The sequence below is a fragment of the Engystomops pustulosus genome, chromosome 3 (genome assembly GCF_040894005.1).
Source record: "Engystomops pustulosus chromosome 3, aEngPut4.maternal, whole genome shotgun sequence".
NCBI lineage: Eukaryota > Metazoa > Chordata > Amphibia > Anura > Leptodactylidae > Engystomops > Engystomops pustulosus.
In genome coordinates this window covers 108,878,441-109,000,336 of record NC_092413.1, presented here as the reverse complement: position 1 = coordinate 109,000,336, position 121,896 = coordinate 108,878,441, and the positions used below count along the sequence as shown (strand labels likewise).

General features: G+C 39.9%; 1 protein-coding gene across 3 annotated transcripts; it reads right to left on the bottom strand.

Moving 5' to 3' along the window:
• Positions 1–2,334: 2,334 nt before the first annotated feature.
• Positions 2,335–103,920, bottom strand: FYN (FYN proto-oncogene, Src family tyrosine kinase). 3 transcript variants are annotated; one of them, XM_072141768.1, is made up of 14 exons: positions 103,535–103,920; positions 72,352–72,466; positions 48,268–48,334; positions 34,967–35,224; positions 25,726–25,822; positions 16,804–16,902; positions 16,050–16,153; positions 14,228–14,377; positions 11,143–11,298; positions 8,191–8,370; positions 7,896–7,972; positions 7,665–7,818; positions 5,259–5,390; positions 2,335–3,908 (listed from the first exon to the last, which is right to left on the bottom strand). In XM_072141768.1, exons 4-14 carry the CDS (start codon positions 35,211–35,213, stop codon positions 3,700–3,702), a joined length of 1,605 nt encoding a protein of 534 aa, XP_071997869.1. In that variant the 5' UTR covers positions 35,214–35,224; positions 48,268–48,334; positions 72,352–72,466; positions 103,535–103,920; the 3' UTR covers positions 2,335–3,699. The 3 variants fall into 3 exon arrangements, with proteins under 3 accessions (XP_071997869.1, XP_071997866.1, XP_071997868.1); XM_072141765.1 differs by lacking the exon at positions 11,143–11,298 and adding an exon at positions 11,537–11,701 and having other exon boundaries at positions 103,535–103,916; XM_072141767.1 differs by lacking the exons at positions 11,143–11,298; positions 48,268–48,334 and adding an exon at positions 11,537–11,701 and having other exon boundaries at positions 103,535–103,917.
• Between the last annotated feature and the right edge of the window lie 17,976 nt (positions 103,921–121,896).

The following is a 121,896-nucleotide window of genomic DNA, read 5'->3' as shown; positions in this document are numbered from 1 at the left end:
GGGGACAAGAATGACAAAGGCATGGCTGGCTTAGTGCGGGAAGATCTAAAAGACCTATTTTTAGTTTTAAATTGTAAAATTTGTAACAGTTTTTCCATATCTGATTTATTTATTTTGTAGGACATTCCTTTTTGGTCTCTGGGGTTGAACAAAGGGAATCTTTACTTAAAGTAAGGGTCAGTTCACATCTCTCTTAGATTTTCCATCAGTTATTGTGAGCCAAAACAAGTTGTGGTTGAACACACAAAACAGGTACAAGTCTTTCCATTATATCTTTCCTCTGTGTAGTCACTTGGAAGACTTTCACACTTCTTCTGGGTGTTTGACTGCACTTGGTTCTGGCTCACAATAACTGACTGAAGACCTAATGGCAGGGGTGAAACTAAACTCTCTGTTGCTTATAGAATGCCAGCTCCATCCAGAAGTAATATATCAGGTTATTATTTTAGTAAGTGGGTTCTGCATGTCTTGTCTCACAACAATGACTGCAGAAATCATATCAGCCCGGCAGTAGTTGCAATCCAAATGAGGGCGGCACGGTGGCTGAGTGAGTAGCACATCTGCCTTGCAGCACTGGGGTCCTGGGTTCGAATCCCACCCAGGTCAACATCTGCAAAGAGTTTGTATGTTCTCTCCGTGTTTGCGTGGGTTTCCTCCGGGTACTCCGGTTTCCTCCCACACTTCAAAACATACTGTTAGGTTGTTTAGATTGTGAGCCCTATGGGGACAGGGACCAATGCTTGCTTGTGCAGCGCTGCGTAATCTGTGTGCGCTATATAAATAAAGAATTATTATTATTTATTATTATTATTCTTTGATGTCCATAGTTACAAGTTAAAACGTAGTCCCGATATCATAGTTTCAATATGTTATGCACAATCCCCTCAACGCGTTTCAAATGCTCTAGATGTTCTTTAAGAATGCCTAGAGAGTTCGCAAGTCTTTGTACTTCATACACTAGAACTACGATATTGGGACTAAGTTTTAGCTCGTAACTATGGACATTAAAGGTTTCTCGTCCAAGTCCACGACACGGTCCATGAGCATGCTGTTTTTCCTGCGATGACCCATTGATATCTTCTTTATCGTCTCCCAACAATGGTGACATCAGGCATGAAGAGACACTATTTTTAAATATCAGAACCTACTTTGTAGCAGATAACTGTGCCCCTGATGCTGCCCCCCATCTTTCTGTAGGTGGTGCTGCCTAAGGAAAGAAACTTAACTTGTGCATCTGCAGCATCCCTGCCAATGGGCATGGCAGAGGAGTGGTTGCGAATAAGCCCCTTTTACCATTCAGTACACCAAGAGGTAATATGCAGCAGTAGATACTGCCCGGATAGGCAAGGGCTAACCCGTTTACTGATGTCATCCAATGATGTGTCACCTTTGTAACTGGAGTGTGATTGGAGAGTGAGACCACATGACCAGGAGCTGAGAAGAAATGACAGTTGGGGAGTGCCAACAGTCAGTGAGAGGAGTTAGCGCTGAGCTCTCACCTCATGAGCAGCTCTTAGGCCTCAGCTCCTGACAGAGGAGCATATCAACTTTAAACTGAGTGACCAGAGACAGCGTGTGCCTCACACCTCTAGTAAGCTCACAAAGAACAACCAGGACAAAAACTGCAGCTTCCAGCATTGGACACAGCTACATCCCAGCCTGTATCTGCAACCAGGCTGGTGACCAAACTCCTGAGGTTCCCTCTCCAAGATCACTCTCAGTAACCCGACTATCTGTAAGGAATCGTTTGGCACGTTGCCTGCTGTTGGTTCGAATAAAGAACTGTAAATTATTTTTGCACCACGTTGCCTCCGTCTGGTCCCTGCTACGGCTGTATCACCATCAAGGGCGCCTCCATCTATCATCCATCTCCCTCTATATCATTTCTTGCATACACCACCTGCTGGAGACCTGCCAGGCTGTGGGACAGCCCTATGGTCCCCATACCAAGCACTGTGACACTAGCGTGCCTAGGCCACAACCGCCAGCCACTCTGGTATTCTGGGCCCCGGCTGTCTACAGGCCCCAAGAAAAGGGCTAGGCCCTAGTGGGGGATGTTGCACATCCCTGCCCAACAGAGATGTGAACTGGCCTTTTGTTTTTCAACTGTGCATATAGAAAAAAATGAAACAACTAACATATACTTAATGAAACATATACTTTTTCAAGCTATTATGTGACTTGTATTCTTCAATTTCTGGTATTTCTCTCTGCAGTCTATATATTCATTACTTCCCCACCTCATAGTAAGATATTGATTTACCTTAGTATACTGTGATATTCTCCAAGAGGTGTACAAATTCCATTCTGGGCAGAGAAATAATAACAAAGTAATGATGTAAAATGTTCATATTTAATTACTAAATTAATAAAGTTAAACAGTTTTCCATGAAAAAATGTAAAGAAATGATAATAGGAAATTAGTTAAGACTTTAAATTGATAACATGATGTAAAAACCAAAGGCAAAGGACAATTACTCAATAAACAGAATTTGCCTAAGAATGATACAAAGAAACACTGGTTTTGTGCATTCCCCATGAAATGTATAGTGCATAGTAATTCCATTGGAGAACGTCTCAAGACAAGTAGAAATAAGTTTCGTAACCAACTTTGAAAAGACGCGTTTTACATTGGTAAATAATACATTTTTTAAAAAAAATTAACCATCTGCTTACGTACTCCTGGGTGGTCTTAAGATTACCAAAGGTTACACAGTTGTGTATTGCAAGCGCAAAAAATAGAGAAAGGTTAAATGTTTATCAAAAATTAAAAGAAAATCTAGTAGGTAGCTAACATGACATGGATTTTCAAGAAGCCATATTCATACAATCATATGAATGTTAAATATAGACAATACTTGGAATAGGAATTTAGGTGGCGCCTTGGTGGCGCTATTGTGCCCCCTATTCATTGGCCATTTACCACTGTCAGATAGAGGATGTCACTAATCTAGAACCTTATAGAAATAAAAGAAGGTATCAGCTTATAATATAGCTTCTATCACTGTCAGTCTTCAAATGAAAGTGCAATGTTAGTGAATGCTTGACTTGCGTAGTTCTCGGATCTCGTCACTCCTCATTCAGGAACTTGTGAAATGTTTCTCTTTAATTGGCATTAATGTTCCAGATCCAGACTGGAACTCCTGCCCCCAAGCCTGTCTGTCTGTGTGTATAGATGCACGTATGTACAACATGTGCTGCATGGTGGAATGTATGTACAACTTGCATTTATATAAGTACATGTACAAAAAGCAAAAAAAGATGCATCTATACATTAAATAAAAATGTTATGAAGTGTATGAGAGCACTTTATAAAGTAATACTTGTGTAGACTCAAATGGAAACGGTAAAAATGCATGGATTCTGCTTTAAAAAAAATCTCTAACGTTGGGAATTGGCACAGAGTTAATATTTACAATGAACAGAGGTTTTGCAGTTTACATAACATCAATACAATGCATCATCAAAGTCTTTGCTTGAGCAGATTTATTTTCTCCTTTCCCCTGTTGTTTTACTGTTTTCAAAAGAGAACATTCAGATTATTATAATTGGCCATGGAAAAAAGTTTTCTTTAAGTTCTGAGTGTCACGCCTACGTGCAACCCACAGTGGAAGAAAGAGCTCCTTGTTAAGGGCAGTCATTAAACTGGAAGCAAATTCTAGGATTTAAACCTGTCGATGGCTTGGTGTAGTCAAAACTTTACAGGTTGTCTCCAGGTTGGTACTGGGGTTCAGTGGCAGTGAAATAGTCTTCCAGAAAACCTTGTAGATATTCAAACGTTGGGCGCTCCTCTGGATCTTTTTTCCAGCAGTTAAGCATGAGCTCATGCAGAGAGTTAGGACAGTCTTGTGGACATGGCATCCTGTAGCCACGCTCCACTTGTTCCAAAACCTCACGGTTATTCATTCCTGGAGACAAATAAAATATTTCATGACAAAATACAGTATTTTTAGGACTAATACGCTCCTTACTATAAGACACACCCCAGATTTAGTCTTCTAAAAAAAGGAAGACTATATTTTACACCAATTAATATATCCCTGTTGGTTGCACAACACCGCACACAGCACTGCTTCCTCCATACATTTACACACAGCTTTGCTACATCCATACATTTACACATACAGCTCTGCTACATCCATTCATTCACACAGACAGCTTTGCAATACACACACACATAGGAACAGTCCTATACACAATGTGCGAAGCTACACACATTGTGCACTGCTACACACACTGGGCTCTGCTATGAACACACACACACACACACACACACTGGCTGGGCACTGCTACACACACCCAAGGAACACACTGGGCACTACTATAAACAGAAACACACACAGCTTTGCTATACACACACTGGGCACTACTACACACAGAAACGCACACAGCTCTGCTATACACATACACAAGGAACACACTGGGCACTACTATACACAGAAACACACACGCAGCTCTACTATACACATACAAGGAACAAAATGGGCACTACCACACACAGTAATGCACACACGCAGCTCTGCTAGACACACACATAGGGAACACACTGGGTACTACTATACACAGAAATACACATACAACCTAAAATATATAATATTTGCATAAATTAATATTAATATTTGCAATAAATGTCATTTTCCTGAAAAATTAAACAGTTATAGCCACTAAAGAAACATATGCAAAATACATATTTAGCAAGATTTATCAAAAGTGTCTGATAAATTGTTGTACTTGCGCTTGGCAACCAATCAGAACTCAGCTTTTATTTTATTAACCAGCATGGGAAAATGAAAGCTGAGCTCTGATTAGTTGTCATGAGCAACTAGAACTGTTTTGCTCTCAGGCACTTCTGGTACATCAACCCAATTAAATTGTGTCTTTTACTAAAGATGCAAAACGACCTCCTGAACCACTCATTCTAGAAAACAACGGTAGTAAGTGGATTATAATATAGGTAGTTTTTGGTGGTAGCCCAGGACTCAAGCCTTCTAGTGGGCCCATGGCCACCCAAACCACCCACAAAATTTTATACTCAGAAGGACCTTCACCCATGAAATCCTCATACATCTGTACCTGCTCTCAAAATAAATGTACACAAGAGTCATTTCATGACCTTTCAAGGTCCTCCAAAGGTCCTGAAACGGCAGATTGAAAGCAGGCAGCAGGGATACATCCTCCACTCCCCTAGAAGCTTGATTCTAGTAGTATATGTAGGAAGTGAATAACTTAGCGACTATAAATAGTGTCTACAAACTCACCAGGATAGGGAACTCTTCCTTTTGTTACAAGTTCTGTCAGTAATATACCAAATGACCACACGTCGGACTTGATCGTGAACCTTCCGTAGAGCGCTGCTTCAGGGGCTGTCCATTTTATGGGGAACTTTGCACCTATAAAAATACCCCCAGAGATTGCCATATATAGTATACCATATAGAAACATGGAGCACCGAGCAAGACAAAACCATACAACAACATGATTATACACAGGGCCAAGCACAATGATAACGCACTAAAGGCAGATATTTTAGCTGTATTCTAAAAACAAGTATGACTTATTCGTGACTATAACTAAGCAATCCATCAAATTAACAATATTAACCTACTATGTGTTATTATAAATATTTATTCCTGTGGAACCTATGGTTGGCTGGGTTAATATATCTTTAGAGTATTACCATATAGGGCCAATAGGCCAATTTTAACCCTTGGGTGCCTATTAAAATTTAACTTTTAATTCTTTGTCTAAAAATTTCGAGAACATGTGACTCAGTACTTTGTTGTTTTAAAATTATCAGGAATTCGAGATCAGCCTATTTGTGAATAGCTCTTTCTCTGGATAAATTCCTAAAGGGCTGTCTTTTTTAGCCCTATATTGCTGTGGATGGCGTTCAGACACACATTCAGCACTCTAACATAGGAAGTTAGTAGGGTTGGGGAGAAATGTAGGATTGGGGTAGGGTAGTTCACATCATACATGCATTCATTCCACCTATCTACCTCTTTCCCCCTTTGATTTTCCCTGTGGAGTCGGTGTCCCGATCCTCTGTGTCTCCTAGCTATCTCCCTGCTTGGCTGGTCTCGTGCCCTGGATTTAAAACCTAGCGTCGGGGGGCGACGCTAGGTTTTAAATCCAGGGCACGAGACCAGCCAAGCAGGGAGATAGCGACGCTAGGTTTTAAATCCAGGGCACGAGACCAGCCAAGCAGGGAGATAGCTAGGAGACACAGAGGATCGGGACACCGACTCCACAGGGAAAATCAAAGGGGGAAAGAGGTAGATAGGTGGAATGAATGCATGTATGATGTGAACTACCCTACCCCAATCCTACATTTCTCCCCAACCCTACTAACTTCCTATGTTAGAGTGCTGAATGTGTGTCTGAACGCCATCCACAGCAATATAGGGCTAAAAAAGACAGCCCTTTAGGAATTATAAATATTTAATCACAATATGATGACTAGTAGAATTAGCAATGTAACATTTGAATTTATATAAATATGTGAAAAATATACATTTTCAGAAATAACTAAAATACTTGCTATATAAAATCTTCCTTGTTTACTGTATGATCAAAATAAAAAATAGATGTAAAAATTCAGCATCTCTATCATAACAGGAACATCTTGTGATGCCTCTATGGAGCAGAGAATGCTCGAAACAGATAGTTTCACTGTAATAAGATGGGGAACTCTGACCCATGTGGTGTGATGATAACAACTGTACAACCATGGGATGCACAGTTCATTGTATAAGATGCGATTCCACTGTTTAAATCCATAATATCTCCTACTTATTAGTCTGGGCTCAGTTATATCAAATATTAATGACTCTTAAATAATCATCTGGCTTTATCTGAAATGGCGTCCTGTCAATGATAATGTAGGATAATAACGCTAGAGAGCTCAGCAGAGAAACAAACACCATCTGTCAAAGGCAGAAGGTGGGGACCTCAGTGTCTGAGATAATGGCCACATACTGTAATTAGTATGAAGATGAAATACAGCCAACTGCAATGTGTTCTGCTATATTATAATGGAGAAAACTAATATTACTACAACGTTGTGGTTTAAGGTGATAACAGATATGGAGGTAATCTGCTTTCTCTCCTTCACTCCAAGCTGATAAGAAAGAGGAGATGAGGAGCCATCAAGTAGGACTGCTCACAGCTGTATAACCTGACATGCAAGTATGCAAGGATCTAGGCGTACTTCTTCATACATTTCATCTAATCTTACTTGTTACAGCATCCGCCAGTCTCTCTGTCGGCCCAAAGCTCTGCCACCCCCAGTCCTAATAGGCCACTCTCATACCTCCCAGAATGCAGCAAGTTGCAGTGTACTAAACAATTCTCAGAAAATGTCTACTAAGCCACGCCTCCAACCCCCCAACTTCTTATGTGTCCACACAGTATAACCCCCTTCCCCTTAGTGTCCACCACACTGGATAATGCCCTTCTTTGGACCCCCCTTGATGATACCACCCAACTAAAATTGCTTCCTTCTAGCAGCCCCTTACTGATAATATCCACCTTTGTTCAGCCCTCTCTTAAAATTTTCTGAAGCACCCCACTTTTGCCCTCTTTTCTGTAGCAAGCACCCCACTTTTGCCCTCTTTTCTGTAGCACCCTCCCACCACAAGTGAATCCAAGGAAAATTCTCTTACCTTGCCTTGCTGTGTATTCATTGTCTTCAATTAATCGAGCAAGACCAAAATCTGCAATTTTGCAAATTAAACCATTGCCAACCAAAATGTTTGCAGACCTTAAGTCTCTGTGTATGTAATTCATACGTTCAATATAAGCCATCCCCGCAGCGACCTACAAAACCAAGAGGCATCACTTAATACTATATTCACTTATAACTTTCTATAGAGAATGTAGAAAGAAAGGTTTACCTGGGCAGCCATATCAACTAAGTTGGGCAATTTCAAAGCTCGTCCTTCCCCGTCTTTGAGAAACTCTAGCAAACTCCCTGCATAAAATCAATATTCAGATATTACTATCTGGCTGTACATTTATAGAAACATGGTTACATGAGGATAGAAAAGCAAGGATGTATTAACATACATGAGTTTATTCCTGGGTTCTTTAAAGGATAAATCTTTACTGTACCCCTGAACCATTAGTATTATGTGCACATTAGTAATAAGATTAAGTGACCTAGACAGATAATTTACAGGAATTTCTGACCTTTGCTCATGTACTCTGTCACAATGTAGATAGGTTCCTCGGACACTACTGCATAGAGTTGCACCAGTTTATCGTGTTTAAGTTTCTTCATGATCTGAGCCTCTTCCAGGAAAGACTCAGGGGACATGGTACCTGGCTTCAGAGTCTTTATTGCCACCTTGGTGTTTCCATTCCACGTACCTGCATGCAGTAATATGCTTTAGATTAATATAGAATTAACTTATGTTCCTTAAATCTTAGACATCAAAGACTTCCACATCTATCCACACTGTTGTGCATGCACATAGTCTTAACATTAATATCTGGACTAAATTCATCTGTTATTTGAGAGTAGCTGTCATTTTAACTATTTTATAGCTCAGGTGAACATATGAAAAATTGCAATATATCTGGTGTATAAGCCCTTGCCCTTCATGAAAGACCAGTTACTATTTAATAGTAAAACACTAACCTCAACTATTACAAGTCAAATAACTTGGATGGCAATATGTAATCTTATAACAAGAGCAAAGAAAATGGAATTGGCCACTTTAATATGCCCAGAAAACATCCCAAAATAAAGACATGTACAAGGGTACATAATGAAAATGCTTTACTAAAAACTGTGTGTCCAGATAGTATTGTTAAAGCAGCTTATTTAAACTTCCTTCCCTTATGAGTACAGTATTAACATGCATTTCCACAAACTACATTCATGCAATGACAAGCACTCATGCATGGGATCTTTATCTAGAAACCTCTTTTAATAGAAAAATGATCACTGCTGAAGACGAGGCCATTTAGAAGTTTTTTAGGCCCAATATATAATGCCTTGTGCACCAGTTTTCAGGCATGAAAGTTGCAAGTCTTGGCGCACGCCACAGCACCTATTTCCCGTTTTGCACAAAGCACCACTTTTATAGAAGTGAGGTTCAAGGCCCTGGCCAGCCAAATAACCTGTGCAAAAAACTGGGGAAGGTTATAGATATTGTATTCCAGGGCAAATTTTTTGGTCTCTGTGACAATTGGATTTTAAAACTTTTGGATTGTCAAAAGAACCATTATTAACAATAAATCTTAAGTGCAGGCACCTTTGATAGCTTTTACAGCTGATTATTATAGTCTTGGACTAAAATACAGTAAATGACCAACATACAGAGTACCATTTGTAACTAGGGGTCGTCTGTAAGTCGGGTGTTCTTAAGTAGGGGACCGCCTGTATTCTTAATAATTCTGGTATGTTAAATTATCTAGACTGGTCCCGGGGGGGGGGGGGGGGGGGCATGCATATCCCAATCATTTTAGATAACAGATCCCATGCTGAATTTTTAAGAGCTAATGACAAACATAACAGACAGTGCATGCACAAGAGCACAATACTTATATTGTCAAGCAGCACAGAGCTGAAACTAGGCTATCCTGTAGTATTCTGGTCACAAGTTTGCATCAGTATTTCTGAACCAAAAATAGAAAAGAGACCCATAATGGAAAGATTTGTACATCTTCTCTGTATTGGACCAATTTCTGTTTTTGTCTTGCAGATTGAAATGCAAAATAATGATCAGAAAACCTCCAATATAATAGATGAATGTATCATAGTGTTGACAATGAAGTGCTAGAAATTGGCCCACATTTACTAAAATACTGTGCAAACTGCGCTAGGTGCAGTTTGCCTGTGTGGTGTGCAGGGGGTGCCAGATTCAGGATTTCTGGTGCCTGTTCTTCATTAATATTGCGCTCCCTGCACTGCCCTGATAGAGTGCACCACTTGTATTCGGTGCACCCTTAACATAGGGCGTGCCACACATTTCTGTTGGACTTTGCATGATAAATGTGGCGCACAGTGGGACTGAGCACCAGAGCGCCCCTTTCCGTGCAGAAATTTGTTTCACATGAAGAATAGTGTAGCTGCACTACAAAATGGTCACGTGCAACACAAATGTGGGGCAGGCACTTCTTCCATACCTGTGCAAGCAGTTGGCACCTAAAATAACATGCAAAGTCTGCCAGAAAAAATGATGCGTGGCCCTTATTTATTTTTCTAAAGTTTGTACAAAATATGTTGCAAAAATGAAATCATGTAATAGTTGCCAAAACCTGGACCAATATTGGTGGAATTGGTCAATCATTAATTGAGGAAAAGGAGCCAAATAACTTAGGTATAGGACAAGAAGGATTCTTTTTTTCAATGGGAGCTGAGCTGCCAGAGGAGTTTGGCAGTTGCTTTTTTCCCCATTGAATTAAACCTTCAAGATTGTCTGACCAGACCCACATGTTTATGGCTTAGGCGGGACAATCAACTATTTGACTGACAATAGTGAACTGTATACGGGCAGCTTAAAGGAAATCAACCACTTCCATACAGTGGATCTGAGCAGGGCTCACTTACTCATAGCTGTGGTGCTACCAGAGAAGAATCTGTAAACCTGAAGCCCAGGAATGGTGCATTTGTGGAGAAAAAGACTTTGAAGTTCCTTGGACACGGCAGCCCTGGAGCACCCGAGGGAGGTGGAGAACAGCTTTGGTGCTCCTTAAATGCCTAATTATGCATGCCTATCGCAGCTGGAGCTTGCTCTTCCACATAGGAATTGGAGGGAGGAGTGAAGAAGCGCCCCTCAAGCTGAGAGAGGATATCAGTGATGCTCCAAGAGTTTTATAAGTCTCCAAAAACGCACTGTTCCCAGGTTTCAGTTTTACAGATTCAACACCGCAGCAGTTCTGATCAGAACCACTGTATAGCAGTGGTTGATTTCCTTTAAGAAAACATTAAAGGAAATCTACCATCAAAATCTGTCATACCAAATATAAGAAGATTACCGAAATCACGGTGCCTGGATCTATGATTAAGTGACCTTGGTTGATCATTTGTGATTTTGATAGTAGATTTCCTTAAAAGAGACAAATTATTTCCTTGCTTTGCTTACAAAAAAAGTTGTTCCACATCTCCTTTATGGAGGAATTGGTCCACCTTACCATACCACACTTCAGCGAAACAGCCCTGACCGAGCTTCTGTAGCAGAAGTATTGTGCTCCGTGACACTTCCCATGCATCTTTAGACAATCCAACAGTTTGTGGGAAATAACGTGGTGCAATCATTGTAAAATTATAACACAAACCATCAGCTTTTTCTACGGAAAAGGAAATTAATGGAAACAATTAAATCTATAGCATGCAGTAAGAAAGATGGAAGGTGTTGTAAACTAATTTTACTTAAGAAGCAACAGCTCTAGTCTGAGAAGGAGCTAGAAATACTGTGGCTACTGTGGCTGAATTTTGAATGGTCCCCATTTTGCTTCACTTTCCATCTTTCCTTTTGTCACGGAACGGAACAGTGGTTAGCTTAAATTAATTATGTTGACTGCGTACCCATCCATACTTCCCCAAACTGCCCATTGCCCAGCCTCTTGATCAGCTGGAGGGATTCTCTTGGGATTTCCCAGACATCTTTGGTTTTGACAGACAGGTCAGTAAGCCTTGGCATTCCTTTATGGCAGGGTACTACCAAGCGGCAACACAGACCAGCAGCTCTCTCTGAGAGGCATGAAAGAAGAAGCCAGAGGAAAGAAACAATATGACAAACCGAACTGGAGCAAGGAATCACAAGCAAGAAACATATGACATCAGATGACAGCAGGAAGTAAAATGGCATGTGTATAGTGTCTGCTTTTCAGAAATGCATTATGTGGTATTGGTTTATTTATGCTATAGGTCAGTGATGGCTAACCTTTTAGAGCCGGAGTGCCCAAACTTCAACTAAAAGCCACTTATTTATAGCAAAGTGCCAGCGCAGCAATTTAAGCAGTAATGTATTTCTCCTTTTTCTTTGACAATTTTCAATTGTTCAGCCTCTTAAGGACACCAACACAGTTGAAAGGAGGAGGGCAAATTCGTCTAATATTGCAGGAAGATTCTGTAGGAAGATTCTTTGAGTCCTGTCTGGTGAACTTCATTATGGGGTGATGACCTGGGTGCCCACACAGAGGGCTCCGAGTGCCGCCTCTGGCACCAGTGCCATAGGTTCGCCACCACTGCTATAGGTAATATTCAATAACAATAACAACCAGTGACAGAGGATTTTTACATAGGGGATTCTGGCACAGTTTCAATCTGAAAGAATTATTGCCCTGACTCCTCCCATTGACTGTAATGGGAGACCATAGGGTCTCTTTTTCCCACAAGCAGTTTTGTCCAAAAGAATAATATGCCCTAAATGGCAAGCGGAATGAACACGGATTTAGCTGCAAACATAGAATATGCCATTTAAAATATGTTCTAGAGAGCATGACAGCAGGTTATGAATATTGGGTATCAAATATTATCGTTCATTTTTGCATTTTATTTGATGTGAATGTATACATTTTTGGAAATTTAGCCAATGTACGTTTAGGGGTTTAGTTTCTATGATGCGGTAATAAATGGGGTTTTACTAATATTTAGGACTCTTATATTTAGAACACTTGAAAACTGTAGTGGTCCCTCAAAATTTGAGTCTTAGCAATTTTAATGAAAACGTGAAAAATCTAACCTAAAGTTCTAAGCCTCATATCCTACAAAAATGAAAAAATGCATAAAAAATGTGGCAACATAAAGCGGACATTTAGGAAATGTTAGTTATTAGGTTAGGAATCAAGTTATTTTGATGTAAAGATTTCCAAAGTTTTAAACACATTAAGTGACACAAGTCAAATTTGAAAAAATGGGAAGGCGCAAAATAGCCAAAGGGTTAAACCAATCAGAAGAGTAGAGAACCATGTACAGAGTAAACCAAATAACATATCCTATTTTCCATGCAAAAGATTGTATTCTCGGCAAAAAGAGTATCTGTAAATATAAGAAGGGCATTAAACAGCAGTGCCACCCCTCATCTCCTTTAGTAATATTTCCTGACTTTAAATTTAGTTTAAATAATTAAGCAATTAACAATATATATTTTAAATAAAACATATGGCTTGATTATTAGCCTACAATAGCCCAATACTGTGTGTTTGCTTTTATGTTGGGAAGAATTTATTAGATGAAGGTTACCATTTCTTTTCTGGCAGAAAAGATAAAAATGCCACCTTCAGTATATATTTCCTCTACAGAACTTGAGAGTGATGAGAGAGAATAAATGTAAAGTAAAGGAGACAAGGAATAAATGTAAAACAAGAGGTACACTGTGTAAGGCCCCATGCACACATCTGTACTCTACGACCTTGAGCAAGCCGCATGGTTCTGCGTCACCACATCGGTGAATATCGCTTTCCACCGTCACCAGATGTCCTAAGGGCCGCATACAATGGCCCAATGGCAAATAATAGCCCACGGCCCAACGGCATGCAACAGCACATGGCTGTTGTGTGTAAAATAAATCAATAGTGTAGATGAAAACAGTAAACCTTTAAAATGTATAGAATTCACACGTTTATGTTGATGTTAACTCATTTGAACTCATTGCTAACTCAGCGTGTGATTGCGGCAGCAGTCCTTGCATTGCTTTTCAAAACGCAATCAAAATGCCAAATATGAATCCTGTCTGAAGGAAAATATAGGCAAGCAGGGGAGGCAAAATCAGACTGCTATATTGATTTCTACAATTAAAAAATGGCTGCAAACGTTTAGTTATGCTTCAAAGTTTCAGTGAACAAAACTGGCAATGTATAAAAGTTTGTGAAACATACTTTTCTGCTCTAAAGCTTTGACAATGAGCAGCAGAAAAATCTGCATCAGGAAATATCTGCCTTCTGGAAACATCTGGTTCTGCACATTAGAGAATTCCAGACTCTAGAATCCTGATATGACCCCACTCTCACACAAAGTCTGGTAAAACTATAAAATATATTATGTTTTTCCCTGCAATGGGACAGATTATATCAGTACTTGTGAATGAGTCACCAGAAGGCAGAAATGTCTTATGCTACATGATGAAAGCTGAGAACAGTTTCATGGGAATCACCATAAATATTAGAGAAGATCATAAAACTGTTTTGCCGATCTAAATAACAAGCTAGAGAGTTACAGTCTATAAGCATTTATATTTCTCTGTATGTTGCCATATTATATTGATAGTAGTCATACCTGAATAATGATGAACAAGCTGCTGAAGGGTTTCAAATTGGGCCCTCGTTGTTATGTAATACCCGCCATTGTCAAGTTTTCGGATCTTATAGTGTTTGACATGATCTCCTTTCATGTCATCCCAGTCTCGAATAGACAATGAATAGGCACCTGAAATGTCAAATGGATGTCAAATTGTATTTTGTATGGGTCATAGTGAAACTGTGTTCTGCATTACAGCTTCTTGTAGGTTTGGGTCCCTTTACAAAGTTTTGGGTTGTCATGGAAACAAGGATTAAAAATAGAGCTGGAGGCCTGGACCTGACAACAGTAATTCACTTTAGCCCCAGGCTGCAATGATCTGTAGGCCCTAGTGCAATGTCACTGTTAGTTGTTGGGCCAATATCAAAACTTTTAATAAAGATTAGAGGCAATAGGCTTTTCACATGACACAATATTAGGTCTTTATTGAGGGATAATCCAAATAAGGGGGAACCTTATACCAGGCTTTAGGGTGAAATTTGTGACCTCTTTTCTGCCTCAAAAGTCGCATATCCCGAGTGTGAATAGAAAAAGCTGGAGACTCAGATGTTAAACCACTCATCCATAAGCAATTGCAAGGTGCAAACCCCAGTGATATCAGTGACAAATGAATCCCAGCAAGTTTGAGTGAGCTTTGTTGTTTTTTTGCAGGTTTTTATGCAACATTTCAGCAAACAAACGAGTCACAAAACATCCATCCACCTATAGGACGTTTAGTGGTTGTTTAAAAGGTCTTCACGCCGATCCAACTGTATAGGGGGCATTGACTGTTAATAAGTTCATCCCCCGTTTAGTTGGAAGCAGATCACCAGTTTAGTTGGGGAAATATTTGGCAAGAGGGCGGCATAAAAACAGACGACAGGTCCTATTTTGTTGGCAGATATCTAACCAAGTGGATGTCGAGCATGTTGAGTGATTTACCTCAATGCTCCCTTCTGTAGAAACTGAAATACAGTGATATTCTAAAAGGTGGTTAAAAGAGTTTACCCCTCAGTAGTAACACCTGCCCCTATTAGGGTATATGAAAAGCAAGAGGTAGACCTTACACAAGCTGAACATATTACATTGACATGCATTCATCTGCAGGGCCATTGCATGATAAATGCACAACCAGCTTAAAATGTCTAGGAGTTGGGGCCCCATGGTATAGTCATGTCTCCCCTCATAATAACAGCATTGTCACCCATTAGAGAGTTACTTTTTCCTCCAAAGACATCAAATACACCAAAGACATTCCAGCAAATAATTGATATTGTGTAATGAAAGTTATAAAATTTTCCTATATACTTTCTGTATCGGTTCTTTAAGGTTTCCAAGATCTCTTCTTGCTTTCATCAGTAAGAAGCTTCATTGTTTACTTCCTGTAGATAAACAATGGTCCATGGTCATGTGATCTTACACGGCTCGTTATAACACAGTTTAATCAAAGCTAACGAGCCGTACACCTGTGTGACATCACATGACCATCAACTGGTGTTTATCTACAGGAAGAAAACGATAAAGCTTCCTGTTGCATGACAGCAATTAGACAGCAAGAATTGATACAGAAAGCATATTTGACATTATATAACTTTTCATTACACAAACAATATCAAGTATTTGCTAGAATAACCCATTTAAGTCTTGAAACACTCCAGCCACACTCCTTTATAAGAAGACCTACATTTTTAGAGGTATGTAAATCACATTTAGGCAGTCATCTTATAACATGTTTAATATAAAGGTATGTATATATGTTGCTGCATCTGGAAGCACCGGCACAACAGTTTCTAGTTGTCACTTTAGACTCTATTACTCTCACCTTTGGTGGTTTCACTTTCACGTATTAAGTAGGTACCCCTTGGATTTCCAAAGGATAACAATTGTCTCTCTGCATCTTTCCTGCCCAGTTTGCCAAAGTACCATCTAAAAAAAGACAGACATTTAATATAAACAATCCCTTCTTCCTGATTTTACAAACAAGACTTACACATAAGGTCCTTTTTAGAATTGTATGACCTATGTTCATGATGGTTCTACGAAACAACATGATGGACTCAATTGCCGTATAGTAGCTATATCTTATGACAACTTCTAATTACAATAAACTATGATCGTATTTCTGCCATTTCTGGCAGCAAGAATATAACTGTATCAGTAAAATAAAAAACTACAAGTCCAGCAGCACCATGGCAATAGCGAAAAACATTGTGGGTACAAATTGCAGCCTGGTCTTGACACACACCAGGCAATTTAACGCCAAAGAAAAATGAGACTGCACTCCAAATTTGGTGAAAAAACGAGTGGCTGCTTTATTTACCCAAGTGCAACCTTTCAGACTCTATTCAGGAGTTTTGCATTACTTGTCAGCACCATTCACTTGTGATGAATATATGTGATGACACCGGCCTGTAAAGTGGAAGTGACACTTCAAGTGTTTCAGGCATCCGATTGGTAGGAGATGGATTTCTGGCGACCTCCTATTGATTATCTATACTGTTCAAAAAGCTTAAAAAATGCCCCTTTAACTCACTAGTGCAAAACAATCCAAAAATATAATAATATAATATACATACTCTTCAGCTTGAATGGAATCCACTGGCGCCACATAGTTACTTGGAATATAACCAGTCCCACCGGTTGTCAGCGAACGAGCTTCCCACCAATCCCCTTCACTGCAGACAGATGTAAAAATACAATGATTGATAGAGTACAATATGCTGCAATAGTAGAGAGCTATTAGGGAAAGCATTCAGTTGCATTTTGTTTACTGGGTACCAGAATTATAATATCTATTACAAAAACATATTCTTAAAAAAAATCTAAAATTCTTCTGTCTTATATAAATAATTACATAACTAAATATAAATACAATGGGGTAAATTATTTTGCATTTTTCATCAATAATTTGCTCCAAAGTTTATCAAGGGTTTCAAGCTAGTTTTTAGATACTTTTATGACTAGGATTACAAAAGCTGAATGGCTTTGTGGGAAAAATTCAGTATTCCAAAAATGATGCAAATGTTACAGAATTTTGTTGCCCTACTCTGGTGTCAACTAAGCCATCTAATAGGAGGTACAAAGTATGTGTAGACAGTCTTACACTACACCAGATTTATCCAGCATCAGACACGTGATAAATCTGATACAGCATAAAGATAATATTTCTTATGTGTATTAGGAAAATACATGTAACCCTAAATGGAACCTTATAGCTCCATTAGACAACCCAGATCACACTTTAGAACACTCTGATGTTCTCCATCCCTTTATAGTCTCTGTGACCAGTGGTCCAATATAGCAATAGCTACTTTCTTGGAGGAAAGCAGATTATTGAGCATTGTGTTTTATGTTGACAGCTTGTCTAAATCAAGAAATAATGGAGGCAGCTGCACAGATCATTGACGATGAAATGATGGTGTATTATACATTTTCAAGGCAAGCTTTCAGCTATAAAGCTGTCTGTGCTGAAATAATGTAACTATATTATAAAAATCTCTCCATGAAAGGAGCTGTGTCACATAAGGCCATTTTATACTATTACAGAATCTACTCGGTAAACAGTTCCCCTATAGTGAAGACAGCTGAAGAAGACAATTGCAATCTTACCACTGCATGACATGTGGATTGTGTTTTAACTACATCAAATGCTTATTATCACCAATTGACGCTTTAAAACATGTTTTTGGCTGACTCTTGGGTTTTGGTAGCTGACTAGTATCTTTATTAAATGCAAATGTATTCATAAATTTTGGGCAATTCAACTAAAATAGGTCAGAGATACAGTCCATGCTTTTTGTTGGTTTCTTTAACATAAATCAGAGAGTAATTCTGCATAAAATGTTGCAGAATTAAAAAAAAAAAAAAGTACAACTGATAAATCTATTAGTAAACTGCTTGTGGAATTGTGTAGCAATCTCTTTCTTGCTTGCCTTACCATCTGTTAATTGTTGTACCATATTTCTTAACAGCAACCGTGTGGATGCTCACCTGATGACCACTTGGTCCATGCGTCTAGCCCTGTAAAGGGGATCGTATGTACCTATTTATCTTGTTACCTGACATGACATATTTTAGCTAATATTTGACATTGATTGTATCTCTTAATATGTCCATCAGTAGTCATGTATGTGCTATGCTTACAATATGCTCTTAATTGTCTTACTTAGGGCACTTCACTTGTCCAGTATTTTAAAAAGGGTCTTGGAGACCCAAACACATTATGAGGGCTTTTTAATTTCATGTACTTTATATAATTCTATATTTTTTTTTACTACCAATAAATTTGTTTTATGTTTCCACCTGTTCATTTCTCAATTATTGGGAGTGGAATCAGATTCCTTTGGTGTTGATCCTCTCATTGCCCTGATTGGATATTAGCTCTCCTATAGTGCCCCAACCTCCTTTTCTTGTTCTCTAGGACCTTATGATAGTATTTAGAATACTGTGGTAAAGGACTGCACGTCACTCCACTGGGTGTGCAAGAGGGTGCTCAAGTAGGATACCAGTCCGTTAAGTATAATAATAATAATAAAAAAACACTTGGCACTCCATTTGGTGATGCAAAAACACAGAATTTTACTGGTGTACAAATTATGACAATCCAAATTCATGTAACGTTTCAGTCTTAACCATAGACCTTCTTCAGACACAGATTGCAAGGTGTGGAAGAGGATGATAATGAGCCGCTGTGTGGCGAGAGGCAGTAGAAAAGGCAGCAAGTACTGCTGAGGAGAAAAGCCTGAGGCTGTTTTTTATTATTAGCAATATGTGGCACCACCTGCGGGTAATAGTAGAAACAAATTCAATACCGGACAACCCCTTTACCAGTAAATAAAAAATTGTAAATATTCACCCACTGATGGATTTTTTAAAATACAATTTAATTTTTTTTTCCTTGAGCAAGATCACAGCGTTGTATATTAATTACACCAAGTCAGAGGCTCTAAACATTTCCCTCCCTCCTGAGGAAGCACAACACGCATCAGACAACTTTCCCTTGCGATGGCGTAAGGAAACCATAAAATATCTTGGTCTACACATCTCTCCCAGTACTGAGGAGACGTTCTCTTTTAACTATGCCCATTTGCTTGAATGAACATTGAAAGACCGTAGCAACTATGATAGAAAAAACTATCATGGTTCGGAAGGATGAACCTCCTCAAAATGGACTTTCTTCCTCACTTTTTATATATTTTTCAGGGCACTCCAATAGTTCCTCCACCTTCTTTTTTAAGAGACTACGAGTGGCAATGTTGATACTCAAATACTATCCCAGCATTCCGGATGTGTGTCGGCGATGTGGGGGGAAACTAGGGGTTGATGCTGCATGTATTTTGCGAGGTACTATACGATCAAACCTCTCTTGGAAAGGTTACTATTAGATGGTTACTTGCTCAATTGCTGCTATGCCCAATGAGGGCCGGCTTTCAGGACTACCGTGATTATTTAGGTCACATAAGATCTTTTGTGGGGTTTTTTTTACAGCGGCCAGCATGGTTATTCCCCATTACTGGAGGTTCCCCCTCCCCATTCACTGATTGGGTTCAGGAAATAGGCCACATATGCCGGATGAAGGAACTTACCGCAAAGGTAAACCAAACTACCAAAAAATGTTTTCAAATTATGGCAACCCTGGCTTCTCTTTAAGGGTACGTCGGAGTATAATAGCCTATTTACTTTATACTATTGTATGCTCATATATCACATACAAGCAGAAACATACTCAATAATTTTTCTGCCACCCACAAATTCGGGTGAAATGGATCATCTGCTATTTTCTATGGATGTGTTTATGACTTATTGGACCTATTTTGTGTATGGTCCTGTGAGGCCTTTCTTTGTATCCACCTGTACTTAACACTATCTCTCTTTTCCCAAGTCTGTATTTGTTGTATTACGTTAATGATGAAAAACTTTTTTGGGGGCCGTGCGACACACTTCTGTCGAACTTTGGATGTTAAACTGAGGTCCAACTGAGCAATGGAACACCCCCTGCAGTGCAGAAATTTGTGGCGCATGAAGACACAAATGTAGTGCGGACCCTTCTTAAACACCTCTGCAAGCAGTTTGCACTAGAAAGAACATGCAAAGTCCAACAGAAAACTGGTGCATGTCCCTTAGTAAATGTCCTACAGTATGTAAACTTGGCCACTATGTTAAATAATTGTTGTCCTATTTAATTTAACTTTTCTGCATACCTGACAGTTAAACAAAATCTGCAACAGTCCAGGATGTGTACATGAGGTTTCTGGACATTAGGACCGTGTTCACATGTTGCATTTTAATAGTGTTTCTGTTTGTCTAGTTCTAGCTTATAGATAATAAAACATTAAGATGCCCTTAGTGAAGAGTCACTCTAGATATCACCATCAAACATAGCTATCAAATGCTAGGATGCGGGTAAATGAATAGAAAAATATATCAGAACAGATTATGAACAAAAATATGTAATATAGTTTTGAAGTTTGGACAGAGGATGTGACATTTCCTGTATATTTGAGTTTAAAGATCAATAGCTTGTGGCTCTGTCAGTGGATCTGCAAGTAATAAAAGCAATTTTACAAAGGTAATAAAATGAAGGTACCAATGTCTCCTGGGAATGACAGATATTGCATTTTCTGCAGATGATTGACATTTTGACAGTGACTAGGGAACCAGATGAAAATTGAGAAGAATTGATACTTGCTTGAAATTTTATCATAAATTATGCTGAGTGGTTTACATAACTGTCCGAAAAGTAATCATTTTCCAGAGGTGCGACACGTTGACCTTGAAGTAATAATCAGGGCACTTGGACATCATAGATGGAGTCCCCCATTATGAGCCAGGGGAGATGACTGCTCACAATGACAGCCTCTTGAATGTTGAAACTATCTATGTACTAGGCCATAGGCTTGACAAAGGCTGATCTACAGCTGAAACGTTGCCAGAGATGGAATAAACTTCACCTTTTTTTCTTTGACATTTTGGAGTGCTGCCGTTTTCCTTCGTTTATATTCACACTCTTGGGGTAAGAGTATCTGGATAGCACCCGCTTTTCTTTATTTTTATGGCTGTGCTGCTCTACAATTTTTTTGTTATCTATGTACTAGGCCAGCTACACACAAACACGTGCAGTCTTTGGAAATGGGCCCCTATGTTGGTGCAATCCCCTGGACTGAACACATTGCACAAGATGGGGGTCCTTGCATCACACAGGAATATTATGCAAATACTCCATGGCCCAAAAGTGACATAAACTACACTAAATGCAGGGTGCACTGTATTATTGAACACTGATGCATGGTCTTCAATCATTTGGCGCACCCTGCACTGTTCTGGAAGTGTGCGTAATTTTTTTTTTGGTGCACCTTTTATATACAGCGTGCAACACAATTCTGTTGAGCCTCTATAATAAATGTGTCAGAAACTCCGACTAAGCACAAGCATATTTTTTGTCTTGTCGGACACAGTGCAGCCGTGACTAGTACAGACACTTTATAATTACATGATACATGTGAAAGCCGATTCAACCTCCATTATGTGCAATGTTAGACAGAAAACTTGTGCAGCGACTTCAATATATCTGGGCCCATGCCTGCTGTAGAAGTGCAGCACCAGTACACTTCTTACAGTCTTTTGCAATTTGTTCAGTCCCTGTGATTGGACATCTGACATAGCCAACAACATAACTTCTTTGATGTCTTCACTATTTTTATGACTAATTATTTATTCCTTCCACTAAAGTGCCACAGAATATGATGCTTCTATTTAAATCAGTGGTTCTCAACCCTTCTAATGCTGTGACCCCGCAATACAGTTCCTCATGCTGTGGTGACCCTAAACCATGCAACTCCCAGTAAAAACACAGTAAAATTGCGGCTCCGATGGCTTTAGGCGACCCCCGGTTTTAGTTGTTCAACCCCCGCTGGGGTCCCGACCCACAGGTTGAGAACCACTGATCTAAATAAAGAATATTATTAGCATAACAGAATTTAATAATGGCTGACAACCACCACGTGTTACTACAGAAACAAAAGGAATAAAAAATGCAGCAAACATTCAGTAGGTGGCAGTGTGTTACAAGCAGAATGCTAGCAGCCACACAGTAATCTCTAATAGTAAATGACATGGAGAGCAGGACAACACGCCAGGCAGGATTTTGGCAATGTGCTAAATTTAACAGTGGGTGCTGCACGCAAATGAATGACTAGTCAGATCTATCCACTGCAGAGAAATTACAAGCTGACCAAAAAGAACTGGCAGTGTTAAGAATTTCGAATTTTTGGGGATAGGACACGCTGATATTTCTATATTTAAAATGAAATCTTTTATTTGTATGTCTTCTTGCATTACAAAAAGGGTGATATATGAGTTTAATGTGCCTACTTATATAGAAAACAGAATATCATCCTTTCAACTTATGGAAACAAACTCACAGACCACTGTCCTGTAACTCCTTAATAACAAGGCCTGAAAAGGCTTTAAAGGGGATGTGAAGGAATCCAATTTAAAAATAAACATCTTAAACATAAATCTTTCCTTGCTTCCATTCATCCACAGCGCCACCAGTGACTGCCAATCTCTATTAGTATACAGAGGCCAATAGTACTGTTCTGACCACAGCCACGCTGTTTGAGTCAGAAATGCTGAGAGGGGTGAGTACGAGAGATTTATTGTTTTACAGCCGCCCCCCACCAGCCATATATAAATAAAAGTTATATTACTGGATAACCCCTTTAATGACCAGACATTTTTAGCTTAAATCGCTGAGGTCTAGATGGTCTAACCGTTCCTACCAAATACTGCAATAGCCCTGTATTGCAGTATATGACTTATTTACACTGTTTTTGGCATTTTTACACCCGATGACATCAGGGGAACGTCAATCTCACCCAAGATGGCAGCGTTTACCAAGAGGTAAACGCCTGCGATCGGTGCAAGCAATATGCAGCAAACAAAATGTCTATATGAAGAGAGCACATAAGAGGCATAAGAGACATTATGAGGCTTAGAAAAGTAAAGCACAGGGTAGGAGCAATAAAACTGTCACCCCTGTGTACGGACACATTGGGGCATATTTACTTATCCGCTCCAGTCTCGAACCCACTGTGCGTTGTGCGACGAGGAGTCGGGTCTGCCGTGATTCACTAAGCCCGTGCGCCCGAGTTCCTGTCGCTTCTGCGCCGAGGTCCACCGGAGTTCACCTTTTTCTTCCCTGTGGATGTGAGTGCATGTCTTGTGTGTCGTTTTTTACATTCCGCGCATGCAAGCCGGCACCGATGCGCCACAATCCGATCGTGTGCGCCAAAAACCCGGGGCAATCCGGCGCAAATCGTAAATATTCGCGAAATCCAACTGAATCTCAGTCCCGCGGACCCTTAGTAAATGAGCCACATTCTCTTTTACAGCCATCACTATTATATCCTTAATAATGAAAAAAGAGATCACTAGGTCAAGTGGCTGCATCATGTCTTGGATATCTAGAGTGTTCTCACTGTATAAGGCTAAGTTCACTCTACCGTCGGCATATCCATTCTTTATCTCCGTTTAAAAAAGAAAACCGGATGATAAATAAAGTTAGATAAACTGACAGTAACTGATGACATAGGGGCACATCCTGCATGTGTCACTTCCCCACTCAGGTCCGCCGGAGTTCGCCTTCTTCTGCATGTAAGTGCATGTCTTGCGACACAATTTGAATTTTAAATCCCGCAGTTAGTCCGAATCTGTCGAGTTGTCCGGTGGCCACACACCCCAATTTGTGTCGCATGAAAGTCGTCACGATTGCACCAAAATCCGTTGTGGTCAGTTTGGCACCATCAGTTTTGGATCCATTTTTTTTTTAGACAGAGAAAAAATAAAGCAGGCTCCATCTTTTGGTCGTGTCCCAGCAATGAGAATTGGCATACGTCTTCAATGACATTCTGGGGTTGGAAGTATTAGTTGCATTTACTACTATTGTACACATAAATATGTGGCGTATTTGTATAGCATATGTAAAATAAAACATTTCTGACATTTGATGCCTCCAGTCATAACAATAAGACTAGAATGTCCTGAATGTCACCATGCATAGGTGACATAAACACAATACAAAGCACCTTCCCTTTCTTACGACTGGAGGGGGACAAATCCCTATCTTCACCATTGTGCATACAGGCTTATTATGAGAATCAAACAAACAACCAGAGCCTCTCCAGCATAGAATATGCACTGTATGATTTCTGTAGACAGATAGAGGGGGAAGAGTGCAGAGGGAGCAGGGAGGAGGGAGAGAACTGCTCAGGGGGAAGGGTGTGTATGAGCCAGAGCACTGGAGACTGAAGGGGCTCTGCTGAGACCCCTGGAGTACTTGCATTTGACATAAAGATGAAGGTTAATTTTTAACCAAAATACAGCCTTTCACATGGTAATAGATTAATAAATTCGTCAAAATGTGAGTTGATCTGTAAATGGCATTAAGTCTCCCGTGCAACTTTTTGCTGCCAAAAAGATAAGTCTCCCCCTTTGTGTCCATGTATGCTGTAATCCCATCTGCAAAGACACCATGTGTTCTCCTTCATAAACATCATGTTTTTCAGTCTTGTCATGCATTCCACACGTGTCAAGTGTGAAAAGAATGCAGAAAATAGGCACCAGCGTATACATTCTGCACCGTGCAACATCTACGGTTACATCAGTTGAATCCGTTTCTAAGGCTCTATCTATCTATCTATCTATCTATCTATCCACCCATCTATGTCTGCTCTCCCATTTACAGATACACTGCATAGAATAGCCTTATTATGTTAATATGAGGAAACCTATATAACTGAAATGATACCAACAATCTTCCTTTTGACAGGTTTGGTTAGTGGGTTAAAGACTGCGTTGAATAACACATTGAGACATTGATTAACTATAGAGATAAATTACAGGCTAGACCTGTCTGCGCGGTTTTTCTTCCAGGCGACGCCTAGTATGACGTCAGCAGCGGCGCGTCATACTAGGCGCCGTCCGGGGGAGAACAAAGGTGGTGCCCAGCGCGGAGGACCCGCGCGGACATTGGGGGAGCAGTGCTGCACGTGGGGGGGCCCCCGGAGGGTGAGTATATAAGTTTTTTTTTTTTTAACGCTGGGCAGGCTGTATACTACTGTGGTCAAGCTGTATACTACTGGGGGCAGGCTGGGCTGTGCTGTATACTACTGGGGGCTGTGCTGTATACTACTGGGGGCAGTGCTGTATACTACTGGGGGCAGGCTGGCTACATACTGGGGGGGTCTGTGACCAATGCATTTCCCTACCTCAATAGGTTTTCCCAGGTTTTGATGGTAAAATTAGGGGACTCGGCTTATACTCGGGTCGGCTTATACTGGAGTATATACGGTAATATGCACCCTAACAATAAATAGTGAACATGTTTTATGCATTAAGCGTTCCCAGCATTTTCCCCCTTTGTTTCTCAACTTTATTGTCATGTTATTCAGCGACACAATATGGTTTTAAAAAAAACTGAGGCAGAGATCAGGACTTACGAGCTATTAAGTATCTGGAACTTCTCTCCTTTTTGAAAACTTAGGTCATCTTCAGTTCTGGCTTCATAGTCATAGAGAGCCACAAACAGTGTAACTCCTAGGGAATGAAAGTGGATCACATATTAAGTGGCATAACATTAGCTCATACATGAAATAGTTTTGGCAGCAGTTACAATATAACTCAATCTGATAACTCTTTCCATATGCTATGGTTTAGAATAGCCTTGGTCAGTGTTCTGTACTGAACATCATTTCTCCTTTAATCAATGGAGACTAGTTGTCATTGCGGTGAATGTGGAATGTGTGACTATTATGCTTAACAAAGATGGAATTTGGAATCTAGTATATAAATTCACTTTGTGTTCTGCAGAAAAATGCTTCAAAGACTGGAGCTATTTCATTATTCCTGGGCTTGGTAGTCCTGGGTAATGTCAAGATTTGGTGGCAAAATTTCCATACAGGCACAAACCTGTCTGATTATTTTATTCTAGCTGGGAGCATATTGTCTGGAGAATTAACCCCTAGGGGACGCAGCCTCTTTTGGCCTTAAGGACGCGGTCCCATTTTTCAAATCTGACCTGTGTCACTATAAGTGGTTATAGCTTTGGAACGCTATGAGATATCCAGGGGATTTTGAGATTGTTTTCTCGTGACACATTGTACTTCAAATTAGTTTAAAAATTTGGATGAAATCTTTTGCGTTTAGTTATGAAAAAAACCAAAATTTGGCAAAAATTTGGAAAAATTCTTTATTTTCAACATTCTAAATTCTCTACTTTTGATGCAGATAGTCATAGCACCCAAATAAATTCATAACTTACATTTCCCAAATGTCTGCTTTATGTTGGCATGGTTTTTTAAGATTCCACATATTTTACTAGAATGTTATGAGGCTCAGAATTTAGGTATCATTTTTCACATTTTTTGTAAAATCACCAAAACCCGTATTTAGATGGACCTGCTCACCTTCTAATTGACACCGAGAGGCCTAAATAATAGCGAGACTCATAAATTACCCCATTGTGGAAACTACACCACTCAATGTATGAAAAACCACTTTTAAGAAGTTTGTTAACCCTTTAGGTGTTTTATAGGGGTTAAAACAAAATGGAGGTGCAGTCTGCAAATTGTAATATTTTTTCACAATACACTCATTTTGGGTGGAAAATTAAACATTTACAATGGATTAAATTAAAAAAGGCTCCACAAAGTTTGTTACCCAATCTCTCCCGAGTACACGGATACCCCATATGTGGTGGTGACCTGCTGTATGGGCGCACGCCTGGGCATAGGAGGGAAGGAGGCGCCATCCAGATCAGATTTGCTATGTCACATTGTACAGGCTATAATTTTTTTCTTTTTTTAATGTGGACCTATAGGGGCTTATTTCTTTTGCCACATGAGATGCACTTTTCTGGTACGTAATTTCGGGGAATCTATAGGCTAATTGGTGAGATTTTATTAACTCTTTGTTGGTGGAGGAAATGAAAATCATCACTTTTTAGGAAGATTTTTGTTTGTTTTTTTTTTGGCCGTTTACCATACCATAAAAATAGTATATTATTTTTATTCTATGGGTCGCCACGATTACGAAAAGACCTCATTTATATAGATTTTTTATTTTTCCCATTTTTACTGAATAAAAAGTAATTTGGCAAAAATGTTGTTAATTTTAGCATCACCGTCATTCATATGCATAACTTCTTTATTTTTTGCCTCACAAATCTGTTTAAGGGCTTATTTTTTGCGAGAAGGATGGTTCTTTTTAGTGGTCTTATTTTAGATTGCATAACATTTTTTAAATTAATTTTTAGAGCATTTTTTATAGGGTATTAATTGAAAATTGTCTTTTTTTTGGAGCTTTTTTGGGTTTTTTTTTAACGGGGTTCACTTTGCGAATCTAATAACGATTCTGTTTTATTATTCAGATTGTTACGGACGCAGGGATACCAAATATGTGGGGGTTTTGTGTATTTTATTCAATTGTACTGAATAAAAACCAATTTGGAGAAAATCTTGTTCATTTTAGCATCACCATCTTTTCATATGCATAACTTTTTTATTTTTCGGCTGACAAATCTAGTTAGGGGCTTATTGTTTGCGAGAAGAGTTGTTCTTTTTAGTGGGCTTATTTTGGAGTGCATAACATTTTTTAAATCACTTTTTAGAGCATTTTTTATAGGGTATTAATTAAAAATTATCTTTTTTCGGAACGTTTTTGCGTTTTTTTTCTACGGCGTTTACCGTGCGGGTCCAGTAACGATTCGGTTTTATTATACAGATTGTTACGGACGCGGCAATACCAAATATGCGGGTTTTTTTGTGTTTTTGTGTTTTTTATACTTTATTAAGTGTTTTTATAGGAAAGTGACATTTTAGGGGCTTATATTTTAATGTATTTATTTTTTATTTATTGTAATGTGATAACTTTAGTGTTTTTTACTTTTTTTTACTTATACATACTTGAACTTAAACCAGTGATGCTCTGATCACTGGTTTAAGTCCAATACACTGGTCTACAATACTATTTTATTGTAGAGCAGTGTAAACTGTCTGAGCAAGCTTGCGCATGCTCAGACAGTTTGCAGTCAGACCCGGAAGGGGTCTGGCTGCCATGGCAACCGGGCAGCTCCGAGGCACATGCCAGTCCTCGGAGCTGCCCAGAAGTGGATCGGATCCCCCGGTAAGCGGCACGGGGGATCCGATTCACGGCGCAGACACCCTTACACGCCGCGGTCATGCTTGACCGCGGCGTGTAAGGGGTTAACACCCGCGATCGGAGCCGGCTCCGATCGCGGGTGTTAGCGCAGGCTGTCAGCTGTACTAGACAGCTGACAGCCGCTGCTTCTGGTGCCGGCTCCGTTCGCGAGCCGGTGCCAGAAGCAGGACGTTATAGAACGTCCCCGTGCGCTCAGTATGTAGCCTCGGGGACGTACTATAACGTCCTGGTGCGCCTAAGGGTTAAAGGACATCTACAACCAGGATGAAGAATTGTCAAGCACACTGACATACTGGTGTGTGCCCCACCTGGTAGGATCTGCTTTTCTTTTAGCTTCTTATTCCCTGGTTTTTCCAAAAAAAGGATTTTAAAATTCTGCAAATGAGCCTGGGGGGCTCTGGACTCCATAGGTGTTAATGCCCCTCAGGCTCATTTGCATAATTTTTAAGCCTTTTTTTTATCTTAAAACAAGGGAATAGAAAGCTTAAAGAATAGCAGATCCTGCCAGAGGGGGGCGCACACCAGTATGTCAGTGTGCTTGGTCCACATTGTATTTCTTTATACAGCAGACCAGAAGATGTAGAGGTAGGATCTACATTAGAATGGAGAGTGAATTGCTTACCCAGGAAAATTGCTATGTAAATAAATGTTTGTATTGCAGTTGGAAAACTAGATTTGGAAATCTATTATTTGTTTTGTTACTTTGTTGCTGCTTTTCTTAAAAAATGCAATCTTACTTTTTGTCAGTGTGTTATTAAGCTGATAGCAGGCGAAGTTTCATGCTGTTTATTCAACACTAGAAAAATGTCATATCTGTTCCAGTAGATACTTTAAAACATATGTGTACATGTGGACACTGAGCTTGTCGGTAGACATTTGCCTTACAGGCTGACAAACTACATAGCACTGACATTGGATGGAGGGTGCAATGAAAACATTTCATTGTATTGCACATTAAAGAATGTATCAATCCGTCTCTGCTTGTAATGCACATGCATATCTCCTATGCAAGCCTCTGTGCAACCTAAAATACCATTAAAAAGTTTGGCGTCATTTAGAAATGTCCTTGTTTTTGAAAGAAAAGCACACTGTCTTTAAATGAAGCTAACATTAACTGAATAGCATACATACACTCTATACATTGTTAATGCTTTAAATGACTATTCTAGCATAACATTGATGGCTGTATCCGTTTTAATGCAATATATACATCGGTGTATATAGGCCTATTCCCAACAACCACCAATCCAGTGGTTTAATGGTACATTGTGTTTGCTAACTGTGTAAGAAGGCTAATGGATGTTAAGAAATCCCTTGAACACCTAAACAGTTTGGCTGATCAGAGAAGCTGTAAAACTGATCTCCTTTCAGCTTGTTGAGAATCAGGAACATCATATTTGCTTGTTCTATAAAACTCTCACAATAGCCAGAAAAATGAGTTTTCATGTGAAACTTGGCAGTCTATTCTTGTTCTTAAAAATTAAGGCTATTCCATGCAACAAATTGCCAGGAAGCTGAAGATTTCCTACAACAGTGTACACTACTCCCTTCAGAGGAGAGCACAAATTGACTGTAAGCAGAGTAGAAAGAGGCAGGCCCAGCTGATGCATTCCGGCCGGCGGAGACTGCTCCCTGTGCGCTGGCGTCGCACAGAGTATGACGTGGGCAAGCAGCTAATGTCATCCGTGCCACCTGAGTGCACGGAGCTGTCACTGCCAGCCAGACTGCATCAAGTAGCAGAGCTGCCGGGGAGCTTCGGAAAGGTAAGTATATGGTCTCTTATTTTTATGTGATGGGCAAGGGACTGGCTGTATACTGGGGGGGGGGGGGGAGCGCTGGCTATACACTGGGGGAGGCTGGCTGTAAACAGGGAAGGCTGTCTGGCTATATACTGGGAAGGGGCTGGCTGGCTGTATACTGGGGGGACTGGCTGGCTATATACAGGGGGGACTGTCTGGCTATATACAGGGGGCAGGTACTTGGCTGTATACAGGGGTACTGTCTGGCTATATACTGGGAAGGGATTGGCTGGCTGTATACTGTGGGGGACTGGCTGGTTATATACTGTTGGGGACTGGCTGTCAGTGTTACATGGCATAGTAGTAATAGTAGTTATATTCTTGTACATAGGGGGGCAGTATTATAGTAACTATATTCCTGTACCTAGGGGGCAGTATTATAGTAGTTATATTCTTTACATAGGGGGCAGTATTATAGTAATTATATTCTTGTACATAGGAGGCAGTATTATAGTAGTTATATTCTTGTACATAGGAGGCAGTACATCAATATGCAGATGGGCGGAGGTGAGCGGCGCTCAGCCCCTACTCCTCTCCCCAGCACCCCTATGTGCCCGCCGTGCTAGGGTACAGCGGGCACATGTTTGTGTGAATATAGCCTGATGGCATTTTTAACTTGTGTTCGTTTAAAAAATGGGGCCACTTTTACAGTTTCTAGGGCCACTTTAAATTCCCAGTCCACCCCTGCTGACACATCACAGGTCCTCAACTGGCTTCATTAAATAGTAACCCCCAAATGCCAGTGTCAACCTCTAAAGTAAAGAGGCTACTCCAGACTGACTGAATCTGATCATTTGTAAAACATATCCACAGGCCAATATTAATCTTTTCCTTTTATTAGCCAATCAGATTTTAACACTACAAGTAACCTGATTAAAAGTCACGGAGAATGTTCCACCTTGCATTGTGGTTTTAGAATGTAACTCAGGATATTAACCTTGTAGGTTTTGTCAGTCCTTTAAGTGCCTCTACGGGAAAGATGGACAAGGACAGCAGATTGGTGTTGTCATGACAACCTGGAAGTGATGCAGCCTTTGACTCTGGCCTGTAACTGCAAGTATTTATAGCTCAGCACAGAAACTATTTTAACTATAATGTAACTAAAAATATAGGGGTGACTCCAGCTCCCATGGTCTATATTGTGTAGTATTATATGTCATACTCAAGGGTCAGGAAGTAAGAAATGTGTAACTGTTATATGAAATACTAAATGACATAGCTTATATTCTTTCCATGAAAACAATTCAAGCTATTTGGTTCTTTAACCCTGCATGGTCTCTTCAGCAGTCATAACAAAGGTAGCTTTGGTACTTCTTGAAACCCAAGCAAGTTGTGCTTGAGGGGAACTGCAAAGCACAAGGGCCCACATTTATCAAAAGTCAGACAGAAAACTAGAAGATGCAAAGTCAGACAGAAAACTGGGGGTTTAATAAATGTGGGCCAGTGTCTTTTACCTCCTGCTCTGCCATAACCTTAAGGGGTTGGTCACTTTCAACAAATAAATTATATGGTTTGTATAATGTATTAGCTGCATCCTAGCACTGTGTGGGCCCCTTTGATCACCAAGCGCAAGAAACTGAATGGATTGAGTTGTTGGTAAATCTTCCCCTGGCCATAGACACTGTAATTGTGAAACAGTGAAGTTTGTCTTCATTTTCACATATATATCCACTGAACACCAATATAGAGCTGAGTATAATATTCTATCATTTCAGAAAGATGGGTCCTTTGGGTGCTTTATGCATATATCTGATCAAATGAAATCATAGCAGCCTCCATGGACTTCTACTCCTCCCCATTCTCCATGGAGGCTGCTGTGATCTCATGTGTTCATATGCATGAACGGTGTATAGTTTGCTAATGTTAGGAGGCTAAAGGACCTATGATCACGTCACACTGGTCATATGACTAAGTGAGCAATGATGTAACTGTGCTCTCCATACAGTAGAATATCAGGGACATCAAAGCATGGCAATGCAAATGAAATTTACTAGTGTAAATGATTCATATCAGGTGGGTTGCATATGAGTTTACTAACTGATTTTGTAAGTTTTCAGCCATGGAAAGGAACCATTTAGGTTTAAGGGCAAAGCTTTTTAATCATAGTTTTAAATGAAGTCTTTATTTTGTGTGGGTTATTTGCATGAGAGGTTCTCTTTAACTGAGTTTTTAATTTCTGAATATTGGACTCAGAACCAACAATCATACTCTCATCATGTGTTGTTATGTGTCTGAGATTGTAGACAGATACTGAATGCCAGAAATGATGTTATCATGTAGCTAAGCATATATCTAAGATGGTCTTGTCCTTCAAATTTAATCCATAACCCCTTAACGCTCTGCGCCGTAGCTCTACGGCGCAGAGGTATAAGGGATGTATGAAGAGGGCTCACGGGCTAAGTCCTCTTCATACAAAGGTGGGGGTTTTTGCAAAATGCATAAAACCCCCACCGCTAATAACCGCGGTCGGTGCTAGCACCGATCGCGGCTATTAACCCCCCCGTTGCCGGCGGCAAAGTCGCCGGCGGCATTTAAAAGACGGCGGCGCGCAGGCGCCGCCATCTTTTTTTCGATCGCCACACCCCCGAACGTCATCGGGGGGGGGGGCGGCGATCGGTTGCCATGGTAGCCTCGTGTCTTCTTTTGACACGAGGCTATCTGGCAGCTGCAGATTCGTTACAATGAGCCAATGGCTCATTGTAATGAATGTGCTGCAAAAATGCCATATATTGCAATACAGAAGTATTGCAGTATATGGTAGCAGCGATCTGACCATCTAGGGTTAATGTACCCTAGATGGTCTAAACGATAGTGAAAAAAAAAAGAAAAAAAAAAGTTTAAAAAAGAAAAAAAATTAATAAAATATTAAAAGTTCAAATCACCCCCCTTTCCCTAGAACGGATATAAAACATAATAAACAGTAAAAATCACAAACATATTAGGTATCGCCGCGTCCCAAAATGCCCGATCTATCAAAATATAAAAACGGTTACGGGCGGCGGTGACCTCAGAGGCGGGAAATGGCGCCCAAATGTCCAAAATGCGACTTTTACACCTTTTTACATAACATAAAAAATGAAATAAAAAATGATCAAAATGTCGCACAGACCTCAAAATGGTAGCAATGAAAACGTCACTTCATTTTGCAAAAAACGACCCCTCACACATTTCCGTGCGCCAAAGTATGAGAAAGTTATTAGCGTCAGAAGATGGCAAACATTTTTTTTTCTTTTTTGTACACATTCGTTTAATTTTTGAAAATGTATTAAAACACAATAAAACCTATATAAATTTGGTATCACCGCGATCGCACCGAACCAAAGAATAAAGTAGGCGTGTTATTTGGAGCAAAGAGTGAAAGTCGTAAAAACTGAGCCCACAAGAACGTGACGCACGTGCGTTTTTTTTTCAATTTTTCCACATTTGGAATTTTTTTTCAGCTTCGCAGTACATGGCATGTTAAAATAAATAACATTACGGGAAAGTAAAATTTGTTACGCACAAAATAAGCCCTCACACAGGTCTGTACACGGAAAAATGAAAAAGTTATGGATTTTTGAAGTTGGAGAGCGAGAAATGAGCCGAAAAACCCTCTGTCCTTAAGGGGTTAAAGTGGTTCTCCAGTCATAGCAAGTAAGGCCCTATCGGTGGGGGTCTCAGTGATGGGACCCCAAGGAGTGTCCAGTGTACCCTTGTCGTAGCTCAAGATGAATAGAGCAGCAAGTCATTTGTCAATCTCCATCAGCACCAAATAGATGAACGGAGCAGCATGTGCATGCGCGACTGGTCGCTCCGGTCATCTCTAGCGCCACAGGGATGTAACAGACCCCTGTTCTCAAGATCAGTAGGGGTCCCATCACTAAGATTCCCTACTGTGCATAGGGCCTTATTTGTTATGACTGGCGAACAACTTTAAGGTGGCCATACCTGCTACCTTTTTGTGAGATATTCTTATCATCTATTTGTACTAAAACTTTCCTTACAATGGCAAAAGTCAGGGCAAAATGGGTCAAGTTATTGTATTTCTACAAGCCTGATGTTTTTGTAAGGAAATCTTGATAAGAGCATGTTTTTTTAGGGGATCTTGCAGTATTTTGCTTTGCTCTTTCCTTTAAGAACATATCCAAACTAAGTATGAATGTGTATGAGGAGGAGTATGAGTTTCTACCTGTACAAGCCCACAATTTTCTAAGGCTCCACGCAGATCTAGTTTTTTTTTTTAAGAATATGTTACAAAGATTCCCAATGTATCCATCTAATGGAGGCAGTGGGATATATCCACTGGTTTGGCTCCACTGCCCAAAAGCAGGAAGAGGAGTGAAAATCGGCAGAACCCAGTGATTTGCTGTCTCTCAAGTGATGTAACTGTTCTTATATGAACATATACAGTAGCAGAGATGGATGCCATACAGTGATGTCCGCTTCCGCTGAGCATGTACTGCTCCTTTCAGCAGGATAAAGAAGGGCAGTCTGATGGACATTTTCCATCCAGAGTTTCCTGCTGGATGCAACATTTACTGAGCAGACGGAAGCAATAAGGTTTCCTCAATCTGCCAGTAAAAGTGTATGGACACGTTTAGCGTGTACATCTGGAGCTTTGGAACTTTTGCAACTAAATATTAATGACTCATTTATTCTTATCATTGCACTAATTATTAACTTGAATTAGTTTGAGATAATTCATAAGTATAAAATAACATCAAATGAAATGCATGAATCTTACCTGTTCCCCCCCTTGTGCGCAAGGTTCCTGTGTGTGAGGAGGAGTTTACGCCACCAAAGACTGTAAGTCCCTGCCCTGCAGTCCCATGGAAGTTGTTATAATTTGGAATGGTGGTCACAGTGAAGCTGGGATAGTGCTGTGGGGTGGGATCTGTCCCATAGCGGTACCCTAAACTTTGAGTTAAACTGTTATCCCTCTCATCTGTCAGTTTGGTTGCTTCTTTATCCTTGCATTGCACACAGCCCATTATCTATATCCCTGAAAAATAAAGATAAAACATTTTGTTACGCAATTGAGTGTGACTGTGAAACAATGTCCTTTAACATGCCAAGTCGCTACAGTAGTGATAGTAATTACATTCTCTAAGTGATAGATTACTAATTCTGTTTGCAAACACAATTTATACATCCATTACTTTGCAAACAGAATCAACCCACACAGATGTATAGTGCTAACATCAATTCTATGCATTTGCTATTAACTATTACTTTCACATTACTGTGAATAATTGACAAATAATGTATAGAATACATGAAAGATAGCAATAACAATTCCTATCTGACTAAAAATATAGCGGTGACTTATTCATCTAAATATAAAATGTATTGCTTTGACATTTTGTTGGCCAAATTATGAGAATCTATGGATTTCTACTTGTTCTTACTTTAGGAAGGACATCGACAGTAACAGATTGATAGATGCACTTTCCAATGCAAGCTCACTGTGGCCAAACTGCCACCATAGACCCACTCATTTATTGCAACATGCCAATTTAAGAAGCAACTTGGATGTGACCCTCTCCTCGATCACAGGGCCTTAATCAGGAGCTCCAATGATAATGTGACCCTCTCCTCGCTGTGTCACTCTTTTTGCAGTCCCAGGCTGCCTGGGACAGCAGGGGGATGCCTTGAGTCATGTCTGATAAAAATCTGTGCCAGGGTGCCCAAAGCAATACCTCTGGGCGCCACCATAAGTTCACCACCATTGCTATATGATATTCTGGCAGATTATTTCTGCTATTTAAACCTATAACAATGTGGGGTTATAAAAAGAAGTGGTCTTTTTGGCCATTGATAGGGGTCTTATTGGTGAGAAAAACAAACTTTTAACATGCTTGCAAATGTTCTTGCTTTGCCCATTTGGTTTTCTCCTTAATGAACGCTCAGCAGTGTCTGTCCTTGCTTTATTCAAAAAAGAAATCTCACTCATGCACCATATGATCATACTGCATCTTCATGGTAACAGGTTCACCTTAAATACAGCAACAAGTAAATAGAGCAGGTCTATTTACCCAGATGTCAGACCCCCATTGATCCATTACTTATGTTGTGTATAAGCTTTATCTTAAAATGACCAGAATACCACTTGTTTATGACTTAATGTACCTTTTTCTTTTTACTGTATATCTAAACTAATACACAGGCTGAGCAAAATACAGTAAAGAAGCTACATTTGTAGTCCCCAATATTTTGTGTGAAATACCCTTTCGCACAACATGGAGAAAAGTAATCCTAATATATAAGCTGTTGGGTTGCTACTTTCATCCACCCACTGTTTTAGACTGAAAATTCAACTGTGTGCCAAGTGAAAAGCAGCCAAAAGAGTGAAATGTGTCTGCAGGAGGCACGGTGCCATGCTATACACTAATGAACGTGGGATGAGGCAAGGGAATGTTCTGTACAAACCAGCGTGCAGAGATCATGTTATTCTCTAGCAGGATGCCATCATTTACTGTCTGGAATATAGGCAATGGAAAAACAGAGAACAATCACAATCAAATATAGAGGAAAATAACAGACAGATGCTACAACACCTGTAGTGTTTACATGCCTGCAGTATATGTATCTGAACATATATATATATATATATATATATATATATATATATATATATATAGATATAGAGAGAGAGAGAGAGAGAGAGAGAGATTATGGGGGGGAAGGGGGTTATCAGAGCTTGTAAGCCAGTTTTCTGGAAAATTCTGGTAATAGTGATAAGAGATGAGAGAACCCAATGGTAGGGTTCGGCCAACTGAACCAATTGGCTGTCCGATCGCCAATCCGATGATATGTCCGGTCAGGTGGCTAAATATTGATCCTACCACTGGCAAATCATGGCTAGTTGCTAGGGGAGTCAATTTGGCAATATGTCCAGGTCAGAGGGCCAAACCCCAAACCTGACCATCAGGTACGCTCATCTCTAATTGCAATTATTTTTCCCTTTACGCCACCTTCACATCAAGTTGGTGTTAAGGAGATAATACTCGCAATATCTGGTGGTTTAAAAGGCACTGTGATTATTTCAGGGCTTGTACGCCACCCATGTTTGAAACTGCCAGACTACCCTTTTTGAATACAGCACATGACTAATCCATTAAAAAGATGTGGACTATACAGTTTTCACAAGCCATACATAGGTTCTATAGGTTTGTTCTTAAGTTGAATTTGTATGTAAGTCGGAACTGGTATATTTCAAGTGTATCCCCATAGTATTTTTTCCTCCCTGTGATAATGGGATTTTCATAATTTTGGGAATAAGAATTAACAAGAAACCTATAGGCACCTTAGATAACTCTTACAGTCGTCCATTGTAGCCCGGGGCTAAATAATCAGCATCCAACGAGCTTGATCAGAGGTCTGTTTGTAACTAGGGGTTGTATGTAAGTCAGGTGTTCTTAAAGGTAACCTGTCAGCAGAAATGGACATATTAAACCACTACCAGTAAGTGGCAGCATCAAGAATATCAACTTTGAAATGAGATCTAAATTGGTTGTAGAAAGTCATAGTGGTGGAGAGTTTAGTTCTAATGTCATGCTCTCTTCTCCTTAGATCATTCCCTGTGATCCAGGAACATTACTTACCAGCTCCCTATAAGTCTGGAGCATGATCTCAATCACAGCACAGGCAATATCTTGTGGAGGGGAGAGTTTGACTTTAGTGCTACACTCTCCGCCTCCTTGACTTTATACATCCATTTTACCTTCTACCTCACCTGAAGGAGACTGTAAGTGAAAGCATTGATCCGCAACAGTTTGCTTACAACAACAAAATGGGTGCGGACGATGCCATTCTTTACCTGTTACACAAAACATATAACTAGAGAAGAGTGGTACTACTATGCGGATCACCTATTTTGACTTCTCTAGTGCGTTCAACACCATCGACCCAGTTCTAATGAGGGATAAACTGTCCAATTTGAACACTGACAAGGCTATCACTAACTGGATATACGACTATCCAGCCTATAGACCTCAATACATCCTAATGGGCAAAGAACAATCTAAAACTTTGGTCAGTAACCGAGGAGCACCACAGGGCACTGTACTCCATTCCTGTTTACTTTAGACACTTCTGACTTCCGCTATCAACCTGTCCCCTTCAGAAATATTGCCTGCATCCTGGAGGGTGATGAAAAAGATGTTTTAAGAATCGACTATTGCAAGCATTATATGCCATTGTCTGCTGGGGAGGGTCAATTAAAAAGAAGGAATATAATAGCTGGCCAAAATCACCAGAACGCAACAAGGCATTGTAGGTGATAGCCTGAGCCCAGTAAACAGCATTTGGCAGGTTAGGAGTCACAGCAAGCTTATTTCCATTGCAGAAAACGCATTGCACCCATTGCACCAAGCACTTCTCCAACAACGGAGCATGAGAAGTGACCAGTACAGGCAGATCAGCTGCTGAACAACGAGGTTTTAAAACTACTTTATACCAAGAACAATTTCTACAATAAATGGACTCAGGAGCAGCCAAACCAACTTAATAACCCGCACTTGCCCCTCCAACGAAAGCCCCCCCCCCCCCAAGGCATATATTGTATCACTATTTCATGTGTTATCAAGTTTCTGATTTTCTAGGATTTTTCTTTTGTGTACTCTAAATGCTGGAGCCATGTACACCACAATTTCCTAAGGGATCAATAAACCTTTATTGTATTATATTTTACATCACACGTCAAAGCTAATTTTCTGGATGATGCCACCACACTGGGTCATGAAAGAAACATGATCTGGAAGGTGCTAAGCTGCTTGACAACAGACTGGTAGTGGTTTATTAGGACAATTTCTACTGGCAGGTTCCCTTTAAGTCGATGATTGACTGTACAGTATGGTGTAGTTGTAGCATACAATTATTATACTTTTGTCTCAGTTCTCAGTTTATGTAATCAGGCAAAAAAATTCCTTCTTGATTCTGACATACTAAAAAAAAAGCCCTTATTTAACTATACACGCCCAGAAATGTAGTAACAATAACCTGTAATACTGATATACTCAAAAAGAAGGCATCTAGGTCCTTCTGAACTTGTTTAGTGAAATCCCTTTGACAATGTCCTTGGCTAGAGAGCTCCATAGTGTCAATTTTCTGAATCCCCTTCATTCCTTTACACCTACTCCTGGGTGTAAAAAGATCAGGGGAGAGACTTTTGTTTTAACATAAATTACTACACAATTATTGGGGATGCCTCTGCTGTATTTTTTGTCAACCAAATAAAGTTCATTTTGAAAAACTTTCTGTGTACTGGATCTTACACTCCACGACAGTATGTCATACGTGCCATGGTACTTATTGACAGTAGTGAATTTGTGTACATCTGTATGTATATACTCTTGTTACACATTAATATCCAATCTTTAGGCTGCATTTTTATTTATGCATAACATAAATCATTGATTCAAAATAAAAGCTTCTTATTTCAGTGCAAGAAGTATTCATGAGCTATCTATAATGAGTCATTGTTTAGATCTACACAGAAGCCATATAACTAAAGAATTTACTAAATTAGCATAGAAATTCTCAGACACAGACAAATCAGTGTTACAGGAGTGACCCCATGACTGGGTCAGACTCATAAAGTATAACTACAACAGTAAATCTTAAAGAGGGCAACAGTGAGTGGGGCTGATCTGTCTGCTCATCCTCTTAAATGATTCAGTTAGAAGCCATAAAGGCACATGAAGGATCATTTAATATTTTTTTCTGAGACCTGTTAAGTCATTCACATTGACTCATGAGTTGTACTGAGCTACTTGCATTCCTGAATTAATTTTGGAAACAATAAAAATGTAGATACCTTCCTACAAGTACAATGCTACAACTGACTATCTAAGAGCCACACAAAAGTATGAGTCCACCTGATGTCATACATATGGTTAGCTTTATCTTCTAGCTATCCTACATGTATGGCCATCATTTGACAAATGGATGAGATGCCCTGAGCTTAGTAGAAATATGATTTACTCAGCGGAATATAGGTATAACATAGTTCAATATCCTACAGAACAGAAGATAAAAACACCACTAAATTAAAGATGCGTTAACTTCCAAGTTGTCTTTCTAAAAGTCCCTTCCCTTAGGATTTAAACAGAAAAGTTTTTTACTGTACATGAGGCATTCCCAGGGCTCCTTCTATAATGAGATGGTTAGGGAGCTGAAACAAACCTGTGCCTATGATGTCAATATGAAAACTCAGGCCTTAAAGGGTAACAACAACAGCAAATGCTGTAGGCAACACATAACAGCTTAGATCGGCAGGCAGAAAATATCTCTCCTAGCTGTTGGGTGGCTGAGATACATTGATTAGAAAGGACAGTGCAAGTAAATGAAAGGACGTTCCAGATAATGAAATGCAAATGTAATTAGAAATCCAAGGAGTCCATCAGCATTGGTCACCGACTAATAACGCCAGGTTAGAATACCACTCTGGTAACCATGAAAACGGCATCTATTCATCATAAGAAAACACTTTTTTTTCTGTCCTAGATTTTCCACAAGTGTAGTATATGGCATGAAATAAAATGTGAAGCAGAACTTTAATGTTCATGTTCTGAAAATCATGACAGAAAGAAGTCATCATTGGTGATCATTTATTACTGTATTACTTTAGACCTCTTCTATCATACTTGAGAGCAATATGCAGCCACCACAGATTTCAGTCAAATGGGAACTCAGCCCTTGGAACAGATGCTTCTTATTAGTTCCACACACAGACAATGACCTTCCCATGACTACACTGCAAATAAGCTGGACAGGATAAAAACCACAATGTGCACAGTGGCTGGAAGTCCAGCAATACATGGGTTTAGAAATATTCTATCATTGCTATCTGCTGGAGCCTGTTACATTATAGATCTGGGAGATTTCAGTGTTATTAACATATTTTATGCATGGGCATTTTTATTTAATGTGTTTTTTTGGAATACTGGGTGGGTATTTTTTGATCAAAAAGAAAAATTACCAATTCATCTGTGTTTTTTGTCTTTCCATTAGGTTTCCAAATGTAATCATTGCAATGTATCTTAAGTTTTTCCCATTTGTGATACATGTGATGAGATACATGTGATTTAGTCTCACTTTTGCGACTTTTAGTGGGGTTTCGACTTTTTAGTCCCAAATAGTAGCTCCCAAAAGTAAGTGTGGATCTAGCATGCTCTGTTTTGGGACTTACTAGGCACAAGAATGGGACAATTCCAAGCCCCAGGTCTCACAATTTGGGCTAAGGCAGCTAACTTTGGTACGCTGCTTGACTCTGCGCTTAAAAAGTCGCAAACTGCAAAAAGTCGCACAAAAAAATAAAAATAAAGCGATAGGAGTGATACATGTCCCCCAGTGATTTATATTAGCAGAATAGTGGATTGGTGTATTAATCCCTACCACATTATTTAAACAGATTCAGGTTCCCGAATATAACATTTGCTATGCCCCCTGTCGCTGAAAGTTCACTGCTTAAAACCACAGTCAGTATTATGTCATTGTGACCTCACACTGATGAATGCAATAAGGACTGCCTGAGCAGCAAACACATGCAGTAGTAGGAAATCAGCTCACACATGGATCCACGGAAATCATGGAAATCAATGTGTTTATGAGCCCACAGACATGCTTTTGTCCATGCACTCTCCATTGAATCAATGAATAGCACAAAGACAAAACAACCTTCATGTTCCTATTTGCTATTTTTTATGTCACTTATAATGTAGTAGGATAGCATTACATAGGCAGCTATAGAGAAGAATACAACCATGAGATTGTACAGTCATATCCATCATTATTATTGTATGACAGAACATCCCTCTTCATCGGCAATAGTATGATCATTTCTATGCTCCTCTATGTGGAGAGTTTGTGTGGTACTTACCAAGAAGTGAGAATGAGACCTCTGGTCAGATACAGAGATCCATGTCATTTTGACCAGGGATCAATGAGATCCCATGACCTAAGAGACAAGTTGAGTCCCAGGAATTTTCCGAAATTGCTCAAAGCAATTTACCATAGAAAGAGGTGCAAACCCCTGGTTTACATCTGCTTCTACATTTGCACAAAATGTTTTTGTCAAATAAAGTTTTTCAACCATTCTTGCCACCTTTGGAAAGGGTTATGGCAAGGATGAGGAGATGGCGGAGATTTACTATCTTTCACACCATGTTTCCAGCTCTAGCATTTGATTCCAGTCCCCTAATGGACTTAACTGTGACAAGTTCTGTCACAAAGAAACTGTATGGACATGATTCTTCACTGGACTCTAATTTTTCTCTTTTGGTTTATTATATTTTTAAAAATTCAAGAGGTTTAAGGGGGAAATTCCCCTTCGCCGAATTAATGTTATTGTTTGTTTGCTGAAAATAATACAATTTTCCAATATACTTACTGTATCAATTCCTCTCGGTTTACTGGATCTCTGCTTCCTGTCATTCTATAGAAAGCTTCTATGGTTACTTCCAATAGACAGAAATCTGACCAAGGTCAAAGGTGCACAATTCGTTAGCATCATAGAAAGTAACCAGAGATGTGGGTTATAGCGAGCAGTGCACCTGTGTGACCATGGTCAGATTTCTGTCTACTGGAAATAAATACAGAAGCTTTCTATAGGAGGACAGCAAGCAGAGATCCAGAAGACTCAGAGTAATTGATACGGAAAGTATATTGGAAATTTGTATAACTTTTCAATCAAACAATATCAATTACTTACTGAAATGGGAAAACCCCTTTAATACAAACACCTTGTTACAGCCATTCCAAGGCGAGAAGAGAATTGGTTTACATTTCTCAGGTGTCTGATTTGCTCAGTATGAGCTGAAACTAGGGACATAAATCAATGCGTAATCAATATGTGAAGATCGATTAGCATAATTCAGACACATGCCATAAATCTAAATACCTGCTTCCAAATTGCTAAATTCAAACTACGGGTTGGTATCAAGAAGTTTAATATCACTTATATCACCTGTCCATATAAGTGTCTACACTTCTCATCACAATACTGCATCTGCTCTATTGTTATAGTTAACACCAGCCAATGAGGTCTTTCCATTTCCATCTCAATGTGCAATAGTGGGGCAAGGCAATATTAACAATTAGTACACAAATATACAGGTCTGTATTACCCAGCATTTCTTTTACTATCTTTCAGCTGTGTACCTGTTTTCCTGACAGCCTTGGGTGATAGTTTTACTCCAGGCAGTGTCATAGATGATTAAATGTCACATTGTATTGACTGCACATGTATTGACTGCTGTTACTGTCCTGCACTTGCACACTGTCCATGGGAGAGAATACCAATAGCCACGTGTGTTGTATATATTATTTTCTAGGAAGCTAGAAGCTTTTTTATTATGATGTAAACATTAGGTAGAAATGATTATTCACCGATTCTACCAAGTGTAACACATTCTAATCCATAAGCTAATGAGGTAGTAAGTGCACCCAGGCTATGTTCTCAACTGCCAAAGCTCTACTATTCCTGAATAAATCTATTTCCTCTTCTCCCACTGTCGCCTCATGAAGAGGGTAGTGGTCCATAATGAAAAGGATAGAGGTCCGAGGGTAGTGGTCCAGATGCTAAGGATATGACCTCGTAGCACCAACTACCTCATTAGTATAACGACTAAAATCTGAATTTCTCAGAAGCTGCATAATTGACAGAAATAGTAAAGTTACTTTTGAAATCAAGGTGCAATTCACTACAACATGCTGTCAGCTAATTATAATGCCAGGGACAGGTGGCAGACTGCATTAAAGCTATCAAAACAACCCATAAGAAATCTCAATGGAAATGATCGAGACTGCAAAGCGTAAGAATGATCTTATTTTATTAATATATCACATAAAGAAACGCTATTGTCACATCCGGTTCCTATAAAGTTGACTTCACTTGTCAAGATTATTTAAGGAACTGGCCCACTGCCCAAAGGTCAGGGGGTCGGCTGGCAAATCCGTGCGGAAACACATTAGCACAAAGCTGCTGTTTGAGCGGGCAGAAACAATTCCCCCCTCCTTATAATGGAAGAAATGAAAGACGAGTAGATTTACCCTCCGGAAATAAAACAAAGAGCCACTCTGCCGTCTTTGCTTTTTTCATTATTACTTTCAAGGAGTCCCCTTGTCAGAGGATTCTGTGAATATTATGGCCTCATTGCTTATAAAACAATGCTGGACTTCTCCTACTCAGTGGTATAGCTGCTGCTGTCCAGAAATCAGCTAGGCCCAGCATAATGTCCGCTGAAGTCTTCACAAATATGTGCTCGATTAGCTATTCTGTAAAATACTGCTGGAGAATACATCTCCCAAAACCCAGCATGACTCCTCCGAGATCACATGAGGGAAAATCTCCTGTCATAAACATCAAAGAAACACACTTTGGCAGTATGCATCACTTAAGTGGGTTAGAAAGAGGTCAGGGCTCTCTGCTTAACCCTCTAGTAAATTCCAAACAATGCCTTATAAAATGGGCTACATTACTATACACAATGATTTCTCTAGTCATTCCATTAGAAAATACTGCATTCATAAAACCTCATAACATTGCTAGGTTGTCTGAGAGCACCCGGTTATGGCTGCTCCCTGTGCAGACCCTAGGTATGCTGCTGTTTTCATTTAACATGTCAGAGGATCGCACAAAATAATTTATTTATTTTAAGGCACTTGGCCCCATGCACATGAAGGTATAGGGAAGTGGTGGCGAACCTATGGCACGGGTGCCAGAGGCGGCACTCAGAGCCCTTTTTGTGGGCACCCGGGCCATCACCCCAGCACACCAGACAGGACTCAAAGAATCTTCCTGCAGTTCCAAGCAACTTAAAAGATGCTACTTTCAGTCCTATTTTGATACTTACTTCGTTACTTGAGACTGTAGGAAGAAGGAGAAATAGACAGGGCCGAATTATCTGTGTACAGAGCAACTATGGAAAGAAGCTAAAATGATGAAAATTGTCCATTTTTCTACGATGTTGCTGTCCTTAGGAGGCCAATATGATTGAAAGTTGTTGAAAAGGGAGCAATAAGTTACTGCTTTAATTTTTGGGTGGCACCTCACGGTAAATAAGCAGGGTTTTGGGTTACAGTTTGGGCACTCGGCCTCTAAAAGGTTCGCCATCACTGGTATAGGGGAATGTGATTTGGGGTGCACTAGTCTCTCCTCTCTGCTGTATGCTATTTCAGTTCATAGTAAGCTCATAGTTTTACACAGCTTTGCAGGGGATTTCTTTGTGGAATATTTAAAGGGGTTTGAAAGTGTTAAGAGCAATTTATGCTCTTCACATGGCCGCTTTACAATGCAGTTTCATTTAAGTATATAGAACAAAGCTGCAATACCCGCACATACCAAGCATAGCTGTAATACATATGCAGTATACATGGAAAACTATGGGCAGACTGCAGGTTTTTCTAAAGCTGCCAGTCTCCGTCTTGGTCTGTATTTCAGTATATGGTGTTTTTACATAGGATTCTTTAAAATGAGCCACAGGCTCCCGAAGCTGTCATGGTAACCGATCGCCGCCCCCGATGACATCACATGGAGCAATGATCTCAACAAAGATGGCAGCGCCCATGTGCTGCCGTCTTTTAAATGTCGCTGGCTATCAAGGGGTTAACACCCGTGATTGGTATTAGCATTGACCGCGGGGTGTTAGTGGTGGGTTTTTGCGGCAATATCCAGCAAACCCCATGTCTGTATGAAGACAATGTTCATAGAAGAAGGGGTTAAAGAAGAGCAAAACAAAAACTGCAAAAACTGACCTGGACACTCAGTCATGAAAGGGTCATAAAAGAAAATCTCAATACCAGACTCAACTATTATATAAAGTATAATATTCATATAAATTCCCACCAGATGGGTAACAGCAGTCATAACGACCATTTCCCTGCCACAGGGAAGACCTTTTACATGTCCTGTTACCACTTTTCCACCAACGCAGTTTAACTAGGCTTGCCAGGCCCCATTAAAACTTACAAGAATGCCATACAGCTATATACGTCCTAACTTAACGTTTCATATCACTGCCTTTACTCTGTAATGTACTATTTTATTTGTATATGTACCCTATGATTTTTAAAGCCCTACAGAATATGATTGTGTTATATAAATAAAGATTATTATTATTACTATACCGTTGTCATGGGCGCAGTATCACTGAATTGAATTCTATCCCTTCACCATCACATAAGCACAACATAGATGTAGTGGAAAGTATATGACATTTATGTGGGTGCAAGCCTTCCTTAGATCTTCAACTGTAGCTTATTTTGTGGTTTTATAAGATAAAGAGGCAAGTCATATAACCTTGTATATAATGCAGATACAGCATATACATTATACCTACACATCAATAAAAAGGGATTTGAGAAAGCAATACATGTATACAGTATCTAACAAACATTTAGTAAAGAGGGTAAAAACATAACCTTTCTTGTCCATGAAGTGTGCAATTTTCCAACATACCGTAACTAAAATGGTTGTGGCATCTCAGTATACATTCCAATTTATACAATGAATTTAGGTAGAAATATATAGTTAGTAATGGTAGTTCCTTTAGAACAACAAATTACATAACATTTCAGGCTGCTGCTCCTGACTTCAAGCCACACATCAAAGTTTCACATTACTGTTCTATAAATAGGTTGAATAGATAGCAATGCAGGCATTAACTATTTGAGAGAGGCAATCAATATCCCTTGAAAAAGCAAACATACATCTCCAACTCACACTAGCTACATAAAACACTTGCAGGAATCCTTTTGACACCATCTAACAACAACCTGAGCTCTGTACTGCTGTAGGTGGAACTTACAATGATCCTTTTTAGTCAACTTTTCTGTATGCTGAAGTATTTTTGATAACGGAAGCATGTTGTAAGGTACAGTACATTAGATACAGTTAGTACATTAGGCAGTTAGACCCATAATAATAGATACGATATTAATATGAAACATAAAGCACACTCAGCGGAGGAATGCTTTCTGTTGGCTCCTTGCCTCGTAGGCTATGTGGCATGAGTTGCTGCTCTCTGCCTCCACTGCTCTTACTTCCTGCAATGACCATGTACAATACATCATTGGTTTCACTGGGCGCCCTACCAAAAGGTAATTGGCACACGTTGCAAAAGTTCAAGGACTAGTTATAGTATTAAGCTCCTCGTTATCAACTATTACAGTAAATCAGAATAGAAGAAGAGTGGGCATTTCTTGTGGGAGACAAAGACAAGTCCACTCATTTGCTTCAATATGGCTCTCACTATGTTAAGTTACTTTCACACAAACGTGTACCCGCCCAGAGTACGTCACATGTCAGAGGTTGTAGGCCTGTCCCGTAACACGGACAAATATAGGGCATGTCCGTTATTTTGCTATGCACGGTCACGGTGAAGTGAGACAACATGTGCTCACCACACAGTGCCCAGGCGCCATAGAAGTCAATGCACCCCTTTGGAAGCATATCGGTCCCTTTTACATTTGTCTGAATATACATTGGCATTGGCATGTGTACTCCACTTCCGTTGCGTTTTGTCTCCCTTGTGCCTCTGTTTTGAAGGTTTAACATTGCTTTGAAAACATAACTGGTTTCTCAGCCTCATGATGTTTCATAATAGACTTCTATTGCCTTCCCTTATCCGCATCAGTAAAAAGCAACTGACAGGTTTCAAATTTTGTTCTGGAATCATCTGGTCAAGGCTCAAGGTCCGCCGTATTGTCTTGTGACACAATTTCAATGTTAAATCCCACGCTCAGTCCGAATCGTCGGATCGTCCGACAGCAGGTCCCCCCCGATTTGTTCCGCATGAAAGCCACCGCCGATGCACCAAAATCCCCTGCTTAATGCGGCGCAAATCAGAACTCGTCGGAATATCCGACGATAGTGCAGTCTGCGGACCCTAAATAAATGAGGACCTATAGCTTTGGATTTATCTAGCAAAATTCTAAATGACTGAAGCGTTATTCTAATACATACCAAATAGATAAAAGGACATGTAGTAAAAATAGTTGTAAAAAAATAATAATCAATAGTATAATTTAAAAGCTGTGACTTACCAATATTTCCTAAACTACTAAAACTTGATTTCACAACATTTCTTCAAATGCAACCGTAGTAAAGACCCTGAAAAATAAAACATTTATTTTTTCACAGTGTTTTCACATCACATTTACTTACACAGGAGCAAGCACATATTTACACATATTTTCATAAGTTATAACATATACACAGCATGGGTTCATTGAATCCCATCTTATTTGGAACCATAAAGCCATTAAGGGTTATTTGTCATACGCTGGGTTCAATAATGCAGCCCAATACATGGAGAGGATCCGGCTTCTTGTAGTATCTGGTGGTCGGCTGAAGAGTGTTTATTAGAAATATTCTTCCGCATGCAAACTTTCAGCTTTGAAAGCTCACTCGCTGCAGCATGCTGATAAATAACTCCTATTGTGAGTAAATAAGTGACAACTGTGGATTGTGTTCGGTCATCATTTTTGCTGTTTTGTTTTGTTGGTTAAGACTTTAGTGTATAGAAACTGATTGACTTTGCCCCCCTGTGTATCACAATATACTGTGAGATTTGTACTGCATGTGCCACTGGGATACATATATGTTACAACATTATTAGGATTGCAGGTTCTTTGTCATGGTATAGTACATGTCTGACTAGTCTCAAGGTCATAAAACTGTATTCTAAAATAATTAAAAAAAAAGTTAATTATGAAACATATATCACATGAAACAGCACTGTAACCTTTATAAAACAATCATTACGATTTGGTTCTTCTATAAACAATCATGCATGCCAGTATGCCAACACATTGCTGCTGCATCATCCTTATTTTCTTTCTGCCATTTTAAACACATGCACCCACCTAAGGAGCAAATCTGGCCAAAAATTTGACTCACTTTTCCCCACCTACTCTTGACGTGTGTATGGTGCTATTTATACAAGCTGGTAGGCTTGTAAGTCAGTGGATAAATCTTGTTTACTAAAAATTGTTTTTGCATAAAAGCAAAATATGCTGTTATTTTTTTCAGTGGTAAATAACATAACTAACTAATAACTAGCATACTGGTATATAGAAATTCTGTAGTAAAATATTATGTTGCAAACAAGTAATGGAATGGCACTCAAAACGATGACTCCTTCCAATGCAAATTTATTCGTGCATACTCACAAAAACAGAATGTGCTAGTTACAATTCATGGGGAGGGGAGGACGCAGGGACTCACAAAACGTCAAATAGGACAGCTGTTTCGCACACACGGTGCTTCATCTGGCTTGCCGGTTCACACATGTAAAACAATGTGGCCATTTAAACCCACCAGCCACGCCCCCTTTCCTGAAGTTGTGGATTCTATTGGTGCTCCACAATTTGATACTACTTCCTGGTAGTGCTAAGAGTTGGTGCCTTGGAATTTATAAATAATACATGCCGAATATGTCAGATGCACTTACCGGTTGCAAAATTGCGCTGTCGTCCGCTCTCGCACGGCTAACATTGCCAGAGATGAGGCGCGCTGTGCGCGGCCAACCCCAACATGGCACCGGCGCCACTGCATAGGCAGCCGAGCCGTCGTCGCCGGGGAGCGGCCGACCCAATACACGCCCCCCTCAGTGATGTCAGCTGTGGAGGCGTAGTCCAGCAGAAAACTGCACCGGAGTCGGCGCATGACAATGGAGGCATGTGTACAAGGGTGGTTGCTGCAGTTACAGCATAAACAAGTGGCGGCACCTGCAGGAAAAGAGATATAGGGCGACTGGCGCTCCCGCAATTTGTCAGAATAGGGGAATAAGTGGGTAATGGGGTAAAAGCGGCCTATATTTAAAAATTACTATGGGTTGGTCACTCAATACGGGTGACCCGAGAAACTGCTAGTTTTTGCCCTTGAACTTCAAAAGATTGTTCTACTGTCTAGGCATAACTAGCTATGAACTAAAATGCGCAGTGAACTTGATTATTGGTATTTTTACTTTTAGGTTCTTTTGGTTGGGCATTGGAGACGTCCGTGGTGTGCACTATTATTATTTAGTACATGTTAATTGACGTGCTATATACTGCATCAAATGAAGACACTCATATCTAGCTTATCATTGAGTCCCAGGGGACCTAAGGCTCCTGTGCGTAGGATTCATTTACCCTCTTTCTGTAGTAGGAGGCGTTGTCTATCGCCCCCTCCTCTTAGGACGGGGACTCGTTCTAAGCCTGTGAATCGCAGGGTCTTAAGATCGGAATTGTGATGCATTCTTACATGTTCAATTAGTCTTGGTGCCCCATGGCCGGTTCTTAGGGATCTAATGTGCTCGTTGAATCATATATTTAATTTTCTGATGGTTATCCCTACGTAAAACCTCCCACACTCACAGAAGATCGCATAGACCACAAAATCCGTTTTACATGTAATAAGGTGCTTAGGTCTCACTGTATGGCCTTCACACTTTATGAATTGTGTACAGTGGCTACAACTACCACAAGGGTGATTCCCTTTCGGTGTGCTTGTTTCTAGCCAGTTGTTTGCAATGGGATTGAAAGCAATCCTTACTAGCTCCGACTTAATTGTTCTACCCCTACGAAAGGTTATCAGGGGGCCTCTAGCTGCTACTTCAGTGAGTTCTTTGTCTGCCTCTATTATGTGCCAGTTAGATCTGATCACTGACGTGATCAGGTCCGCCTAGGGTGTGAAATTGAAGGAAAAGACGAATCTTTCCTCATCTGTTTTTCCTCTCTGCTTTTTAAGGGCTCTACTATGACTCCATGTTGTTTCTCTATTCTTTTTTGCTCTCTCAAAGGCTTCATCTATAAGTATCTCCGGTTAGTCTCTTGCTAAAAGCCTTGTTTTCAACTCTTGAGACTGTGCTAAAAAGCCTTCCTCTGTGCTGTTAATTCGGGAGACCCGTACAACAGCACAAAGTTTTCTACCTTTAACTCCCTTCTGCGCCCTCCAGCACCTCCTCCAACCTCTACTATCTGTGAAGCCATCTCTGGACCAGTCTTCCCTGCTGAGCTATAGCTCTATCTCACTACTTCCATTTGCTTCAATACTCCTAGAACATCATGTCCATCATCTGGAACTATCCTCTTACCTTTTCTCCAACTCGCTCTTCGACAAACTACAATCTGATTTACAACCCAACTACTCCACTGAGACTACATTAACCAGTGTCTCTAATGACCTACTGTCTGCAAAGGCTAAACACCACTATTCTGTTCTCCTATTTATTGATCTGTCCTCTGCCTTTGACACTGTGAACATCTGTGGCAGTTGCATCCCTTCCACCACGCCACAACAGTCACACTCTCCCACAATATACTCTAGTATATGGTAAATGGTTAGGTTAATCCCTACTGAGCTCTTGTCCCAGTGGGATAGGTTTATCACACATTCCGTGTAAGAACCTTCTAATCAATGTGCTGCGTTGAAGGTAAAGAGGCAATTCTTATTCATTTCATTTATTAGGACCTTCAAACACCATTATATCTCATTATAATAATAATCTTTATTTTTATAGCACCATCATATTCCATAGAGCTAGGGAACATTTTTACAAATAAAACAATACATTACAGAGTACAAACATTCATATGGAAAAATAGGAGTGAGGGCCCTGCTCCCAAGAGCTTATAGTCTATGAGAGCCTTGTAGCATTTCAAGGAGAGTTGTATTATGTTTATGATGCTTATTTACTGATATATGTGTTATTTATGTTAATAGATAATAAAATGCTTCTGTGGCCAAATTATCCAAGGTCACCCAGCTCTCTGTCTTTATTGAGGTAGTATGGTTTGAAAGGGGGCTTTTATCACCAAGGTCTTCCCAAGTCACGCATGATCAATTGGCAAAAATGAAGCAAAAACATACCCCTTAAAATCCATGTACCCAAAAGGTTTCTTGGCTTTATGGCTGAATATTGTCTTAATACTTCTAGAAATTTATCTTGCATACTGGCAAATTCACACAAAAGTTTATTACAAAGTAGGTTTTAAAATCTCATTCTCAAATTTCCAAAAGTAAGCGAATCCATAAAGGGAACTGAACTAGGGTAGTGTAGCTTGTTTTCCTTACTTGCAAAGGCTGAATATATTCAATAGAATACGACAAAAGCGTGAATATGAGCCCAACTCTAATTATTTTGACACTCTTATAATACATTAAATACCATGTTCTTCTTCTGTTGTTCTGAGTCACTCATTTCTCTATTAACAACAATCCACTATGAGTCACTCAGCTCTAAAGTAAAAGTATTGTCAATGACAAACATGAATAACCTTGGAAACATTGTATTACAGCACGGAGTGAAGGCAATCTTTAGGTGACATTAAAAAGAACCTAGCAAGACAGACTGTAGCAGAAAATACAACTTGATGTAACTCCAGAAATGTTTTAATGGTCCCAATATGTATAAATGAATGTGAGAAGTCACCAACACCTGGTGCCTCCTGCTTATTCAGTTCCAGAGATACATGGAAGACATAAGATTAATTAAGATCAGTGGCAGATTAAGTACCCCATGAGCCCTGGGATGTTCACATGACGCCCCCAGCGTCCAAGACAACATGTGCCTGGATGTTAGGACTTAAAGGGAACCTGTCATCAGAAATTGGCTTAACAAACCAGTATGCTGTTAAGCAGCTGAGCAGCTTCTATATGATGTTTATTTCATGCTTTGGTGTGGTGGCATATTCCAGAAAATAAACCATGAAGTGAGATGTAAATTGATTTTATTTAATCAAGGAGGATGAACACTGAAGTCAAGTTTTGCTTGTCTCTGAATGCCCCCTTTATTGTAATTGATGGCCCTGTGTCCAGGGACATCATTGATCAGATCTCCTGAAGCTGGCTCATGCTGTCAATCACATGGGAGGAGGTACTCAGAGGCAGGGAGAGTTTGACTTCAGTGTTAAACTCTCCGCCTCCCTGACATAATAAATCTAACTCACACTTCACTTCAAAGTTGATTTTCTGGATGATGCCATCAAGCTGGGCCATTAAAGAAACATGACCTAGCAGTTGATCAACTGCTTAAGAGTAGGTAGTTGTTAATTAGGCCAGGGTTCCCTTTAAGTTCTACCATATATCCCTAAACTTATACTGTTCATAAAAGTAATTTTATTATGAACTTCAAACATGCTCTTATAACCCATCTATTTAGGAAAGCCTATCACATTTTCTAACTGCATGAAACCCTCCACTCCAACTACTGTCCAGACCAGATCTCCCAGACAGTGTAGGAGATGTGGACATTTGCACCTGCTGGCCAAGCCTCTGTAAATACTGCATCTGAACTAATTGGTTGCCCCACAATTGCCCCATATCTATTACCAACCCATATAATGTGCCATTTCCACACTATAATACCCCTTTTTCTATAGCACACCCCCCCCCCCCCACACACACACACACACTCACACCTATAATGTCCCCTTGTTTTTAACCTTTTTACTATGAGGAACAAAAATTTGCATACTGTAAACACTTGATTTTCTACCTTTATGCTCTGAAATTCTGGCCTCAAAAACATGCAGAATGGGACATTTTAAATATTTTTCACTTACTTGGGCAAAAATATAGAAAACATCTATTCTTTTTTTAGGCTACTCAGTTCCAGTTTAGAAAACTGGTTTAAAGACTTCTGCATCAAAATTTCTTCATCTTTAATAAAAAACAGTAGATGTAGATGTAATGGAAAACTATATTTAACTATCATGTGGGGTATTCTTCTTAATATGGTGTCTTTTGGGGATAATTTTTTAATGTTCTGACACTATAAGGCCTCAACATAGACACTCCCATCATTTTTGGAAACTGTGTCATGCTTTGTTAGAGATGGGATCATTTCATTTTAGTATCCACTGCAAGTATGAAAAACAGATCCTTTCCAGCACTCCAAAAATGTGTTTGCACGTTCTTTTCAGTGCAAACTGCTTGCACATGTATTTAAGTGTTGCACGCCCCATGTTAAAGGTGCACCAGAAAAAAAAATGGTCCACTCTATCAGAGAAGTGCAGGGGGTGCCAGATTCATGAAGAATGTGAGACACAAATCTCTGGTGCCCCCTGTACATTACACAGACAAACTGCACATAGTACACACTGCACTGTTCTTAGCAAATCTGCCCCATTAAGTGGCAGCCTTAATAATCCACAGGCACAATACACACTGGATTTCTTAGAGGTTTCAGTACTGGTACAAAGAAATGAAATCTATGACAGGACCTGGTGAAGACTTTGCCTATACTGTAATCTGCACCTGTCTTCTGATGTGGATTACAGTAAATATGGCAGTCCTGGGTGCCCTCCAGGGTGCAGAGTGTAAAACTCAAACAAATTGCATGGCTGTGTGCCAGGAATTTGGACATGTTATGCCTTTTATGCCAGTTTTCATTATAAATGTATTGTTAAGAAAGATACAATTGAAAAATATTTTGTAAAATAAAAAAAGAATAAAGAAAGCGGTGTGTCATTAAGCAAGGTGTATTCATTTACATATCCCATATAAGGCCTAGTATAATATTCGGGGATGGGCTCATATCTAAATTCCACTTTATTATTCTATTGTACAATGATAACTAGACATTTTTTTCACAATCTGAAATGCTGTTGTCACACAATTTAATAAAATGAATGGGTTTTGTGGCACAGAGCTAAACAAAAATAGAAGAGAAACACAAACTGTAAGTGAGAAAAAAAACAAAAATATTTGAATGTTTCTTACATGCTTGAATGACAGGAACATATGGACTCTACATGCATACAAAAAGAAATCCCATTTCACAGCAGAAAGGGTTAATCCCACTGCTTGTAGATGTGAAGATGCCGCCCTGCTGTGGGTGCAGAAGACTTCTGCTGCATCAGGCCTCTATGGACATAAGAGATGGGAACGGAAGCTCTGAGACTCCTGCAGTCACATCTGGATGAGGAGGAGCTGTAAATGCTTCAGATGCAAAGGGTAGCAGGAAGATGTATTTACATATGGAGAATGCTTGAAATCAGAAATGAGAGGAGGCCTAAGAGTAGACTCGGACTGTGCGACCTTCAGCTAAGCTTTCATTTCATTTACATCACATTTACCAGACTAGAAACAGTATCTACCTGCTTTATGGAGATCCTGCCACATGGTAATGAACAACATGACTTGTATATGAATTATACCTTTCATTTGTGTTGTCAAAAAAACCTAAGGGCCATTTTAGTAGTTTTCCCATGAAAATAGCAATGTTATAGCTTTTTTAAACAAGGTTTACAAAACAGATATACCGTATATATTTAAGAATTCAATGTCTCTTTTTTTCTGTATTCATCATAGATATTACTATTACTCATTTATTCCCGGCTCCTTTGTTCCATCTCTAGTGTCCCATTCCTGGGGCTTCTGGTCCCCGTTGAGACACATTCATTGTGCACGTAAGCAATGAGCCAGTGGCTGACCTCAATGGTTGCATGCGCTAGTTGTCTCATTGGTCGCGTACACAATAATAATGATAGTAATAATAATAATTCCTTTATTTATATAGCACACACAGATGGTTGCACAGAGCTTTCCAAATCGCTCCCTGTCCCCAATGGGGCTCACAATCTAACCAAACTACCAGTATGTTTTGGAGTGTGGGAGGAAACCAGAGAACCTGGAGCAAACCCACGCAAACATACAAACTTGATAACTTATCCATGTTACTGATTGCTGCTGCCCATGATGTCCTCCCGGGCAGAGGCGATCAGTAACATGGGTGAGTTATTGATTTCATTATAATAATGTATGTAAATCATTATTCTAACTTAGCATTACTTAGATTTCCCCCTGAGTGTTTCACATTCACATGGCCACTGATGCCAATGTACATTTGTATTGAGCAATATGTTTGTGATTTCTGATCTGTTGCCTGGCATGTAATATTTTTTTGCATTCCACCTGGGACAAGATCATTTTAAATCAGTGTGTTATTTTTGTTACAATAAAGTACTTCTATTTATTACTTTCTTACAATTTCTTTACTCAGTGTTTTCTGTTGGATCTTTTTTTCATCGTTTTGCAGAGGGATATACAATTGGGTTTATAAAAAAAAACCAAAATGATTCATCCAGACAGAAAATAACTATACCCAACGGACCTCACTGTCTGTTACAGTGTCCTTTGGGTGTTGTGTCGGTCATTTTACTGTGAATAATAGTGCATATTGCTGCTCTATTTGCTTAGTTTTTCTTTTGATACAGATAACATCCGATTATAAGCTCTGATTAGTTTATATAACATAGGCCAATCTATATCACAGTTGGGGGTACAATGGACGTATAAAGATTTACACATAACCTTTATATAATTACACTTAAAATATAGTAAGTAAAAAACACCCCTTTTTTTTTATAAATGGCTTTTGTTTTTATAAAAATCTCAGTTCTCTCTGTGCATCCAGACACTGGCAGCCTTCCACTAGTTTGAATTAGAATAAAATATGACCTTAGGCTATGAAATGTTAAGTATAACTTTCATTTTACCAGACAAATATGGTGAAAAAATATTAAAGAGGTTGGGAACTAGCTGGTTAAATATAAGCACCCATATTATACTTACCCTGGTAAAGAATTCCATACACTAGTGGGATCCGCGGGTCACGTGACCCTTTGGCAGCAGGACACAGGACGTCCTGTGAAGTGCAGACATTACTGTACACCCCCTCGGTCATTACCACATTACCAGGTAAAGTTTATAATGGTAAGCATAATATTGGTGAACCTATTCGGGGGTTATACTTACCTTGTTAAAGTTTTGTATAAATGGACAATCCTTTAATGTATCCTCAGAAAATGAATGTGGTGAAAATGAGGCTACTTACTCTCCCAAGGTTTAATGTGACCCACGCAGGACTGAATCCTGTTTGCTCAAAATTTTGAGACTATGGCTTAAAATAAAAGGACACCACAGATTTTGTGAAGGGTCACTAAAAGGAACATTCAGCCATGAAGAATTGAGCACAATTATCTCAGTAACGAAGACTACAATGATCTTCGGTTATAAATCTTGACAAAGATAGTGGAGTATTTTACGACAGACATCTCAAGTTGTAACGTTCCAGTATACTGTTCATAAACCCAGAGGGGCTATGAAGGCACATCTATGTTTTATGACACTAAAGGCCTCAAGAGAAATTAGCGTCTCTATTTTATTTTATTAGTGCCAATGCAATTTGCAATTAGGACACCCAAGGAAAACCAACTACAGAAGAATCTTCAGGTAAATATCATCAAACAATTCATGAAATGCAATGTACATATGACATAAATAACTCAATATATCTTTTCTTATATAGAACTATCATATCCCGCAGTGATTTTCACACCATGGGGTACATATACAAAGAAATAACAAGGTCAGATGATACAATAGGACAGAAGAACTTACAATCTATGAGGAGGAAGGGGTGAAAAAAAGAGGTACCGTAAAGGTGCTACTATAATGGCCCAGCCATAATGTATAAGGCATAAGAATAAATAAACAAATCTGATAATACCTCGGACACTTATCTAATGCTATGTTTAACAGGACATACAATGTAGATTTGTACAGGCGGTCCCCTACTTAAGGACACCCGACTTACAGACAACCCATAGTTACAGACAGACCCCTCTGACCCCTGGTGAAGCTTTATGAATGCTTTACTATAGTCCCAGATTGCTATAATCATCTGTAAGTTATGAAGCTTTATTGATAATCCTTGGTCCCATTACAACAAAAAATGTTCAAACTCCAATTGTCACTGTGGCCAACATTTTTTTGTCTGGATCTACAATTATAAAATATACAGTTTCGACTTACATACAAATTCAACTTAAGAACAAACCTCCAGACCCTATCTTGTACTTAACCGGGGACTGCCTATATACAGATTAATTCACCAGAAAAGTGTGGCTATAGATGCAAACAATATTTTCTTTTGGGAACAGTATGTAAAGTTACTGGAAATGTTAATGGGAATAGATTCCTATCTTTTAATGAGAGTCTTCTGGGAAGTTAATAATTATAAATAACAGTCCTATAGTTTGGTAGATTTTCCTCTTTCTGGAGCAAAAAACAGAGGTCACGTGTCTTTTTTAATATATTATCTGAATGTCTGCTACACATAAAGCATTAAAAGAACATGCAAAAAACTATGTTCCTAGCACACACGGTAGATCCACAGTTGCGGTGACAAGTATGAATTCTTCTTTATTGAGAAGAATTATTTACTCATAGATCCATCACCTTTTTGCTTCTAAAATCAACTTTTAAAATTATACTAATGAGCCTGAAGGGCTCTGAGTTCGTTTCTAGAGAAACTCAGTGCTGTAAACTTTTACAAGGAGCAAAACATGTCTCACACAACCCTCTGCTCTCTCTCCCTCCTCCGTCTGCCTGTATGATGGGTAAACCAGCTGTGCTCCTTGTAACGATCTGTGAAGATACAACATTGAGGGACTCACAAAAGCCCTTCAGTCACACACAAGAGCCCTTCAGTCTCATTATCATAAATGTAACCGTTGATTTTAGAAGGTCATGGATAACAAGTGCAAGAAGATTACCACATTCATGGTGCCTGGATCTATGAGTAAGTGTCCCTGGTTTATCATGATGGATTTTGATGGTAAATTTCATTTAAAAAATCCGTCCGTGCATCATCTGACCAGTGAAAACTCCAGGAAAAGTGTATAATAAAATCTCATTATGAGAACTTGTTATGAAAAAACATATATACAGGATCAGACAAACATATATATTATACATAACAGCAAGCCATGCAGCAAACAATGGGCCACATTTACTTAAAGGATCACCGGAGTTCACAGAATTTTCACTAAGATCATGCGCCCGATATCATGAATGAGTGGCTTTCCCGCAACAAAGTACATCAGCTTTTTAGTGGTGCATCTAAGTTTGAAAGTCTGACAGCACGTCCCCTAATTTGTGTTGCATGAAAGCCTGCGCATCTGTGCCACAAAAAGGGTCGCATGCGCCACAATCGCAGCACATATACTTCTTAAATACCTGTGCAAGCCATTTTAGCCCCGAAAATGGTGCACATGCGACAAAAGTATGTGCGCAACCCTTAGCAAATGAGCCCCAATGTCTTCTATTTTCTAATATGCTTTTTGATTTTTGACAATCTATTTTATTTGCAAGTGGATGGGGCTCCTAAGGGAGTTTGAGATGATCTTTTACCCCCACATCCCACACTGGGAGCTGATTGTCTGGATGGAAAGGTATATCAACGACCTGGTGTGTGTGGAGGGGAACACATACCAAGTTCAACAGTTTTGTACAGCAATTGTACAGAGGATCATATATTTTCTGAAGAAAAGGGAAGACTGCGACAATTTAGGCACAGAAAGTACAAAGAAGAGGATATAGATAAAGCTCTGGTCAGAACACAATGATTGACTCAAGATAATTTGTTACAACAGAAAACAGTCCACAAAAGAATAGAATCTGTATCTGTATCCATAAACAAATCTTTCTATTCTATATTCTTTACAATCGCAGTCTAAAAATTTGTGAACACATTGCAATATTCATGGATGGCGCTAGTCAGCCTTAGTCTAAATCCATATGGATTGGGCTAAGGCTGACAAGCCGAAACACATCATGCATGGATATTGCGTTGTAATCACAATGCGATTTTAAAGAATTGGAAGATTTGTTTATGGATACAGAGTGCCGGATTCCTTTCTTTTATAAATGCAATTAAACCTATAGGAGCTTTGGGCCCTTCCGTGCACCAGATCCAATATCTCACAGATGGTGAGCTGGCATATTACATTTTATGGATTTGTTTGGTAAAGAGGGAAAGAGGTTAGGGTGAAAGGGATGTCATGTACAGGCAATAGAGAAGGTCACCAGACCTATTAGAGGTGGTGATCATAAAAAAAACAAGAATCTTTTTTGGATGTTCTAAACAACCAACAACTTCATGGCATTAATTTGAGAAAAAAATCTTATTTTCTGGTATTATTATGTCCTATTATGTGCCTTTGTATACATCTCTTCTTCCCAAACATCTTCTTACATTAAGGATAGTACAGTCACTCTGGTACTACTGTCAGATAACATCTTTAATAATTGGTTGGAATTGACTTATGATTTACTCACATCATTTACAGTACACAATGCAGCTGTGGGGCTTACTTTACTACAATGTAACAATCTGACTATATAAAGTTAGTATATTTTGAAAGATTGATGGTATTAAACAGTTTTCCTGTGTAGTATGACGATTTCTAGTTATGGATCATTCATGTATGTCATCATTACACACGTATTCATGCAGAATATATATTCACCTGAATATCAGTATGTTATGTTATTCTTTTCTTCTCTGTATTATTATGACTATGTATTATGACTTGAGACTCATCATACTGTATCTCCTTGTTTACTTGATGTTTTACCCTTAGCATTTTGTCTCCATTTATGCTGGGATATGTTGTACATCCCGAGGTGAATGCAAATCTGTCTGTGGTCATGTGATGTCACACAGGTGCACGCGCCGTTAGTATCACAAGGCTCTGATTACTCTCTATGATAATAACAGCTTGTGCATCTGCATGTCCATCAAATGACCATGGTGAGATTTCTACCCACTGGGAGTAAATATAATAGCTTTATATAGAAGTACAGTAAGCAGAGATGTATAAAACTGAGGAATCAATACAGAAAATATATTGGAAAATTGTATAACTTTTCATTACACAAACCATACCAATTAATTTCTGAAAGTGGACAACCCCTTTAAATCTTAAAGACTTATGGGCCATCACAAATGGTCTAATCAGCTATGAAGGAGTTAACAGCTGGAATGTCTGAAGCAGATGTTGTCATGAACATACATTGAGTAGTGGTGATATCAATGATGCATTTATTCTGTTATATAAAGCCCTGTGCTCCCGGGTTTGGGAGTGAGCTGTATTTTTACTGCTCTGTCTCTCACTGATACAAATTCTGCCCTTGCATTGGTTCTGAATAAGCCTCCTCTCAATAACCCTTCTCTTAGGGTGATACGGACAATAGTCTACAATGTACAATTTGTATTCCTCCAAGCATACTGAGTTAATGACTTTGGGAAAAGTACAAAAAAGTGAGGGCAGCAGAAGACCAGCAACGTATCTGCTTCATGCAGCTAAGAAGAATGCAGAGATACTAGAAAGTCAACATTTTTAGCATGTTCTACCACAATGTACATTATGAACCCACCTCAGGAGAAATTACTCATATATAATAGCTATGTGCTAACATGGAATCCAAATTATTAGCAATGGTGGTGAAAAAAAAACATTGACACGGGATAGATGAAGAATTATGAGAGATCATGTTAACTTGTCATCTGCCCAATCCTTTTTTTTAATCTCACTCTAATGTTTTTTTTTATAGGCAAAAACTTTGATGTACTGTAGTGATATTCTACGTGCTGGACCAGTGATGGAGAACATTTTAGGGACTGAGTGTGCAAACTGTAACCCAAAGCTCACTTATTTATTGCAAAGTGCCAAGTGCATTGCATTTGAATAGCACGTTGGGGGCTGCCTGGGACTGCATGATACTTTGCCTAAAAAAAAAAATCACTCGGACCTGTCACTCGGAATTTCGGCACTAAAGTAAGCAGCTCCTGGTGCTAAAACTAATGCAGCAGTATTACAATGATAGCGTTATTGGAAACCTCCGATAACGCTATCTAACACCGCTGCGGAGTGCAATAGAAACGCTGGACTGCTTTGAGAGTTATTGAGGGAAAGGGATTAGGGGCGGTGCCACCGCCGAGCTATGGAGTGTGCGGTCCGGTGAAGAGGCAGTGCATCGGACTGCCCCCTAATGAATACGCCGGTCCGCTTTGAGAGCGGTCCAACATTTATATTGTACCCCGCAGCAGTGTTAGATAGTGTTATCAGAGTTGTAACACTGCTGCATTAGTTTTAGCACTAGGAGCTGCTTACTTTAATAAGCAGCTCCTAGTGCCGAATTTCCGGGTGACAGGTTCTCTTGGTATAATGCGTACAAAATCCCCTATTGGATTTTATAATCAAGGGTATCAGTGTACAGGTAGATAAATATATATGTATGTCATATTTTTCAGTATTTAAACGCATGTATTCTTTACACTACATAAATGTTTGATACTTCGTGTTGCTATATCACAAAAATTGTCACTAAAATATAACTTTTATTAATCTTTATTTAAAAGGTAGGAGCTATCAAAATGCTGTGAAGGGAGGAGCCCCGGCACCCCTGAGGACGCTACTTCATGTAGCGAAACATGTCGGGGGGGCTATACCGTTAGGAATTTTAGATCAGCTGTTAGGTTGAAAAGAAAAAGAGGGACATGAATGAAGTCAAAACCTATTGAGTGTAGAACTTATAGAATACTTACCGGAGTGTAGAGCCTATAGAATACCTACCAGGATCATATAGAATATCTAAATAGGAAAAGGGAGGCAGAGCCGCATAAACCCTCGTTGTGTGAGGCTAATATGTGGGTGACACCTGCCTCCAAATAGGGAGGACTTACGCAGCCCTACAAATACCCTGGGGAGGCTCCCCAATAGGGATAGAGGTGATAGCCTTATAGAGCCCTTTTCACTAATGAGATCATAGTGAAAAGTCAACATAAATCCGGAGTACACCACTAACACACTGTAACAACACTCACATGGACTGCCCTCAATCTACCATGGAAAAAAGTTCTGACAACCTAACTGACTGTAATTTTAACTATAGTATATTGGGACTGTAGCTTCTCCTCCCTTCACAGCATTTTGATAGCTCGTACCTTTTAAATAAAGATTAATAAAAGTTATATTTTAGTGACAATTGGGTATACACGTCCGAACTGGACGATTTGCTTGTCTCTTACAAAAACGTACCTTATGAACCCAGTCACAAATTGGTCATAAGCCCAAACTCTATTTTCTGTATAAAATATCACAAAAATATCACTAAAAGACATGTGTAAATTTATGTCTGTAGCGTTTAAAAATGAGGAAAAGTGAAGAGGTATGAATACTTCTGCAACCCACTGTACAAAAGTGGCTGAGCAACATTTTATTCCTTTCTTTAGGACGTTTGAGGACTGCTTTGCAATTGTAACACATACACCCTTTTTCGATAAGGCCTGGGAATGTCCATCCATCCAGGACTACTGGATGGACATTTATTCATACATTAATAAGCGTCTGGGTCTGCTGGGGTCTTCTCCCCTCAGGTGTGTCTTTGGGCCTAGTAAGGGATGTTCTACAGGCTAAATTTCGTTTACTACTATTTTTATTACTATGTTCTACGATAGGAAAGTGATTTTACTAATTTGGAAACCTCCTAAGCTCCCCACACGTGGATCTAGCTGATCAATGCATATCTTCCTGTTTATACACGTAAAACGTAGAGGCACCCCGGGGATGTATGGTTGGCTGCCCAGGCGGCAAGGAATACCTCTCCTATGTGTGTGTTGTCTATGTGGTTGAGTGAATGTGTGTTCTAGTTCAGGGGTAGAAGTGCCTTATATAGGGATTATTCTTGCTATTTAATTGCTTCACTGATTGATGTCATTATCCTAGGATGTTCTTAATATATTACAACCTGATACTTATGATTGTACTGTGAGGCAGATTTTGCTTTTGTATGTTGTTACATTTTTGAAAATTGGAAAATAAAGTTTAAAAAAAATGTAACACATGCTTTTTCATTGTACAATTTTGTTCTATGAGCTGTTTATTTCTGTAGGTTAAAAAGCTAATTTTTACCACACTAAACAAAGCTTAGAAAAATATCCTTGAATATAGAAATGTATTGTACCTTACTTTTGCAATGCACTTAATATAGAAGTCACACAAGGAATTTTCATTGTACAAAGAAAAAAAGAGTGATGACATAGCTCATTTTAACTGAGGTGAGAAGACTGAATATAGGTTTCAGTCAAACTAATAATATATTTAATTCTTATCACTGCAATTTCTATGCTTACAAAAATGTATCAATGACTGGTCTCCACGTATGACTGTGGACACATAGATAGTTCACACAAAGCTATATATATTAATCAGTATAGCTAATGCATTATTGAAGAGTATTGTGTACTGCAGATATTCAATGAAAATAACAGCTCATTGCTTTTTTCAACTAAAGGACTCATTTTTTAATTATTTTTACTGTGACATTGCCAGGAAGTAAATATGAAATGGGTCTTCCCATGTTCCCTAAATATTAATTTAAAACTGGTGCAATTCATTAATTCTCTCAACACAATGGTGTCCCATAGAAGTCTAGGTAGTGGTGTTTATTGTCAGGTCTGTCTTATGTAAGGTGGGCCTCAGATTATACAGGCAGTCCCCGGGTTACATACAAGATAGGGTCCATAGGTTTGTTCTTAAGTCGGATTTGTATGTAAGTCGAAACTGTATATTTTATAATTGTAGGTACAAATGTTTCTTTTGCCCCAGTGACAATTGGAGTTTCAACATTTTTTGCTGTAATTGGACCAAGGATTATCAATGAAGCTTCATTACAGACCCATTAAAGCTGATCATTGCAGTCTGGGACTAAAGAAAAGCATTCAGAGAGCTACAACAGAGGTCACAGTGGGCAGAGGGGTTCGTTTTTAACTATGGGTCGTCTGTAAGTCGGGTGTCCTTAAGTAGGGGACCGCCTGTATTAGGAAAAGATACAAGTACGACTGATAGCAACACTATCAATATGGCAGGAAGAGTAGAAGCAAAGATGGAACCAGGTTAATAAAAAGATGCTTAGAAAGTGAATCTTTGTAAGCATCCCCCATAGAGAATAGTGTACACATTGCCTAAGAGTTTTTTATCGTAAAACTGGTGTTTTCCGAAAAAAGATAAATTAGATTAAAGTTTACCTTTCGGTATGCAGAGCTATGTCCCAAGTCCTATGGGAGTGCCCCCCCCCCTGGAAAATTGCTCCATCATGCACCTATTTCAAATTAAGAAAAAACTCCCATGTCCCCCATATGTCCCCCCCCCCTTCCTCCCCGTAGCTTCCCCCCTTGGGACGTCATACATGTCTTCTCCACTACTCACTGGTGACTCCCATGGGACTAGGGACACAGCTCTATATACAGATTTGATTTAACTAATCTCTTTTAGGGAAGACAGTTTTACTATAAAAACTCTATGGAGATATGGGGGAGCCAGAAAGAGGGCTCCTGATAACAGGTTCCCTTTAAAATCAAAAGGTATAGAACAATGACAGAGAGCTACCTAACAAGAATAGCATTATGTTGTCTTTGACAGTATATTGATCCCTAAGATCACCATATATACAATGCAGTGCCCTGGTATGCAGTTTTCTGTACAGAAAACCTCTGTACTGCAGGCACTTGAGCCCTTTACAAAAGTTCTTTATCAGTTCACTAATATAATTGCCAATATTGCTCTTATTCCTCAAGATGAAGGGAAATTACATAAACCGATTTATAGTGATGTGCATGAGACTGCCACAGGCAAAGACCAAATGTTCCAATGTTCTGTACACGCTAACAACATGTAAATCATCATATGAAATAAGAAAGGTACTTGTAAAGAATCTTCCCTACTTTGTTCTAAGGGTTAATCAATTATGAAGATTTTCTTTTAAGCGCAGCTGAATTTCTAGTGCTAAGAATCTTCCATCCTATTAGGCAACAATTGATATTTTTTCCACCCAGATGTGGGTCTCTGTGTGTGACAGATGGTACGGCAGCACTGACTCAACACACAAAAGAGAGTTAGAGGATGTTTATTTCAGATTATACGTGGAACAGCTGACTCTAAGATTTACTAAAGGACTGTTAATTGCTTTTGTAATATGCTCAGTTGATATGGTAAAACCTTGGACCTAATAAGACATTTATTACTGCAGGAGCTTTAACTTCTCAACCACAATATATACCGTATATAGAAATAACTGTTAGGGGAGATGTATCAATCTGTATGTGCCAGAAAATGAGAGTAATTTGCACTTGAAATGTTGTCTGTCACATTTACTGAAGGCTTCAGACCATTTTTAGTCTGTTCTCTGAGTTCTCCGCCATTGCCATTTATGGGGACGTATATGCGGCCGCAAATGTACATCCCCAAAGATGGCCGTCTAAATGAGGCCTTTATGTTACAATTTCCATTTAGGAGTGAGTAACAGAAACTAAAAACATAAGGTCGACAGAAGGTTAGTCGTTCCCCAAAAGTTTTAATAGACCTTCTATTATGCATCGTTATTAATGACAAAAGACAAGGGTTGCTGCACTATTTTTTCTCAATTAGTAACAGAAGGTCTATCAAAAGCTGAGGAATGCAGAATTGAACTTAGTCTAACATACATTTGGAAAATTATCTTGAAGCAGGCAATATATTGAAGACAGTGATGCAGATTTATCAAGCTGTCTGAAAGTCAGAATATTTCTAGTTGCCCATGGCAACCAATCACAGCTCCCCTTTAAAATATTCATGAGCACTGCGAAAATGAAAGCTGAGCTGTAATTGGTTGCAATGGGCAACTCGGAATATAATGACTTTCAGACAGCTTGATAAATCTGCCCTAGTAGGACCATTGGTTTCTTGCGTTTACCAGTTACCATACTATCATTATATTAAATACATTGAGAAAATAAACAAATTGTAAAAGCAAACATGCATATAACCTTCAAGTAATAATGTTTTAATATTATTTATATTCAATTTCAACTTTTAATTTTATTACTGCTAACGGTGTGGAGCAGCACTATGGCCCCTTTCACACTTTCTTTTTCACACGCGTGTTCTGTGCGTGCTTTTGATGCGTAGAACGTGTATTGCACTCTGACCCATTATATTCATTGGCCTTTTTCAGGATTGCTTTTTTTTTACTCGCACACACGTTTCATTTAAACACGCCTTTAAATCTCAGCATGCTCTGCTTTTGCAAATCATGCTCATGAAAAAAGCACCATACAAGTCTATGGAGACGCATTAATTGCCATAGAAAAGCTAGACCTCAGTCCTGAGTTTTTCAAGTGTGTTTTCTGTGTGTAAGAAAAAAAAAAAACAAAAAAAACAGACACTTAACAAACTCTGACTGAAAACTGATTGCACTCTGATGAAAAATGTCAGTTTATCACTGACCAAACCCTGATCGCACCCTGATCAGACTCTGACGTGATCTGCAACGCAAGTGTGAAAGGAGCCTATGGTGATCTCCCTTGTTGTAATCATACCGCTCCTCTCATCTAGCACCAGATAGTGCCTTGTTTTTCTTTTACTTCTGAATATTATTATTCTATTTGAATCAGTGGAAAAAGAAACTATTGATCTTTTCCTGTCAACAAAATTCTAATATCCATTATATGTATTTTATGCAGTATATAACTTTTGTTAGAAAGCAGTTTACATCGATAAAATATAAATCAAGGAAAGTATACAAAGTATATCAGTGCCATTAGTGTAAATGATACAGATTTATATCTACTGTACATATATTTGGCAGGGAGAAAGAAACCTACTCACTTCCTCTTACAGGAAGCAACATATTAACAGACAATCTTAATGTATGGCTGTCTGGTTGCTGAGGATAACTATAGACTGTAATCTGACGCCAATCTAAAACTTCTCAAAACTGTTCACTATATTTGTGTGTATAATAACATATACTTATCAGCTATCACATTAGGTGCAAATAAACTGGTCTGACTCTAAGGTGACTAAGGTTTTGTCATTTAAAGGACATCTACCATCAGAATTTCTGATGGCAGACGGCCTTAACTTACGTGATGGTAACATTTTCTAGGCACCAAAAACTTTTTTTTTAAATTTTGGGAATATCACCAGAGGTCTAAAAAAAGACTTTATAAAAATAATGAGCTGGAGGCGCTCCGGCCTAGGTCACTGGAACGCCACTTGACTCCGATGTCTAATTATATATGCCCCCAGTCTTAGAATTTTATCTGGTCCGTGTACTGTTTCGCCCGCCTGCTGATCCGCACACAGCCGATACCGAGGAGACAAGACCAGGGTAAAATTTGGAGAACGGGGGACGTAGGCTGGAGCACCTCTAACACATTATCATATTTTTATAAAAAAAATTTTTACACTTCTGGTGCTATTTCAAGAATTAAGAAAAAAGGTTCCAGTGCCTAGAAAATGCTACCATCAAGTAAGTTAGGGCAGTCTACCATCAGAAGTTCTAATGGTGGATGTCCTTTAAACTACAATGTCTCTATTATAGGAACAGACCCATACTAGGTAAGCTAGCATTCACTATTCACACAGATCTAGCTGCAGCCAAATCACAGCCACAACAGAAGTCTATGGTCATTGTGCAGTGAGGGCCTACCTGTCTTTCAATGGAGAAGGGAGGGTTGAGAAGCGCTCACTTCCCCTTCATTCTCCACCAGGCCTTGTGCTCACGTGGGAAGCGGCCTGGGCTAGCACAGAGCCGTCTGAATGAGGCCTAAAACTGTATTTGAATATTTTATTCATTATGAATTAAACAATTCTATGTATTTTAAGAATATTAAAATGCAAAACACATATGCATTTTAAAACCCTATCTATCTCTTGTTTCTGTGTAATAATCATTGTCAGGCAATATTATGCCATGTTTTACACAGCAATAGGGGAACTGAGGAAATATTAATATATATTGTCTTGATAGATGACCACACATAAAGACATAAACAGGGTCAAGGACATGAATTAACAAACTCTCCAGAGCCCAAGGTTATAATTTAAAGCTAAATGTGCAATAATAATAATGAAAAAAGATCTTTAGATCTATAGCACGATCATATTCTGCAGCACGTTGTCTTACACGCATACAATTGACCTGCAGTCTGCCGGCAGGGCCCTTCCATCCCGAGCCCTGCTGACTGGAGTATAAGATTAGAGGGGCTCTTTTAGCATAAAAGTGCAGAAAAATCCAGCTTACACTTTAATATATAGGGTACCTTGAAATACGGGAAACTACAATAATTACCACTAAATTTCTTAAAGAGGAGAGATTTCATCAAGATTAGATCATATCCTCTTCTAAAAAGACCTAAGTATTTTATGGATGTAAAAACAAATTACTTAAAGTAGTTACACAGGAGAAAAATTTGAAAAGATGCTCAGAATGGGTAAAAAAGATCAATTTGAAGTTACAGAATGCACTGATTTCTTCTCTAACACCTGCATTGATATACTAAAAATTATGATAATGGTGAATCAAGGAGCAAGGTACATTATATGTAACTGTAAAATATATGCTCTGCATACTATTAATGTAAATTGCTTTGATTGTATCACATAACTTTAGCCAATCATTACATATAGCCCCAGATACTAAGCAGATCCCTTGAATGGCTTCCTATACAGGGAATAACTTTTTTTTTATTGGTGGGGGGTTGACTGTGACAAACATGGCTTTAATCTCAAGTAATGGCTCCAATGCCTTTCAGGTTAAATCAAGTATCCCACATGCATATTGTACATCAGTCGTCTTTATAATGAAATATTCACCTGATATGGCTGTATTAGCTTATAAAATTATTATGATTCACTAATATATGGCCAATTCTATTATTTAAGTAGAAATGTCTGTACCAGAAGTTGAGAACCCTGATTGTGAAGCAATAGTCTCAGTGTGCTAAACATTCTGTGACTTATAAAAGGGAAACTAAGCAATGGCACAAACAATTAATATCAATGATATACTGGGCAATTATATTCTGTTCCACTATTTTCAAAGTAAATGTTAAAGGGCCTTGTCCATGTAGATGACTTATCCCCTATCCACAAGTGTTGGATGCCCAACAATCACTTACCCCTATCTGAATAAAGCATGCAGCTGTTCCCTTTGAATTCTATGGGGTTTAATTACACATCTATGAGAGTCCCATAGAAATTATTGAGACAAGGGATGATGACAAAAAGGACCCTATTTACCAGTGGTGTCTGTAGATAATGGAAAAACTGCTCTACATATGTATCCATCACAGCTGTGAGCAGGTCCAGGTGGTAAAAATTATAATTATTTGTTCAATGATAAGTTTTTACCCTTTCTGTGAAGTGACATAACAGGGGTGTCACAAGAAGACTTACATGGATTGATTTATTTGTTAGGTGTTAGCATCCCTTTCAATTTTTTACATTCATCTATTCTACATTCATCTATTGAAAGTCTCCATGGAGGATAGAGAGGAGTAGTCCATAGAGGCAGCTGTGACTTCATGTGGTCAGATACATGCATGGGGAACAGTTTGCTATTATTAATAAGCTAAAGAACCTGAGATGATGTCACTCTGGTCACATGACATGAACTGTGACCAGTAAGGGGGTATAAGGCATGGGGAGGATTAGATGGGAGGGGCCGTATGAGCAGGACATGCCCCCGTCTGGTGCCAGGTAATATAATATAAAAGGTGATTTCTGTGGATGTAAGAAAAACTATTTTTAGCTAAAAGAAGGCTGTCAGTCAGTTATCAGAGATCTATAGGAACCTCTCACTGGCTGTATATGTGCAAATGTGGTGACAGGTTCCCAAGACTAATTACATCTCTTGGTTTATTTCATGTGTACGTTTTCACAAATGAACTTTATTAATATTTTCTTGGATAATTCATATTATGTTCACTTTAGCAAATTAATAAATACCTTCATCCATCTGAAATCCTTGTGAAATAAATTGATATACAAAAACATAAACTGTGTACAATTGCGCCCATACTCTTGACTGGGTTTTCAATAAATTAAATGATAGAAACACAGTTTGTGATGAGCTCTTGTCAATATAGTGTACCCATAGTGCCATGAGTGTGAAGTTAATAAATAAACGATATTATTTTTGAAAGAGACCACTGAATGGCTACACAATGTTACAGGTAAGAACTATAACCGCCTGCCACTGTGATAGGAATGGTTTTGAAAGCAAGGGGTTGTGACATTTTTAGAATCTTAATAATCTGCAGCTTTATAATATGTGATCCAAATATAAATTTCTGACATTGACAATATGTTAGATGGTGAGATATAGGGGTTCTTCTCTACAATAATTTGGTTGTGATTTTTCAAAGCTTTCTCATACATTTAAACTAAAAGGGACAAGACTGTAAGTGTTCAGTTACGGCGCTGCTTGCTTCTATTGTCGCTAACATTCTTTTTCATTCCCGTTGTGCTATTTAAATGAAACCCACTTGAAAGACTGTGTACATATGTCCCTGTTGAAGAGAACAGCAAGGTATATCCACTAGAACAAAAGTGCTTGGCTGGCAACAGAAGTTCATTACTGGTAGTTGAGAAAGAAGGACTGTTTGTTATCTAATTCCATAGTGCGAAAAGTAAATGACCTTTGTAATTAAATGTTTCTGTATTCTGTATGTTTTATTCCCTGTACAAATTCTCACACAGAACGACAAGTCTAACCGTGAAAGTGACATGTGACATTAAGAGTTCACATTCTTATTACCAGAAGGAAACAAGCTGTACCCAGCCCAGCTGGAAACACATGGATCTTGAAAGTTTGAAGGAGTCAAGTTCCCATTTTTCTGTTTAAATGCTGTTTTTTCAATAAGTTCTGACTCCCTATCTGGGGTAAAACTCTCAGTTTACTGTAGCAGTTGTGGTTAAGTGCATGGCAATGACTACTAGCCGGTGGCCTTTCTTTGTTCTGTAAGAGGTCTTAATTTAGGTCCAAGTAGATAGTAGCTGAATATACTTTAGTGTCTTTTCCAAGGCAACAATTTAGCAGGCATGTTTTATACACAACAAGAAAAACCCAGGTACAAACAAGGCTAACTTGGAAAGGTATAATATATAATGTATAATGTGGCTCACTCTGGTTATGTGAACTGAGCAAGATGTAGGCATGTTTAAGGCTAGTGTTCTCTTTGTGTATACTTTTAACATATCTTGGCATAAAAAACACACAAGTTGACACACAGGCCACAAACTTCAATGGGTATATAATAACTCTTATGTATGTGAAAGCTGGGGCCTAACAGAATAATTTGAGGGCATTGTTTAAGTCTTTCCATAATATGGCAAGCTGACAACTGCTGGGGGTTAGAAAAGACCTGTCACCTGGTCCTTATTCTGTTTATACATTAACATAAATGTATTGCCTTTAATATGTAAAGATGATAAAAATAACAACAAAAATAACAAGGAAGAAATTACTTTGAAAGCTTTGATGAAGTCTTCAGTGGAAGCAGGAAACCCCTGTGGATCTTAGCAGGGAAGTCAGATGTCAGCCAGCCACACGCTTGACATGATAGATCTGCTCCTTACAAACCTTTGGAAATGAAGAAAACAATTTACTGATTGCAATAATTGATTTAAAAAAAAAAATTGTGATACATATGGGTGTGATCTTTACTGAATGACCTGTGGTTTGTGATGTGAATCAATTTATTATAGTTTTTACTAATGTGTTATGATAATAATTGTGGACCTTGTGATAACAACTGGTTAATACCTCCATATATGTTAGAGAAGCCAAATTATTTTTACCAAACTGATGTATGATCTAATGTATATACATCCTGTTACTGCAAGCGTAACACACAAGCATCCTCAGCAGGAAGCTTCCACTCAATACAGCCAGGGGGCAGTGTTCTCGACAGTCACACTGCTCCTAACTTGCCAATATTACAGGTATTTTTATAAGGTGTCTCAGATGTTATCTGAGCTCAGAACCCTTGGTATCAGAAACATCAACAAAGTGTGGTGAGCCACAAGCTGTACTTTAATTGGGGTAAGGATTTTCTTAGCATAAAAGCATAAATACCAATCATCTTCACAACATAATAATAAATAATTATTTATTTATATAGCGCACACAGAGCAGGACAAATTGGTCCCTGTCCCCACGGGGCTCACAATCTTAAGAACCTACCAGTATGTTTTTGGAGTGTGGGAGGAAACCCACGCAAACACATAGAGAACATACAAACTCTTTGAAAACATTGACCAGGGTGGGACTTGAACCCAGGACTCCAGCGCCGCAAGGCAGAAGTGCTACCCACTCAGCCACCGCAACATAATGGTATATGGAGATATATCTACATTTTTCAAGTCTTTATCGCTGCTAAGACATAAAAGAATAAGAACTTTTAATGACATAAGATAAGTGTTTGTCAGTAGGTTGTAATTTTCAAACATTTTATATTTTCATAACAACCCCTTTATGCCTTTGTGTGTGTTGTTAGTGGCAGCATGACTGTGAGAATGCAATTATAATTCAGGTTGTGGGAATGTGTCCTCACAGCACTCTGCTCTTAGCTCTTTTTAAGGATCTGCTCTGTAAATAAAGATTGCCTTGTGCTGCTGCTCACTACCACAAGTCCAATGGTATGGGAATACTTCCCCAGCTACAATCCTGGAAGATATATTCATTTTTTCAGTCCTTTCTGGTAAATTCTATCTAAGGAAAAGGATTCTGACAACTTGTAAAGCAAAATGGAGACAAAGGTGGCTACGGACAAAAATCAAAAGGTATTTTACAATGGGGGATATTTATCAGGGCTTCTGCATGAGCGCCAACATATGATAAATAACCCCCAATTTCTTTAACCATATATACTGTAGTCTAAAGCTACGTAAATATCAAGGTATAATGACAGAGAAAGATGCTGGGATGTTACATAGATAAACAATGCAGTTGATCTACAGACATTGTACTGAACGTCCAAGCAGTGAAAATAACCTTTCAGCACAACTTAGTAAAAGAGTCAATAAAATAACACTTTAGAGGGTAGCATGTAAGGGGCATTATTCATTAGCATGTAGCTGACCTATGCAAAGTCATTGCAAATGTAATTAGTGCAAAAAGTGCAATTAGCGGCCCAAACCATTATCCCTGCGATCCTGGCACAGGATAATGAATAACTTTATTTATAAGTAAACAAATGTCATTTGCTTTGCGATTCCAACTTCATACATCACACTGGCCTGTAGTGAGAGAGGGAAAAAAATCTAAATGTATTAACTTCCAATCAATTTCATTAACATTACACACCAGAGTCAATCCAGAGATCGGTACTCATTACACTGATCTTTGCTGCAGGAGAGCACAACACGTCGCCTTGTCATGTTTTGTTTCTTCTTTTGTAGCCAGAAGGTATTTGTGTTCTGTAATCCCTACACTGAAATCAGGACAGAGTGGTCTACTTCTTCATACAGACTATATATGATTAAGGACGTGTCTTTACTTCCTGTTCCTTTCATCCGACACATGCTATTTCCTACAATAGAAATGCCCTCCATTTTTAAGGGAAACCTTCCATGGTTTTAGATTCTGTTGCGGCATAGTAGGGGTGCCATGTGTCAGGAAAATCGTTTGGCAGCCTGTAATAGGACAACTGTGGCTGAATGTGCCTAATCTGCAGATTTGCTTTAAATGCCGCCTCACATTTCCTTAGAGGACAGAGTGCTGTTTGTTACAAAGATTTCACTGCATCCACTCTAATCGAGAAACAGGAGATTTGACAAATCCGCCACAAAGCAATGAAGAGATTATTACCTTGCTTTCTGCAACCCAGACCTCCCCAACATCTAAACAGCATTTAGCCTTGTATGAGAATTGGAGTGTAACATGGAATGTACATGTTCAGTATGATATTTGTGTATGGATATGTGTGCATGCAGGAATCAAACATATGACCATAGGATTTAATGCAAAACAATAAAGACCAAAAACATAGTGGGGAAGGTGTATATTAGAGGCCACGTCCCCCGTGTGATGCCAGATACATCAAAAGGCATAGGCCTCTTGATGCATCCTTCGGGCAGAGAGGCAAAACTACAGCAGGTCCAATATGACATAGTTTTGCGAAAAAAACAAAGTTTTCACAGGCACGGGGCATTTTTGCCGACAGCTGTGTCCCCTCCACGCCCACATGGTGTGCAGTGCAATAGTCACGATAATAATCACAAATTCCAGTGCTTCTACGCCAGAAAACGGGCACAATTGTAGTATATAAATGAGACTGTGTACAGATACAGCAGATTTATTATCTAGCAGCAAGCACTGCAATAACTCTAGATCACTCCAAGACAGTCTATTTCAGAAGAAAATTGCAGAAGAATTATTTTTTATTTTTAAAAATGGGAGAAAAGTATAAAATCAATTAGAAAAAAAAGAAAAATCACATGCCAACACATGATTTTCTCTGCATTCTAACGGTTTCCTGGTTTGTTAAGCATAAACAAGAAAACAGTGTAAAGATTCAGTGAAAACATTGAAAAGCCTGGTATGGACAAGCCTATCTAGATTCATATTCAAACTGCATAAAAAACTAACCATAGCTCTTGATATTCCCCGGAGGAACTGGTGCAGGTATAGCTAATACGCCACTAACATACGGGATTTATGGCTTGCATGGTATGGGTTATATGAATATATTATATTATTGTGTGTCTATTCATACTGATCAAGACAAAACACACTGACTCGTAATATTTAATTACTAGTTTATGTATTGTTTAATAAAGGTGATTGTGTTTTACTGTTCAAATATTGTTTTGTCTTCTCTCTGTTGGTGCAGTGTATTCTTCATGAGACGATATTGTGGTAGTTATACCTGTAGCATATCGATGACCTAGACACTGCAGCTAAAAAGAGAAAGACCATACAAGTGCACCCAGCAAAGCTAGAAGTATAGTCCAAGCCTAAAACCATTGTCAATGCTATAACTGCCCTTTCTACTTTTCTCAACATACTATAACTGAAGGGAAAAAGGAAAGCTATGCCTTCCACCGTTCTGTCACAAAACATTACAAGATTGGTGGGCCACGTGTTGGACAACCTTAAGGGTCTCCAGTTCAACATCTTCAACTAAGGCAACTCCCCGACCCATGTTGACTATTACGCCCTGTTTCTGGCACGGTTTACAAGCAGAGCTGGTGCCAGTAGCTTTGTATTACAGCTGACACCAGCCTGTAACACCCGCGAACACACCTCCAATCGCAGATGTTAACCCCTTACACACCACGGTCAATTGGCGCAAGGGGGTCCAAATCTTCGATAGCAGCCATGGGGTTCGACAAGTGGCCCTTGGCTGCGCAATCTTCTCTGAACACTGGGCCCTGCCTCCAGGCAGGACGTGGCTGTAATCTACTGAGAATGAGCACATTTGTATTGCACTGTGTTGGCTCAATATGATCAGAGGTTTGCTTGTTTAAGCCAACCTGTAAAACAAGTAACGTGAAAGTCCCTGACACAACATTTCCCATACACATCTAAAGTACAAAAAAACCCTAACATTTTTTATCGCTGAATCCTTAACTATCTACACAATATATCCAGAACATTATTGGACTGGCTCATGAACGCTGTAAAAAAAACCTCAAAAATACATATTTTTCATTTAATCCCTTCACTAAAACGTGATAAAGAAAGTTCAGTTCAGTAAAATTGTAAAAATATATATAAAAACTATATAACTGTATACCCATATTTAATTGTAGTGATCCATTAATATAAAAACTATATAAATGTATAACCGTAATTAATTGTAGATTCAGGAAAGGCAGCAGAACTCCAGTTTGTGGATTAATTCAGGGTGATCTTTATTTCAAGGATGCGACGTTTCGGTGTATCCACCTTTTTCAAGCATAATTGTAGAGATCCATAGAATAAAACATTATTTTTATGATACGGTGAATAGCCCCAAAAAATGCAAAAAAAAAAAAAACCCACAGAAACCAGAATTGATGATTTTCTTTTCCTCCATACATTGAAGAGTTAATAAAATCTCATCAATAAGCTAAAGACCCACTAAAATTAAATATTTTTAAAGTGCACCTAATCTTGTAGAAAATAAGCCAAATATGTCGAAATTGCAAAAGAAAAATAAAGATTCTATAGCCTTTAAAAAGTGACAAATCTGCTCTGAATGGTGCATCTTTGGGAGAAATTGGACATCATACTTTGTGGAGCATTTAAAAAATACATTCATTTGACCAAAAAAATGTAAATTTCAAAATAGCACCTGACTGTGTTTTAAAAGGAACCATCACCACATTTTTGACAAATACAGCTAGTATTTCTATAGGTTCCTCTAGAGCCCTAGTAACTATCTGAAAATTGTTTCCTTCACATCCTGATAAAATCATAGTTATAAACTTGCCTGATATCTAGGGATCTATATAGCGAGTCAGGGGTGTGGCCTAATGTCATGTGATCAGAGTGACATCATCACAGGTCCTTTAGCCTCTTAACATTAGCAAACTGTAGGACATGCACATATCTGACCATAATAGAAAACTGAGATGACGCATAAAAAACCATGTCAACATAAAGAAGACATTTGGTAAATGTTAGTGATCAAGTGTTGGTGTTATGACTATGTGTCTGAAAGTAGAAAATTATAAATTTAAAAAATCATAGTATCATAGTATATAAGACTGGAAAAAGACACAAGTCCATAAAGTCCAACCTTTAAGAATTAAATAAATGTTTTATCCCCATAACCCGTGATATTTTATCTCTCCAGAAAGGCCTCTCTTGAACATGTACATAGAGTCCGCCATAACAACCTCCTGCGGCAGAGAGTTCCATAGTCTCACTATTCTTACAGTAAAGAACCTTTGTCTATGGCGATGGTAGAATCGCCTCTCCTCTAGGCGTAGAGGTTGCCCCCTTGTCCTGGTCACAGGCCGAGGTATAAAAAGATCTTAGGAGAGTTCCTTGTGCTGTCCGTTCAGGTATTTTTACATTGTAATGAGGTCTCCCCTCAGTCGTCTTTTTTCTAAACTGAATAACCCCAAATTTTGTAATCTGTCATTGTATTCTAGTCCCCCCATTCCCCTAATAATCTTGGTTGCTCTCCTCGGCACCCGTTCCAGCTCTACTATATCCTTTTTATACACCTGGATATGTTAAAGCGTTCCAAAGTTAGAACCAATTATAGTTACACAGGGCAGATTTAAAAATATGGGCATGTCAGGAAGGTGCAAAATGGCCAAATCATTAAAGAGGACCTGTCACCCTGAAAAACATCACTAGGAGCTGCTAAAGTTACTGCCCTGCTCACACCATAAGCTGCCGGTGACTGCTTCTAGTACTAAAGAAAATGGCGCAGTGTTAGAATGATAGCGTTATCGGAAACCTCCGAGTACAATGTAAACGCCAGACCGCTCTCAAAGCTGTCCATTGTATTAATGAGGGGCCGGGATTGTTTAGGGGCATGACGGCATTCACCACCGGCCTATGGAGCAAGCGGGTTGTCCGGGGAAAGAGGCAGCACCTCGGACCGACCCCTCATGAATACACAGGACAGCGTTGAGAGAGGTCCGGCATTTACATTGCACTCCGCCACAGTGTTAGATAGCGTTATTGGAGGTCTCCGATAATGCTATCATTCTAATACTGCAGAGTTTGTTTTAGCACTACTTTGAAGAAGTTGCAATTCCTGGCACATGCCCCCTTACAGATCCCCGCCTTATCCCACCTCCATGCCAAATTGGGGGGGGGTAGCACCGTGGGCTCTGCTGGAAAATTAGCTATAGCCTGCACCAGTTCGTCCAGGGAACATCAAGAGCTGGCGAACAATGGGTTCCCCTAGACAACGCTTTAAGGAGATGTGGATGCTAAATTCCCCTTTATTCACACTTCTTAACAAGGAAAAGATCATGCAAAAAACAACTGTACATCTTTGCTGTACCTCTTCTGGTCTAAATATTGGGAATCTATCTTTATAATACATTAGAGTCAGCACTGTCATACTACTACATTGCCTCACCCAGGTGCTCACGTGCCCTTATACTTGTCCAGCAGTCATATTAATATATATGCCATCAGTGCTTTCCTCATTAAACACATTACAGACCTATTTCCTGTTGGAAATCACCCTCCTCCCCACAATGACGTCCTGCATTTCCTGTATTCTTCCCATGCTGTATCAAGCACATTGTAATCTGTGCAAGGACAATGGAAAATGTGGGTTTTGTTGTGTGAAATAAGCATTTCCTCTTGACTTGCATTTCTTATGAAAAGAACAACCCACACAATATACTATAATCTTCCACCTCTTTCACACACACAAATGCAGCTATGGTGCCACGCTTTAGAGTAAATCTGTAACTGTGCCTCAGCTTCTGTATCTAGTATCATGGTTCTGCCGTCATTTTACAAGCAGCAGCACAGAAATAGACCATCCTGTTGTGGAAATGTAATGTAATGTACAGATCTGTACATGGTATACATCTCACCTTACCATGAAGCTCCTCTCTATCCTGGGGCATATATGTCTTGCCATTATACTTTATGCAACCTCCTACTTTTACTCCCAGTGTCTTATATTCCATTTTATTTTAAAATCCGTTTACTGTGACATTTTATAAATTATATAGAAAGTAGGCAAAAGCTGGGTATTACATATATCTCCTGCATTAAAGCTCCATATATACCTTCTCCAAGACTGGTAGCTGCCAGCACTGTTCATATTTTAAGCAAAGTTTGACCTTTCAATGCCATTTAATTTCATATAGATATATGTAATTACAACTAAGCTTGAAAACGCTCAGGGGCTCATTTACTAAAGGTCTCCGAGCGCACTTTCGGACTGTGCACCTTTTTCAGGAATTACACCGCTAAAAAGCTGGTGAACTTTGTCGGACCTGAGCGGGACAGATGCAGGATATCGGGCGCACAATCTTAGTGAATCACGGCACAGTGCAATATCATCAGACAATGCACTTTCAGTGAACTTCAGTGGACGGCTATGTAAATGAGCCCCTCAGTCTTATACCATAGTATTATGTGTATTTGTATCTATGAAGGAATATACTGTTGACAATTGCTAGAAGCAGGTGTACCTGGATCACACTGGCACTTTTAACAGCTATAATCAAGAATCACTGATATCATGGTTTTTCCCCCTGAGAACAAAAGGTTGGGCATTTTGACATATACCACATACACTTTTGTCAAATATTTGTAAGATGACTGATCCAAAACCGCTAGATGCAACTAACATTATTATAATGTATTTGGCCACCTTTAATAAAAAGGACACAAAACCATTCTATATATAAGAGATTTCAATAGGGAAGAGAACACATCCTTACAAATTCATGATATCTGTTAAGGGTCAGGAAGTAAGAATTCTCCTTACATAGGCCGCCTTGTAGGAGTGTGGAGACTTATAGCCATTGATGCCTCACTTCTGGGAAAACATGCAAAAGTTTTCAAGGATGGGATTAAAAAAACACGCCTCTTTTAGCTACCTTGTAAGGCAGCTCCCTTGGCATCAAGCATGACATTCAGGAAGCCTCATGACATGATGCAGGATTAAAACTAAACCAGTATATCCATTCCAGGAGGAACAGATTCCCAACTGTAGGCAGCACTGTTTCAACCTGGTTGGGTGTCTTCACTAACCAGGTAACTTATTTGCATGTTTTCAAAGGATCTCCTAGTGGAGTGTTAATGGCTATAAGTCTCCTCACACCTACAAGGGGGTCTTAATTGGCAGTCTCCATAAGCAGAAGTCTTACTTCTCAACTCTAGTCACAAGCCTCTCACTCAGCCAAACCAGTTCCCTACACTGTACTGAAGAGACCCAACCAGGTCAAAACAGTGCTGTCTACAGTTGGGAATCTGTTCCTTCTGGAATAGATATACTAGTTTGGTTTTAATTCCGCATCATATCATAAGGCTTCCTGAAGGTCATGCTTGATGTCAAGGGAGCTGCCCTACAAGGTAGCTAAAAGAGGAGTGGTTTTCCTTCTCTCATCCTACAAAACCTATTTGCATTTTTTCTGGGTATAGACTTACAGGTAACTTAAGATAAATAAATCTCAAAAATGTATACAATATCTATTTTTCATCACAAGATCAAATGTATATACTTCACATTTCATAACATCTTAGAGGTTTTCTTAATGCTATATACACACAACACACAAATTGTGCTAGCTCACAGCCTATATAGAGGTCTATTGTGCAAGGTCATGCCCTGTACTACAAATTATGGAGCGGCTGCTAAGCTTCCATCTCCACCCAGCCGAAACAGAATGCATATATTGCTAAGGATATGTTCCCACAACAGGATTTCATGTGATTTTGGAGAAGATTCTACACTTCAACTTGTGTAAAAACTGCATGTATGTAAATGGAATTTCCACAGCGCTGTCAACACGCATAGGAAAATTTCAGTGCAGATAACTGATGAAGATATCAGAGATTTGTAACGGTGCGAAAATACATGTTGGAAAATATAAGCATAGACTTAAGGTTTGTATAAAGAGAAAGATCTTCAGTTAAAACTGCACATAATCTCCAGAGAAGACATTCTCTTGCCCACTGCTATAGTCAGTAAATGTCACAGCCTTATTGTCTGTGGGGATTGTCACATTTCATTATATTTGTCCTTTGTATTACAATTCAGGTCACTTGAAGCAGGCTTGCCACATATTGAAGGCGCTCTACATTTTATAAATGACTATATTCTTGTCCATAGCCCCCAGGAAGCAGCTCATGATGAAGGGATTTAACTTCTGAATGACATAAAGCAATGTTAGCTTAGTAAAAGAATAACCGTGTAAATAGTGTGCGTTACTCTTCTTATACAGGCGATCCCCGACTTAAGGACACCCGACTCACAGATGACTCCTAGTTACAAACGGACCTCTCTGCCCACTGTGACCTCTGGTTAAGGTTTTGTGGACACTTTACTTTAGTCCCAGGCTGCAATGATCAGCTGTAAGGTCTCTGTAATGTAGCTTTATCGCTAATCCTTGTTCCCATGACATGACAAAGTTTAGACAAATTGTCACTGGGACAAAAAACATTTTTGTCTGAATTCACAATCATACAATTTAACTTACGTTAAGTATGAACCGATGGGACCTGCTTGTATAGGATTTTTATAACACGTTGTTATTTAATGTTCAGATACAAACATGACACTAAATGTCTACCAAATGTGTCTGTGTCTGCTATTATAAAAGCTTAGATCACAATTACACACTATTGGGTTAATAAGCCCGATGCCTTCAGATATCTAGTAGCTGCTCTTAGACATGGACCCAGAGAAAGTTTGTCTTCCTGGGTGAAACCCTAAACTCCTGATACATGGCAACTGATCTGGTGTAGAACTGCAAAAGACTTCCTATAAAGAAAATCAATCTAAGATTTGATGCTGTGGTAGCATAGCCCTTATTTACTGCAAAAACTGTTCCCCTCTATGTCAGATGTAAGATGGAGATGTGGGGTTACCTTGGACCAGATCTTCTGGTCTGGCTCCCTGTTAGAATCGTTTTGGAGGATGGTACAGAGAGTGATTCAATCTCTTACTGATGTGAACACAATGGTCTATGAGGTAAGATTGAGGTTAGACTGGTGGCCTTCTGCGGGGGTTTATTTAATTGCATTTTCTTGTACAAATCTAAATTCACAGAAATGTCGCTGACTGAGGCCTCGTAATGTGTAGAATGGAGAATGTGAAGCAGCTGAATAGTGAACGGTCAATACATGTGGCAGGACTGTGTTTCTTCCGTTTTCAACATGGGTGATTTGTATCAGCAGGGTCACCTTCAAATACATCTCACATTTGTGAATTTTATCTAAGAAGCCTCTGTCACAGGTTTACGTCAGAGTCAATTCTCTTATGCTATATTCTCTTGAGACTGCACATTGAAATGATCTCTTTATGTCTCTTTATCATCATTTACCATCTCTAAACAATAGGGGTGGTGTTAGCAAGTCTGTTTAGTAAAGGCTCTGATTACTCAATAGTGAACGATAGGTCACATGACAGGTCAAAGAACGTAGACGCAATATTCTTTTGAGAGCTGGATAAGGCAGAAGCTTTAATAAATGTTCACATGCAACCATTTTGGAATGGATTTCTACAATGACCTATGCTAAAATGGCTGTTTTGCCTACCATAATCCACTGGAGCAAATTTACTGATCCCATCTAGTATTGCAGATAGTGTAGAGCAGAGAAGCTGAAGATGGACCATAGGACTCACATCAAGGTAAGTATTTTTACAGTTTCAGCAGAAACTGGCACATTTTGAATCCTAAAAATTTTTTTCCTTTTTTCATTAACTCATTTGCTTATCATAATAAATTCCCCATGTTGCAGGCCATCCATTTCCAGCTTCATTGTCATAGCATTTTGTGACATTTACGATCACATTAGTAAAATGTTTGACTTCAGGTTCCCCGCTCATTTCCAAAACAAAAAGGACTCGATGGACATTCTAGGAAACTTCTATTACTGTAAGCCCGATATTGTATTCTAAGCAAGTGTCCACTTAATTAAAAACTTGCAATGGTTTACTCTGAAACAACAATAATCCACTACCCTCCCGGTAAAGGTTAGCAGTCTGAATGCCCAGATGCTAGGAATTCCATTAAGCACTCCCACAAATCTTTCATATGACTGGAGTAGTAGGGATGTTGCCTCCATTTGGCATGTAGTTAAGAGAAACCTCACTAGGATCAAACCAGCAATCAAATGTTCACGTTTTGATGATCAATTGCTCATCCAAATGTCTGTCCTATAAAATGTCTCTTGGTGATTTTGGCACTGCACTTGTGTTCCAGAATAGAAATCTATCCAACTCCGACCTTGCATAGATTTTTGGTAAATTATAGTAAATTTGACTGGTCAGGGCATCCCCACTCTTGTCTGACTTCTATATTCTATAAAAATTAACTCCTTTAAACCTATGCCAAAATGAAGTTTAAAGAGATTACATACAGTACAACAGTGTGTAAAGTTTAGACTTCTATTTAGAGTCCTCACACAAAAAAGTCTGCTCACACACAAATGACCATTACAAAAATTATTTTGAAAGGGAAAGCAATTGTTTTCTTACAAGACTGATCATTTGTACATTGATATATGAATGGATGTGAGAAACTAGATTTTGTCTTTTCTATTCTTTACAATACCTAGTATAGTGTTTCACCTACATCTGGATCTTTTCTATACCTAGAACAATGGAATCTAGACTAAATAAACATTTGAAATTACGTGACTCGTGAACATGTGTTTACAAAGTAAAGCAGAACAAGTGAAGAGGTCATGGCATTCTGTGTAAGCATCAAAGCTATGGACAATTGTTGTCATGCTTCAGTGCTCTGCCACTGGGATCTCCAGGCTGATCTGGATGTAAGGTATGGAGCAGAACTCATAGACAGATCCATTCCATAAAGGCCAGATGTTGCAGTGCTAGCAGGGCTAGCAACCATAAGAAAGCTGTCGAAAACATGGCCGTGCTTAGCAATGAGCAATCACACTCTAAATACTATCCAAGCATCACAACTGCTTAAGCAAAACTAATCTAATAAAACCAAGAAGTGAGCATTAGTGAAATGACTTCTCCTGTCAGGTCACAAGACATTCAATCCACATATTAGTCAAGCATGGCTAGGTTCACCAGCATCTTTTATACTGTTACACAGAGAAAAGATGGAATCTAAAAGGGTGATAACACATGTGAAAACCAACCAGAATCCAGAGAAGACGTGATTATTAGCAGTGACTAGTATCCTTCTCATCGTAATATATAATATCGGATAAGGATCAATCAGTTTAGTTAATGTAATATAGTTAACCCATTAAAAACCTGGTCTGTTTGAGCCTCTTTGTTTCTCTATCCTTGTATTCCAAGATTTAGAATGTTTTTTATTCTTCTGTTGACATATGGGAGGTTTTTTTTTTGCAGAATATTGTATATTTTTACAATGGCACTTCAACGGTAAATCTAACATATTTAATAACATTTACTTACAATAATATAATAAAAATAATCATTATGTAGCGCCATCAAATTCCATAGCGCTTAATTTTGCTTAAGGTGGAGGGAATAAATGAACAATTCACCCCTCTGTTTCGTAAGGTGGGCTATTTGGACCACAGGACGTCCGTTTTATTGGCCACTTACTGTGTTGTCCCTAGGTCCAAAAAGCAACTGAAAAATGTCTGACAGTAAATAAATACTAGTTTCAGCAGTCACATGCTAAGTTCATACTGCTATAGGCAGAGAGAAGCCCTCAATTTCATGATGTTCCCCTGTAAAAAAAGGTTAAAAAACTCCAACTGCCCAATTATTTGTTGATTCTAGGTCATGTGTGTCAAGCAATGAGCTTAGTGGTTATGAATCTGCTTTAACTCTGGCAAAGACTACAAAACAAAGCTCTTTCCTATAATGATTTAGGAGGGATTTTGGTCCTTTCTTTAGTGCAGATTTTTTTTTCCAGAAAAGCTTACATGGTATGTCAGTTATTTATGAAAGGAATGATTCCTTAATCATTTCACCAGAAATTGTATAATAAAAATAGTTCTAAGAGAATTCAACTTTACATATAACTGACATTAAGGAAAGACACACACAAAATAGCAAAATCTAAAACAACAAAAATACTAGAGAATTTAAAATACTTAATGCACTAACCCAAGAGAAGGATTTGGAAATATTTAACATTCTTTAAGGCCTTTTCCAAGCATCTGACATAAGCTAATTTCTTGATATTTCGCCATGGTCGAAGACTTGCATCTAATATGTAGGACATTACAGAATTCAATGAAAATCTCTTATAAATTGCTGTAGCCTTAGGTTAGGAAAGTAAACATCAGCTTAGATTTCTTTGGTCTGGGTTCCAAATATAGCATATGCTATAAACTAGTAGTGGTCTAAATGCAGGTGAAATTATCCTTTAGAGGTCACATTAAAGTTTATTTTCAATGTCTGTAATAGTTGCCATTCTATCATGGAGCATCGGAGAGGAATACAATCTTGTATGAAAAAGGCATGACTTTGGTATAACTGGAAACTTTTAGGAGCATTTCTTTGAGCTCAAGTAACCCGGGATCCACAAAAAAATCCCATACTGATAAAGTTTATGTAGCTACACATCTTAAGTACAAGATCTGAGAGCTGGTGGCATTAAGAGAAGTTTCAAACAAGGCTGGGTATGCAACTTGCTGAATGTATGTGGTATATGTACCTTTCACATTATAATATAAAAACCCACTTTAGTTCAACACCATCAACTAAAACATGTACAACTGTAGGCTGCAAAAACCACAAATTCTAAAGTCATATATCACAAAGTACAACAATAACCACATCCTACAAAAATACCTATAACACCTCAATATTGCATTGAATATATGCCCATTGCCAATAAATAACTAACATATGATAGATGACTAATGCTTCAAAATGACAAAACATATTCAAGGATTGAAATTCCAATCATAAACAGAATTGTTTTATGCCCGACAAAGGTCATATAATGCAGGGAACTGATTGATTTGTTTGACAGATCTCTTAAATACAGAATACAGTTTGCATGTCGTAAGATTGTGTCCTTTTTAATTGCAGTAAAGTCTAACACAGGGTACAAATGCTATTCATTTCTACAGAGTGGGAGCTTGAATTCTCAGTTGTTTCTTTCAACCACAAATGTCTGCAAAGCCAATGCTCATTGGATGCATGATATGAACTTAGAGTGCCCATGCTCCGACAGCAATTTCTAAAAAGCGGCCCATACAGCGACAGCCATTCCCAATGCTGACCGTATACATTAATCACGGAGTTAAATGGATTTAGCAGACCATCTCATATGTATGGGGTCATCTATCTTTTTACCCAATTATAGATTCCAGGAGAGATAAGGATGTTAATCAGTTAGAGTTGGTGTCTGAGTGTGAAGTCGGTGTTGGCATAGTAAGTTTGGCAATCTCGCTTACTCAGCATACTATAATATGCTCAGCATTTGGAGCATATTTAAAATGATTTTGTCTGTGGAAAACTCACTGCTCAGTCCTAGGTTGGACTAGAAGTGGCGAGGTGGACAATCACTTGCCTCTGAAGTCATATCTGCAGAAACAGTGATAACGCACCGTTCCTGCATATGTGACTCCTGTGGACAGAGACTTAAAGTTATAGTGGCTGAACCAATAAAACAGAGTGTTAAAAGTAGTTAAGTGTGCCTTCTTTTTATTTCCTATCTCCTCCCCAGGAACCAGTGGTATTCCTGTTAGGTCTGAAAACCATTAATCCCAAAGCCAATTGAAGTTGCCAGAAAAAAATCACCAAAACAGTCAAGGATCTCCTTTTTTGGGCCAAGCAAAAATAAAACTATACTTGGTGTCGGTCTACTATGTTCTTTAACAGCTTGGAGAACAGAATGTCTATATGTGCGGACAAAGTGTTTCCATCATAGACTGTACTACATATCTCATGTCTTGGGTTTGAAAGATTTCCCAAAACCATTCATTTAGAAAGCCAAGAGAAAAAATAATGTATGAAATTTTTTTTAATCAATATTCACTGCCCACGACATTCAGAATATATAAGCCTAAGTAGTTCGTTTTTAGGAGATCTACTTTACCGGGCCCATTACATGAGGGGTTTAGGCTATAATGTGCACACATTCATTTATGTCCATTGAGGCACTGTCAGCAAATCGATGCAGGCTCACATCAACATTCAATGTAAAAAATGGTTCATGCGGTTACTAAAATCCTGGGAAAAAGAATGCTTCTAGGAAGCTAGAGATGGCTGTGCAGATCATTTGTCAAGATCTGACTGCAGTCAAGTAACCGCAGCCATTTTGAAATGGTATCGAGCATTTCAGAATATCGATGCTATCAGTAAATGACACTATTCTCTAGTCAGCATTTTACTTTCATTCTATATGTATAATTTAAGCAAAGGTTTTAGTTTACTTCAAGATTATTGATTCCGAAAAGAATTCCAGAACTGAATCTATAAAGGTTCTCTTGTTTAAAAAAGTAAATTAAGAAAATCTACTCATATGTTTCTCGGATAGTCCTCTATGCCAGCTCTCCCATATGTAGCACTGGCACCTTGGTCAATGCTGCTTCTTGGGGTAAAGCCACCCTTTGCCCCTTTTTTACTACATTTGCGCCACATGTATTACTGACATGTGGCACAATTCTGCACCAAGAACAAAGTGCACCAAAAAACAATGGTACAGACTTCCAGAGCAGTGAAGGGGTTGCCAGATTCTTGAAGAGACAGCTTTTAGACACTTTCATGACTAGTACAAGGACATGGCTTAATGGAAATATTATTTTGGCATACTCGTGGGCGTCTTTCACGATAGACGCTTACAGTGTGCATCTGATATATGCCGAGGTGCAGGCCTTGTCATATATTAGTCCCATGGTTTGCTATGATTGACTTCAGCTGCAGACAAGAGTCTGTTTTATTGAGCTTACAAACAAGCTTGTGTGAATAAACCCCTAACCATCATTGGAGACAAGGCAAAGTATAAGATTCCTTCTGAATCCCAATGCCAACAGGCATAACAAGCTTTTCCAAATTCACTGTTCTAGAGTGTCAGAAATTGTGTTCCACCAATAAATATTTGGGTATTAGTATGGTGCTATTCTGACTTTTTTATGATTAATTCAACGTAAGCTTTCTTTCTTTACATAAACTGTAGCTTTGTTGAGATCCAAGTTCTTTTGCTGTAACAGAACTCATGAAAACAGTCCAAACTCAGGTGGATTAATTTTCCCTTTTACCTAAGGAACACTGCTGCCTGTGTTTTCATAGGCCACATTCACATGACTGTATGGGGGACGTATGTACAGCCTCAAGCTTGCTGCGATTAATATGTTCCCCACAGACGGCAATAGCCGCACGGAGCGGTACGGAATACACGTGTGGCACCGTACAGCTCCATACACGGGAAAAAGATAGGACATGTCCTATCTTTCCCAGTGTGTACGGCCTGTATGCCTTGCATGGCACCTCCTCCTCTCCATGGCACCAGATGTATGCCCGCACAGCTACAGCCCGGCAGGCATAAAATCGTCTAAATTTGTGAATGATTGTGAGGTTCTGAGAAAGTAAAAGAAATGGACACACGTAGATGAAACATGTAGATGTAAGAGCCATGGATGTTCCTGGTATTATTTAGTCAGTTGAATACTGGACCACAAATGTAAAAACAGCTAGGCTTGCCAAAGGAACGCTCAGGATGGTTTATTGTTACAAAGAAAAAGGATCTGTGTGTTCAAGCCTTTTAGCTGTGAAGGGAGGAAATTCACCCAACAGGGGAGCAACATTTTAGGCAGGCGTTCAAGTTCAAAAATGAATATGAATGGGAGATGCATAGCATTTATATCACTTCTATTTTTTGATGACTTTATTTGGAAAATTGCCTGCCTGTAACAGATAAATGAAGTAGGAAATTAGGGAACATAGACATAGATAATGCCAGGTACATGGCAGATTTTCACACATTAAATACTAATATAAGCCTTAGTGTTAAATATTAATATTCAACTTGCAAAACTGTAGTTCTGTAGTTTATTTAAAATAACATTCATTAATTGTACATAATCCAAGCCCTGATGCATGTATACATTTGCAAGGCTTTGCTAGCCCTATTAACTCCATTCTCAGTTTGACTCCTAAGCTCAAAAATTCTCTGGCATAGAAACCTAACAAAGCAAGACATTGGGGCATATTTACTTAATCGGTCCTGTCGGGATCCCCGATCTGGGCGGTCCAACAAAGATGAAGTCCAACGCGATTCACATAGCTCGTGCGCCCAAGTTCCTGTATCTGTCACTTCCCCGCCGAGGTCCGTCGGAGTTCACCTTCTTCCCGGTGCATGTAAGTGCATGTCTTGCGACACACTTTGAAATGTTAAATCCTGCGCGTAGTCCGAATCCATCGGGTTATCTGACGGCCCGCCCCCCGATTTGTGTTGTGTGCAAGCCGGCGCCGATGCGCCAAAATCCGATCGCGTGCGATGCGCGATATGGCGCAGATTGGAAATCGCTGGAATAGCCAACCAAAGTGCGGCCGCAGGACCCTTAGTAAATGAGCCCCATTGTCCTTAGATCATTTAATGTAGGATGTTTATTCTTCTTGTCAATAAAGTCAAAACAGCCAATATAGCCAAAAAAATCCAACAGAGTGACATAGACGTTGAGAATGTAATCACGCATAGAATAAAGTATACAGTATAATAATGGTAAAGCCACATGATAGTACAAACTATTCTCTCACAAGCAATTTTCTAATTTATATCAATTAATAATAAATAATAAAAGACCTTCTACTCTCTTCATTGAACACTGAGGTAGAGTAAGCCTGCTCATCAGGAAATATCCTATGGAGTCTACTGGTTTCAGGTTTTAGTTTCAAAATTTGTCATGATGAATTAATGCAGGAGAGACTCCTGACAGAAACTAGAATTGAACAATAGCAGGGCTGGCACCACATACACCACAAACCAAAAATAACAAACCTGATATGAAGACCCATACCCAAAGTATGCAATCTGTTTACCATATATACCGTATTTCTTCGGACTATAAGGCGCACCAGATTATAAGGCGCACCATCAATAAATGCCTGTAAAACGTATGGCTATATACTACAGGGGGCTGTCTGGCTATATACTACTGGGGCTGGCTGGCTATATACTACTGAGGGCTGTCTGGGTATATACTACTGGGGTATGGCTGGCTATATACTACAAAGGACTGGCTGGCTATATACTAAAGGGGGCTGGCTATATACTACTGGGGTCTGGCTGGCTATATACTACAGGGGGCTGTATAGCTATATACTACTGAGGGCTGGCTGGCTATATACTACTGGGGGCTGGCTAGCTATATACTTGGAGGCTGTGACCAATGCATTTCCCACCCCCTACTTATACTCGACTCAATAGGTTTTCCCAGTTTTGGGTTGTAAAATTAGGGGGCTCGGTTTATACTCGGGTTGGCTTATACTCGAGTATATACGGTAAAATATAACATAACAAACACACAGCCAGAAGATAAAAACACTTAAAAAGGATACATACTGTACAAAACGAAGGAGGTGGAGATCTCTATGCTTTACTTTTATTGGTAATTTTCTATATATGGCTGTGTTGCTTTTGAGAATACTTTGTCAGATTTATTTTATTACTATTTAAGAGAGGGTTAAATAGAGGGTTACATGAATATTTTACTTGTGCATATACAGCTCATTATTATATTCTATGGTACCGTATGTACCTATTTGTATATTAATAAAGACTGTATTTTTTTTAGTTTTTATAACACATATCATTGGGATTTTGACCTGTTGTTAGATTGAATTCCATTACAATGTGAAAGTTTCATACTAATACTACTTTTGGGGACTATATGCTCATGTGAGCCATTTCATGCACATGATAATCTAGAACTTGATATGGTCAAAGGTTTTCTTCTACAATTGACTTCCTTTATGAGGAGGATATTTTTGTTAGATAAAACATTACTTCTTTGTAACCTACAAAACAACATGTGTTCAACATGTTCAAGAAAAATTCTAAACAGGTCACTATAGTAGGGGGAACACCTAAATCCTAAAATCTAATTGCAGATCTGGTGGTGACCTTGTTGTCACAAGTTTGTTGCTATACAGGGCCTACCTGCTACTGTGTGGACATAGGGGCACATTTATTAATGATGAGGCATACTCCATGTGCAGAGTGTGCCAGATTATTTAAGACTGGTGCACAGTTTCCAATAATCTAGCGCACCCTGCACACGCCAATTGCACTTAAATGGTTTTCCCATGAATTTTAATCCCCTAGTGATGTTTACAGAATTAAGATAATTTTAAACCCATACTTTGCAATTTTTGTCTGTTTTGTTGCTGTTTTGGTCCTTTCACTGGTTAGTATATGAATCCAGAGTGTGGGCGGGGACTCTCTAAGCAGACACTTCCTCTGTGCTATGAGATGCTGTGTGATGACAATGTGCTTAGATTATCAGAGTACATGGTTTATCTACTCTTTTATTTAAATTATGAACATTCTACTAGCATCTGACACATAGAAAATGAGAGATGAGACAGATTAGAGATGAGGGATCCATGAGATGGATATAAAACACAATGACACTCTCAACTGTACTCCTCACCTAATCAATAAAACGCAAAGTCATCCCTGTCATAAAGAATACTGTGAAATGCAGTATTTTTGTTAATATAAACAAGAGAATGTGTTATTTTGTTATCTTATTATTATTATTTTTATATTATCTTGTTATTTCAGAATCTTGTCTTTGTGGGAATACCCCTTTAAACTGGGTGCACCATTTTTTTTAGTGCACCCAAAACTGGCGCAGACACATCATGAATACATGTGCAAGCAGTTTGCACATGTATTCATGTGCAAATGCTCCTGAAAGCTTGCACTCCAGTTTTCTAAATGTGCCCCAGAAGTAAATCTCAGAAGTAAAAGAAAACATCACTAATCAAGTCCATGTGATAAGGAACTTAGATTAACACCTTTTTTTAGAATTTATGAATAAACGTAACTTCATCATAATGGCTAAGTTAGGGCCAGTTCAAATATCTGTCGTGTCTTTGGTTATTTCCTCCACTTATTTTGATCCAAAAGCAGGAGTGGCCATACACATCAGGTGTAAGTCCCCACAGAGATAAGGTAAAATGGAAAGACTTGCGGCTGTTCTGTGTGTTCAACCACTTCTGGTTTTGGCTCATGATAACTGAGGACCTAATAGAGATTAGAACTGGCCCTAAGTTTTTAGTTGTATAAGTGAAGATTATTTATAGAAAAGTAAAGCTTAGACAGCACTGCTTAATAACTCTGGGTTTCCAATGGCCAAAACACATAAGTTCATCACAAGGAGACATGGGATTTCAGGGGTTGTGCTCTATTCATTAAAGTAGAATCCAATAAGACTTGCAATATTGAAGATTAAGCGACAAGAAAAACTAAGTAAATAATACATTTTACATTTTCTGTTTTGGAATGTTAAGCAGCTTGTTCCTGATCATTAGTTGCTTAATCGCAATTAACACACACTGCTGCAAAGCTGAGACATTTTAGTGTCCTTACCGGACAGGGTCAGGAAGTAAGAGTTTTCCTTACAGACTTTGTCAATTAAGGCCGCTTTGAAAGCTCATAGCTATTGATGCTCCACTATGGGATTCTGTGAAATATGCAAATACATTTTCCAGGATTTGACAAGGGAAACAATGCTTCTCTTTGCTACCTTGAAAGGCTGCCCCCTTAACATCAAGCATGACTTTCAAGAAGCCAGACCAGTATATCTATGTCCTTACAGGACATACATATTTGGAAATAGTCACACTTACATTATAAGGCCTTATGCACATGGCCGGATAGGGGGATGTGACCTAGCTAAATAATCTGCAGCCAGATAACAGGACCTATTGAGGTCTATGGCACCTGGTCAAGGTGCGGTGAGGAGAGGGGAGGAGTGAGGAGCACTTTCCTGTCTTCTGCATCCGTCTGTGTGCTATGCCTAGGTTTCCGACACAGACGTGTGCATGTAGCCTTGTGCATAAACATTGATAATAAAATCATATTTTTATACTATAAGTGTTTTATCTTGAAATATTCTTGTTTTTACAAATGTCCACAATAATGCTTATTGTAGGCTAACACTTCCTTATTTGGGGACATTAAAATAAGTATAGCCCTATTGTAGTGCTAGACAAGGTAAAGTTAGGATTAAAACAGGTGTACACATGCATCTAGCCAGGCATTCCCCATGCTCCATTACTCTGACGGAGCAACAAGGGGTCCAACGGAGGTACCCCTATAATACAATATGCAAGACAAAGTACTCCACCCTACAAGTAACGTTTCTAGGGAGTGATAGCACCATTTTTCTTTCTTTTTAGATTCTAACAAAATTCAAGACAATACTGTCATGTAAAATAGGAAGTGTTCAGCTGCACAGTAACCACAGCACCACAGACTGCTAAGGAGGTTGTTTTACATAGCTTTAGCATATAGACCTTTGCATCCCTTAAAGGGCTGCCGCTTTCATCTGTGTGAAGCTGACGGAGATTGCCAAGGATGGCGCGCAGCAATCTCCGCCACCAGCAATGTCCAAAAGTAAGCTCACAGCTGTCTCTGTGAGTGATGCGCAACAATGGCACCACGGTGCCGCACAGGCCCCTACCGCCGAGCTGTATGCAGCATGCTTTTTTTGGAGCAGCACTGCATGCAGACTGACACATGATTCCCCCTTAGTACCTAACACTGGATTACTGAACTAGTTGCCTGCCAAGTCCAAGCCAATCAGTGTTAGGTTTACTATATCACAGATCACTCTGTGAGAGGAGGTGAGACTAGTGGTCTGCTAGGCTAGTAGCTAGGTTAACACCGCTGACACTGTGCCAGCAGCTAGGCTAACATGTAAGTAGGATAACGTTTACAATATTAATGATAGTTTAGAATAATAATGTGTACCACTGTCTGTGCTGAAATTTGGTCTCCACCAAATTTTGCGCCTCTACCTACCTTAATCCGGCCCTGGTGCTGGGGTAAAAGCTGGTGACAAATTTTCTTTAATCTGGCAATTTCAATGACACAGTAAACAACTAACATATTTTTGATTTGGTGGCACAATGGTCTTTTATATAAATTTTACAGATGATTTCCTTGGATGTTCTCTGTGCATAAGACATTAAATCAGTCAGGCCTTGAGGCGCAAAATGCAAGTCATTAAAAATTATCTTCATCTGTGAATAAAGATTACAAGAGCGCGTGTGTTTATGACCTAAAGATGATACAACTTAGGAACGATCACAAGACCTTAGAGAAGCTGCTGGATTCTGTTGGCAGAGAGATTATTTGGCAATGGTCTATTTAGAAATGTTAATACAGGAGAATCATGAAATAAAATGAAATCAAACTAAGAATGTGAAGTTATTCTATTAATTTTTAATCGATAAAATTGTTTTGTACAGAATATCTAAGAAATGCATGAAAAGCAATTCCCTAAGACAAGAGCAATTATTGGAAATAGCAGTAATCTGCTGCAGGGAAGTTCCCATTTCCCATATTAGCCCTGAGCAGGAGTTATCAACAGGAAGCAGCCTATATTCTCACTGCAATGCACACACACAGAGGCTGTAATGATTTCCAGCCACTTCTAAAGGAACAGCGGCAATATACAGGGCAAGGGAATTGCTGATAGTACGGTTCACATCGAGATTCTTTAAAGCAGCTAAAAACCGAAAGAAACCTTCCAAGCTTGAAGATATTTCAGACATCCATAATAAACTTCGAAAAGGAAATTTCACATGACGTAAACATATACTAAGTGGGAGTGAAATGAAGACCTTGGTTTACCTCCCGCTGTTGTGACTTCTGTATCACTGCAGGAATCACATCTTCTCATTTTTCATCTCTTCTTCTTTTTAGCATATTGTGACAATGAAATTAGATCTACTTCCCTATCAATATAAAAGCAAGAACTGTGGCCAGGAATAAGTATCACTTCTACTCTCTCTTCGATTTAAGAAATAATATAGGACATACTGAAGCTCATTTACTAAGGGTCCATGCAGGAAATTGGCTGCATGATCTTAGTGAATAGCGGCAGCTCCGAATCCTCGTCGGACAACGTACCTCGGGGATCGTGATGGGACGGGTAAGTAAATGAGCCCCACTGTGATGGAGTTGAATATTTTAGGGAGAATTCCAGACAAATCTGTCACATTTTTTATGCTAACTGCAGGACAAATGGGGAGGAGCCTGACTCAAAGACAATGCTCATACCTCTACCTCCCAGGCCCTGCACTGAGAATAATTCAGCAGATCAACCTTGGCTTGAGTGTTTTACAATAACACATATATATATATATATATATATATATATATATATATATATATATATATATATCCTATTTCTATAAAGTTTCTGAGTGTTCTTCCCAGCTGTTCTATCTTAGGTCTCGTAAATGGGGTTTAGATGGTGGTCAACAATTTCCAAGGATAGAAGTTTTCTCAAGAAAAAAATACATGCCCTAACCATAGCCACCCCATTTTCAGCTGTACTGTTATCTGAGTTTTTATAAAATCCCACATAAGACAATGCAGCTGACAACTTCCTGCTCCGACGCAGTAACTCTGAATGGAGACAGAGTTGACATCAGGACATATAGTCCTGGGACAACAAGACAAGAACCAAAATCCTGGACTGAAACAGGGAGGTATGTTTAAACCACTGATATGAATTGATGGAGAAATCTGTTAAGGGGGATTTGCAAAGTAGCAAATGAACAGGGAGTTCTTAATGGGGTTTTCCATAAGGGAACAGGGGAAGAGAAAAATCCTGCTCTAGCTCTCAGTTCCCATTTTTCTACAGTTGTAGGCCTGCACCTGACAAGTAGTTCCAGGTAGTGACAAGACCTGTTTTATCCAATGAGTTGCCTCTTGGGACCAGGGCAAAACAAAAGCAAGTGATGTCCCCTGGTAATCAGAAGTGATGTCCTGTGTCCCCCTGGATGAACCTCAAATCAGATGCAGACCCAGAACCAGAAGTACCGGAGCAACGAAGGCACTAGGAGCTGAAGTGGGGTAAGTATTTCCAAAATGAGGGTCTTACTTACAGTATGCATTTGTTAGTACCTCCCAAAAATGCTTTAAAGGAAATCTACAATTTGATTTTATGCATTATGAACAAAACATACCTTGAGAATGCTGAAGCTACACTGATGCAGCAACATATCTTGTTTAATCCCTGAACGGAGTGGGTTTGCTAAAAAGACAACTATAAATTTGTGATAATGAGGCTCTGTTGCTCCTTTGACTGCCTCGGCACTTCTCCTCACCCTAATTATACACTTCTTCATCCTTGTCCTGCCCAGCATAAGCTGAGAATACTTCACTGTGATGTCCCTGACAGGCAGAAGTAATCAATCGCTGCACCACCCTCAGCTCCAGTCAACCACCTTAGGCTGATTAGGTTGATCTGGACAGTTTAGGCAGCTCTTTTATGCACGGAAGAAGTCTGCACCCAGCTTTCCCACAGTCCTGAATTTTATGATTGATTTTTTAGCAAAACCACTCAGATCTGGGATTGAACAAGATATGTTTTAGCATCAGTGTTGCTGCAGAATTCTCAAGCTATGTTTCGTTTACAAAGCATAAAAACAAATTGTAGATTTCCTTTAAGGAAGGGCAAAGAGCAAACTGGCAATAGCGTACAGTGTGTCTGTGTGTACACATGTAATATATATATATATACATACTCCTTTATGGATAGTAAATGACAGAAGCCATTTCCACAGTATATGTCTATACACAGGCCTTTCTCTCTGGAACAATTTTAACGTCTCCACGTGTGGTGCTGCTGTCAGGACGACTTCCTCTGGTATTTCTGCCTCTTAAATAAACACCGCAGACCTGGTTGCTAAACCTGAAGCAAAATAAGCCACCTGTCTTTCTGGAGAAATTTTCTGACAGGCTGCCAAAAGCAATATGGACGGCATTCCTGTAGTACTGTGAAGCAGTGCCGCTGTACTACAAGCATCTTCTAGTGTGTGATACTATTACAACAGTGACTGGGTGAGAAGATGTGCAGAGCACATGGCCCTGAGCTGAGACAGGTCACATGTAGGATGATTTGGTCAGGCACAGTACATATTACACTACTGTAAAAGCTAGAAGAAGCACAATATTTCCTGCATGGCTGTCTTCTCTAAGGAACCAGACCGGAGCTTTCTCATCAGAAATCTATAGCTCCACTGAAGCAATAATGCTATTTTTACTTTATTTAATTCAAGGGGTTGTCTGACAGGCAAATGTAGCAATATTAAAAAAAATATTAGTATATTGATATTCTTCAAATGTGCTTGGTTCATTGTGTTGTAACCAACACTTATATAGATTTGTTCTGCTATTGGGGGGATGGAATTGCAGGAAGTGAGTGCAGAGTATTTTTAACTAGGTTGCGGGTCTCAATGTCAAAGCATGTGTTCTCCAGTTGGAAAAGCCTACCCCATAACCGAGTGATATAGGACTTGATAATTTTAGCAGTATGATAAAGTAAATAATACATATGTAGAGCTACAGGACCTGTCATTACTGCACAAACACCTACACAATATACACAGGCTACTATTTAGGCTCTAATCCCATCATATTAGGAGCCAGAGAATCTCCCATCATAAATCACTGATGAAAATCTGCAATATGTACTATTCCACTGCCATACACAGGAATATGACACCCACATTTTTATAGGTTTTTTTTTATCTTTGTAGTGTAATCGACTAATTGCTATAGCAAGATATAATAGTCCAATGAAGGCAAAAAAGGAACCTATATGAATCGAGCCCTATCTGGGGTATGTGTCAGGATTTGGTAGGATTCTGTTGATGTGAACAGAGCCACAGTCTCCACACTACTGCGTACATAAAATACCCGACAGGCTGTTAGATACTAACAACAGCCATACAAATTTGTACCTGATCCAATGCTCCTCCAGTTCTGTCTCAACCTGAGGATGACAATCACTGGCTGAATCAGTGACTTATGAAGGTCAGTGCACTTGCACATCTTGGTATTTCATGAGTACCAGTAACTAAAAACTAGTAGTAACCAGCCAGCAATACAATAAGAATATAGAACAGAACATAATACAATGATGATGTCACATTTATGACGAGTGTGAATATACTGTCCACCTTACACTTAAATGTGGCCTGTCTGCATAACAGTACATCCAAATACGCACTTGTAAACATACACCAATGGCTTCTCATTTCTGTACATTGAATCCTGCAATTGGCTCATATATGTCAGTAGTGATACAAGAAAATGGCTACTGGCTGTTTAGTCAGTAATGGTGCACTGGAGCAAGTAAATCCATACACAATGGCAACGAACAACATCACAACAGTATGAACCTAATGTTTCCGTAGAGAATTCCTGTTTGCCAACATACACCACCACAGAATAGTCAAGGAAATCCCACAAGATGCTTTGTCAAAGCCAATATGTCAGACATCTAACAACACAAGGTGTAAAATAAAGCACACAAATACATTATCTTTAGGAAACAATAGTAGCAGTACAATGTAGTGTAATGTAAGGAGTTCACAGTGCCTTTAAACATGGTACTGCCATAGGTCCCAATCTTTGGGATCTCAGGCCCCTAGTGTGCCCATACACAGCTGTATATGCTGTTATTATAAAAAGGAAGCCAGAGCTTCCAGGGTTTGGTTTCAGTAGGCCAGCAGCTGCACACAAGCCTATGATAACTATGGATAATGCCTCTGTATATTATATGGATTGCTGCTAAGAGAATCCTCCACCATATCATAGCATACTATGGAATAAGGGTACAGAATATCATCACCCTGCAATGTCATTTTAATGAGGGTACAACCCCATTCAGTGCAATGCCCACACACATTTCATTATTTCAAGTGCCAAAAAATGGAAATCTCTGTAGTCAACTCTCTCTTTTTAGAACAAGCCAAGTTTTGGCTTTTAAGAAGGAAAGGACGCTTCCGCCTAGTGCTGCCTCTCAATGGTAATGGCCTGCTGGCACCTAGTAAGAATTGGCTCCAGGTACATAGTATTCACACTTAATACAAGTTTTTTTTCCTTTATAGCTGCCTAAAACATTCAAAAATCAATGTACACATTTTCTACTGGTCGAGAATATGTTTTCATATATCAGAGTTGTACTTACAGGGTATAAAATACTGAAGGCGTGTATAATAACCTGAAGATGACAATTATAGGGATTGTCTTAACATGACAACTCTTTTAGTGAAGAATGTTGTGGGTCTACATTCTACAAACTCCAGACATCATTGCCAGGTAAAGTTTTGTCAGACCTAAGATTATCTCTATAAGCTACTGGGCAGCAGGTGAACATAGTACAGCTATGTTGAGTGTTCTGATCCCTTATATGGCGTACACCAGACTAGATCTCATAGGTAATCTTCTGATGAAGAGACATTTGTCAGACTTCACACATAACAAAATTGCATCATGTGATGCTGTTTCCCCCTGTTTTCGGAGGGTTGTTCATAGAATGACAGCCTCTTGTGGCCATATGATAATAACATCCTATACCAGTGATGGCAAACCTTTTAGATGCCGAGTGCCAAAACTACGACCGAAACCCAAATATCTTTAGCAAACAGTAACTTATTACTCCCTGCTCTGTCACAGGTTTAAATTGTATAGGCACCTGAGGACACCAATACAGTAGAAATAAGGAGAAGAAGTTTCGGATTATCATTGTAGCTTCCTTCTAGGGTTCTGGGCTGCCTGGGACTGCAGAAGGCCTTGAGTCCTGTCTGGCGACCTCTGCATTGGGGTGATGGCGCAGGTGCCCACAGAAAGGGCTCCGAGTGCCACCTCTGGCACCCGTGCCAAAGGTTCGCCATCACTGTCCTATACCATCCTAGATCAAAAACATCCTACAAAAGTGCTAGCAAGAGACAAGTGGCTGCATTCAGGCTTGGAGGGCAACCCCACCTTCACCTCCTCTATAAGATTGTAATATATGGGTAGATAATGTGGCTTTTCTTTTTTTAGCTAGCTTCCTACGAGATCAGCTATTCCTCCTGAATAAATTGACAGCTAGGTTTTACTAGTTGGGGTTGTGTTTACATTTTGACATTGTAAGGCTCAGTTTGATCACACCAAGGAGTTAATAAATAATTTAGTCACATATTTTAGGGAAATTGCATAATAGAGATGATCTTGAATTGGGAAATGGGAAAATGAAATTATTTTACTGAAAACAGCCATCTCCGGGTTAGTGTAGGTCCTCTTCAAAAATAACAGGAAGATATATCATCTACATCTTTACAGAAGGTAACTATGGAACCATGAAAAAAGACTGGAAATTGCTACTAGATGAGCATTAAATGTGTTTATTATATGAAGTAAGATGTAATGGGGACTCTGACACAGAACATGAATCTCATCTGCATAAATTATCCAGACAACTGATTACAACGACAACTACCTAACCTGCTACTCATCATCTTCATCATCAGTTCAATGAAGCTCTGCTTTGGAGCCACAAGAATATACTACTTACATATTACTATATCTGTCTGCAGGATACAGGCTGCCACAAAGAGTGCCTGTCCTCTGCTGATCACCTGCCAATTCCTTTATTCATTTGTAAGAGGAATAACAAAGGGACGGTATAACACAGAAAGTATTTAGAAGTGTTATTTCATGAACAATACTAGTATTTACTAAAATAGACAGATACAGGGAGGCGGTAGGTCTCTTTAATAAAGATTTACTAAAATATTATACTCTGTGGGTTTATAGTGTCAATATCCTCGCAAAACAGATCTTGTGTTCACGGATGACCCTACATTCTTACTCCTTATTGTCAGGAGAACCCCTCTAAATACAATGTAGTAGCAAACCCGTGATCTTTAAGAATCTAAATCAATGTGTTTAACAAGTAAATTTGATATGGGTGTGGAAAGGACCAAAGGAGTCGAGGGGAAAAAGTAATGCTGGAAACACTGCTTATCTGGGGGAGGAAGGATGTGGGAGTTGATGAGTTGAAAACAAGCAGGAAAACACAAGGTCTCAATAGGCTGTTACACTCTACCATGTCTTGTAAGTTTTGTTTCCCCTACATTGTTATTCACAGTGATAACTGGCACCAATTTCAACCACACACACTATTGCTTCACTATCAATCTGCACCGCAGTCAAACTATGACTTAAATAGAAGTACAGATTACAATTAAAGGGCATTAAATAGAACATCCAGCTTTCCTAGGCACCAGTACACATGGCATATTGTTAGTAATATGGGAGTGTGTATATACCAGGGTGACAACCCAGCTTTCTTAGGAACCAGTACACATGGCATATTGTTAGAAATATGGGACTGTGTATATACCAGGGTGACAACCCATCTTTCCTAGGGACCAGTACAGATGGCAGATTGTTAGCAATATGGGAGCGTGTATATACCGGGGTGACAACCCATCTTTCCTAAGAACCAGTACACATGGCATATTGTTAGTAATATGGTAGTGTGTATATACCAGGGTGACAACCCAGCTTTCTTAGGAACCAGTACACATGGCATATTGTTAGAAATATGGGAGTGTGTGCATACCAGGGTAGCAACCCAGCTTTCCTAGGAACCAGTACACATGGCATATTGCTAGTAATATGGTAGTGTGTACATACCAGGGTGACAACCCAGCTTTCCTAGGAACCAGTACACATGGCATATTGCTAGTAATATGGTAGTGTGTACATACCAGGGTGACAACCCAGCTTTCCTAGGAACCAGTACACATGGCATATTGTTAGAAATATGGGAGTGTGTGTATACCAGGGTAACAACCCAGCTTTCCTAGGAACCAGTACACATGGCATATTGCTAGTAATATGGGAGTGTGTATATACCAGGGTGACAACTCAGCTTTCCTAGGCACCAGTACACATGGCATATTGCTAGTAATATGGGAGTGTGTATATACCAGGGTGACAACCCAGCTTTCCTAGGCACCAGTACACATGGCATATTGCTAGTAATATGGGAGTGTGTATATACCAGGGTGACAACTCAGCTTTCCTAGGCACCAGTACACATGGCATATTGCTAGTAATATGGGAGTGTGTATATACCAGGGTGACAACCCAGCTTTCCTAGGCACCAGTACACATGGCATATTGTTAGTAATATGGGAGCGTGTATATACCAGGGTGACAACCCAGCTTTCCTAGGAACCAGTACACATGGCATATTGCTAGTAATATGGCAGTTTGTATATACCAGGGTGACAACCCTTGCGTTGAGCTGGAACACTTCTCACCCAGCCTTGTGCTGTTGTTTTGACATCCTACAGGGAGAGCAGGATTTTGTAGATAAAGCACATTCTCCCACAACCACCACAGAGGGAAGACACTGAAGAGCAATGGAAGCAATTTCCATGAAAACTCCCTCAGCATCAGACTGCAGATGGGCAATGGCAGGGAAGGGGTGATACATAATAAAGAATGAGCCAACACAACAAATCCTTGTGTAATATCCCACTGTTACGAGCAGTGAAATGAATGAGGGTTTTGTCTGCCACCCAGATAGAACTGGCAGCTATGTCTTCTTATTCCTGAATGAAACCTCAGGCCTATATGTGTGTGCGAGCTATGGCCATGGAGCAATGGTGCGGCATAACATATGCCATACACTCAGTCCGCATGCTTTAAAATACTGCAACGTGATGCCAGCCCAGAAATGCCAATGTGCCAGCTACTAGGCTTCTACACCAGGTGCCATGTTTAGCATATCCAATGATCGTATTACAGCTCTCCCAGCATACACTACTATGAGCAATGACAAATGCTCCCATTCACAAGCCATGCATGTATCAGACAATGCCTGCTGGGCCCCAGTGTACACGCCATGCCCCTGAGTGGACACTGTGATGGGGTGTCCTCGGCCATGGCCATGTCTATGTGCCCTGCTATTGTATCTGTACACAAAGGGAGAAGGGAACAATAAGACAATCACGTCCCGAGCACAACACCAGGGAATGTGTCAAAGATGGATGCTGCTAATGTGTACCTGCAGTAGACGCTCCGGCTCCGCATTCACATCATCATCATCATCGTCGTGTGCTGCAGCAGCTGCGGCTGAGGGGCGCTCTTCTCTGAGCTGTGGGCACACCCGGAGCGGAGCAGGGAGAAGCCCGGCTTGTCGTGCGGCGGAGCAGTGTCTGACAGCAGCTCCCTCCTCCTCCTCCTCCTCAGTGTCTGTGTGTGTGACCAAGAGAGGGGGCTGCAGAGGCGCAGGGGGGCTGGAGGGAATCCCTGGATCACTGCTCCTCAATCCCACTACTACACCAGGATGACAAAAGCTCCAGATCCCCTCACTTGTTTTTTTCCCTCTTGCTGCTTTCCCAAGGCTCTGAGTGTGATGGGCACTGAACCAACCCCAGGCTGTTCAGCCCACTGCTAGGGAGGGTCTTCCTCATCCTTTGCTTCCCATTACTCCTCCTCTACTACTCGCTGGAGACCACCACACTCCCCCTGGATGTACAGTGTAATTCTATCTGGCAGGGATGTGACATGGCAGAGATGGCATTGCTGGGGAGCAGGGCAGTGTTTAGTTCATCTGGTCAGCAGGGACAATGTCATATAATGGCCCCCCACCTCCTCATCTTCCTCCCAGGCTCAGACATACAGCCATATAGATAGATGCAGCAGTAGGCACACTGTACAGTATGTAAAAAAGATGAATCTGGTTCATAGGAGCAATGAATGGAATAATATAATTTACTCCATCGTCCTTAGAGTGGTGTTTGATTCAAAACAGAAACACCCTGAACACAGTTTACACCCCAGAATCACAGCTGGGTGACACCGCTGTAAGGGAGAACACTGTATATTGTAGCAAGGGAGGACACTATATACATTGATAAGGGTCTGCCATACTTATTCAGAAGCAGGTTGTGTAGCTGTGTTGTGGCAGCTGTGTTCCACAGTGACTGTGTAAGTAGTAGCGACTCGTGCTATTTTTATGTTATTATTTATTTATAGACCACCATTAATGCCATTATGCTGTACATTCAGTAAGGGTACATACATACGCGGTATGCCCGCACGGTATGACCCCCTCCTCCCTCCATAGAAAACAGCGGCACATGGCATGCTCTATCGTTTTGCCGTGTGTGGCACCGTATGCCCGCCGTGCTGCTATTGCCGTCTATGGGGACGTACATGCAGCCGCATGTACGGCCATGTGAATGAGCCCTAAGGGGTTCACATACATTACATTAAGACATAAATAAATGCAAGTACAAAATACAGAACACATTGATCAGGAGACAAGTGGGAGGAGGACCCTGCGCGTGAGTGCTCACAATCTATATGGGGGGAAAGGAAAGGAGACGTGAGGTGAGGGAGTAGAGCAGTGCAGTTATTGTGCGTTGTAAACGATCCTGAACAGGTAGGTTTTCAGGATACGTTTGAAGGTTTGGAAAGTGGGGGACAGTGTGACACATTTGGGTAGAGAGTTCCAGAGTTTGCACGGTAGAAGTCCTGGATGCGGTTGTGAGAAGAGCAGATGGTAATAGAGTAAAGCTGAAAGTCCTCTGAGGAACGGATTATGTGTGGGGCGGTATTGCCTGATGAGTTCAGAGATATATGGAGGGGACATGTTGTGGATGGCTTTGTAGGTCATGGTTAGTATTTTAAATTGAATTTGCTGTGCAAGCAGTGGAGAGAGACTGGCAGAAAGGAGAGGAAGAGGAGAATCGAAGATACAGGTATATTAGCAGTGCTATGCAGTGTCCATTACAATCCCAGCCAAAGGAAAAGTGGTATAAAACTACAAATTCTTGTATGCTTAAAATGATATTATGGCCATTCTATAGACAGGTGTCAGGATTTGTGATGTGTGAATCCACTGGACCACCGCGGGGGTTGGTACTAGCCGACACCTGGGACCGGAGTCTAAGTGGCACCTGGTCTTCACCAGAGCCCGCGCAAAGGGTGTTGGACTTGCTGCAGCCAGGTACCACCAGGTCATTTGACAGTTGCGACTAGCCTGCAGTGGCAGCCGAGGTCGAAGTACCTTAGCGGAAGACAGTCACGTGGTCTGGTCCAGGCACAAGGTCAGGACAGGCGGCAGAGTCTAATCAGGGGTCAGCAACGGGAGGTCAAAGCAGATGGGAACGGGAACAAAGGCACACAGGACACAGGAACTCAGGAGCAGGAACATAGGATACACAGGAACGCTGGAGACACAGGAACACAGGATAATCGCTAGGGAGCTTTGAGGCACAAAGATCCGGCAAGGGTCACAGGAAGGGGCAGGAATTTATGTTTGAAGGTGGCAGGTTAGTGCCAATTATTGGCGGGAGCCACAGTGACTGCCGCTGGTGCCAGGAGAGGTGAGTTCAGCCGTGCAGGCGCTCCGGGGGCACACAGAGACACAGGGGTGCGCCCGCGATCCGAGACAGGGATCGCAGGAGTACCCGTGACAACTAAGGGCTAAGACACCCATGCTTATGCTGGGTTATAAGGTTATGTGCGCAAAGATGCTCCGGTATAGCATCTCAAATATTTTCCCCACAACAGACGTTGAAAGAAATTAACCACTTGAAAAAACAAAAATAAACTAGAAATAATGCTCGGGAAAGAGGTTCTGTGTTCCAGAGATGAACATGCTTTGGTCCAAAATGTGCATGTCAACTAAAGCAAGAGATGAAGATGCTAACTGAAGCAGGTAAGAGTGTTATTATCCACAGTGAAACGAGTATTGCATCGACGTGGGCTGATAGGCTACTCTGCCAGGAAGAAGCCATTACTCTGAATGAAACATACAAAAGCCAAATTAATGTTTACAAATGCATACAGGGAAGAAAACCTTATTTTTTGTAGACATGTTCTGTGGTCTGAAGAAACTATAAAACACAATGGTGGCAGCATCATGTTGTGGGGTTGTTTTGCTGCAGAAGGGACTTGTGCATTTCACAAAATACATAGATGGCATCATGGAGAAAGAACATTATGTGGCAATACTGAAGCAACATCTCAAGAAATCAGGCAAGAAGTTAAAGCTTGGGCGCAAATGTGTCTCTAAAATGGAAAAGGACCCAAAGCATACTGCCAAACTGGTTACAAAATGGCTTAAAGATTACATAATCAATGTTTTGGAGTGGCCATCATAAAGTCCTGATCTCAATCATATGGAAAATTTATGGGCAAAGCTGAAAAGACAGGTGCGATCAAGGCGGCCTATAAACATGGCTTAGTTACACCAGTTCTGTCAGGAGGAATGGGCTCAAATTCGTACCAACTATTGTTAGAGGCTTGTGGAAAGGTATCCAAGATAGGTGACCCAATTCATACAGTTAAAGGAAAATGGTACCAAATACTAATGAAATATATGTATACTTTTGCAGTAGTTAAACTTTTGAAAGTAGTAAAAAAGCCTTAAAAATGCTCTCCCATTATTCAGGCATTTGGCAAATATAAATATAATTGATCTTAAACGTGAAAAGTTTATTCAGATTACATGTCAGATAGTGAGAACAACATGCATCGGTGTTTCTTTATCTAGTGTATGTAAACTTGGTGAGCCTGCGTAACTCACCCAGAGGATAATGCCAGGAGAACTTAGGCAAATTGCAGCTGTAGCCTCTGCTTGGAAAGGCAACAGTTAAATTAATGTAAGCAGTGGCGGAACTACCGCTGTAGCAGCCGTAGTGCTTCAGGGGCCCGGGTGGCGGCACAATCATAATGTCTGCAGACTGCGCTGTATTTCCACGGTGTTGAGCACGGTGAAACCTGGAGGAGCCGAGCCGCCAATTTGGTTGGACCTGGATTATAGCTACAGGGAAGAAGACATCACTGGGTAAGTATACAAGTTTATTATTAAGGGGAGACCACTGCTGGGACATGTCACAATCACAATAACCCTTTAAAGGACACCTGTCATCAGGTCTGTGTCATTTGTCCTGTCACCTCTACCTGTTGGAGCAGCTCACAAGGATCCCATCCCAGCCTTTATCTAGTCACTGCATACACTAATCATTATAAAATCATGTATTCTTTATTATGTAAATGAGTCTGGTCACATGGTCAGAGGCAGTAATGTCACCCCTGTTACCCCCTCCCCTCTCCTCCCCCTGCTCATGTCTGTGTGTAATGTATAGTAAAGCACAGTTAGTGTATCTGCTGACATGCTGCATCCTCCTGACATGTTCTGCTATAACATGGCTGCAGCCTTGAGCTGTTGTATCTCTCCTATACACACACAGGCTGCAGGGGGCGCCAAGACCAGGAAGCACATCAATATACACAGCCTCACATCATTATACAGACTGTCAATCATGCACTGGGGGTGTGGCTGTGCCGCCCACTCATGAATAAGCCGGACAGCTTGAATATGCTAATGACTCATTGGACATTGCACAGGTCATTTGCATACAGCTTTAGGACCTCATTGCTTAGGTTTACAGGCATGTAGAGGGACAATGAAGGGATAGAGGCAATGCTTTCTAATGGCAGTTTATGAAAATCTATTTAGTTTAGGGGGTTATTTTGCCTGACGGGTTCTCTTTAAGGCCTCATAATGTGATACCATAAAGCCCTATTATGACATCACTATACCCCTCAATGATATTTTATAATTCCCCATTACAGCACAACACCACTCTCACATTATAATAATATTAATCTTTATTTATATATATATAGCGCCATCATATTCTGAGGCGCTTTGCAAATCATGGGGGACATATACAAATAAAATAATACATAACTTATTAAAACATATTCATATGGGACAATTGAAGCAAGGGCCCTGCTCACAAGAGCTTACAGTCTATGATGATGAAGTATTGACACAACAGGTTTAAGAGCTTGTATAATGCATATTTGCAATGCAGCTGTAACCTGTCTTTGGTGAAAATGAGGTCCCTGGTGACAGGTTCCCTTTGAAGTGAACCTGTCAACCAAAATGTCATTTTTTTGCTGGTATAGAAAGGCAAAAGAAAGACCATAGAGCACTCGTAGATTAGTATTATTCATAACAACCAATTGGGGTTGTGCTGGAACTAGGCACAACCCTAGTAAGTCACTTTGGGGAGATGCAAATTGGTGCTTCCTGTAGACAGGATCATCAGAACACAGTTACCAGAGCGGTCTAGATCAAGCTTGAGTGGAAGGATTGTCCGTATGGCACACACGGGTATTCAAGGAGGGATACAACGTGTTTCATATATGACTCCTTGTGGAGGTCCCAGAGTTGTATAGGTTTCAGTCTCTTCCCTCTTGAAAAAGCAGTCTTAAATGACTTTGAAACACGTTGTTTCATTTTTTTAGCTGGTAACATGTTTAAGCTGGCAGTTTAACAGGTAACACTAGTCGTCTAAGTTAGCAAAGGGATAATTGACAACATCTCTAGTGATCAATAGTGACAATAAAACTAACTGAGCATATTTCTCAGCAAAATGGGACTTGTGGTGAAACTAGGTACAAAACACTTTCTTGGCCCCGTTATTCCAATGCTGGCTGATGATATGTTCTGCTGACAGTTGCGGTGCTCTTGTTACCTTCTGCTGTGCAGTTTGAGGGCAGGTCACCACTGCATACCACTTGTGGGGGTCATGCTGATGCCCATGTTGGGTGCTGCACACAACCATAGCATATTCCATGCGATTTCTATCATTGATAGCATGAACCAAGTTTCTCTAATTTCATCTAATCTATATAAAAGAAAAGGATACAGTTTTTCTTTTTAGTGATGTTAACAAGAGCACCTTGTGTAAAAACTCAAACAACTATAATAGATAATGTAATAGCAATACATGCTGTTCAATACCACTGTTACTTACTGTTACTATTAGCATTTTTCAGAATTCCTTGTTTATATAATTTTTTAACACCATTTATTGTGAAAAAATCTTAACCAATCCTCCAATTCTGAAAATACCAACATAATTACTGGACTGCATTTACTTGAGTAGAAAACTACTGTACAGGCAGTCCCCGGGTTACCTACAGGATAGGTGCTATAGGTTTGTTCTTAAGTCTAATTTGTATGTAAGTCGGAACTGTATATTTTATAATTGTAACCACAGCCACATTTTTTTCGGTCTCTGTGACAATTGGATTTTAAAAATATTGGATTGTCATAAAAACCAGGATTAACAATAAAGCTTAACTACAGACACCTTTGATAACTGTTAATAGCCTAAGGCTAAAGTACAGTAAATTACCAACATCCAGAGGTCAGTTTGTAACTAGGGTTGATCTGTAAGTCTATTGTTCTTAAGTAGGGGACCGCCTGTATACCAAGATGGCTATCCCACAAAAAAATGTACACAAGCTTTACAATGATATCTCTATATGTGTATTGCTGCTGTCAGACATCTATCAACATAAAGTAATATTTTTGGACAGTTTTTTTTACAATGCAAAAAGTTTTTTCTTACTCTTCTTAAATGGTATTTTTTATCTTGAGATAGGCCTTAAATGTCCACAATGTTGACATTCATGGAAAAAGATGTCTATCATTTTTTGAAGAGCCAGCATTTAGGCCTTTGATCGCAGACATATGTGATATTCATATAGTATATCATTATTTTGATATATTTAGAGGCACTTTTACCACAACTAAATGACCATATGTAACCACAATGTTTTCTCAGGCAGACGTGGAGTTCTGCTGTACAGAGATGAAGCTATGAATCGACTATGGCGACTGATGAAAGAGAAAACAGCTAGCATTTTTACCCTTTTCTACATCTTAAGCTATACATTGGTATCTACAGACCATGTGTTCTGTGTGTAGTTCACAGTGTCTGTATATCTGCCTAAACATGAAACTGAAGACAAGTAACCTGTGCCATTCAGGTGGCCATTCCCCTTGATAGCGCAATTTTTAATCATAGTGCAAACCTCAAGGATTTGCAGATTTTCCTTTTTTTTAAAAAAAAAAGAAAAAACATAATTAGAGATGAGTATTGTTCTGTGTACAGGTTTGGCTGAATGACATTGTCACGGTTACACCCGCGACCTGCAGCCGCGGTCCCCGCTCCCCTTGCCCTCACTTACCTCTCCTGGCTCCGGTCTGTACTCTGGCTCCCAGTGTGTAGGCCGCATGCTTCTTCCCTGCAGTTGCGCGCTCCAGCCTGAGCGTTTCCAGACGCCTCCGTGTTCCTGTGGTGTTCCCGTGTTCCTGTGGTGTTCCCGTGTTCCAATCCTGTGCTGGTTCTGTATTCCTGTGGCGGTCCTGCAATCCTGTGGTGGTCCTGCAATCCTGTGGTGGTCCTGCAATCCTGTGGTGGTCTTGCAATCCTGTGGCAGTCCTGCAATCCTGTGGCAGTCCTGTAATCCTGTGGCGGTCTGGTATCCTAGTGGTCTTCCGAGTTCCTGCCAGCCGTCCTTCCAAGGTCCTGCCAGCCGTCCTTCCGAGGTCCTGTTATCCCGAGGTCCTGCCATCCAGAGGTCCTGTCATCCCGAGGTCCTGCCATCCCAAGGTCCTGCCATCCCGAGGTCCTGCCTTCCCGAGGTCCTGCCTTCCCGAGGTCCTGCCTTCCCGTGGTCCTACCTTCCCGTGGTCCTGCCTGCCCTGTGTCCCTACCTTGACTGTCACCGCGGGCCTAGTCGCACCCGTGGAGCGACTTGGTGGCTCCCCGCCGCAGCAAGTCCATCCCGCTTTGCAGCGGGCTCTGGCGAAGACCAGGAGTCCACTTAGACTCCGCTCCAGGGTTGCGGCTGGCATCTTTATCTCCCGCGGTGGTCCAGGGAGTCCACAAGACTTTAGTCCCAAGGGACTACTTCCCATAGACTGTGACAGACATATTGCCAAAATGGCTACCAAACAGATGATCAAGCAAATTGATGCCCCTAGCAGCTAGCCATGGCAATTATTGCCGGGGGCGAAGGCGTAAACACTGAAACACTGATGTCCAATGAGGACTTTTTGTTTTGTTCCCCATCATCGGAAAATATTTATATTTAGAAAACTGTTTCTATTAGACAATAAGTTAATTATTTTCGGGAAAATATATGCTGGTTTGAATACTTCCATATCAGTGAATGTTGATTACATAAATTCCAACCAACACAGCCATGGTACATATTTGTTAAAGGGGTGGTCGCTTTATCTCATGTTTTTTGTAATGTGTGTATAAGTGTGTGTGTGGGGGGGCAGGATATTTGGTAATTTACCAATATACATCTATTAATAGTTCTGCTCCACTTTCTTGATATGTAAAGTGAAGCTTCCTATCTATCAGTCATACATTCCTGTCCTTAATGGCCACTGATGGAGGATCATGTGATCTTATCTGTCCATGAACAATCCCCCTGCCAGGATCTGGATCTTATATTCATGAATACTATCATAGTTTACTATGATAGTACTAGACTACTGTCAGGTTCTGGCAGGGTGACAGTTAGGATCACATGACCCTCCATCTGTGGCCATTTTATGGACAGGAATGTCTGGCTCATGAGGTAAAAGACAGGAGGCTTCCCTTTACATATCAAGAAAGCAGTGCAGAACTTTTAAAGGAAACCTACCACTTGAAGTGGCAGGTATAAGAGGGAACTACCGAGCACCAGCTCAGGAAGAGCTGGTGCCGAAGCTTATTTTTGTTAGTGTTTTAAACCTCAGTATCACGGTAAACTGTATGGCCGAAGCTGCTTCGGCGCAGGGAGGTAGGCGCTCGGCGTACCATGCGCGCGACCGTGCACGCTGCTACATAGGCAAGTGAATGAGAGCCGCGGGCACGGTCGCGCGCATGGACCGCCGAGCACGTACTTCCCTGCGCCGAAGCAGCTTCGGCCATACAGTTTAAAAAGTTTTTTAAACCGCGATACTGCAGTTTAAAACACTAACAAAAATAAGCTCCGGCCTGAGCTGGTGCTCGGTAGTTCCCTCTTATACCTGCCACTTCAAGTGGTAGGTTTCCTTTAATAGATGTATATTGGTATATTACCTAATATCCTGCCCCCACACCTACACATACATTACAAAATGCATAAAGTAAAGTGGCCAACCCTTTGAAGTATCTGCTATGGGAATCCCCTTGGATTCCTGACTAAGGGAGAACTATGAAGATGGAAGGATAAACAGTAACTGTAAAGCTAGAACAAAATATATATACAGCACAGATCTGCACTGGAATGAAGAGGGCCCAGCTGTTAACTGAATATCCCATTATTATGTTAGTGAGGTTTCAAGACTAAGAAAATCTTCCTTCTCAGGACAGGGAAGCTTATGGCACAAAATGCTATGTTGCTGCCTCTACTACCAAGAGTCCAAGTTCAAATCCTATGTTAGACACAATTTACTAAGGGTACATTTACTAAGGGTCCGAATTGCGTTTTTCCGCTGGGTTTCCCAAACTTTTCCGATTTGCGCTGAATTGCCCCAGGATTTTGGCTGCATCGCGCCAGCTTTCACGCGTCAGAAAGCGGGGGCGTGGCCATCGGAAAACCCGACGGATTCGGAAAAAATGCGGATTCCCCGGAAGATCTGAATCCTCGTCGGAGAACGCACCGCTGGATCGGGTAAGTAAATAACCCCCAATATGTATGGAAAAATGGCAAAAGAAGACAGAAGACCCTGAAGGAATGGACTGTCTTCAACAGTGACAATTATCAAGAAGGATGTAATTTCCTAATAGATAAGTGCTCTATACAATGATGATCAGGTTACAACCTTCAATTTCATAAATTGGTTTGACTTAAAGATGATAGTGCTAAACTCTTTCCTTTTGTCTTTGCAGTAAAGGGATTTAAATTTTACATTTGATCTTATATGTTTGTGTTGCAATTTGTAAATTATATTTTGTAATAATTATTTGATAAATTGATAAATTTTTTAATAATAATTCCTGCATAGAGCTTGCCAAATCCGTCCCTGTCCCCAATGGGCCTCACAATGTAATGAACCTACCAGTATGTTTTGGAGTGTGGGAGGAAACCAGAGGACCCACTCAAACATACAAACTATTTGCAGATGTTGACCTGGATGGTACTTGAACCCAGGACTCCAGAGCTTCAAGGCTGTATATTATTAGTTTTCACTGTTACCAGCTCCTGTCTCCATTAGGAATTTTGATAGAAATAGAATAATGTATTATTTCTAATACATGTTACATTTGTCTTTCCTATATATTTACATGTTGAACCTTATTTTATATTGCCTTCTACAATATTCTAAATACAGAGGAAGTGGTTGAGAGTTTTGTCAAGCTGTTACACCCACCCACGTAGAACAACAGCTACTGACAAGTGTATAATCACTTTTTAAGGTCAGGCACCAATCAGAGAGTTGAATAATATCACACCACTCGGAAACAGCACCTGAGAACAATATTGGCCTCATAAACCACAATTTATCATACATGTCTGACCTAAATTCTACCAGTTTCATTAGTTATGCAATTTGTTGTGTCAAACTCTTTCACTATTTAAAAAATGTTTATGATTGTATTTGTTGACCACTTGTTTCAGTAGTAATAGTTAAAATATAAGTCTCTTTAAGTGTAGTATTTGTAGTATTATACAATATAAATATAACACAACACTTAAACTCTTCAACCCTATGGTCGACTTTTTTCCGTATAGTACAAAATAAGTATGGAAACACATTTTGCAAAGTCACTTGTGCAATACAGCATGTAGGAATGCTGACCAGATTTTCCAGGTTGCTTATGAAGTAGCCTATGAATTATGACTTCAGTATTTTGAAAAGCCACTTGGCAGGGCTCCTTGGTATCTCAGTTTCAACAGTGTGCAATGCTATTAAGAAGTTTTCCTAGCATGAAACCATCAAGAACCTCCTTGGATTGTCTTCAAAAGTTGGTATGAATGGGGAAAATCACTGTCATCAAATCACTGTCATCCAAAGACCTGAATCCAACCTGGAAATGTCTGATGTCATCTTTTCAACAAGTACCTTACGCTGCACACTAAACCATGCAGCTTTATGGACTAAGGCCAAGGTAGAAACCATTGCTGAAGAAAAGACATGAAAAGGAACAACTGATCTTTACAAACCACAATCCTTCCAGAAACATAAAATATAGCTTTTTAGCAACGCAAACCAACAGTTTGAATTAAGATGGTTCAATGCGGCTTAAGATGAAAAGCATAGTGGATGATCCATAATGTTGTATCACAGGAATCATGAAATCATTGCATTATCAAGAGATTTTATAGCAAACTGTCCTAAAAAACTTTAAGCCACAGGTTGAAGAGCATGGGTCTGCCAGGAAGACAATAACCAAAAGCACCCAACCAAAAGTCCTGACCTCAATCCCATTAAAAATATTTGGGGTGAGCTGAAATCTGTTATTGGGAAAAAGAACCTTGCAAATATTCAAAAGCTTGAACAAACTGCAAAAAAACTGCAGTGGGATAAAATACCAGCCAAGAAGTTCCTGAGGCTTATAGATGGCTACATGGAACATTTGGAGGCTGTCGTCAAAGCCAAAGGGTGTGCTAGCAAGTATTAGGGGGCCTTTATTGCTACATATGCTGTTTAATCTGTTTCTTCTTTAAAATTGCAACATGTAAGTTAAAAAACAATGTTTTATTGATGCATTACTTTGGATTACTAAGGATATAACTTTAGTCTATTTTCATTAACATGAAATTTTCATCATCGCTGCCTTTTTCCGTAAATATCTGCTCCCAGTCTTCAAAAATCTAGAACTTTTATTTTACCATGTACTGTACAGATTCCATGCTGTGTACTGAAAAGTGGGAAAAAAATTCGGAATGCAGTGAAATTGGTGAAAAAACGCATTCACACCTTTTTCTTGTGTGGTCAGTTCTTTAGCTCGGTACAATCTTGGAGATACCAAATTTATACAGGTTTTAAGCTTTTTTAACACATTTTTTAAAAATAAAAACCTTGTGTACAAAAACCAAAAATTTTGTCATTTGTCATTTTCATAATAATAATAATAATAATAATAATAATAATAATAATAACTTTTTCATAGTTCAATGTACCGAGCTGTGTAAGGTGAAGATGAGCTGATGTTTTCATTGCTATCATTTTCAGGACTCTTGATCACTTTTTATTACAATTTTTATGGGATTCCAAAAGGCGAAAAGGTGGCGTTCCGGACATTTGTTTTCCTTTACAGGGTTCACTCCCCGGGAATAACCGCATTTATATATTGATAGAGAAGGCATTTTGGGATGTCTAAATACCTAACATGTTTATGATTTCTTTTCTTTATTTATTTTTATATCCGTTATAGGGAAAGGGGTGATTTGAACTTTTAGGTTTTTTACTTTATTTTTTTTACTGTATTTATAGACCTCATAGGGTACTTTAACCCTATGAAGTCCGATTATAACTACCATCTACTGCCAGTGGCGTAACTAGGAGAGACAGGGCCGCCTAGCAGGCTACTGCATGGGCTCCCCCCATATATTAACTCGCATATATTAGTATACTCACACATGCGAGTTACAATCACATATAAATACACTCATGTGCATATACACATACATACAGTGCCATATGCAACATACTCACATACAGTGTATACAGACACCATATACATATGCTATGGCTGCTACGGCTGTAGTTACTCCCCCGTCTACTGCAGTGTTGCTGTATTGTGTATTGCAATAGATGGCAGTATTGCAGGTGATCTGCCACTGCCTGTAATACACAGGCAGTGTCAGATCTCTTCCATTGACAGATGCTGGAGTCTTCTAAAGACTCAGGGCTCTCATGGGAATGGATTGCCGCTCCCCAATGATATCACGAGGAGCAATGATCCTACCAAGATGGTAGCACCCATGTGCCACCAGGGATTTAAATGCAACTGGTGACTTTGCCAGCGCCATTTAAAAGGTTAACACTCATCCTAAACAGCTCCATGACGGAAATATCTGTCAGTGAGCATTAAGTTAATTTCAAAAAATATTCTACAGTCTATAAAAAATGAAGGGGTGCCAATAATGTAATATATGTAATAATGCAATAATATAATAAAAAAAACTGTGCGTTGTTCATTTATAATGGTTAGGGGTAGCAATACTGTGTTGTGCCCATTTGTTTATGTTTTTATATAAATAAAAAAATATTTGGAACTGAATTTTACATGTGTAGCACTGATTCATTCATAAGATATTTACCCCAAGATTTGTCCAAATAAGCCATTGTGTGGAAATACTAAGTAAACATTATAGTAATTTCAGTCAATACCAGAATCAAGTTATATACAAAAAAACTGCAATTTTTCATTTAGCAGCCTTTGGGTAATAGACCAATTGCAAAAAAAAGTATTATTAAAATGTAACCTTCTTATAAGCTTTAGGCAGATCAGATGACTACAACTGTATTTTTTCATGTAGAAAGATCATTTGGCTGGAAAATCTATGCCAATGCACTTTGCTAATATCCAGAACATGTCTTATATTACAGGGTATTATACAACAGAGTTGTCGACTTCATTGACTTTTTGTTAAAGGGGTTTTCCCACAAACAAAAATTAAGTCCTATCCACAGAAAAGGGCCTATCTTGCTGATCAGCGGGGGTTTCAGTGCTGAGACACCCACATATCGCAAAAACGCGGGGTCCGTCAGACCTCTCGATGCTCCATCAGAGTAGTGGAGCAGACGGCAGCGCATGACCGTTCTGCTCCATTAATCTCTATGGAGCTGACGGAAATTGCCGAGCGCCACGCTCACCCATCTCCAACAGTTCCATAGAGATTAATGGAGGAGAACGATCATGTCTACTCCATTAAGACTCAGCACTGAGACCCTCACTGATCAGCAAGTCATTAATGTTCACCGCCGTATATGTAGGGGGCAGAGATTATGTTTTCTAAGCTTGTTACTGGAGCTGATCTGGCATCAGAATCAGCCAAGTGTCAGCTGACACAGTACTGTAACATCAGATAAAAAACAACTCCTGTTTCAAGTGTTAACTCTTAAATGCCATGGTCATAGTGACAGCCACATTTAAAGTGCTGTTTCAGGGTTTTCCTCCCATGATAGCTCATGGGGGCTCTGATTGTTCTTATAGCGCCCATGAAATACCCCAAGGCTATAATAAAACTAAATCATTACTAATCAAAACCAATAAGTCCAGCTTCAACAACGGAATCTAGGATTAGGATAAAAAATATAAAAAATTTATTTCAGCAGTTTTCAAAAGAGAGACCCGCTGGTCATCCAACAAACAGGAATTCACATGGGATAAGTAAAGGCAAAAAAGAGAAATCGCCTACGCTTTCCACAGGCTTTAGTTGATTTTCCCCCCATTTTCAAACAGGAGAAAAAGAGTCATAAACTCTTGGACCCATACATTGATTAGAGTAAATTTTTGAGTTATGGTCCATCTCAGCCCAAGGGCAAATACATTTTTGGAATCTGTGTCCCCAATGTGATCCAGGGATTCATCCGGATCCAATGATACCAGAATCATGACCCTACAACTTCCCCTTGGGAAGCTATGACTTCTCCAAGGTTCTGGACGTAATACCAGGTAGGAGGGACCCATGACTCCTCCTGGGGGTGGACAGAGGTGTGTCTGCACCTGATATAATCAAACCCCTATGAATCCATATAGTTTTTTTGTCTGGGAACCCATTTAACATCAAGTGCAGAGAAAGATCTTGGACTATTGGACTATGGACACCTTGGAAGGTGTGGACTCAGGTTCCATTAGGCCCACACACAAGGTACCTAACTTACTGAACTGCTGATACTTGTAGTGCTACCCTTGTATTTTGTACTCTGTGTAACTGTACATATCTCTACTGTATATATTGCTTTGTCTTGTGTGCCCTTAAGGCAATTAAATATAAAATTTAACCTGTGTTGCTCTTTTATCTCGATCCACAAATCCCAAAGTCCACGCTTCTCGGTTATATACATGCTATGCTACCGGGTTGGATCCTCACCCTATATTATACCGATACAGACCGGGCTTACATAAAAGGAGAACTGGTGGCAGCTTAATTGGGTTCATAAGGCTTTGTTTCACCGAGGCTAGGGAAAAGGATAACTAAGTGACCTTACGTACCCTTCAGAGGTCCTTCAGGGGTCACGGTTTCCTTCACATTGGTGGAAAGAGGTGTGGGCTCGAGATAATAGTGTGTGTGTGAATGTGTGATCCATACTCCTAGACCAGTGATGGGCAACCTTTTGAGCTTGGTGTGTCAAAATTCGCCAAAAAAAACAGCATAACTTGGGTGATGTGTCACCTTGAGAAAAAAACCCTAATTTTGTGATATTTAGAGTTTAAATAACAAATACGTATAGTTATTTAACTTACCTGCTTAGTGACTTCTTTGTTAATCTGTCAGTTGGTTTCTTTTGTTGGTCTTGCTGTTATTTAACTTGTGTGGGGTGCCATGAACTAAGATAAGTGAGGGGGAGGGGGAATTATTCCAGTGATGGCGAACCTGTGGCAGTCCAGCAACAGCTAGTTTTAAGGACATTTGTGTCCTGAGAAGTGCCCCCCAAAGAGTGTACATCACAGCCCAGCCCGGCAGAGCTCAACTCAATAAATTAACTTACCTAACTGGCACAGGCTCCAATGACACCACGGACCTCCGTTACTCCTCTTCAGGCCGCTTCAGCTCCTGTGTAGATGTTCCCGCGCAGGCACAGCATAGGTTGCGTCTTTGCGAGCTGGGGCTGCTCTGTCTACACGCTCCACTCTGGCATCATTGGGCGGCCTCCGCAGAGCAGGACAGGAGGACAGGAGCAGCAGCTGCGATCTCTCTGACTGAGATGCAGCCGCTCGCTGCAGACCACATCGCCAACCGACCACCCGACTGGCCCCAGACAACAGACAACTGCACTACAGCAATTTTTCTCCAGCAGCCGTGTGTCACTGAAAATGGCTACGTGTGTCAGTGCTGACACGCGTGTCATAGGTTGGCCATCACTGTCCTAGACACTAAAGATTATCAATAGCAACGTTTGCATTGGGATCTTAAGACCATTTCAGCATATATCAAGTTGCAGTTCTTTGTTAGTTACCAACAGCTGTAAGAATGTACAGTAGAAACAAAGGCAGGAAGAATGTTGCCACAGCTGTGGACATTACTGAGGACAATGCAGCAGAAGTAGGAGGAGGCGCTATTATTGAAGGTGAGGGAGTGCTATTCCCAGACTTCAATGTGGTCAGTCCCACATTGGATCGCTCACTGCCCGCCCACCCACATGATCTGATGGCTTGGTGGCCATGTTGCAAGCTTCCTTGATTAGTTTTACAGGCGGCCAACCATGCTGCATACCAAACTCTCATGGCTGCTGCATAGTGGCGAGAGCCGCAGGACGTCTCAAGCAAGAGAAAGCAGAGGCTTCAGAACCGAAGGAGCAAGAGAAAGAAGAGGCTGCAGAAAGGCAACAGGAGCGTGAACACCAGCTGAGGATGCTCCAGCTACAACAATCTGCTCCAGCTAGTCCAGTGCTGCCAGAGAACCATGTGCCAAAGCTGTGGACTGAGGACTTTCCCCCTTCTGGATAAAGGTACTGACTTGGACACCCTTTTGCTTGCTTTTGAGAAAACTTGTCAACAGTACCATGTACCTGCGGACAGGAAAAGACCTGGAGTAGTGAAGGGTTAAGGTAAGGACCCTCAGCTGGACTGTCTTAGGACAGGGCCTGTCCATCTGCCTTGGTGACTGGGTCAGAGGCGGAGAAGAAGTGCATGCTACGTGCAGTCACAGTAACCATTGCCGCTCACTGACTTCATCCCTTCTGGTCAAGTGACTGCCAGGTCAGTTAAAGGCCAGGAGACAGATCCAGAGGAACTGGCAGAAGACAAGGGGGTTTCTTCTATTCTCACTACGTCGAGTCAGGGGGTTCAGGTAAGAGAGCCTGCAAGTGAGGACAGGAAGGGTCTTCCCGGCAAGGACCCACTGCAGGGCCCATTACCAGCTGGACTGTCTCAGGACAGGGCCTGTCTGTCTGCCTTGGCGACTGAGTCAGAGGTGGAGAGGAAGTGGACACTACCTGCGGTCACAGCAACCATCACGTTGTAGCCCCTTGGGGGCCCGCCGATTTCTGATTAAGTGACTGCCAGGTCAATGGAGGCCAGAAGACAGATCCGGGGGAACTAGCAGAAGATGTGGGTGTTTCTTCTACTCTCACCACATCAAGTCAGTGGTCTCAAGTAGGAGGCCCTTCCAGTGAGGATGGGAAAGTGCCGGGAGAGGTAGGTCTTTGTGGCAAGGACTTGCTACATAGCCCTTCCCCAACAGGGATGTCACAGGACCGGGTCAGCCTGTCTGCCTTGCAGACTGGGTCGGCAGCTGTGAGGAAGCAGATGCTACCTGAGGTCAAGGTGACCATCGCCACGGTGGCGTGCAGTCATAGCGTTGAGGCCCCTCGGGGGTCCACTGACTTCCTCCCTTCCGTCCAAGTGGCTGCCGAGTCAGACAGGGGCCAGGAGATAGATCCTGGGAAGCCAGCAGAAGATGTGTCAGTCACGCCAATTCTTGCCACGTCCAGCCAGGGGTTTACGGCAGCGTTAAACGTTGACGCTTGCCTGAAAGTTCAGGAGAAACAGATGGTAGAGTCTCCCTTGGACTTCGACTCCAAGCAGGCCTGGGACCAAGGGCGATTGTACCAGAGGATGACCAGCTGCCGGCGGCTTCAAAAAGATGGCAGCGCATGGGCCATGGTGAAGATCGTCGCTCTCTGTGATGTCATTGCAGTGATCAGTTGCCATGACAGCCTTGGATCTTCCAAACACCTGAGACTGTCTGGATTTAACCTATTCATTACAATGTGCGATTTGTAATGAATGAGGAGGAAAATCCCCATATACTGCCATACTGTATTATGGTAGTACATGGTAGGATCAATCAGACAATCTAGGGTTAAAGTACCCTAGAGCAGTTATGGCGAACCTTTTAGCGGCTGAGTGCCCAAACTGCAAGCCAAAACCCCCCTTATTTTTAGCGAGGTGCCAACCAAAAATGAAAGCAGTAACTTAATGCTTCCTGTTCCTCAACAACGTTCGATCATATTGGCCTCCTGAGGACAAGCTGGAAAATTTGCATCATTTCCATTGTCCCTCTGTACACAGAGAATCGTGGGGCCAGCTGGAGGTCCTCCAAAGATAATTCGTCCCTCTTCCTACAGTCCCAAGTAGCGAAGTAAGTATCAAAATATGACTGAAAGCAGCATCTTTTAAGTTACTTGGAACTGCAGGAAGATTCTTTGAGTCCTGTCTGGTGTGCTGGGGTGATGGCCCGGGTGCCCACAAAAAGGGCTCTGAGTGCCGCCTCTGGCAGCCGTGCCATAGGTTTGCCACCACTGCCCTAGAGGGTCTTAAAAATAGTAAAAAAATTTTTTTTTTATATAAACCCTATAAATTGAAATCAACCCCCGTAAAGTCCTAAAAATAAAGGCATTGAAAACATCAGCAAAAGTTTCAAAAAAATGACACCATCCATAGCTCAGTA

What these genes read in the sequence shown, in the direction of transcription:
- FYN (XM_072141767.1), bottom strand. Translation starts at nt 35,213, where the DNA reads ATGGGCTGTGTGCAATGCAAGGATAAAGAAGCAACCAAACTGACAGAT. An exon ending in GATTCCATTCAAGCTGAAGA is followed by an intron (nt 16,154 to 16,803) that starts GTATGTATATTA and finishes GTCTTTTTTTAG; the next exon opens with ATGGTACTTTGGCAAACTGG. An exon ending in AGGAAGAGTTCCCTATCCTG is followed by an intron (nt 3,909 to 5,258) that starts GTGAGTTTGTAG and finishes ATTTGTCTCCAG; the next exon opens with GAATGAATAACCGTGAGGTT.